Genomic DNA, 144,179 nt, shown 5'->3' on the forward strand with positions numbered 1-144,179 from the left:
ATCTGTTTCACCTGTCTTTGTGCTCGTCTCCATCCCTCTCCAAGTGTCGCCAATCTTCCTAATTATCCCCAGTGTATTTACACCTGTGTTCTCTGTTTGTCTGTTGCCAATTCGTTTTGTTTCATCAAGCCTACCAGCGTTTCCCCGTGTGCCTGTATCTCTCTTGTTCCTGTTTTCTAGCTTTCCCAGTTTTGACCATTCTGCCGGCCCTGACCCTGAGCTTTCATGCCATTCTGTACCTTGTCACACCACCCTGGATTACTGACCTCTGCCTGCCCTGACCCTGAGCCTGCCTGCCGTTCTGTACCTTTTGGACTCTGCTCTGGATTACTGACCTCTGCCTGCTCTCAACCTGTCGTTTACCTGCCCCCCGGTTTTTGTAATAAACTTTTGTTAAATTGACACTTTCTGCATCTGGGTCTTCTCCTGAGCCTTGATAGTGGCAATGACTAGGTCCGGAGACATCTTGGACAAAACCAACTGAGTCGATGATGGCCCCGAAAGCTTTTTGGAATGGGTCTATGGACTTTTCAATGTGAATATTAAAGTCACCAAAAATGTGAAAATTATCTACCATGAATACAAGGTCTGATTACGAATTCAGGGATCTCGGTGAGGAACACTGTGGATATGGCCCAGGAGGCCAGTAAACAGTAGCAATAAAACCTGATTGAATAGGCTGCATAGATTTCATGACTAAAACATAATTGCGGAGGTGTGTAGAATGATTGAACTGTGGGTAGACTAGATTCTCTAGCCGTTTGTTTGTGTGCGGCATTGCTTTCACTTCCCTATGAGTGCGATGGCATTAGCCTAGTTACCATGGTGTTCGTCACTGTCGTATTCAGGTTTTTTTAAAACACTGTTCCATTAGCAGCACATCCGACACTCGGGCAATAATGGGGCAAAGCAGACTGCAAACTATATTTGTTCTCCAATGTTTATTGAAAACAAATACATTTGCACAATGAGCACTTGTTACAGTTGTTGGTTAGCTAGCTAGCAATTGTTTTGCCATCTTAGCATTGTCATGAAATCAGTCAAAACACCTCAAAACAAGATGAAACTACCTGAAATTAATCACTTACGATTCCCCACATGGCCGTTTCTTGTCATTTTTGGTAGTTATTTGGCCATCCAGAATCACAACAACTCACTGACTTCTGCCCCATTGAAGCATGCACATCGTTTTCGTCACATTGTCAGCTAACCCATCTGTGGAACCATGACAGATCTAGGCTACAAAGGGTCCGTCTGTTTGTTAGTCAATAAAGGCGATAGAAGTTACAATCAAATCCCTTGACTAATGAAAGCGTTGCTGTCTTCAGGTTGGGGTTGCCTTTGGAGTTGATTTTAAACATGCTCTTGTAGGAGTTGCTATACTGCATACTAAGACACAAAAAATGTCAGGCATAGGCCAAAAATATTTCTCTCTCTCTGTGATGTTATCTGATGTCACCTCTCTGTCTTGCCCATCTGTCTGGTTGAGATCAAGCCGACCCTCATCTGGTGCTGAAAGCTTCTCCTCCGCAGCAGCGCTCTCTCCAATCCTTCGCCCAAGCGGCCTGGGACGGTGGGGGGAAGCTACAAAGACCACAACATGTACAGGTAACAACTCTCTCACGTAGGCCTACCCCCTCTCATCCAGGCTGTTATCTGTCATCCCCATAACCTCACATCCCTGCCATCCCCCCTCATCCTAGTTGTGTTTTAAAGATGCTACCCATATTCTTGAACCTTTATTTTTAACAGAATATTTTTTTTTTGTAATCAATCCAACCCTCCTATCACTTCATCCATTCCTTCCAGTGCAAAGGAGTCGAGGAAGCGGCCGGACATTGGCTGGGACTCTCTGGATGAAACGATCAGCTCAGTAGAGAAGAAGAAACATGGCTTGAAGGACCTCATTAAGTTAATACTTTGTAGCGCCACCTTTTGCTGCTGTAATCGCAGCAAAAGGTGGCGCTACAAAGTATTAACTTAAGGGGGCTGAATAATTTTGCACGCCCAATTTTTCAGTTTTTGATTTGTTAAAAAAGTTTGAAATATCCAATAAATGTTGTTCCACTTCATGATTGTGTCCCACTTGTTGTTGATTCTTCACAAAAAATACAGTTTTATATCTTTATGTTTGAAGCCTGAAATGTGGCAAAAGGTCGCAAAATTCAAGGGGGCCGAATACTTTCGCAAGGCACTGTATATGGTAATGGCTATAATGTAAAACACAGAATCCCACAATACTATGGTGCTGAAGAAGAAGGCTGACGTTTTACGCGTTCCTAACCAATGGTATTGTTTTTTTTGCGTTGTTTGTAACTTCTTTTAAAACTTTTTTTGTACGTAATGTTGCTGCTACCGTCTCTTACGACCGAAAATAACTTCTGGACATCAAAACAGCGATTACTCACCACGAACTGGCAGAATCCTTTTTTCCTTTAACAAGTCCGACGAGCCCGACGTGAATGACATACTGCTTTCCCAGGAACAGGCCTGGTAGCAAGCGTGCAATCTTTGGAAAATAAAATTGATGACCTACTCGGAAGATTAAACTACCAATGGGACATTAAAAACGATATTACATTATGCTTCACGGAGTCGTGGCTGAACAACGACATTATCAACATACAGCTGGCTGGTTATACGCTGTTTTGGCAGGATAGAACAGCGGCGTCTGGTAAGACAAGGGGTGGCAGACTATGCATTTTTGTAAATAACAGCTGGTGCACGATATATAAATATTAATTATTTAAAGGGGGAAAAATGACTTGCATTCCCAACACTTAAAAGACACACCCTTTCCCCTCAGCCCTCAAATTAAGTGGACAATTCTGATGACGCATCATTACATCTAACGAGTTTACACTTGCAGGGCAAGGGGCGCGGGAGTTTTAAGGAAGTTTCCTTTAAAATTATTCATAAATATGATCCTGCCAACCGCTATATTAAGAAGTTTAAGGAAAACATCAACTCAAATTGTACCTTTTTGTAATGACCACCCAGAAACGGTGTTGCATCTTTTTGGCATTGTATTCATGTAAGAAAACTCTCAAGACATCAGTAGATTTATAATTGAAAACATTTCTGAAGAGTTTACACTATGTTTACACTATTGTGGAGAGATGTACCTACAATAGAAATAAGCTGAAATAATTTTATGTAATTAATTTCATTATTCTTTTGGCCAAATTTCATATTCACAAATGTACATTTACAAACAAACAATACACCACATTTTCTTACCTTACAAAAATAAATTGAACTGGATTTTAAGACAATGAAATACTCTACTAACAAAAAAGCTGTTTGAATAATACATTTATGTATGTCCCTTAATTAAGGTCCTTGTGTAATGTGATATTGTACCCCCTAGCCCAATTGTCCTTTGTATATTATTTATATATACTTGTGTTCCACATGTACTTCCTATATTGATTTGTTGTTATAAAAATACATTTATTAAAAAATATATTATTTAAAAAAGGGGCGCGGGAGGAAGGAATGATATTTAAATAGACCGCCCTTGCCCAGAAATACGTCACTCTTTCACAGTGTTGCCAACTTAGCGACCTCGTCGCTATATTTAGCGAGTATTCAGACCCCTCTAGCAACACATTTTCAAAAAAGCGACGAACGACAAATATAGCGACTTTTCTGGTGTTATTGGAGACTTTTGGAGACTCTGACGTGAAAGCACGTATCATTCTTACTCTTCTCAAAGAGCAGTGGGTGCTGCCGTGGGCCCCACCCCCTCACAGGTGACCCAGTCCTCGCAGTCGTCCCTCCCAGCTGCAGTCAGAGCAGATGTTCACCCCTCCGCGTCTCAACTGAAAATGAATCGCGCATGCGGGAAGCCGCCGCTGGCTGATCCCGCCCTGGCTTGCATTTTTTTACCTGAATTAGGGCCAGAGGAGTTGCCATAATTTTCTCCCATTGCCATTGACAGTTTTTTCTGTTGTCTCTTTTTGGTCCATTTAGATTGTTAATGTAATGTAGATTGTATACTAAAATATGTTATGGTTAAAAATGTTAATGTTTTACTGTGACCTTTTTGTGCGGTCTATTTAAATATCATTCCTTCCTCCTGCGCCCCTTTTTTTAATAATAATTACTTTTGACTTTTGATTCTGACTCCCCCCCCCTTTGTTCAGTGACACATTATTCCATTTCTGTTAGTCACATGTCTGTGGAACTTGTTCAGTTTATGTCTCAGTTGTTGAATCTTGTTATGTTCACAAATATTTACACGTTAAGTTTGCTCCTAAGTGGACCATAAGGTTAAAAACCAAACCAAATTAAGAAGTAAAAAAAAGTTCATCCGCAGTGTCTCTTTTGGGTCACTTTTGCCGGTCCCAAGCCCGGATAAAGCAGGAGGGTTGAAATTGTGACATAAAAAAAAAACAAGAATCGACAGAGAGTTCATTTGTAGTTCTAAACATATTTAGGGTGTTTTTTTACTCACTTTTTGTCTCTCCCACGACGTTATTCCTCTCTCCTACAGCGTCCATCACAATTACATGCATATGGCCAAATATGCAAATTAGGTAATGACGTCATTTAGCAACTTCTAGCAACTTTTAGGACAGCCAATAGCTACTGAGGAGTTGGCAACACTGCTCTTTCATCCAGCAATGATTGTGTTTTCAGCCACCGGTAGCTTGTGGGTCCTTTATATGTGCTACAGTCAATTATGATTACATGTCTAATCATATTAACTATATAATTATCACTACAGTAGTATGATAGCTAGCAAATTAATTAGCTAACTAACGTTAGCTTGCCTAGATAAAACTTCTGAAGAAAAATGTTTTGTTTCTACAATTTCCAAAAGCTAACCAAACAAAAACATTACTTTTACGAGACGTGTTTGTGCAGTCGTGTGCATTAGTAGCACAATTTCTACCCTTTTTACATTAATTTTTACATACACTTGTATGTTGAGTTTCAGGCCCCGGAGTGAACATAGTTGTTCACTCGCAAACTTGACTGAAAGAGGGCTGACGAGCTTACGCTGCAAACTTCCCTTGCTTGGCTAATCATTTGGACTGCCCGCCAAGATGATGACGGGAATTCCCCAAAGGCAAAAGGCAAGGGTAGGTGGACGAGGGTGTCTTTTATGAGTTTGAACAGATGAAAATGAACTTCATGTCAAAATGAATGTCTATTAGTCCCACGTGGACTTATCGTTATATTTTTTCAACTAAAATGAAAAGCAATTGGTAATAGTTATAGTTTTTTCAGGGTGTCTCGTTATCGTAATTTTGTTTTTGTCAGGAACAATAGGTTGTTGATGACTATTTTTCGTCATAGTTATTGTTGACAAAATTAACACTGCAACACACCTGATTCAAAGTTGAATGATTAGTTGATTATTTCAAACAGGAGTGTTGGAACAAAAGCTGGAATTAAAGCCTGCAACATCCAGAGGCCCATTTTATACACTCGTACTATTCACTCCTCCTATCCCTCTCTGTAGCACACCCTTCTGAGTTCTATGAGGAGGTGGCTGAGACTCTGGACAGGATTGCTCAGTGGTCCCACAGTATGAAGAGACCCCAAAGGTCCAGCCAAGACCCCTGCTCACACCCCGGTCAATCCTCCCCCTGGTGAGTGGAAACACACACATGCTATGCTGCTGTATGGCTATCCATCTATCCATCTCTCCTGTCCTCAGAAAGAAGAAATGGTGCTCCAGCTCGTCCAGGTACTGTCTATGGAATGGGAAGCCATCCACTACAAGGTAAGGCTTCTGGTGTTGAACTAGATCTAGTTCACCTTACACTGCATTTACTAACTAACTACCTACACCGTTACGAACTACCTACACTGTTACGAACTACCTACACTGTTACGAACTACATACCCTCGTATGGTGTGCTCCCCCCGGTCTATCATACCTGTCCCTAAATATGTGAAGAATATATGCATGTATTTTATAAGAGTAACTTGTTTGGTTGTATAGACTGGTTGGTTGTTTAGCAACAAAACCAATACCTGCGCAACTATGGGGCAAATCAGACGGGATTCACTTAGATTGTTGTAAACTATATTTCGTCTCCAATGTTTATTGAAAACATAAATACATTTGCACAATGAACACTTTTTGTGGTGTTGGTTAGCTAGCTAGGGAATTCTGACCATGTTAGCATAGAAGTGACATAAGTCAAAATACATCAAAACAAGTCATGGTATCAAAAACAAGTTAAAACTAGCTGAAACGAGCCACCTACGATTCCCCACATGGCATCTTGTCATTGTTGTTAGCCTTCTAGCCATCCAGAATCGCAACAACACACGGATTTCTGCCCCATTGAAACATGCACATCATTTTTGTGACATTGTAAGATAACCCCTCTTTTAAAAAATGTAAATGTGGACATTGGCGCTCCCTATCTGTTTAAAGGTTGTTTTCAAACACAACCACCAGGAGGCAGAAGTCACTGACCACAACAAGCATCTGGTGCTGATTTTCCCTCAAAATCTAATCCCACGTCTCCCATTTTCCATCTGCAGGAAAATATCGTCCAGTTTGCTAGAGATTTTAAAGTATGACTGACAACCCTACACCGTCAAGGCAGCTCGGACAGCCTTACTACACAGGAATACTGTATGAACTGTAATCTATGACAAAGGCCTGGAGTTGTTTCCGGTTGTTTCCGGTCAGGTCAGGTAGAACTCAGGGCCCTTCCTATGACCTCAGTCTCTCCTGTGGTGAGAGACGGAGAAGGCATTAGCTTTTTATAACACTACGACAAGTGAATTGTCACAATTGTATTTATGCCTGAGAATCATGTGTACTTGTACAATTCTTTTCTTATCAATGTTTTTCTATAGACATGTTTTACAAAACACTGTACAGTGTAGTCATTGGTTTGGTTTGGGTTTCACTACTTGGTGTTATGACCGCAGATCATAATTAAATAGTCCATTTATATATGTGATATATATTTCAGTAGAATGACGAACCCTGTTGCAAGTCAATTACCTCTTCAGTTTCTATTGGACTGAATAAGTATATGAAAGCATAGGCTCGTCTCAACTATAAGAGAAGTGTATTCATACCGACAACACCTCATACGCACAATATGGAAAACAAGTTATTTGAACTATTACCGCATTCACAATCAGTCATACATTTGTGTATTTTGCAAAACGCTGAAGTTCACAAAACAACTACCACTTCACATGCATACAAATTACAATGTATTTACATTTTATTTGCTTTGGTAAGGCTCACTTTAAAACATATAGTTTAGACTTTTGTTTAAAATATGCTGCAGTTGAACAGAATAGTGTAAGTGTTTCTTTGGGGCAAGTCTCACTGCTTGTCTATGGACATCAGGGCAAGCACTTTATATTTTCACTACTAAACAATATTATTAGTATCGCCTAATAGGGATAGTGACAAGTAGCACGTAGTCCCCAATAGTTACAAATAATGTCCTTCTTTATACATGATAAGTAAAGGGCTGTATTCCAGATGATCAGATCTCTCAAAGCCAATTGAATTACACTTCACCAGGCGTTGTGAGATCTGAGCAACATGACCTCTATGAAGACGACCTGGAATGTGCCCCATGGTTTTTAGTGCAGTGTTCTAAGAACCATCAATCCAGATAAAATAACCCTTCAAATGGGTGATGTGTTCTCATTCAAATATATTTTATTAAACTTAACAGAATTGAACACACAAAAAGGATAACTTTGATCTGGATTTAATGTTCTGAAAAACCATCCCCAGCAGTTGGTATAAAACACACCAGCTATCACTTTTCTTTTAGTTCCCACATCGGCGTGGAGAAGTTATTTTTCAAATAACCGAAGGAAAACCTTAAAGAAACGTTAGATGAACTCTGTGCCAGCTAGGGAGTCTCTCATTCAGCTTCTCCTGTCTGTGAAGGACCAGTCCCAGATCAGTCCAGGTACTTCTCAGCACGGAGGATCTGGCAGTACATCAGCAGGGAGAAAATCAGAGCCAGGATCTGAAACGACAAGAGAATGTTTGAGTTATAAAAATGGTGACCTATATTTCACAAAACCGGATAAGTTAATTGTTTGCCAGATAACTTTCCTAAATGTTTAGATTTTTTTTAACTCAATGTTTGAAGCTCATATTTCTTAGTTCATCAAGTTTAGATATGTTACAACAGACTAAATATTCTCAATAACCCAGATTCAAGCTTTCTTCATAAACATGCAAGTTAAGTTATATCTGGGTGTTAAGCACATTTAGTTGACGAACAATGATCCTGCTTGGTGGAAATTGATTGATCAATTAATATGTGGTAGTTACCTGGACAATGCCAATGCAGACTCCAAACACCAGGACAGAGAGGATGTTGTCCAAGAGCCACTGTCTGGCCTTCTGATAACACGGCTGAGAGAGGGAAGAGGAAGAGGAAACCGTGAGAAGAGAGAAGGACAAAGGGGATGGAGGAGAGTGAGGGATGGGAGGAGGAGAGGGAGGGAAATGTGAGAGGAAAAGGGGAAGAGAAAAGGGCAAAGGCAAAGGAGCAGTAGATGAGGGGGAGGGTGGGGGCCAGAGAGAGAGAGAGAGATGGGGGTGGGGTAGAGGAGAGAAGAGTGGAGGACAGATGTGAGTGAGAAGGAGAGCAATATGTTGATGAGAATTAAGTGTTGAAAGAACACAGTCGAGAAAATAAATTGTATTATCACAGTCAGGGTCATTCTTTACAAGTGTGAGCGCACATGCACATCACACAGCAAGACATGTAGACAGCTGGGAAATGTCTTGTGAGCAGGCTGTTGAACCTTGACTCTCCCTCCTCCCCGTCCCCCTACATTTGAGAAGTAGTCTGACCTCGATCCATCCTTCAACACATTGGTCCATCCCCCCGGAGCAGCAGGAAAAGGGGAGCGTTCCGTTGACCACGAGGTACCAATCTGTTTTGTTGGTCACGCCGCAGCACTTGAACTAAGAAACAAATATTGCATTTGTTATCTGTTGGTCTCTGACTCTTTCAGATTGTTAGTTTGTTTGTTTGAAAATGTGCCCCTAAAAAATGTGTCCCTGAATCAGCAACTGCACAGCCCCTCAGACTCACTGATACTATACCGTATGTACATGGATGTAACTTTCTAGCCAATTTGGGACATTTAAAGGGATAGTGCCAGATGTTGGCCCCTTTTCTACTTACGCAGAGTCTGACGAACTCATGGATTCTATTTTTATGTCTCTGTGTCCAGTATGAAGGAAGTTAGAGGTATTTTCGCGAGCCAATGCTAACTAGTGTTCGCATAATAAGTCTACTGTAACAGCTACAGTAGCTTGCTGACTGGTTAAGTCAGGTCCCTGAAAAGGGACAATCTGCAATAGCTACATCCATATTTGGACATATAACTTAATGATATGTAGCCATTGATTGTTGAAGAATATAACTTATAAATGTCTCATAAGCTTAGTTCAACTGTCGTACCCCACCAGAGCACCCCAAAATATAAGCTTGTTTTACTCCAATGTTTGTAAACAAAGTAAAACAATGTATGGTCAGTTCTGAGGGGTATCCTACGAAGCAGGTTTGAGGAGTTAGGAGGTAACTTAGGTCAACTCTGAGTTCAACTAGGTATAACTGGTCATACGAATGTGGCTCACCTTTTGCCAGGTACATTTCTATGGCAACGAATCAGTCAGAACTCACGGCTAACTCCATTTACCCTGCATGAACTGACTGAGCTGCGAGTTGAGGGCAAGATCCCTCCCTCTTGCAAAGATTGCATCATCATCCCCTTCATTTGAGGAAGTTGACGGATTTTAAATATTTTATTAACCACTTTTTTTTGTGTGTAACATTTTTTTGGTTAAAATGTAAAATTCCACATTTAGTAATGACAGAATGCAATGTAATGACAGAATGCAACTTCACGCAATGTAACATTTTTGCATGACTTAATAAATATTGATAGGAGTGGGGGAAAAAAGGAGTTTGTGCATTGATAAGCATATTAATGATAATTAATAAAATAACGGCACTTCTAAAAGCCTATTTCACGCTGCTGAATTTGCAAGATAATTTTTCTTTCATTTTGATTTCGGCGCAATTGAAAATATGGCACGGACTCGCCCACGAATTGATGTTTCAGCATTGTCTCAATGAAAAGTTGGGTGTTCGACTAGCCATATGCGACATGCACGTGCAGTTAGCTAGAGTTGCTAGAGTTAGCGGCAGGTGAACGAGCAATATCCACCATTGTAGTATGGATGAAGCCTTAGCTGGAATGTAAAGCTAATTGAAGCGGGTTAGCTTTAGATTACTCTGAGTGGATATAGCGTGCTTCGTAGGATACCCCTCTAGCATCCATAGCTCTGTCTTTAAATTTGAGAGTGGTTATGTTTCTCCAGCCCATCCTTCAGCTTTTTCCTGTTATGGGAGAGGGTACAGGGCCGGATTACCGAAACGGGCATGCAGGGCACGTGCCCCGGGCCCCTGACCTCCAGGGGGCCCCCAAACCCCCCAAAAACGTGACATTTTTAATTTGGGGGTTTTTGGGGCCCACATCAGGAGGTGAGACAGCAAAATGTGTAGAATTACAGGAAATTAGCTGTTATATTGCACAATTCTCTCTCAGCCTCATGGTAAAATGTGAACAAAAGCATGGGATGGCCCACTGGGCACGCACTGGTTGAATCAACCTTGCTTCCACGTCATTTCAATGAAATTACGTTGAACCAACATGGAATAGTGCCCAGCGGAGAGCTATAAAACAGCAAAATGTAAAATTTGCAGTTGCTTTAAAACTGCATAATTTTCACTCACTATAAAACTGCAAATGTTTCTCTCTGCACCATGCAGTGTTGAAATACAGGAAGTTAGCTGATTTCCAAGGCCGGGATGGCCTACACCCACATAGCTGGGCTGCGTGCAGTACATAAAACTTAATAGAACGTTAAATTGAACGTAAACTGCTATACTGAATGACCTGTTAAAAAACAGGGAGGGGTTGGATTCTGATTTTAAAATGCACCTCTGCCTTTTAAATATGTTTGTCATTGCTTCAAGGCCACACTACGGCACACCCACCAAACAGAGCAAACGTACCTCAAAGTCTGTTCAAGAACGTTTTGGGGAAACATGTCATTCAGTACAAGCTGTTCCACAACGTAGCAAGCATTCAAGTGAACTGAATGCACCCCTGGTGTTTTTGTGATGTCGGATGTGTAACTGCATTAGAGCTGTCAAATCGGTGAGTGTCTGCTCGTGTAGTTGTCATGAAGCTAACCCATCCTACTCACATTAGAAGTTCAAAACGAGAAAGTGTTGGCTGTATAACCTGTCGAAATAATGACACAAATTTTAAATAATGTAACCAACAGCGTCAGTTCGTCGGGGCATGGACTCTACAAGGTGTTGAAAGTGTTTCACAGCGATGGTGGCCCATACGGATTCCAAAACTTCCCACAGTTGTGGTAAGTTGGCTGTTTAACCATTCTTGATACACATGGGAAACTATTGATTGTGAAAACCCAGCAGAATTGCACCGGTGCACCTGGCAACTACTACCATACCCCATTAAAAGGCACGTAAATATTTTTTCTTTCCTCATTCACCCTCTGAATGGCACATATACACAATGCGTCTCAATTGTCTCAAGGCTTAAAAATCTTCCTTTAACCTGTTTCCTACCCTTCATCTACACTGTTTGAAGTAGATTTAATAAGTGACATCAATAAGGGATTATAGCAATTCCCCTGGTCAGTCTATGTCACGGAACGAGCAGGTGTTCTTCATGTTTTCTATACTCAGTGTAAGTCCTTACTATCATCGTCAGTCAGATTAAGTGATTTATCACGAAATACACAAAATATACACAGAACAGACACAAGCACCATATAAGGTGACAAACTAGAGATTGGTGGGTTTCCCCTAACCCTAATTCCGCCGCCGACAGAGATGGCCGCCTCACTTCGCGTTCCTAGGAAACTATGCAGTTTTTTGTTTTTTTACGTGTTATTTTTTACATTGGTACCCCAGGTAATCTTAGGTTTCATGACATACAGTCGGGAAGAACTACTGAATATAAGAGCAACGTCAACTCACCATCAGTACGACCAGGAATATGATTTCCCGAAGCGGATCCTGTGTTCTGCCTTTCACCCAGGACAACGGAATGGATCCCAGCCTGCGACCCAAAACAAAGACGTCGAAAAAGAGGGAAACGAAGCGGTCTTCTGGACAGGCTCCGGAGACGGGTACATCGCGCACCACTCCCTAGCATACTTCTCGCCAATGTCCAGTCTCTTGACAACAAGGTTGATGAAATCCGAGCAAGGGTAGCATTCCAGAGGGACATCAGAGACTGTAACGTTCTTTGCTTCACGGAAACATGGCTCACTCGAGAGACCCTAACGGAATCGGTGCAGCCAGCTGGTTTCTTCACGCATCGCGCCGACAGAAACAAACATCTTTCTGGTAAGAAGAGGGGCGGGGGTGTATGCCTTATGGTTAACGAGATGTGGTGTGGTCACAACAACATACAGGAACTCAAGTCCTTCTGTTCACCTGATTTAGAATTCCTCACAATCAAATGTTGGCGGCATTATCTACCAAGGGAATTCTCTTTGATTATAATCACAGCCGTATATATTCCCCCCCCAAGCAGACACATCAATGGCCCTGAACGAACTTTATTTGACTCTATGCAAACTGGAAACCACATATCCTGAGGCTGCATTCATTGTAACTCGGGATTTTAACAAGGCTAATCTGAAAACAAGACTCCCTAAATGGTATCAGCATATCTATTGCGCAACCAGGGCTGGTAAAACCTTGGATCATTGCTATTCTAACTTCCGCGACGCATATAAGGCCCTCCCCTGCCCTGACCACGACTCCTTTTTGTTGCTCCCTGCCTACAGACAGAAGCTAAACCAAGAAGCTCCCGTGCTCAGGTCTGTTCAACACTGGTCCGACCAATCTGATTCCACACCAAGACTGCTTCCATCACGTGGACTGGGATATGTTCCGCACTGCGTCCAACAACAACATTGACGAATACGCTGATTCGGTGAGCGAGTTCATTAGAAAGTGCATTGAAGATGTCGTTCCCATAGCAACGATTAAAACATTCCCAAACCAGAAACCGTGGATTGATGGCAGCATTCGAGTGAAACTGAAAGCGCGAACCACTGCTTTTAACGAGGGCAAGGTGACCAGAAACATGACCGAATACAAAAAGTGTAGCTATTCCCTCCGCAAGGCAATCAAACAAGCTAAGCGACAGTATAGAGACCGAGTAGAGTCTAAATTCAATGGCTCAGACACAAGAGGTATGTGGCAGGGTCTACAGTCAATCACGGATTACAAAAAGAAAACCAGCCCCGTCACGGACCAGGATGTCTTGCTCCCAGGCAGACTAAATCACTTTTTTACCCGCTTTGAGGACAATACAGTGCCACTGACACGGCCCGCAACCAAAACATGCCGACTCTCCTTCACTGCAGCCGACGTGAGTAAAACATTTAAGTGTTAACCGTCGCAAGGCTGCAGGCCCAGACGGCATCCCCAGCCGCACCCTCAGAGCATGCGCAGACCAGCTGGCTGGTGTGTTTACGGACATATTCAATCAATCCTTATCCCAGTCTACTGTTCCCACATGCTTCAAGAGGGCCACCATTGTTCCTGTTCCCAAGAAAGCTAAGGTAACTGAGCTAAACAACTACCGCCCCGTAGCACTCACTTCCGTCATCATGAAGTGCTTTGAGAGACTAGTCAAGGACCATATCACCTCCACCCTACCTGACACCCTAGACCCACTCCAATTTGCTTACCGCCCAAATAGGTCCACAGACGACGCAATCACAACCACACTGCACACTGCCCTAACCCATCTGGACAAGAGGAATACCTATGTGAGAATGCTGTTCATCGACTACAGCTCAGCATTTAACACCATAGTACCCTCCAAACTCGTCATCAAGCTCGAGACCCTGGGTCTCGACCCCGCCCTGTGCAACTGGGTACTGGACTTCCTGACGGGCCTCCCCCCAGGTGGTGAGGGTAGGTAACAACATCTCCACACTGCTGATCCTCAACACTGGGGCCCCACAAGGGTGCGTTCTGAGCCCTCTCCTGTACTCCCTGTTCACCCACGACTGCGTGGCCATGCACGCCTCCAAATCAATCATCAAGTTTGCGGACGACACAACAGTGGTAGGCTTGATTACCAACAACGACGAGACGGCCTCCAGGGAGGAGGTGAGGGCCCTCGGAGTGTGGTGTCAGGAAAATAACCTCACACTCAACGTCAACAAAACTAAGGAGATGATTGTGGACTTCAGGAAATAGCAGAGGGAGCACCCCCCTATCCACATCGATGGGACAGTAGTGGAGAGGGTAGTAAGTTTTAAGTTCATCGGCGCACACATCACAGACAAACTGAATTGGTCCACCCACACAGACAGCATCGTGAAGAAGGCGCAGTAGCGCCTCTTCAACCTCAGGAGGCTGAAGAAATTCGGCTTGTCACCAAAAGCACTCAGATGCACAATCGAGAGCATCCTGTCGGGCTGTATCACCACCTGGTACAGCAACTGCTCCGCCCACAACCGTAAGGTTCTCCAGAGGGTAGTGAGGTCTGCACAACACATCACCGGGGGCAAACTACCTGCCCTCCAGGACACCTACACCACCTGATATCACAGGAAGGCCATAAAGATCATCAAGGACAACAACCACCCGAACCACTACCTGTTGTTCACCCTGCTATCATCCAGAAGGCGAGGTCAGTACAGGTGCATCAAAGATGGGACCGAGAGACTGAAAAACAGCTTCTATCTCAAGGCCATCAGACTGTTAAACAGCCACCACTAACATTGAGTGGCTGCTGCCAACACACTAACTCAACTCCAGCCACTTTAATAATGGGAATTGATGGAAATTGATGTAAAATATATCACTAGCCACTTTAAACAATTCTACTTAATATAATGTTTACATACCCTACATTACTCATCTCATATGTATATGTATATACTGTACTCTATATCATCTACTGCATCTTTATGTAATACATGTATCACTAGCCACTTTAAACTATGCCTCTTTGTTTAATACCCTACATTACTCATCTCATATGTATATACTGTACTCTATACCATCTACTGCATCTTGCCTATGCTGTTCTGTACCATCACTCATTCATATATCTTTATGTACATATTCTTTAACCCTTTACACTTGTAGGTAGTAGTTAAGGTAAGGTAGTAGTTTTGTAATTGTTAGATTACTCGTTGGTTATTACTGCATTGTCGGAACTAGAAGCACAAGCATTTTGCTACACTCTTATTAACATCTGCTAACCATGTGTATGTGACAAATACATTTGATTTGATTTGATCCCCCTCTACCATTTTCTGCACATTGTCCCATGACTTCTTCAGTCCTTCGTCTGTCAAGTAATTCTTCATACCCTCCTTTAACTCATCCTGAGCTTTCGTGTCCAGCTGAAAGAAGGGATGGAAAGGGAGAAAGAAAGAAAGAAAGAAAGACAGAAAGAAAGAAAGAAAGAAAGAGAAGGATGAAGTGGGGGCCTTCATATTCTTGCAGCATATGAGACAGATATAGGGGATAATGCAGATGTACAGAAGGCTTCTAGAATGTAGATGACTGTATCACCTCTTTGTCTTCTGCCTCAATCTCTGTATCAGTATATCGTTTTTTTAACACTGGTTGTTAATTTAGTGGTAATATAGTGGTAAAACTTTACTAACGACCCCCATTTGGGGTTGTAAAACATTAGTAGGTGAAACTGGATCTTTATGAGTGGCCAGGAGGGTTGTAGATGGATGGTAGACTGGACTCACCTCGTTGTGAAAGATATGGAGAACCAGGGTTAAAGTCACCTCTGTCAACACCAGAAGCAAAAGGATTACAAAGAACTGTGGAGAGGGAGGGAGAGAGAGATGGGGGAGAGAGAGATGGGTTAGGGGATGTGAATAGATATTTTAAATTATTTGGACCTGTGCGTGTGTATGTGGTTTTGTGTGTTGTGGTAAGTTTACTTGTAAAGGTATTTAACATGATTGAGGTTGACCCATGTATTGTGATGTCATGGGGACTCACCGTCATCAGCAGGCAGCGCTGCTCCTTCAGGGCGCCAAGGCAACCCAGGAAGCCTGTCACCATGGTGACGCCCCCAGCGACCAGAAGTAGGTTTGCTGCAGAGAGTGAGGGAAAAGACAGCGGGAGGGAGGAGAACTCGGACTGGGTGAATGATAGCCACACTCCCACTCCAAACAGGCCACACCCTCCCAGCTACAGAGAGAGGAGACATAAAAGGTGACTTAGGGTGAATCCCAATACATAGTGGTAGTTCTTTCCAAAATCAAAGTTTGACCCATGTTTTCAGTACTCAAAAGTAACCCATTTGTCAGATAAACTCAGATTTTCGAGTCAGAAGTAGTCGCCTCCATAGATAGAAGATAGGACATAGGAAAGGAAGTTTTTGCATTGGGACTCACCCTGCCTGTTGTGACTGGTCCCAGATCTGTATGTGTTTACATGTATAAAAGCACTTGCATATGGGATCATGCTACCCTGTGTTATAAGTTGTGCATTTTAAAAGCTAAAACAGAATGAGATCATCCATGTCCATCATCCAGGACAGCGGAGTCAATCACCACCTTCCGGAGACACCTGAAACCCCACCTCTTCAAGGAATACCTAGGATAGGATAAGTAATCCTTCTCACCACCCCCCCTTAATGATTTAGATGCACTATTGTAAAGTGGCTGTTCCACTGGATGTCAGAAGGTGAATTCACCAATTTGTAAGTCGCTCTGGATAAGAGCGTCTGCTAAATGACTTAAATGTAAATGTAAATGTAATGTTGCCTGCTTGAACTACATACGTAGAGATTTGGCAGGAGTCACCCGTTGATTGTGTTTCCATATGTTCCTAGCAACTAACATACGGTACCAGTCAAACGTTTGGACACACCTACTCATTCAATGGTTTTTATTTATTTTTTACTATTTTCTACATTGTAGAATAATAGTGAAGATAACAAAACTATGAAATTACACATATGAAATAATGTAGTAACCAAAAAAGTGTTAAACAAATCAAAATATATTTTATATTTGAGATTCTTCAATGTAGCCACCCTTTGCCTTGATGACAGCTTTGCACACTCTTGGCAGTCTCTCAACCAGCTTCACTTGGAATGCTTTTCCAACAGTCTTAAAGGAGTTCCCACATATGCTGAGCACTTGTTGGCTGCTTTTCCTTCACTCTGTGGTCCTCATCCCAAGCCTTCACAATTGGATTGAGGTTGGGTGATTGTGGAAGCCAGGTCATCTGATGCAGCATTCCATCACTCTCCTTCTTGGTCAAATAGCCCTTACACAGCCTGGAGGTGTGTTGGGTCATTGTCCTTTTGAAAAACAAACGAGAGTCCCACTAAGCACAAACCAGATGGGATGGCGTATCGCTGCAGAATGCTGTGGTAGCCATGCTGGTTAAGTGTGCCATGAATTCTAAATAAATCACTGACAGTGTCACCAGCAAAGCACCCCCCACACCATCAGACCTCCTCTTCTATGCTTCACGGTGGGAACCACACATGCGGAGATTCTGTTCACCTATTCTGCGTCTCACAAAGAAACGATGGTTGGAACCAAAAATCTCACATTTTACTCATCAGACCAAAGGACAGATTTCCACCGGTCTAATGTCTATTGCTTGTGTTTCTTGGCCCTTAGTAGTGGTTTCTTTGCAGCAATTCGACCATGATAAAATGGCGCCAACAGATAGGGCAGTTGTGCTTTTAGTTCCCAGGGCAATGAATTTTGCAGTAATTTTTTTATATGTTATTTCTTCGATTATTAGCCCTGATTTTTTTGGGTTATTACATACAACCAGAAATAACTTTCGGCGGTAACTCACCAGTATTTCGAGCAGGAATACGACTTTCCCGAATTTGATCCTTTGTTCGTATCCTCCAGGGCAATTGAACTGAATCCAGAGGCTGATCCAAAACACAGCCGGCGGAGAAGAGATATTCGGAGTGGACTCCTAGTCGCGCACACCACCCAACGCTTCGGGGTATATTACTCGCTAATGTTCAGCCTCTGGATAATAAAGTTGACAAGCTCAGGGCTGGGATCTCCTTCTAGAGAGACATCAGTAATTGAAACATACTCTGTTTCATGGAAACATGGCTCTCTCTGGATATACTGTCTGAGTCCGTACAGCCAGTTGGGTCCTCAGTTCATCGCACGGGCAGGAATATAGATCTCTCCGGAAAGAAGATTAACTACTCATGGTGTGATTGTGATAACATACAGAAACCCAAGTCCTATTGTTCACCCAACCCAAGAATACCTAACAATCAAATGCTGTCCATATTACACCCCAAGACAAGTCTCTTCGGTTATAACCACAGCCATGTACAGTGGGGCAAAAAAGTATTTAGTCAGCCACCAAATGTGCAAGTTCTCCCACTTAAAAAGATGAGCGAGGCCTGTCATTTTCATCGTTAGGTACACTTCAACTATGACAGACAAAATGAAAAAAAAAAAATCCAGAAAATCACATTGTATTTTTTATTAATTTATTTGCAAATTATGGTGGAAAATAAGTATTTGGTCAATAACAAAAGTTTATCTCAATACTTTGTTATATACCCTTTGTTGGCAATGACAGAGGTCAAATGTTTTCTGTAAGTCTTCACAAGGTTTTCACACACTGTTGCTGGTATTTTGGGCCGTTCCTCCATGCAGATCTCCTCTAGAGCAGTGATGTTTTGGGGCTGTTGCTGGGCAACACGGACTTTCAACTCCCTCCAAAGACTTTCTATGGGGTTGAGATCTGGAGACTGGCTAGGCCACTCCAGGACCTTGAAATGCTTCTTACGAAGCCACTCTTTCGTTGCCCGGGCGGTGTGTTTGGGATCATTGTCATGCTGAAAGACCCAGCCACGTTTCATCTTCAATGCCCTTGCTGATGGTAGGCTTTGTTACTTTGGTCCCAGCTCTCTGCAGGTCATTCACTAGGTCCCCCCGTGTGATTTTTTTCTCACCGTTCTTGTGATCATTTTGACCCCACGGGGTGAGATCTTGTGTGGAGCCCCAGATGGAGGGAGATTATCAGTGTTCTTGTATGTCTTCCATTTCCTAATAATTGCTCCCACAGTTGATTTCTTCAAACCAAGCTGCTTACCTATTGCAGATTCAGTCTTCCCAGCTTGGTGCAGGTCTACAACTTTGTTTCTGGTGTCCTTTGACAGCTCTTTGGTCTTGGCCATAGTGGAGTTTGGAGTGTGACTGTTTGAGGTTGTGGACAGGTGTCTTTTATACTGATAAGTTCAAACAGGTGCCATTAATACAGGTAACTGAGTGGAGGACAGAGGAGCCTCTTAAAGAAGAAGTTACAGGTCTGTGAGAGCCAGAAATCTTGCTTGTTTGTAGGTGACCAAATACTTATTTTCCACCATCATTTGCAAATAAATTCATTAAAAATCCTACAAGGGAACAGCAGAGGGAGCACCCACCTATGCACATTGATGGGACCGCAGTGGAGAAGGTGGAAAGCTTCAAGTTCCTAGGGGTACACATCACTTACAAACTGAAATGGTCCACCCACATAGACAGTGTGGTGAAGAAGAACCAACAGCGCCTCTTCAACCTCAGGAGGCTGAAGAAATTTGTCTTGGCACTTAAAACCCTCACAAAATTTTACAGATGCACAGTTGAGAGCATCTTGTCGGGCAACTGCACCACCCGCAACTGCAGGGCTCTCCAGGGTGGTACGGTCTGCCCAACGCATCACTGCGGGCAAACTACCTGCCCTCCAGGACACCAACAGCACCCGATGCCACAGGAAGGCTTAAAAGATCATCAAGGACACCAACCACCCGAGCCACTGCCTTTTCACCCTGCTACCATCCAGAAGGCGAGGTCAGTACAGATGCATCAAAGCTGGGACTGAGAGACTGAAAAACAGCTTCTATCTCAAGTCCATCAGATTGTTAATTGTACATAGACTTTGAAGTCACTGGCCACTTTAATAATGGAACACTCGTCACTTTAATCATGTTTACATATTTTTGCATTACCCATCTCATATGTACACTACCGGTCAAACGTTTGCTGCACACATACTCATTGAATGGTTTTTCTTTATTTTTACTATTTTCTACATGGTAGAATAATAGTGAATATGTCAAAACTATGAAATAACACATATGGAATCATGTTTTCTTTTTTATTATTATTATTTTAGATTTTAGATTCTTCAAAGTAGCCACCGTTTGCCTTGATGACAGCTTTGCAACCAGCTTCATGAGCTAGTCACCTGCAATTCATTTCAATTAACAGGTGTGCGTGCCTTCTTAAAAGTCAATTTGTGGAATTTATTTTCTTCTTAATGGATTTAAGCCAATCAGTTGTGTTGTGACAAGGTAGGGGGGTATACAGAAGATTTGGTAAAAGACCAAGTCCATATTATGGTAAGAACAGCTCAAATAAGCAAAGAGAATCGACAGCCAATCATTACTTTAAGACATGAAGGTCAGTCAATACGGAAAATAAGAATTTTGAAAGTTTCTTCAAGTGCAGTCGCAAAAACCATCAAACGCTATAATGAACCTGGCACTCATGAGGACCGGCACAGGAATGGAAGACCCAGAGTTACCTCTGCTGCAGGGGATATGTTCATTAGAGCTACCATCCTCAGAAATTGCAGCCCAAATAAATGCTTGACAGAGTTCAAGTAACAGACACATTAGTGGAGATTTGTCCTTTGGTCTGGAGTCCAAATTGGCGATTTTTGGATCCAACCGCTGTGTCTTTGTGAGACGCGTTGTGAGTGAACGGATGATCTCTGCATGTGTATTTCCACCGTAAAGCATGGAGGAGGAGGTGTTATGGTGTGGGGGTGCTTTTCTGGTGATACTGTCTATGATTTATTTAGAATTCAAGGCACACTTAACCAGCATGGCTACCACAGCCTTCTGCAGCGATACGCCATCCCATCTGGTTTGGGCTTCGTGGGACTGTCATTTGTTTTTCAACATGACAATGACCAACACACCGTCAGGCTGTGTAAGGGCTATTTTACCCTTACCAGAGTGCTGCATCAGATGACCTGCATCAGATTATTTGTTTATTTATTATAATTATTTGTAAACACTTTTTGTTTACTTCATTATTCCATTTGTATTGTTTCATAGTTTTGATGTCTTCACTACAATGTAGAAAATAGTAAAAAATCTAATTTAAAAACCTTGAATGAGTAGGTGTTATAACATTTTTGACCGGTAGTGTATATGCTGTACTCTATTCTATTGTATTTTAGTCTATGCCACTCCGACATTGCTCATCCAAATATTTATATATTCTTAATTCCATTCCTTAAGATTTGTATGTTTTGTGTGTATTGTTGTGAAATTGTTAGATATTACTTGTTAGATAATACTGCACTGTTGGAGCTAGAAACACAAGCATTTCACTTCACCCGCAATAACATCTGCTAAACATGTATGTGACCAATAAAATTTGATTTGATTTGTTGAAGGCCTGATTCACGCAGTTTCCTCTGAACAGTTGATGTTGAGATTTGTCTATTACTTGAACTGTTAACTTTTAACAAGGCACACCTGTTAATTGAAATGTATTCCAGGTGACTACTTCATGAAGCTGGTTGAGAGAATGCCAAGAGTGTGCAAAGCTGTCAACAAGGCAAAGGGTGGCTATTTTGAAGAATCTCTAATATAAAATATATTTGTTAACACTTTTTTGGTTACTACATGATTCCATATGTATTTTTTCATAGTTTTGATGTCTTTACAATTGTTCTACAATGTAGAAACTAAAACCCTATAATGAGTAAAATGTGTCCAAACTTTTGACTAGTACTGTATGTCCAGAGTTATTGGAGTGTAGTTTTATGACCTGGGTGCACCAACCAGAGGCTTTATCATGTGTTTTCCCACTTTGTGACCCTTTTTTTAACGTTTTACTCCATGGCCCTTTATGACTTTGCACTTTATTATATCTAATTCAGATTTTGTATTCACATCCTTGTGTTAGCCAATAGTGTACATTATGTGTGGTGCATGGTGAACTTGTTCCCCATCCTAAGGTCATATTCACATTTATCTGGGATCGGATCACAAATGTATTCATTAGGGAGACAAATAAATAGACCAAACTTGAACATAATAAGAACAGGATCACAACAAAACTAGTACAAAACTAGAACAAAGCCAGAGTAGAACAGACCAGAACTGAGCCAGAACAGGACAAGAAGAGAGCAAGAGGAACACCATAATACAACCACACAAACAGGACTAGACAAAGACCAGAAACAGATCAGAACTGGAATTGGAGCTGAAAAGCCCAATCTGTGATTTCAACAGCCTGTCCCTCCCACTTTGTTTGGTAAGTTATATTCTTCAAGTTTCAAACAATTGGTATACTGTACTGTAAGTTATTCATTTAAAATCATACAGATTGTGCCTTTAAAAAGCTGAGGCATGCCAAAGAACAGAGATGCAAAGGTACTGACCCAGAAGATGAGGTTGAAGACGAACATTAGGTATTTCACGCAGCACAGGCACCTCCGAGAGGCTGACATCCTGTCAGATAGAGAACAAATTATTTTATATACTAATATCAAGTTCAAGCTAATTAGTTCATAACAAGTTCAAGACTTGAGAAGTTTAATCAACTTAACTCTACTCAAGTATACCTTGGACATGCAGCACATTTGAGGCGTGGTTGTGGTGGCAGATGGTTTTGTGTATTGTGGTTAGCTTACTTGTAAAGGTATTTATATGGTGTGGCTGCGGTTAGTTGTGTGAGGGGGGGGGGGGGGTCTATGCCTGTGTTGTAGTGTTCTTAGCCAGCCAGTACAGTGTGTATGGTGGACTTGTTCCCTAGGCTCTGTTCCTGAGTGGGTCTGATAAGTCACACAGTCACTGTGGTGGAATCTAGTTACTTGTTCCACACACAGGATGTCAGCTTGTTGGAGCGGACAGGAAGGAACCTCCCTTCTCCTGCTGGACTGCTAATTGTGTGTGTGTGCATGTGTGCGTGCTAATTTAACTCATGTGGGGCGGTCGTGGAAGGTTACCATGACCAGCCAGAGACATGATAAACATGACTCATAGCACGACTGGAAGTAGAGTTCATTCTAAAGGCATGCTAATGCCAGAGGGCAGAAGAGTGTGGTAGAATAGACTTGAAAATACTTAGAACAGAATGAGACAGAGGAGTACGTCTTTTATTAATAGTTGTAAAGTAAGAGTCAGCCAGTCTTTGAAAATGGGGAACAATTCTTGATCAAGCAAAAAGACATTCATGTTAATAGTGTGAGTGTTTTTATTTGTTCAACGCTTAGAATGGACATAACTGGAGGCAGACCTACAGAAGAAGAAAAAAACGACTTTGGCTTAAGTTCTGATGTAAATTATATTACATAGAAATTAGTCTCAGTCTTACACAACCAATTTATCATAAAGCAATGATATGCCATTACTAGGATTCATGCATACACAGACAAGGCATACCTGCAATGGCCGAGACCTTTAACGTGTGTGTGTATCCCCACAAGAATTGTAAACAAACAAACATTTGACCAACTGGGGACATTTTGTTATAGTCCCCATGAGGTCAAATGCTATTTCTAGGGAGTTTAGGGTTAAGGTTAGAATTCGTGTTAGGGCTAGATTAACGTTAAGGGTTAGGGTTAAGGTTAGCTTTTTGGGTTAGTGTAAGGGTAAGAAGGGTAAGGGTAAGAATATGAGTTAAGGTTAGGGGTTTAGGCAAAATAGGATTTTGAATGGGACTGAATTGTGTGTCCCCACAAGGTTAGCTTTACAAGACTGTGTGTGTGTGTGTTTTAATTAAGTCTACTGTACCTGTCTGACGATTGACTCCACAGGCTTGACAGGAAGACAAATGCGTAGAAGAATTCCAGACTAGGGGACCCCTCTTTTGTTCTCTGGACACTTCTCCTTTGTTGAGTTGATTTAATTTCTCTCTGTCCACTGTAGAATTCTTGTCAACTTTTAGATAAACTCTCCTCCCGTAAATCTTTAACTCAGTTGATACATTTAACAAGTCTATCTATCTCTACATCTAGACTTTGTTTATCCTTTCTCCCTCTTTTCAATTCACAATACAGTTCTCTCTCTTTCTCTCTCCCTCACTCTCTCTACTTCTCAATCATTTCCAGATGTGACTGTGTTGTTGCCGCTCTCTTTTCTCTCTTGCTCCCCCTCCTCTCCTCAGTATTTTTGCCGTCCCTCCTCCAGCACCCCTTCTTCCTCCTCACCTCCGCCCCCTTACTCAACACATCTCTCTCCCTCCCTCCCTCTCACACTCTCTACCTCTCTCCTTCTCTCTCTCTAAACAAACATCATTCTCTGTCAGATTATCCTATTCAGCAGAGCAGAGCAGAGAGACATTAAGGCATTTATTTGACAGAGTTGCATATTTGTTTCTCTTCTATTTCCTCTGATAGTGTTGTACTCCCCTCCCCCAACCCCCACACACACACTTACTCCCTTTCCTGAAAAAATAGTTGAAGAAGGTTGAGGGGTGTAGTGGCCAGGATAAAATGTTATATTTACCAAGGATCAATCGTACTAAGAGCGGTTGTTGTGTCTTTAAGTTTAATTTGTGATCACATCAGAGGGGATCTATGACTGAGTTGTTTGCCTGAACAACTGTTTTTGATCTCTGCTGTTTTCTCTGCTAGATGTTTGCAACAGATGCAACTTCAGCAAAAACAGACCAGTAAAACGGAAGACCTGTGTGTCATCACAACACCCGCCCTTACTGCAGGTCACATAATTGAACTGTGCTCTGATCATAAAGATAGGCAAAGGGCACAACCTAGTGGCCATAATCGGCAACACATATTTTATTTTATTTAACCTGGCAAGTCAGTTAAGAACAAATTCTTATTTACAATGACAGCCTACACCAGCCAAACTCGGACGATGCTGGGCCAATTGTGCACCACCCTATGGGACTCCCAATCACAGCCGGTTGTGATACAGCCTGGATTCAAATCAGTGTGTCTGTAGTGACGCCTCAAGCACTGAGATGCAGTGCCTTAGACCGCTGCGCCACTCGGGAGCTCCATATCAAGTAAACAAAGGCAATGGGACAAATGGGACAAATCCTAACTTCCACTGAAGTTGAATACTCACTTAGTCATGCATTGATGTCAATGGGAGACTAAGTGAAAATTTGTCTCAGTGGAAGTTCAGATTTGCACCTATGAATTGAGTGCTATTGATTTAAGCAGTTCCAAAAATAAAGTGCATTTGAAGACCGCAAATTGTTAAGCAAAGAGTATTAATATTCTGTCACGTTCAACACCTTCATTCTAGAACATGCACATCTAAAACTTTATTAAACCAAAAAAATGTAAGACAAAACAGCATACAAAATACCAGGGGTAAAACTTATGACCATACACACAACCACTTCTATCTTCCCTGAGTTATGTTGACAGAGCACACAATCACAGATACATACAATGTCAAAGGCCTTTTCAGTAGTACAAACATATTTGTAACTTTTACATTATCACCTAGAAAAACTTTTTAATGGAAAACTCTTCTATTTTTAAACTGCAGTGGTTAGACAGAATGCCGCTCCTCCATTCTTCTTACCTCTTTCACTCTAATTTTATTTATTTCCATTCCCTTCTCCCCTCTCCATTTCTTTTTCATTTTCCCCCTCTCCTCTTTCCCCTCCTGTCTTTTCTGGGTTCGATTTTGAAAGTGAAGGAGGATGCATCCTCTCTTGTCCCTCCTCCACTCCCTCATCAATGTACAGCAGAGGCTCCTTCTCCTCCCATTTCTCTGCCTCCTTGCTCCCAGCCACTCCTACTCCCCCATCAGGCCCACCCCTCTCTCCCTCAGTCTCGTTGGCTATGAATGTGCTCAGCACCACATCCGTTCCAGCCCCCTCTCTCTTGTTGTCCTCTGGGCTCCTTCCCTCCTCCCCACCCTCATCCTCCTCCCCGTCCCCACCCCCTAGCTTCACTGGCCCTGCCCAGGCGTCTTCCTCCGCCCCTTTCTTCCGCTTGGAACTCTTCCCGTTCCGGAAGCTGGACACAAAGTGCTCGGTGCGGCTCTGCCTCTTTCGTCTGATGACCAGACATACACAGTAGACCACGCCCGCGAATATAACCCCGATCAGGAGAGCGACGATGATGACCCATAACAAGCTGGGCTGACCTGTCTCCACTCTGACCCCAGCCACCGTAGAGTCTGGATCTGTGGAGGTGTGGGTGGTAGTGGGGGTCGTGGCATGGCCGGGGGCGGCATTGACCAATGGGGAGGTGGGTGCAGTGGTAAGTCCCTCTGTGTGGCAGACAGTAATCTCTGAGGCAGGTGTAGGTTCAGGTGTGTAAGTGGAGTCCTCCGTCAGACGAGGGGTGGTGTGGAGGGGCCAGACTGGGATAACAGAAGTCAAGTGGTCCTGGGAAGTGGTTGGGAGATAAGAGGCGGTTGTAAGGATGTCTTGGGAGAGGGTGGGTTTAGGGCCAGGTGGAGTGGTCGTATCTATAGGCCCTTCAGTGGTCACAGAGGAAGGTGTCATCGTCTCAGTCTCTGAAGTAGTCGCTGGTGCATCAGATGTGGACTCCTGAACGCTGGTGATCTCAGGGTTTGTTATTACCATAGTGATGGCATCGGTGGTAGGTCCTGAAACAGAAGTTACTTTCGGAATAGCAGTTACCGGGGTGATAATTTCAGGGGCAGGCTGTGCCCTAGTGATGACCACAGGAACAGACGTTGTCTCTATGGTGGCCTCCGTTGTAGAAGCTGCCATCGTGACTTCCTCATTAATAGGTGCTGCCATGGTGACATTCTCAGGTACAGTGACAGTGGCATTATCTTGAGCAGGGAGACTGGGCAGAGAGAGGGAGAGGAGCAGAGCCCCAAGCATCAGCCGTATCCGCTCCATACTGGGCAAGAAGTGAGAGGGGTCACAGAGGTCAACCGTCCCTAAAGGGTTTTAAGGATCTCTCAGATTACGTTTGTCTTCCTCTTTCTGAGGTGCATCAGCGACAGTGTTGTGGCTTGAAAGATATTGGAGGTTTGTTTTACAAGTCTAGAGCAGAAAAATGTACACTCTAGAAAAGAAAAGCGGTATCCGTCATCAGGTACCGGGGTTCTTGGTCTGACTACGATTGTGTGTCAGGCTTTGATCTTCACTGCTCTCGGAATTTCCCTTTCTTTCAGGCCTTGCCTTAGATTATTAACAAAGGTTTGACTGAGTGTTAGGCATATGAAGTGCTTTTACATAGTCAAACTGTTGTTCTCTTGCTGTCTCTCCTGGTTGCTGGGCTTGTTGTTCACGAGGGTGTCCTTGGGTGCAAATAGACCGGAAAGACACAACCCTTCTCTTCCTCTCTCGCACTTCAGCTTTCCTCCTCTCCTGCACTTCACTCTACTTTTCTGTATATCAGCTGTCTATTTCAAGTGTAGCGTGAGAGATGGCAGTGACGGTGAACTAAAAAAAGCATGAGACCTATAGAGAAAAGGACAGATTGAAGGGTAAAGGAAGATATGGAAGAAGGAATGTAGAGGTTATTTTATGCGTACATTGCCACATGTACTGTATAATATGTTTACCTACTCACAGTATCCACTGTCTGAACCACTGTAGATGTAAAATGCTTGCTTAGTACACACCTAAAAAATTAAGGAAGTTACCAACACTACTTTTTGTTGTTTATTCTTGTCCACGATGTCACCATCCATTTGACTGTTACTTATAATAGAAATGGGGGGGGGGGGGGGGGATCTAAATGAGTGTCTAAAAGCAAGTTGGCCTGTCTTAAAAAGACAGTGATAAAAGATGAAGACTTCAGGACCAATTGATAAAAAAAACGTATTTAAAGAAAATGGCCCCTAAAAATGTATTTAAAAATAATTATGAAGAGATACATTAGGAGGACCATCTTACTACAAGAGCGTGTCAGTAAATTTAACAAAAGCCTAAGAAAGTTCACCTGATTGTATTTTTGAAACATCTCTCTCCCTCCTTTTTCTTGCCTCTTCACACAGTTAATCGGATCAGGGTCTGTTTAGATCAGACATATATCAATGTGTGCCATTTGATAAAAAAAATTCAAATTGTACTTACCCATATGTTGCATGGAGAAAACGATTGGATTGAAATTGTGAATCCACCTTAAAGGCACATGCTTTAACTCCTGTACTGTGTGAATGACATCTCGTGCACTATAGTACATGTCCAAAACACCTTTCTCTCGCTTGCTCCCTCCCTCCTGTTCACTCCCTTCTTTCTATCCCCCTCCCTTTCTCTTCCCCTCAGAGTATCAAATTCTTCGTAAAACAGTTTTGTTAACTGAAAAAGAGGTGGGGTTGGAGAGATGCCAAATTACTTAAGAGTAGCTTAATTTTGTTTATTGCGTCATGTGCTTATTTTCTCGAGGAAAAATGAGAAGTTGGTCCTACAAAGAGAAGGTGTGTGTGTTGAAATGTTTGAGCCACAGAGTGTGTTTGCACGCCTACACAAAGACCTACTTGGATGTGTGTTTGTTTGACGGTGTGTGTGTGCGTGTGTGTGGGGAGCAGGCAGTCAAAGGGCGTAGGTTGTCAAAACATGAGAATTCAAAGTAGAGAGAGTATGATGATAAATTCCATTTGATTATGTAATTAAAAAATAAATCTCATGTCTTGGGACGTTATATGTCAAACTTCAGCTGGTTAGGTGTTAAATTCTACAAGGGTGTATTTTCTACTGTATTAAACATTACAGTTATACATTATTGATCAAATGGCCGGATCCACTATCAATTGTGAGTTAGACCTATAGTCGATTCCTGATAAGTTACCATGTTCACAGGCACACCAATATTCCATCACTATTTGGGATATTCTAGTATTCCGTTTTTTAGTTGACGCGTATTAGCATCATATCCCGTTTACAATAACCCGAATAAGCTTGTGTCCCGGTTATGAGAAACCCAGTTAAAATGCCTGGGATATGCTGAACGTAGATGGCATACTGTGTTTTATTGTTTATTGTTAACTCCATGTGTAACTCTGTGTTGTTGTCTGTTCACACTGCTATGCTTTATCTTGGCCAGGTCGCAATTGTAAATGAGAACTTGTTCTCAACTAGCCTACCTGGTTAAATAAAGGTAAAATAAAAAATAAATACAAATTATTTGACTAGCTCCTAATAACAGTGCATGTACAATATTAGGAGTCAACCGTATTTGTGTCCGTGTGTTTGTAGAAATGGCACCTATATCCTCGTTGCTGTCTGACACACGATGATGATGTGTCTCTCACAGGGTCTGAATTGTCTTGAAATGGAAACTCTCTTATCAAGTGTTATTTCCAGTTAGACATGTTGTTCTAAACTCTCTCTCTATTCCTCTCTCTCCTTCTCTCTCTCTCTCTGTCCTCTTCTTTCTCTCTGATCAGACCCAGGCTTAATCTATCTTTCAGTAGACTTATGTAGATTATATACTTATACTTTTGTTACAGCCAATAAACATACAGATGACCAATTCATTTTGGAAATGTTTAAACTCGGTCAGGATTACAGTGTTCAAATCTGCAGTGGAATTGGTAAAATAATGATGAACATTTCTCTCCAAAGTAATTCCAGGGAAATTGTAGGACTGTAGTACAAAAAAACAGAATCATACGCAGGTCTCCAACAACGTTTGGTCTGTAGTTTCTTCTGGTATCGCTCTTCCATTTGCATACCAGAAATCAGTGATGTCCTCCAGTGTCACTTTGGGTTGAGTCCACAGGTTGTCACACTCTACCCCTTTCTGCCTCCCCTGCTCCCTCCTCCCCATCTCCTTCACCCTCTCTCTCCCTCTCTCCCTCTGTTTATGGTCGGGTCCCATGGTGGAGCCGTTGGTGTACCAGAATTCAACCCTTTCCTCCACCGATGACATCGGGTCAACCCACAGGTTCTCCAGATCCACCTCTGACACCTTCTCTCCTCCTCTCCTCACTCTCTTTTCCCTCTCTCTCTGGACTGACAAACGCACCCACAGGAAGACAGTGAGACCAAGGAAGACAGAAGCAGTCAATCCCAGAGCACACAGAACAATGAAACAGACCAGTCTAGTAGAGCCAGGAAGCAACGATAGGTACCTTTCATCTGCCTCTCCGCACTCAGGACGATCATGCACAGTGTTTTCAGTTGTGTTGTTCAGCCTGTTGTCATAACCTGAGATTGTGTGGTTGTGTCTGAATGAATGAGTTTTCTTCTTCAAAAGTATTGTTGTATTACCATTATTAGAGGTTGTGGTATTACTGTATGAAAGTGTGTTTGTGTAGTTGTCTGTGTCATTATCTGTAAACGTGTTTGCATTGATATATGGAGTTGTCCTATTGTCAGCATGGGGGATTGAAACTGTGGCTGTGTTGTGGTCCTGGTTGTCCATAGACTGGCTTGTGTCGTCAGGTTGTGTTTTGTAGCCGGTAGCCCTGTAAGTCACAGTCATGTGCTCATACAAACCAGGATGTGTGACTGTGTACGTAGGTGAAAACGTTGTTGTTGTTGTGAAGCTGTCGGCCTTACTTTGTTTACCCCTGTTCAAACCTGTCACTCTACTAGTTGGGGTGTTTGTGAAGAAGTCTCTCTGTGTTGTGTAGTAATCTCCTGATGCAATCTCTAGTCCTTGTGTAGCAGTGTGCTGGTCTGCTGCTTGTGACCTGTCTAAGTGTGGCTTTGCTAGCCTGGAGTCATTAATGGCGTCAGCAGCCCATGTCTCTATGGAATTTGGTGTGCTCCATTCTCTGGCTGTTTCAGTGGTGCTGCTGTCATGATACTCAGTCCCTTCCTCCCCGGGGAGAGAGGTGGTGCTGGGGTGGTCAGTTGTGGGTGAGACTTTGTGTCTGCTGACGGGAAGAGTCTCATGGTGATTGTGGCTCTCTGTTTCCCTCCTCAAGTCTCCTGCAGTTATGTGCCTGTTGTTCTTCTGTACGGCTGTGGTGGCGTAAGTGGCAGTTCCTGTTCTGAGAATGCCTCTTCCTTGAGTCGTTCTGCCTGATTTGTTGACAGCTGCTAAGCTAGCGCTTTTCTTCACTTGTGTGTTGAACATGCCACTAGTCCTACCAGGGTGGTTTTCAGTTGTGGAGAGTGGAAGTATCAGGGGGTCTGATGTAGTGCTGATACTAAGGTCTAGAGCTGTTGTTGTTGTTTCTGTGGCGCTTGGTGAAGCCGCAGTGGTAGAATGGAAGACAAGAGTGGCGAGGAGGTGAGGAAGGCACATGGTGAGGGAAATCAGAGTCAATCTCATCATGTCTGTGTGCGAGAAAGAGAGGGGCAGAGAAAGATAGGAATAGTGGGATGGAGAGAAGAGGAATAGAGAGAGGAAGAGAATGAGAAATAAAGAGCGAGAGAAAACGAGAGAGACAGAGGCATCCAGTTAATCAGATGACTTTGTTTTGCTTGTGGCACACTTTTGAACACTGCCATTGCTTCCCATTGTCACTCAGTCTCATACTCAGTAAGTTGTCAGTTCTCAATGAAAAAGTTGTACATCTAGTGGGTTTCACGCAATTGGAGACCAACTCTGCTCAACATGGATAATATAATATATATGCAAATAAACAGAAAAGTACACATACCTAATTGTCCAGCTTTCTCATCTCACTGCCTCTTCCCCTTTTCTCTTGATTTCCTCTTCTGCAGCAACACTCGTCATAGCACCCTGCCCTATGGCCCCATGGGATACCTCGAACCAGAAGCCACCCATTCGAAGTTGACATGAGGAAACGGTCCGTTTGATTACCATGCCAACAGAGCCATAAGGTGCAAGTTGGAGGGTGAGGCAGGATGTGGTATGATGATGTGGTATGACATGGCCCTGCCTCCATCCTCCATTGCTCAGTCCCCTCAGACGGCAGTTTGGAATAAAAACATGATCTACACCCCGCTTCCTGTTGACTCAATTCATTTCACACGGACGTTTGGTGAGAAAAATGACAGACAACATTCAAGTCTGTAATGATTGTTTTTGCCATTGAGGTCAACAGGGATGTCAAACATTTCACTCATAATGTAATTATTCATAATGCCTGCTTGACTAAAAAATTATCTGGTGCAGATTAGGGGAATTTTGTTAAATTCTGTAAAATAATTTTCCATAGATGATGAATTTATGAACATACGTGTACAGGATGTGTAAATTACATTGTTTGAACAAACAGTAAAAAAAAATAAAAAAAAGGTTCCCTCTAAAGCTCGATCGCGTCCTTTTACTTTTTCTCTACTCCCTTTCATATCTTTCTTCTTTTCTATCATTTCAACTCTCCTACTCTCCCTCTATTTTTTTGTATATCCTGTATCTGTTGTGTCCGTATTTAATTTGGGGATTAGCTGAGATTACCAACTTGAGATTGACCTAATCTGTATGAGTCACTGACACTGAGGGTGTGCGAGGTAAAGATTATCACACAAATGCACTGGCTCTGTGCACCGGGTGAAGAAAGGACAACCGTAATAACCCATCAAGTCACACAGACAGTGAAGAAAGGACAACCGTAATAACCCATCAAGTCACACAGACAGTGAAGAAAGGACAACCGTAATAACCCATCAAGTCACACAGACAGTGAAGAAAGGACAACCGTAATAACCCATCAAGTCACACAGACAGTGAAGAAAGGACAACAGTGATAATCCATCAAGTCACACAGACAGTGAAGAAAGGACAACCGTGATAACCCATCAAGTCACACAGACAGTGAAGAAAGGACAACCGTGATAACCCATCAAGTCACACAGACAGTGAAGAAAGGACAACCGTAATAACCCATCAAGTCACACAGACTGTGAAGAAAGAGAGCCATACAGACCAGTGTAATCTGGAATAAAGAGGGATTGACAAAGAGTTGTCAGTGAGAGCACGCCAAATCAATCAAATGTATTCATAAAACCTTTCTTACATCACCTGATGTCACAAACTGCTGTACAGAAACCCAGCCTAAAACCCCCAAACAGCAAGCACTGCAGGTGTAGAAGCATGTGGAGCAAATGGAGAACGAGGGAGAAGAAACCACTGCCAGAGAGTAGAGAAGAAGAAGAGGAGGATGAAACATTAGCTGAGAGACAAGTGGAGAAAGACATGAAGTGGAGGACAGAACAATGGGGCATGAAGGAGTTCATCTCGGGTGGAGAGAAGGCGGTAGAGCATGAGGAGGTGGTTGAATTTAGGCTTGGGGACATTTGACCCCTCAGAATGTCCTGAGACTGTCCAGATAAACCCAGGGTGAGTCTCTCTGGGTGTCAGCTGCCCTTAGGCACAGAACTAATATCAGTCTACGTTCCCCAACTCCTAATATTAACCAGAGAAAAGTGGAAGACTGACTTTAGATCATGGTTACCTTAGTCTCGAAGCGACTTAATCCTATCCCTGTTTGTGGTTTGTGTGTGTGTTTGGGTGAAACTTACTACAGGCCCCGCAATGAAATAGTCACTTATGTTAACGCTCTTACAGAAAAAAAAACATGAATTTCAGGTGATCCCGAGTTACACATGTTTAACATGATCTTATGGGAAGTTAATGTGATAACGTGACAATATGTAAAAGAAACGTGATAACATGAAACTACACGTGAAAACAACATGATCTCGTGAAATAAATGTGACAACATGGGGATACAACATTTCAAGATGTGATACCATGAAACTGCGAGTGACATTTGAAGGTTTTTCACGTGAAAATACAATTCCAAATGTAAGAGTTCGATTTTCAGTTGGTCAATCGGCATAACATCCTATGGGGAGTCAACGACCAATCCTATTCACCTGAAGCAAACTGAAATCACGCCCAACAGGCCAATGGATGCCGAGCCCGACCTCTGAAGCCCCGACTTCCTGACTATAATACCGGGGCTTGCATCCATTTCTTTAATTCCTTACGCTTCAGCTCATCTGAAGGAAAAATGTGTCACACAATTTATAAAAATTTCAAGCACACGATAGCTATGCGATTCAGCTCCAATTTCGGTGTCTGTTAGTGGGGAGAGAGTACTTTTCCCCCTAGAGACCTCACACTCAACCCTGGACCTCGAAGCCAGTTCCACTGCATTTTTCATTGTTCCCCTCTAGTCAGGGATTGATTTAGACCTGAGACACCAGGTGGGTGCAATTAATTATCAAGCAGAACAGAAAAACCAGCAGGCTCCGGACCTCATAGGGTAAAAGTTAAATACCCCTGCCCTAGATGTTGTGAGTTTTGGCTCTTGGTATCGGTTTTTGTGTTTGCTAAAAGCAAACTACGTTCCACTCTGCTTGTATAGCTAATGCTTCCTTGATTGGGTAGGATTTGTGTTTGCTATAAACCCACTACTTTCTGGTCTGCTTGTGTAGCCAGTGCTTCCTTGCTTGAGTAAATGGTAAGAGTACGTTTGAACCGCCGACCGTGCCCTAGGGCATGTGTTTTCACAATGAAAATTAAAGATTAGCTCTTGAGGGTTTTCAGAGTGTAAATCGGATGACATCCGCCCAGGGCAACCTGAAGCCCCAGCTTTGGATTCGGTGGAGCAGAGTGAACCATTGGTGGTGAATGTGTCTCTGATGGCGTTCTCTCCCCCGCAGCAGAGTTCCTCCAGGTTTGGGAAAGGTATTTACCTTCTGTCCCTGAAGTGGCGAAGTGTTGCTTACCGCTGTTTAAAGATTTTTCCGATGAGTGCTAACAAAGGGGCTAATCCTAGCAGGGTGCTTCCGAATAAACAGGGCCGGCTCTCAGGATTCGTTAGAGGGACAGGCGGATGTAATTGGCTGTAATTGTTTGGCTCGGGGACCTCCTCCCCAAGCATTTACTGTGCCAACAATGCTCCCATGTAGGTCGGTTGCTGGTTGCTGAGGTACCCAAACCTGGTGTAGGCCGGGTATCAGAATGCACAATTCCTTCGCCACATTCAGACACACGGTTGTCAAGAGTGATAGATATGAAAATGAGCATAACAAATAAAATATATTCCAATCCTCAGACTGGTGCTCTTTCCGTTCAAGAGATAATGTATGGGAGACTGGCAGCATGCTCCATACAGTGGGGGGGCATGCGCAGTTTCACCATCAGTGATGAGGGGGTATGGTCTGCACCCTCCTCCTTTTCGTGGCGTAATGACGAGGAGAGGAGATTTCTTCTCTCCTTCAAAAGCAGGCTGTTCAGGTAGTCCCTATGTCAGAAGTACGGAGTGGTTGGTACTGCTCTTAGTTCCCTAGAGCAATGGAACGTTGCATTCCATCCTGGACTTTTTAAACAAGCACCTCAAGGCTCACAGTTCGCTGACTATTGCAGTAGATGCATCCCAGTGATTGGTTCACGTCCATTGATCTGAAGGATGTATATATTTTCATGTGCTATGCATCCTCCCCATCTCCCTATTGCCCTGCACCTTTGTTATGGTGGTGGTGTTGGCTTTAACCCCGGTGTGGTGCTAAGGGATCAGAGTATTGGCCTATCTGGACAATTGGCTGGCCGTTGTGGAGGCGAGGGAACAGGTGGAGCGCCACACTGGTTTCCTGTATTCAGTCTCTGGGGTTCATAGTAAATCACAAGAAAAGGTTGACTCTGGCTCAGCGCATTCAGTTTCTGGGTCTCTAGGAATGGATGCTTTGGTGTATCAGTGGTCTTGTACCCTGCCCTGTCTCGTACCCTGCTCTGTGCGTTCCTCTGGTGGATCTGATTCAGGCCACAGTGGAGAGGGTCCGTCAGGAGGGTCTGTTGTTGATTTGGGTGACTCCCAGCTGGCCCAGACAACCCTGGTTCCCGGGTTACCACAGTTTCCCTGTAGGTTTGAGCCTCGTGCTGCCGTGGTTGATTGACTCTGGTCGGTGCTATGCAGTGTGCGTGTGTGTTTTACCAAGTTATGACAGGTGTTCTGTTGTCTTGGATTTGGGGTTCCTTGTATGAGTTCTGACATTTAAGGCTCTAAAAGTAAGTATGGTTCATGGAACCACATAGCCAAGTTGCAGCCGGTTTTAGTTCCCTAAATGTCTTCTGAAACCCCTTTTTGGAGCAAGTGGAACCTGTGTGTGCTTGGGCTGCCATGGGCCTCCTAGATTGGTGCCCCCTGAGCTGGCTTGGGGCGTGACTGTTTGTCCCCATAGTGTGTTATACCAAGTGACCGACTGAAAGGGAACATACAGTTATGAATATAAATACTGTTCAATGATGGCCCTGCGTCGTCAGGGGGTTTGTGCACACTGAAGAGTGGTACTGAATTGAGGAAATGGATGCGAGCCCCGGTATTATAGCCAGGAAAGAGGGGCTTCTGTAGGGCGGGCTCGGCATCCATACAGTCCCTTCGGAAAGTATTCCCACCTAGGGCTCAGTGGAGGATCCTCAGAGAAGGAAGGGGATGAACATCCTCTTCAGGGAATTTCATAAAAATAAAAATACTGAAACGTTTAAGAAGTTATCCTTTTGAGATTAAACTATACAAAATATATTCACGTCACCAAATAATTGATTAAAACACAATGTATTGCAATGAAGGTCTACAGTAGCCTCGGCAGCACTCTGTAGGGTGGCACCATGGTGTAGCCGGAGGACGGCTAGCTTCCTCATGGTGGAATATTACCAGTTGGGTGGCGAGAGACTGCTCCTCAAACAATGGTTGATGCGTGGAGTAAAATACTGTAAGTAAGCACATGCTCCTCTATCAAACTGAAGTATCCTACAAAAGGGACCGGCGGGAATGTACGCAGCCTTTGTATCATTCAAAACTAAAGTTGCAGAATAACTCTAAATCTAGTATATAGGACCTGTTTCATATCACTGTTACGCTAAACATAGCCACTTCATATGCGCACTCGCTCTGTAATGGGAAAAATATCCTTTCTATTTTATTCAGTTAAGTTCAATTATATTCTTCGTACAATAAAATCATATAATATTTGTTTTAAATGGCACAGCTAAATTAACAAGCCTACTGCCTATGGCATGGAGCATAGCTAGATAACTAACAAACAGTACAAACTCACATTCTGTTCTTCTGAATTCCTTTTTTTTCACATCATAATGGTTCTTTAGACCTGACAAAAATAAATAATAGATTTATTGTGATGGTGTATATTAAATTAATTCATTAGACTTTTTAAAATGTAGATGTTCTAAAGGTGCGCATCAGTGGCTTGTATGGGTGGAGGCATGGAGATGATAAACGTGTTTGCTCATCTGAGGGATGCTATGTTAGCTAGCTGGCTATGACTATCCAACACTGGAACTCTTCCAAGTCATGGTAAGCTTTTGGTTGTACTAATTTATTGCCACGGGCCTGCTATACTGCTTACAACACTGTATTGCATAATTGTAGCGGGTTAGTGCTATTAGCTATGTTGACTATGATATTACTTTAACTAATATGGTGACAACAATGTAGGTTGTGTGTAGCGGGTGTGATATGAAGGTTTGGCTTGGAAAGGATTGTTTCACCTGGTTATGTAACCGATGTGAAATGGCTAGCTAGTTAGCGGTCGTGCGCGCTAATAGCGTATCAATCGATAATGTCACCTCACTCAGAGACCTTGAAGTAGTTGTTCCCCTTGCTCTGCAAGGGCAGTGGCTTTTGTGGCACGATGGGTAACGATGCTTCGAGGGTGGCTGTTGTTGATGTGTGCCTGGTTCGAGCCCAGGGAGGGGCAAGAAGAGGGACGGAAGCTATACAGTTACAGACAGCTGATATGTTGTGCCTTTGAAGTCCACCGGAAAATGAGAGGAGGAGAGCATGTAGATGCAAGAAGGAATACAACGAGCTGTTTGTATGTGGCTATGAAAGTGAACTGTTTGCGTGTGTTCAGGGGTGTATTCATTGTGCCGATTCTATTGAAAAACGTTTCTTAAATGGAAGGAAACTAAATAAAATTAGGATAAACATATCTGAATGTGTCCAATAGAAACTATTGTTTGCAACTGTTGGACTAATGATTACACCATAGATCAGCTAGATGCAGGCAATAGTGTGCAAGGCGGTGTTGAATGTGTCACTGTCAGTGACCTCAAATCTTTCTCTTGACCTGTGTGCACCTACGTTGTAAACTTTAATTTATAGGCAATGTAACCTCATGGAATAGGGAAAATTCTAGTATCATGTAGTAGACTAAACCAATCAATGTTACATTGAACTAGGTGAATGGAATATGAATGACAGTAATAAATAAGGCATATATATAAGGCCATGCTCATGAAAAAAACATTTGTCCTCCCTCATCTTAAAAGGCCAACACTGCTAGGGCTGTGGTGGTCATAAAATTTTGTCAGCAGGTGATTAGCCTTTTCTATACTACAGGCTAAATCATACAAGGATGGCAGCCGTGAGGCTTGCCATGGTACACACTCTGATTCTATGTCTCTCACTTTTGTCTGTGTTATTCGTATGGAGGTCTACATGTTTACATACATACTTCTAAATATCAGGGAGAAATCATATGGAGTTTTCGATCCACAACATCTTTCTTTACCTGTGGAATTACTGATTGTAATGGATTTCCTCCTGTTCGGAGTAAGAATCGGACCAAAGTGCAGCGTGGTAAGTGTTCATGATGATGTTTAATTAAAACTCAGAACACTAAACAATAAATTACAATGTGAATTTACAAAACCGAAACAGTACCGTGTGGCCCAAACACTCACACGGAAACAAACACCCACAAACCAAAAGTGAAACCCAGGCTACCTAAGTATGATTCAGGGACAACAATTGACAACTGCCTCTGATTGAGAACCATACTAGGCTGAACTCAAAAACCAACATAGAAAAACAAACATAGACTGCCCACCCCAACTCACGCCCTGACCATACTAAAACAAAGACAAAAACAAAGGAACTAAGGTCAGAATGTGACAGTACCCCCCTCCCCAAAGGTGCGGACTCTGGCCGCAAAACCTGAACCTATAGGGGAGGGTCTGGGTGGGCGTCTGTCCGTGGTGGCGGCTCTGGCGCGGGACGTGGACCCCACTTCACCATAGTTTTTTTGCGCATCTTAGCCCGCCTTCGTGGCCTCTTTAGAGCGATGACCCTCGCCGCTGACCTTGGACTGGGGACCCACGCCACGGGTCCCGAATGGATGGGAGATTCCGGCAGCGCCGGACACGCGGGAGACTCCGGCAGCTCCAGAGTGAAGGGCGATTCTGGCATCGCCTGGCTGACTGACGGCTCTGGCGGCTCCTGACTGACTGGTGGCTCTGGCGGCTCCTGGCTGACTGACGGCTCTTGCGGCTCCTGGCAGACTGACGGCTCTGGCGGCTCAGGACAGACTGGAGGCTCTGGCGGCCCAGGACAGACGGGAGACTCTGGCGGCTCAGGACAGACGGGAGACTCTGGCGGCTCAGGACAGACGGGAGACTCTGGCGGCTCAGGACAGACGGGAGACTCTGGCGGCTCAGGACAGACGGGAGACTCTGGCGGCTCAGGACAGACGGGAGACTCTGGCGGCTCAGGACAGACGGGAGACTCTGGCGGCTCAGGACAGACGGGAGACTCTGGCAGCGCTGGAGAGGAGGAAGGCTCTGACAGCACTGGACAGGCGGGAGCACCTGTAGGGAGAAGACAGAGAGACAGCCTGGTGCGGGGGGCTGCCACCGGAGGGCTGGTGCGAGGAGGTGGCACCGGATCGACCGGACCGTGCAGGCGCACTGGAGCTCTTGAGCACCGAGCCTGCCCAACCTTACCTGGTTGAATGCTCCCCGTAGCCAGGCCAGTGCGGCGAGGTGGAATAGCCCGCACTGGGCTGTGCTGGCGAACCGGGGACACCATGCGTAAGGCTGGTGCCATGTACACCGGCCCGAGGAGACGCACTGGAGACCAGATGCGTAGAGCCGGCTTCATGGCACCTGGCTCGATGCCCACTCTAGCCCGGCCGATACGAGGAGCTGGTGAGGAGAGCTGGAATGTACCTCACCAGGCTATGCACACACACCGGGACACCGTGCGCTCCACCGCATAACACGGTGCCTGCCCGGTCCCTCTTGCTCTCCGGTAAGCATGGGGAGTTGGCTCAGGTCTCCTACCTGACTTAGCCACACTCTCCGTGTGCCCCCCCCAAATTTTTGGGGCATCAATCAAGAGGTGATGGTATCTGCTTCATGATTAACCAGCGCTGGTATACCACCTCCACAGTACTGCATCAAACATCCTCCCCCGACCTTGAATTCCTAACTATAATTTGTAGGCTATTCTATCTCCCAAGGGAATTTGCTTCAATTGTGCTAACCGTTGTTTACATCCCACCACAATCTAACACCAGCAATGCCATCAGCAGACTAGCACATTACATTTCCACAGTGGAAAGATCTCATCCCAATTACTGGATCACATAGTTCAATCTCATCTGCTTACCGTGCATTCCCTAGAGCTCTGCTGGGAAAATCTGACCACACGATGCTGCTCCTCATTCCAACGTATAAACAAAAACTCCAAAACTATTAAACCAAAGTCCAAAACAGTTCAAATATGGTCCACAGATGCCATCGAAACTCTGAAAGGCTGTTTTGAATGTACCATTTGGGATACTCGATGAGTACACAGATACTGTGAAGTCATGCATCCAGTTCTGTGTAGAGACGTGTATCCCCACAACAAAATGAAATGTCATATGTCAGCAGTATATCCTGGTTTTCAAAGAACTAACTTTACTATGTAGGGAAAAATAACTCAACCTACATCAGCGGAGATAAAGAAAAATACAAATCAGCCAAATATGAAATACGCTCTGCAATAAGGAAGGCCAAAACAAATCACACAAAGAAATGTGAAGCACAATTCACAACCAAAGACTCCAGATTAGTCTGGAAAAGCTTACAGAAGATGACAAACTACAAAAAATATCCCCCCCCTTCAAATGATGACCCTGACCTCCCAGACAAGTTCAATTATTTTTATTAAAGGTTTGAGGAAACGAAACCACAGACACTCAACCCCCCACTTCAGAAGGACAGAAGGACAATAGTGCACTGAGTACGGGCCATTAGCTACTGGCCATGAGCAAGTTTGGTAGGCTACTAATGACCATCAGAGCACAGTTTTGGAGAAGCCGAGTTACCTGTGATACAAAGGTCACATGGAATATGGTCACCATTACCAGCCCTATTCACAGCCCTTGACTTTTCAAAATGTTATTGTGTTACAGTTTGAATTTAAAAGGGATTCATTTAAGAGGTTTTGTCACTGGCCTACACCCAATAGACCATAATGTCAAAGTGAAGTTATGTTTTAACAAGCAGAAATACCTTGAGTATTCAAGCCCTTTGTTATGGCAAGCCTAAATATGTTCAGGAGAAAAAATGTGCTTAGCAAGTCACATAATAAGTTGCATGGACTCTGTGTGCAATAATATTGTTAACATGATTTTTGAATGTTTACCTCATTTCTGTACCCCCACATACAATTATCTGTAAGGTCCCTCAGTGAATTTCAAACAGATTCAACCACAAAGACCCGGGAGTTTTTTTACAGGCGTCGTTCCTAACTCAATTGTCGGAGAGGAAGGAAACCACTCAGGGATTTCATCATTGGGCCAATGGTGACTTTAAAATAGTTAAAAAGTTTAATGGCTGTGATAGGAGAAAACTGAGGATGGAACAACAACATTGTAATTACTCCACAATACTATCCTAATTGACAGAGTGAAAAGAAGGAAGCCTGTACAGAAGAAAAATATTCCAGAACATGCATCCTGTTTGCAATAAGCACTAAATACTGAAAAAAAATTGGCAATGCAATTAACTATTTGTCCTGAATATAAAGTGTTATGTTTGTGGCCAATTCAATACAACACATTACTGAGTGCCACTCTCCATATTTTCATGCATAGTGGTGACTGCATTATGTTATGGGTATGCTTGTAATCGTTAACATTTGGGAGTTTTTCCGGATGAAAAAGAACTGGAATGCAGCTACGGGATGGTTCGAATGGGAACCTGGAGGAAAATTGTTCAATTTCAGTTAGTGGCAGTGTTGAGGATTTTTTTTACACGTAGTCCAGGGGAGGGTCATGTCATTTGTAATTGATTAAATTCCAATATTTCTCAGTGTTTTACAATTATTATTAGACTTATTAGGCTATATATCGATGTGTGCATGATGCTGCCCCTCATCTCTGATTCCCAGCTGAATCTGCAACATCAAGTGCGCCTATAGGCTGTTTAGAGTGGTCTCAACCAAATTATCCATAGCCTATAGTCTTTTGCACTACTGGGATTGTGTAAATAAAACTATGCTGCATTACACTCCTCTCATGCTGATCAAATACTTTTTTTTGTGTGCTGCCTAACCTGTGTAGGCCCACGGGGGCAATTCAGGAGGAAAGTTAAAGGCTTCTTCCGAAAATACTTTTTTATTAGTCCAAAATTCAATATTGTGAATGCGGACGAGCCTATGTTCTATTCAATTTGAGAGGGAGAGTGCGAATATGAGAAGGAGAACCGGAGATCAACTTTGATACTGTAGCTCGCTACTACTATAATTGATTTGAATTAAAAAACAATATGTTTCTTGCCCATGATGAAGCTACTTATCAGAGTTATTGACCTCTCAATAAACCAGATTAGAGTCCTTTACATTGTGGTGCTGAAACTTGAAGCGGCAGCCACGGCTCAATAAATCGGAAATGGACAGCTCATGTTGCTGAAAGAACACAATTTGAGTAAGCAGAATTCATTTAAACCGTCTTCATTTGAATTTTACGTTACTAAAAACAAGAGGACTTTGCGCTGGAGCCTATTTCTTCCTATTTAAGAAATAAGAGGTAAGTTTACCTGTTTGATGGACGAAATTAGGCTCGACTGCTATCTGAAGATTTGTCAGACAATTCCTCCACCCACCATGCACCCTTTAAATAGCCTACCTCAATGTCAGTGAAGTTAAAAACCAGGACTCGAATTGAGGGGGTATGAGAGGATATGCATATGCTACTGGCCTACCTTTTGTTAAAGAAAATGGCAGAAATCATAGAACTCCCCCTTGTTAGCTTAAGATTTTGAAGAAATTCAAATGGGTCCATTTATATAAAGTGATCTGTAACAGCGCTTTTGTCCAAAATGGTTTATGCTAGAAACAAGCTGTAAAATATTCGGGAAAGACTTGACTCCGAATGTATATGGGGATATCTTTGTTTAATTTCTATGATATTCATTGGCTGAGCTACAATCTTGACTGTGCTTGGAAAGTAATCTAATTCTGTCACTGTCAATTGATTGAGCTATTCACTTTCTGTACAATAGAAGATGTTCAGACCCAGACAGCTTTTAGGGAAAACTTGTGATCTTTTGTCATTGGGTTAAGCCACAGAACAAAAGTAGCCAGCAGTTAAAGCTGATATTTTTCTGCATTGGTAGACCTACTCTGTCTAGGGTGGAAAGGTACTTTTGAAAGTACCATCCTTAGATGAATAATGATATCTCAGGTTCAATTATTTGCAAACAGGGACAGTTTCGTTGCAAACAAGACATACTGATTTGATATTGGAGATATATGATCACATTTATGCATAGGCCTATCTCTCTGTTCATTCTTAGCCTGTAATTTCTGCTAAGGTCTCCAGTCACGTACAATTATGTATAATTGCATGAAATGTTTATAAAAGGCAACTTTTCCTCAGACCCACTAATGCAATGATAGATTTGTGCAAGGATTTTATTATAAAGAACATCTTTCCACCTCTATGCTGGTCTGCTAACCCACAAACTTCTGGCAGCCCTGTGCACTATCCAAATTCCTGCATTGCAATGTAATGCTTACAGGATGAAGAACAGTTTCTAAAACTACATACTGTATGTATATGTAACGGATGTGAAACGGCTAGCATAGTTAGCGGTGCGCGCTAAATAGCCTTTCAATCGGTGACGTCACCTGCTCTGAGACCTTGAAGTAGTAGTTCCCCTTACTCTGCAAGGGCTGTGGCTTTTGTGGAGCGATGGGTAACGATGCTTCGTGGGTGACTGTTGTTGATGTGCGCAGAGGGTCCCTGGTTCGTGCCCGGGTATGGGCGAGGGGACGGTCTGAAGTTATACTGTTACACATATATGCTGTATTTTATACTATCTATTGCACCTTGCCTATGCCGCTCGGCCATCATTCATCATACATATTCTCATTCACCCCTTTAGATGTGTTTATTAGGTTGTTGGGAAATTGTTAGATTACTTGTTAGATATTACTGCAGTGTCAGAACTAGAAACACAAGCATTTCGCTACACTCGCATTAACTTCTGCTAACCATGTGTATTATGTGACCAATAAAATGTGATTTTGGTGGTATCCAACAGCTTGTGCCTACCAACTGACGGGTTTTCATAGTGCGGCTTTAGGTGAGTCTCACAGTAAGAGGCCAGACACACCAGGCAGGATGACAGCTTTGTTCTCTCCTCTAAAGGAGAAGTCACATGCAACCATATCTTCCATAAGAGGAGCAGCTTAGAATTCTGTCTTATTCAGTTTGGCCACCATTTCCGCCACAAGAGTATTTTGGTTCAGAATGGGCCAAGGTTTTGTAACGCTTTCTTTGCAATGGGGGCAGATCTGACCTCCCCTAAGGTCCTCCTGTCACGTTCTTTCAAAATCGAACCCAGAAGCAGACCAGAACAAGGAGAGTAGGAAGAAGGTGAGTAATTATTTACAAGTGAATGTGAATGGGTAGATATATCCAGGTGGCGTAGCGGGCAGCGGTGGTGAGTTGATGGGAGTAAATAGGTGGATCCAATGGGGTAGCGGAATTCTCCGACGACCAGGCGGGAATGGGGTAAATGATCCGGGTGAGTAACTGAAGACAGAACAAACGGAGGTAGGTTTAAGGCAAGCAATACGTAAAAAACAACAAAACAAATTCTATCCAACTTGAGGCTGATACTATGGCACGACATACTGTTCATGGCTAACGATCCGGCAGGGAATGGATGTCAGGATCCTGGCTTATGAAGAGGAGAGATGATGATCAGGACCAGGTGTGCAGATAGCTGATGGGATACAGGTGCGGGTAATCAGAACTCCCAACTGGCTACATTGCCCGGCAACCAGACAGGGTGCGTTCCAGGATGCCGGAAAAAACACTCCAGAACAGAACACAGGCAAAAAACAGACTCAGGAAACGGGATCCGTGACAGTACCCCCCCCTCCGACGAACGCCACCGGGCGGACTACCCGGAGCGCCAGGGTGGAGGCGGTAAAAGTCACGAAGCAGGTCATCGTCAAGGATCTGACGCAGAGGAATCCAACTCCTCTCCTCAGGACCATATCCTTCCCAATCCACTAAATACTGGAACCCTCGACCCCGCCGTCTGGAGTCCATGATGCGGCGCACCATGTAGACAGGACCACCTCCGATCATCCGAGGAGGAGGAGGACGAGGAGGAGGGGGCAACAGAGGACTGAGGAGAACCGGCTTGAGGCAGGAGACATGAAAGGTGGGATGTACTCTTAGTGTAGCAGGCAACTTGAGTCGAACCACAACAGGATTAATGATCTTCTCCACTACAAACGGACCAATGAACTTCGGTGACAGTTTCCTCGACTCAGTCCGTAGAGGAAGATCCCGTGTAGCCAACCAAACCCTATCTCCGACGGTATAAGCGGGGGCAGGAATATGGCGACGATTCACCTGGATCTGATACCGGTCAGAAACCTTAAGAAGGGCCTTCCTGGCCCGATGCCAGGTGCGGTGGCAACGACGAATGTGGGTCTGGACAGAAGGAACCGAGAGATCCCGCTCCTGAGAAGGAAACAAGGGAGGTTGGTAACCGTACAGGCACTGGAAGGGAGACATCCCAGTGGCAGATGAAGGGAGAGTATTATGAGCATACTCGACCCAGGGTAATTGAGAGGACCAAGAGGTGGGATCAGAGGAAACAAGACAGCGCAGCGTGGACTCCATCTTCTGGTTGGCTCTCTCCGCCTGACCATTAGATTGGGGGTGAAATCCAGATGTGAGACTGACTGTAGCTCCAATGGCCAAACAGAAGGATTTCCAGACAACAGAGGTAAACTGAGGACCACGGTCAGAAACAATGTCACAGGGCAACCCGTGGACCCTGAACACCTCTTGAACCAGGATCTCGGACGTCTCAGTGGCAGAAGGCAGCTTGGAGAGGGGAACAAAGTGGGCAAACTTGCTGAATCTATCCACAATGGTCAGAATAACCGTGTTACCAACAGAAGAGGGCAACCCCGTGACAAAATCCAGGGCCAGATGCGACCAAGGTCGCCGGGGAATAGGTCGGGGGTGAAGAAGCCCAGAGCTGGCCCGATTGGTACTCTTATTCTGTGCACAAACAGGACAAGCGGCAACAAACCTCCGGGTATCTTCTCCCATGGCAGGCCACCAAAATCGTCTGCGCAGTAGCGCCATAGTCCGAGCAACACCAGGGTGACAAGCTATCTTGCTGGCGTGGGACCACTGAAGGACAGCAGAACGAACCGACTCAGGCACGAACAACCGACCGGGTGGCCTGTTACCGGGCCCGGGCTGTGTCCGAAGAGCCGCCATCACCTCCTCCTCAATCCTCCATGTAACGGCTCCCACGACAACGTTCTGGGGAAGAATCGTCTCAGTCTTGGCCCCACTCTCCTCCGTCTTGGAGAACATCCGGGACAGGGCGTCCGCCTTCCCGTTCTTCGACCCAGGTCGGAACGTCAGGGAAAATTTGAAGCGTCCAAAAAACAAAGCCCACCGGGCCTGACGGGAGTTGAGACGTTTAGCCGATTGCACGTAAGCCAGATTCTTGTGGTCAGTCCAGACCACAAACGGTTGCTCCGCTCCCTCCAACCAGTGACGCCACTCCTCCAAGGCAAGCTTCACAGCGAGAAGCTCCCGGTTACCCACATCGTAGTTTCTTTCAGCTGGAGAAAGACAACAAGAGTAGAAGGCGCAGGGATGGAGTTTACCGTCAGTGGAGCTACGCTGGGACAGGATGGCGCCCACCCCCACATCAGACACATCCACCTCCACAACGAACTGACGGGAAGTGTCAGGTTGAGAGAGAATCGGGGCGTTGGTGAATCGGTTCTTCAAATCTAGAAATGCTCGGTCTGCCTCAGGAGACCAACAGAACTTTCTGGTGCAAGACGTCAGTACAGTTAAAGGGGCGGCCACCCGGCTGTAATCACGGATAAACCTCCGATAAAAATTTGCAAACCCCAGGAATCTCTGGAGCTGCAATCTCGTACCGGGCTGGACCCAATCCCGAACCGCCCGAACCTTCTCTTGGTCCATCTTGATCTCTTCCCTGGAGATGATGTACCCGATGAAGGACGTCGTGTGGGCGTGAAAATCACACTTCTCAGCCTTCACGAACAGACGGTTCTCCAATAACCGCTGCAGGACCTGCTTGACATGCTGAACGTGGCTAGAAAGCTCCTTCGAGAAGATGAGGATATCATCCAGGTAAACAAACACAAAAATACCAATCATATCTCTCAGAACGTCATTCACCATACTTTGGAACACAGCAGGAGCGTTGGTCCATCCAAACGGCATCACCTGGTACTCGAAATGTCCCATCGGAGTATTGAACCCAGTCAACCACTCGTCCCCCTCTTTGATCCGAACCAAATGCATTACGTAAATCAAGCTTCGTAAAAACCGTAGCACCCTGTAAAGAATCGAAAGCCGAGCTCATCAAGGGCAGGGGATACTTGTTCTTGACCGTAATATCATTCAAACCCCGATAATCAATACACGGTTGAAGAGAGCCATCCTTCTTGCTCACAAAAAAAATCCTGCTCCCAGAGGGGATGACGAGGGCCGAATGAGACCTGCAGCTAGAGACTCCTTGATGTAGGTCTCCAAGGCCTCACGTTCAGGTCGAGAGATACTGTATAACCGTCCCTTGGGAAAGGCAGCTCCAGGAAACAGATTAATCGCACAGTCATAAGGTCGGTGGGGAGGAAGGGATAGAGCCTTCTGTTTACTGAATACTTCACCCAACTCGTGATATGTTTCTGGAACCAGGGACAAATCAGGAGGAGCAGAGTCACTGACCTGACTGGAAACGGCAGGAGAACAGGCAGTCCTAAGGCAGTTAGCATGACAATCAATGCTCCAACTAGTTACCTTACCCGTCACCCAATCAAACGAGGGATTGTGTTCCTTCAGCCAGGGGTAACCAAGAACCAGAGGAACATGGGGCGAGGACAGAATGAAGATGGAGATCAACTCTGAATGATTCCCCGACAACAACATCTTAACCGGTTCAGTCCTCAAAGTGATCCGTGCCAGACTACTGCCGTTCAGAGTGGTTGCTTCAATGGCTTCCGGCAATTGCTCCTTGGAAAGACCCAGCTGTTCCACCAAGTCGGCATCAATAAAGCTGCCATCGGCACCTGAATCGATAAAAGCGTTCATCTCTAAGCTCTGATCCTTATTCATAAGGGTCGCAGGAAAACGGGGTCTGACAGGATCTTTGAGAGGTTGAAACTGGCTCGCTAAAATTCCTCCCAAAACTAGCGAGCCGGGCAGTTTAACGGGCGCTGTGGACAAGCGGAGATATAATGTCCCGAGCTACCACAGTAGAGACAGCTGTTGGTCTCACGTCTACGTTGACGCTCCTGCTTAGTTAGCCCGTGTCGCCCCACTTGCATTCGTTCAGGATCTGGTGGCAAGACCCCTCCACTAATCCTGTGTGGGGAATAACGATCAATACGTTCTGGTTCACTTCCTGAACCGAATGGTAACCGAGTTGCTGATTGATTGGATGGGCCCCACTGCTTCTCCCTCCTTCCCTCTCGGACTCTATTATCTACCCGAATAGATAAAGTGACCAAGCTGTCTAGGTCACTAGGCTCTGGATAGGATATCAGCTCGTCCTTGAGTTGCTCCGACAACCCCTGGTAAAAAGCCGCTTGTAGTGACTCCTCATTCCAACCACTCCCCACAGACAATGTCCTGAACTCGATCATAAAGTCTGCCACACTGCGAGCTCCTTGGCGAAGAGTGAACAAACGTTTAGCTGCGTCCTTACCTCGGACTGGATGGTCAAAAAGCTTTCTCATCTCTCCCGTGAACTCCTGGTATGAAGCCATGCAGATCTCCTGTCGTTCCCAAACGGCTGAAGCCCATTCCAGAGCTCTTCCATGCAGCAGTTCAATAACAAAGGCTATCCTAGCCTTGTCAGTGGCGTAAGAATGGGGCTGCAGATCAAACACTAACCCACACTGCATAAGAAACGAACGGCATCTTCCCAAATCCCCTTCATATTTATCAGGCGTCGGTACCTTGGGTTCACGGAAGGAAACCGCACCAGACACGGCAGGTGAGATGGGTGAAACAGGTGGTGAATGAATCGCCAGCAAACTGAGCTGATCCTGGATTTGTGTCAAGCTAGCAGATAAGTTCTGGATTGAACCCGCTATCTCCTGTAGCGCCGTCTTGTGTTGTCCCAATATCTTCCCCTGCTGGGTAATGGCATGGCAAACGGAGTCCAGGTCCGCTGGGTTCATCCTTGGCCGAATCGTTCTGTCACGTTCTTTCAAAATCGAACCCAGAAGCAGACCAGAACAAGGAGAGTAGGAAGAAGGTGAGTATTTATTTACAAGTGAATGTGAATGGGTAGATATATCCAGGTGGCGTAGCGGGCAGCGGTGGTGAGTTGATGGGAGTAAATAGGTGGATCCAATGGGGTAGCGGAATTCTCCGACGACCAGGCGGGAATGGGGTAAATGATCCGGGTGAGTAACTGAAGACAGAACAAACGGAGGTAAGTTTAAGGCAAGCAATACGTAAAAAACAACAAAACAAATTCTATCCAACTTGAGGCTGATACTATGGCACGACATACTGTTCATGGCTAACGATCCGGCAGGGAATGGATGTCAGGTCCGGGCTTATGAAGAGGAGAGATGATAATCAGGACCAGGTGTGCAGATAGCTGATGGGATACAGGTGTGGGTAATCAGAACTCCCAACTGGCTACATTGCCCGGCAACCAGACAGGGTGCATTCCAGGACGCCGGAAAAAACACTCCAGAACAGAACACAGGCAAAAAACAGACTCAGGAAACGGGATTCGTGACACCTCCTTCTCCCATAATCCCTGGATACGGCCCATACAGTGTCTTTGTCCATAGGGCATAGTCACCGGATCCTTCATGTCTAGACAGATGGGACAGTTGAAGAAGTCCTGTTCCACTAAGATTGCGGTTGCCATTTTACTTGACATTGTGTCTGATTTACAGCTACTGTAAGTTGTGTGAGGTAACTAGCCTAGAGAGTAAGAGAAAGAACTGATGTTGGTGCACCACTTCACTGAGAAAGCAAAGAAAAGGCAAACATAGTGTATGTTCCGGTTCCGGGTTGGGGTTGGAGCGAGCGGTCGCATCTACACTTCGGTCCGCAGGTAGTATAACTTTTCATTACATTTCCATTACATTTCATTATAGTACAACGGTTTGATTTGTCTAATCTTAGCAATTTCTTCTTAGCTAGCTACATAGCCGTCTTTGTATCAAAGATAATTGCGTAATTATCGTATTTCGTCGTCCTAACGTAGTCTTCACTGCTATCTGCCCAGCAGCTAGCTACGTCTACCGTCTACTAGCACTGTAGAAACTATTACACTCAACTGAACGACTCGATTAGTGTAGTGTTAGCTAGCTACATAGTTGTCTTTGCTGTCTTCGTATCCAAGATAATTGTGTAGTTTAGAGTGTGTAGACTTAGAGTGATTATCTTAATTTACCGAGGTTAGCTAGCCAGCTATTTGTCGTCCTTAACGTAAGAGATACTGCTAGCTAGCTAGCCAACAGCTAGCCAACGTCTACCGAATTAACTTCAACAATCCGGTCAACATTCCGCTTCGCTCCACAGGTAGTATCACATTTTCATTTCACTTCATTACAGTACAACGGTTTGATTTGCTTGATCGTAGCTAGCTAGCTACATAGCCGTCTTTGTATCTAAGACAATTGTGTAGTCTAGAGCGATTTTCTAGGTTAGCTAGCCAGCTATTGTCGTTCTTTTAACGTAACGTAACGTAATCAACACTGCTAGCTAGCCGGCTAGCCCCCGAATAGCAGCACTGTAGAAACTATTACACTCGACGGAACGACTTGATTAGTGTAGTGTCAACAACGCAGCCACTGCCAGCTAGCCTACTCCAGCAGTACTGTATCATTTCAATCATTTTAGTCAATAAGATTCTTGCTACGTAAGCTTAACTTTCTGAACATTCGAGACGTGTAGTCCACTTGTCATTCCAATCTCCTTTGCATTAGCGTAGCCTCTTCTGTAGCCTGTCAACTATGTGTCTATCTATCCCTGTTCTCTCCTCTCTGCACAGACCATACAAACGCTCCACACCGCGTGGCCGCGGCCACCCTAATCTGGTGGTCCCAGCGCGCACGACCCACGTGGAGTTCCAGGTCTCCGGTAGCCTCTGGAACTGCCGATCTGCGGCCAACAAGGCAGAGTTCATCTCAGCCTATGCCTCCCTCCAGTCCCTCGACTTCTTGGCACTGACGGAAACATGGATCACCACAGATAACACTGCTACTCCCACTGCTCTCTCTTCGTCCGCCCACGTGTTCTCGCACACCCCGAGAGCTTCTGGTCAGCGGGGTGGTGGCACCGGGATCCTCAGCTCTCCCAAGTGGTCATTCTCTCTTTCTCCCCTTACCCATCTGTCTATCGCCTCCTTTGAATTCCATGCTGTCACAGTTACCAGCCCTTTCAAGCTTAACATCCTTATCATTTATCGCCCTCCAGGTTCCCTCGGAGAGTTCATCAATGAGCTTGATGCCTTGATAAGCTCCTTTCCTGAGGACGGCTCACCTCTCACAGTCCTGGGCGACTTTAACCTCCCCACGTCTACCTTTGACTCATTCCTCTCTGCCTCCTTCTTTCCACTCCTCTCCTCTTTTGACCTCACCCTCTCACCTTCCCCCCTACTCACAAGGCAGGCAATACGCTCGACCTCATCTTTACTAGATGCTGTTCTTCCACTAACCTCATTGCAACTCCCCTCCAAGTCTCCGACCACTACCTTGTATCCTTTTCCCTCTCGCTCTCATCCAACACTTCCCACACTGCCCCTACTCGGATGGTATCGCGCCGTCCCAACCTTCGCTCTCTCTCCCCCGCTACTCTCTCCTCTTCCATCCTATCATCTCTTCCCTCTGCTCAAACCTTCTCCAACCTATCTCCTGATTCTGCCTCCTCAACCCTCCTCTCTTCCCTTTCTGCATCCTTTGACTCTCTATGTCCCCTATCCTCCAGGCCTGGCTCGGTCCTCCCCTCCCGCTCCGTGGCTCGACGACTCATTGCGAGCTCACAGAACAGTGCTCCGGGCAGCCGAGCGGAAATGGAGGAAAACTCGCCTCCCTGCGGACCTGGCATCCTTTCACTCCCTCCTCCCTAAATTTTCCTCCTCTGTCTCTGCTGCTAAAGCCACTTTCTACCACTCTAAATTCCAAGCATCTGCCTCTAACCCTAGGAAGCTCTTTGCCACCTTCTCCTCCCTCCTGAATCCTCCTCCTCCCCCCCCCCCTCCTCCCTCTCTGCAGATGACTTCGTCAACCATTTTGAAAAGAAGGTCGACGACATCCGATCCTCGTTTGCTAAGTCAATCGACACCGCTGGTTCTGCTCACACTGCCCTACCCTGTGCTCTGACCTCTTTCTCCCCTCTCTCTCCAGATGAAATCTCGCTTCTTGTGACGGCCGGCCGCCCAACAACCTGCCCGCTTGACCCTATCCCGTCCTCTCTTCTCCAGACCATTTCCGGAGACCTTCTCCCTTACCTCACCTCGCTCATCAACTCATCCCTGACCGCTGGCTACGTCCCTTCCGTCTTCAAGAGAGCGAGAGTTGCACCCCTTCTGAAAAAACCTACACTCGACCCCTCCGATGTCAACAACTACAGACCAGTATCCCTTCTTTCTTTTCTCTCCAAAACTCTTGAACGTGCCGTCCTTGGCCAGCTCTCCCGCTATCTCTCTCAGAATGACCTTCTTGATCCAAATCAGTCAGGTTTCAAGACTAGTCATTCAACTGAGACTGCTCTTCTCTGTATCACGGAGGCGCTCCGCACTGCTAAAGCTAACTCTCTCTCCTCTGCTCTCATCCTTCTAGACCTATCGGCTGCCTTCGATACTGTGAACCATCAGATCCTCCTCTCCACCCTCTCCGAGTTGGGCATCTCCGGCGCGGCCCACGCTTGGATTGCGTCCTACCTGACAGGTCGCTCCTACCAGGTGGCGTGGCGAGAATCTGTCTCCTCGCCACGCGCACTCACCACTGGTGTCCCCCAGGGCTCTGTTCTAGGCCCTCTCCTATTCTCGCTATACACCAAGTCACTTGGCTCTGTCATAACCTCACATGGTCTCTCCTATCATTGCTATGCAGACGACACACAATTAATCTTCTCCTTTCCCCCTTCTGATGACCAGGTGGCGAATCGCATCTCTGCATGTCTGGCAGACATATCAGTGTGGATGACGGATCACCACCTCAAGCTGAACCTCGGCAAGACAGAGGTGCTCTTCCTCCCGGGGAAGGACTGCCCGTTCCATGATCTCGCCATCACGGTTGACAACTCCATTGTGTCCTCCTCCCAGAGCGCTAAGAACCTTGGCGTGATCCTGGACAACACCCTGTCGTTCTCAACTAACATCATGGCGGTGGCCTGTTCCTGTAGGTTCATGCTCTACAACATCCGCAGAGTACGACCCTGCCTCACACAGGAAGCGGCGCAGGTCCTAATCCAGGCACTTGTCATCTCCCGTCTGGATTACTGCAACTCGCTGTTGGCTGGGCTCCCTGCCTGTGCCATTAAACCCCTACAACTCATCCAGAACGCCGCAGCCCGTCTGGTGTTCAACCTTCCCACGTTCTCTCACGTCACCCCGCTCCTCCGCTCTCTCCACTGGCTTCCAGTTGAAGCTCGCATCCGCTACAAGACCATGGTGCTTGCCTACGGAGCTGTGAGGGGAACGGCACCGCAGTACCTCCAGGCTCTGATCAGGCCCTACACCCAAACAAGGGCACTGCGTTCATCCACCTCTGGCCTGCTCGCCTCCCTACCACTGAGGAAGTACAGTTCCCGCTCAGCCCAGTCAAAACTGTTCGCTGCTCTGGCCCCCCAATGGTGGAACAAACTCCCTCACGACGCCAGGACAGCGGAGTCAATCACCACCTTCCGGAGACACCTGAAACCCCACCTCTTCAAGGAATACCTAGGATAGGATAAAGTAATCCTTCTCCCACCCCTTAAATGATTTAGATGCACTATTGTAAAGTGGCTGTTCCACTGGATGTCAGAAGGTGAATTCACCAATTTGTAAGTCGCTCTGGATAAGAGCGTCTGCTAAATGACTTAAATGTAAATGTAAATAGTGTAAATAAGAGTTTAATGTCTCCTGAAATCCTGACTCGCTGTGGTCACATTTTTCATTAGTTTACGGTAAATCATCTACCTTCTGAAGGGTTATCAAGTTATATATATACACACACATGTATGTATAGATACATACACACATATATACATATACACACTGATATGTAGCTATTATTCTTTCTATCGTATATTGTTACTCAACATACAAAATATGGTAATGTTCATTTTCTTTATATAGTTTGAGGCCTTTTTAATGATCATATGTAGCTTCTCACTGTCACAAATTTTTTCAGGTATGTGTACGCAGTTAAATGATTAACTCTGAGACTATTTTAAAGATACAAAGTTAAGTTTCTATTTACTCTGAAAACTCATTACAAAACATTAGGAACATCTTCCTAATATTGAGTTGCACCCCCTTAAACAGCCTTCATTCATTGGGGCATGGACTCTCCACGGTGTCGAAAGCGTTCTTTATACACACAGGAAACTGTTGACTGTGAAAAACCCAGCAGGGTTGCAGTTCTTGACACACTCAAACCGATGTGCCTGGCACCTACTACCATACCCCGTTCAAAGGCACTTAAATTCTACTCAAATGAACATTTCTTTTAAAAACGGGTAAAAAAATATTTTTATGAATGCTGTAATTACAGAAATGGTTTTCTCAGTGGGAAATGAATATCCAACTAGTCAGTGACAACTGTGGTTTGGAGATTGTGATAGCAATTATGTGAGCTTATTACAATATTATAGATGTCCTGGGATTTCCTATGATCTTCTAACGACTCTTGAGTAGCTTTTGAGCGTCAGAGCAAAACATATTACATGTTTATGGGAGCTCAGCTTTTCATAGATTAGTTTGTAACTCAAACCATAAGCATTCATATCAACTTTTGTTTTGAAAGTGGAATTTCAACCACAGGATTATGTCATGGCAACCACATGTTTACATAGACAAACCTTTATACAAAACGTATAAAATATGTTGAATTTGTACCTTTAAAACAACTTCAGATCTTCAGGAAAACAAAACAATAGGCAGCACCGTGGACTATCTAAAGCTACACTTTGGTCTCCCGTCCATGGTTTTAACCAAGCCCAGCCTTGCTTAGTTATGATATTTGTCAGTGCCTATTGCCAATGTGCTATCATGAGAATGATTGTTGAGAGATCTCCACTTAACTAAATAGATTCACTGCTTCTATCTATCGAAGCAATTCAAAAGGGCAGGTTTTACAAAGAAAATTAAAATGTGCCCATACTTTACTAAATAAATGATTATATATAGGCCTACAGTATACAGCATTTGCAAAGTCATCAACAGCTATTGTTTCAATTCAACAAAAAATAGACAAGGTGTAATAATTAGTCATAATTAGGGATGCACGATATATAGCTAGTTATATAGCTAAAAATGCCAACATTGGTATCAACCCGATGTCTAGTTTAACGGTGATGTGCAAAACTAACGGTGATGTCAAAGCTAACGTCCATACAACTTAATGACGGCACGTAAAATTTTGCGCTACACGAGCAAGACAGCATCCCTAATCCACAATGTCTGCTGTGTGGGCAGTCAACAAGTCGAGCAGTCATTTGAAAGAGTAAGAACATTTCAGCGAGAGAACTCAAAGGTGAAAACCATTAACACCAAGATAATGGAATTCATTGTTGACAATCAACTGTTCTCTGTCGTAGGTGATGTTGGCTTTCGCCGACTGGTTGAGCACCAGTACCCACTAATGTTACCAAGTGCGCTATTTTTCAGATGTTGCCCAACCGGAGTAACACAGTAATAGCGTCACTGCTAATAGCTTCACAACATACCACGGAACGCCGTTTGGGTCTTTGCGTGTCAAAAAAAGATACAAGTTAAATAACACTATTTCACGTGTGAAATAACAGTTCTATTATAGAATGTTGTGTGCTCTGAATTTGCACATGCAAGCCAAGCACCACCATTACTAGCACTGTCAAAGCTGTACAAAACTCTGCAAACAAGCAAACACTGGCCACGAACGATGTGTTTACAATACTGCGTTGGTAATAAAGCAGTATTTTTTCAACCCCAACTTCTGGGGTAGCTAGCCTGCTTTAGCTTGGTACCAAGCTAGCATCAATTCAACCAGCCTGAAAACAATGACCAGTAGAAACTGCAGTCATTTTCATTACTCTTAGCAATGATTCAGGAATTCTTGTAAGTATTAGCTAGATAGCCACTTGTTGTTCACCTATTGAAATTGAACTTCAGTTCATGAAAGCCAGCTACTTAACCCTGTTGCCCAAAGCTAACGTAATAAGCAGCCATATGGCTTCATCTGGCAAGTGTGGCTGAACCGGACCTGGTTATGTGTTGTGAAGCGAGCCACAATAAGGATTAGGCACAATAGTGGAATTTGCGGTATGCTTTCAAAATAAAAGTACCTCTTTGAACGTGATGCAGAAGGTTACAATTGGTGGAATCATGCCATATTTAAACTAGATAACGTTAAACAAGGTTGGAATGTGAAGCAATGAAATGGGTTACCAGTCTACTCGGTGACACCAACAGAACACAACTGAAGAGTTTACACATATATTAACATTGTAGCTCTCATCACAGGACTGTGAGAAATTACCTCCCCAGTCAGCCTATTGTGTGTATTGACATTCATATTGCACTGTACAGCTTTACCTTAGGATTGGGGATAAATGAAATGGGGTATCAGTCTACTCAATACCAAAAATATATTTTCCCAATGTCCTCCTCGGAGTTATCAGACTCAAACATCCATGCAGTATTGTTTTTCCTCGGAATAGTGTTCAGTACACATAGGTTGACAATAAATGTGGCTAATTCACTGTTGTTTCAGAGTCCTGCAATAAGAGCTACGATGCTAATGTTCTCTGGGTGTCACTGAGTAAACTGATATCCCATGTCATTGATCCACAATCAATAGGTGAGGCTGTACAGTGAAATAGGTATGCCCCAATGTAATTCTAAAGTATAATACATCCAGTGTGATTAACAGATTTGTCAAACAAATTGTCTTTTGTTGATTTTATATAATATTCCAACCTCGTTTAACATGGTCTATTCAATTATGGCATAATTCTACTATTTGTATGTGTTCGCATCACAGTCAATTACATACTTTTATTTTGAAGGCTAACCGCAAAGTCCACTATTGTAGCTAATCCTTATTGTGGCTAGCTTCACATATTGGCCTGACAACCATTAATCAAATCAGGACTGTTTTATAAATTAGGCTTATTTTAGATGACACCTAGCTATATTGTTAGCCAGCTAAATATAGCTACTGAAACAGATTGTTGTGAAGAGGGCACGACAAAGCCTATTCCCCCTCAGGAGACTGAAAATATTTGTCATGGGTCCTCAGATCCTCAAATAGTTCTACAACTGCACCATCGAGAGCATCCTGACTGGTTGCATCCCTGCCTGGTATAGCAACTGCTCGGCCTCCAACCAAAAGGCACTACAGAGGATAGAGCGTACGTCCCAGTACATCACTGGGGCCAAGCTTCCTGCCATCCAGGAACTCTATACCAGGCGGTGTCAAAAATTGTCGCCGAAGTCAAGGATCGGTAGGATAGTCAGTTTTACGAGGGTATGTTTGGAAGCATGGATGCTTTGTTGCAAAATAGGAAGCCGATTCTAGATTTAATTTAGCATTGGAGATGCTTAATATGAGTCTGGAAGGAGAGTCTACAATATAACCAGACACCTAGGTATTTGTAGTTGTCCACATATTCTAAGTCAGAACCGTCCAGAATAGTGATGCTGGACGGGCGGGCAGGTGCGGGCAGCGATTGGTTGAAGAGCATGCATTTAGTTTCACTTACATTTAAGAGCAGTTGGAGGCCGCGGAAGGAGAGTATGGCATAGGCATTGAAGCTCTACTGGGGGTTAGTTAACACAGTGTCCAAAGAAGGGCCAGAAGTATACAGAATGGTGTGGTCTACATAGAGGTGGATCAGAGAATCACCAGCAGCAAGAGCGACATCATTGATGTATACAGAGAAAAGAGTCAGCCCGAGAATTGAACCCTGTGGCACCCCCATAGAGACGATCAGAGGTCCGGACAGCAGGCCCTCTCATTTGACACACTGAACTCTGTCTGAGAAGTTGATGAACCAGGCGAGGCAGTCATTAGAGAAACCAAGGCTGTTGAGGCTGCCGAAAAGAATGTGGTGATTGACAGAGTCGAAAGCCTTGGCCAGGTTGATAAATACAGCTGCACAGTATTGTCTCTTATCGATGATATCGATATCCTAAAGGACCTTGAGCGTGGCTGAGGTGCACCCATGACCAGCTTGGTAACCAGATTGCATAGCGGAGAAGGTACGGTGGGATTCGAAATGGTCGGCGATCTGTTTGTTAACTTGGCTTACGAAGACCTTAGAAAGGCAGAGTAGGATAGATATAGGTCTGTAACAGTTTGGGTCGAGTGTCTCCCCCTTTGAAGAGGGGGATGACCGTGGCAGCTTTCCAATCTTTGGGGATCTCAGACGATACGAAGAGAGGTTGAACAGGCTAGTAATAGGGGTTGCAACAATTGCAGCAGATCATTTTAGAAAGAGAGGGTCCAGATTGTCTATCCCAGCTGATTTGTAGGGGTCCAGATTTTGCAGCTCTTTCAGAACATCGCCTATCTGGATTTGGGTGAAGGAGAAATGGGGGGATGCAGGGCTGTTGCCCGGGGTAGGGGTAGCCAGGTGGAAAGCATGGCCAGCCGTAGAAAAATACTTATTGAAATTCTTAATTATCATGGATATATCGGTGGTGACAGTGTTTCCTAGCCTCAGTGCAGTGGGCAGCTGGGAGGAGGTGCTCTTATTCTCCATGGACTTTACAGTGCCCCAGAACTTTTGGGAGTTTGTGCTACAGGATGCAAATTTCAACTGCCTGTACAACTGCCTGTGTATATTGGTTCCTAACTTCCCTGAAAAGTTGCATAATGCAGGGGCTATTCGATGCTAATGCAGTACGCCACAGGATATTGAAACAACATCTCAAGACATCAGTCAGGAAGTTGAAGCTTAGTCACAAATGGGTCTTCCAAATGGATAATGACCCCAAGAATACTTCCAAAGTTGTGGCAAAATGGCTTAAGATCAACAAAGTCAAGGTCTTGGAGTGGCCATCACAAAGCCCTGACCTCAATCCTATAGAACATTTGTGGGCAGAGCTGAAAAAGCATGTGCGAGCAAGGAGGACTACAAACCTGACTCAGTTACACCAGCTCTGTCAGGAGGAATGGGCCAAAATTCACCCAACTTATTGTGGGAAGCTTGTGGAAGGTTACCCGTAACATTTGACCCAAGTTAAACAATATAAAGGCAATGCTACCAAATACTAATTGAGTGTATGTAAACTTCTGAACCACTGGGAATGTGATGAAAGAAATAAAAGCTGAAATAAATAATTCTCTATACTATTATTCTGACATTTCACATTATTAAAATAAAGTGGTGAGCCTAACTGACCTAAGGCAGGGAATTTTTACGAGGATTAAATGTCAGAAATGGGGAAAAACTGAGTTTAAATGTATTTGGCTAAGGTGTATAGAAACTTCTGACTTCAACTGTATATACAGGGGGTACCGGTACAGAGTCAACATACAGGGCACAGGTTAGTCGACGTAATATGTACCATGTAGGTAGAGGTAAAGTGACTATGCATGGATAATAAACCAAGAGTAGCAGCAGCGTCAAAGGGGGGGGCAATGCAAAAAGTCCGGGTAGCCATTTGATTAGCTGTTCAGATTGTTATGGCTTGCGGGTAGAAACTGTTAAGAAGCCTTTTGGACCTAGACTTGGCACTCCGGTACCAGAGAGTACAATCTATGGAGTCCTTGGCAATTTTTAGGGCTTTCTTCTGACACCGCCTTGTATAGAAGTATTGGATGGCAGGAAGATTGGCCCCAGTGATGTACTGGGTCATACGCACTACCCTCTGTAGTGCCTTGCGGTCGGAGGCTGTGCAGTTTCCATACCAGGCAGTGATGCAACCAATGCTCTCGATGTTGCAGCTGTAGAACTTTCTGGTTAACAATACCACTGAAAATATCAAAAAAGAAGGTCCAGAGGTCTTAGACTGAGGGGATCAAGCTGATTCCAATTTACAAATCAGGACAGGTCGTTTCACTGAGCAGCCATTACGAACACAGGCTGTAAAACAGTGATTACTAACGTCATTACAGAAAACACCAGACTTATACCTATCAGGATTATTTGTGAGGATAACATCAACGAGAGTAGCCTTTCTTGGGTGTTTGGAGTCATATCTTGTGAGATTGGTAATAATCGGAGAAGGATTTAGGGAGTCCCATTGCTTTAGGACTTGGTCAGGTGGTTTAAGCATATCCCAGTTTAGGTCACGTAGCAGGACAAATTCAAAATTAGTGTAAGGGGCCAGGAGAGAGTTTAGGGAATGTAGGGTACAGGCCGGTGCTGATGGTGGACGATAACACCCAGCAACAGTCAACAAACAGCTATTTGAAAGTTTAATGCTTAAAACCAGGAAATCAAATTGTTTGGGGACAGACTTGGTGAAGACAACCGAGCACTGAAGTTGTTCCTTGGTAAAGATTGCCACTCCACCACCTTTGGAGATCTGTTTTGCCGAGAAAAAAAACGTTAGAACCAGGAAGGTTAACATCAGTGTTCAAAACACTTTCTTAACCACATCTCAGTAACACATCTGGATTGGGGCTGTGAACCCCAATTTTAAGCTTGTAGTGTTAACGAGCAGAAAACCCAGGCTTTTACGAGAGCAGAAATCAGTGAAGCAGATAGAGCACAAGTCAGAATTGGGGCTAACAACGGTAGATGGGCCAGTGTGTACATGCACATTTCCAGATATCATCAGCAGTAATACAATCAGGCAAGGCAGAGGACAGGGAGAGCTCTGCAGTGTTGATTTATGACATTTGAATGTGCATTAGATGGCAATAAGATTCTATTGTACAGCAATTCCATCAGGTAACATGAATACAAAGAAAGGTGTGAGGTGGTTAGAATAGGATGGGAGGCCAAGAGTCTGTAACCAATAGAGAGTCAGAGTCCCGAGTGTGGGAACAAACATTGTCTGTCCCATGGTTGGGTAATCAAGCAAATCCATAGTCAACAAAGCACGCAGGAGTCATGAGGCAAATAGTATAAAGCACAAGAAAAAATAGCCAATAATCACTCGCCGCAACAGTGCTTGTACTGGAGGCGAGCGGAAGCTCGGGAGAGAGGGGGGAGTATGGCAGGGGTACCTGTACCAGACAGGGGGAGACAGGCCAGGGCACTGTGAACAAATCGTCAGGTGGAATCCGAGCAGCAGTGCAGCATGCAACGGGAGTAGATGTCACACCCACTTGGGAGAAGCTTTTTTCAGGAGGCAGATTCCATGTAGAAAATCCCAAGTCTCTCTCCACCATTTTTGTCTACGTGGAGAAGGTCGATAACTAACTATAACTTTATAGTTTCGGCGAAGGGTTCTTTACGATGTCCAAACAAAGTTGTCCTGCGGCTGTTGTATTTTGGATTTCAGGGAGGATATTTTCTGATGTGAAAAATCAACAATATTGTTTCTTACTGAGGTAATTGACAATCGAAGTGTCCTGGCATCAGTTCAAAATAGATGAAACAAGGGGGTACTGTATAGTAATGACCTCTGCACAGATGGAGAGGGCTTCAAAGGCCTCAGCATTTGAGTGGGGGAGGCTGTGAAACTCTCCTGCCAATGTTGGGCTCAAGGGCTTTGAAACCTCACACTTCCCATCTGTGCTAATTGATCTGATCTGTCCTAGCAAGCTTGGTAACCTTAACTTAGCATTCAGTCCTTATGAAGTGAAATATATAATTGTAATTATTTTTTATTCTTGGCTTTAAAAGTAACTTCAGTCTAAACATTACTCACTCAGTTCCAGGTTGGATGGCGTTTTCATGTTTCTTGTGCTTCATTTGCTGGTCGTTGTTTTGCTAGAGTATTTGCTGTATATACCTTGGAAATAAGAATATTTGGTAATAGGAATCCTTCCAGGTAATTTTGTCCAAAATTAGGTTGTAGGTTTGGATTTTTAATTTGGATTGAAGGTTATGTTGGGGCAGCAGGGTAGCCTAGTGGTTAGGAGTGTTGGACTAATAACCGAAAGGTTGCAAGTTCAAATCCCCGAGCTGACAAGGTACAAATCTGTTGTTCCGCCCCTGAACAGGCAGTTAAACCCACTGTTCATAGGCTGTCATTGAAAATAAGAATTTGTTCTTAACTGACTTGCCTAGTAAATTTAAATGTTGTGGAGGGTAGAATCCTGTATATGTCCTTGCAGAAAAATCTACATTTATCCAACTCTAAATCTTTTTTTTGTAAAAACATGCTGAAAATGCAGGAGCCCATCTGCTCATGATCTCACTCTCTCCAAAAGTATTGCTCTGTGAATGTCCACCTTATATATATAAACATGTAGAAATATATAAAACAGTCACACTGGACAAGTGTGCCTGCTAAATTACTAAGATGTTATCTAAAATCACCACACATACACATTTCATGCCTCTTGTAATATTGCAATTAGGACTTTAGTTGGGAACAACACTCAACAGTATATCATGTCTGGATATATAATTGAAGGTTAGGTCAAAAACATTGTAATTTTCCACTCCATGCATCAACTGGCTAAATAAACAGAACTTGAAACATCCAAACTATAGCCACTCCAGCAGATAAAGGAGATTGATACAAAAAGATTTTATTTTCACAATATCAAAAGTCAACAGTGAACCCTACAGAGATTTGTGGATCAATAGGTATCAACAAGGTACAGAAAGAAAAAAAATGTGTGTAGTGATCCCATTTAACCAGTTACTTTATTTTTGTTTGAGTGTAGGTGTATTTTTGTTTGAGTGTTAGGCTGCGTAGCATCAAGAACAATGTTTTTGAAAACTGAGTTAGAGAAAACAAGCAAACAGGACACTGAAATAGCAAACTGAAGAAAAATAATTTTGCAGTTCATCCTTTACACAACAGTTATACAAAAATCAAAGAAAAGAAAAATGTGTAAGAAATTATGCATACGGAAAATTCAACCCAGAAATGGGTTAATTTCCTTTATCTGCAGATTAAAATATTCTTTCATCTCCTTTCAAGTATCCCTCCATCTGTAGGACAATGTTCACATTTTCAAATGTAAAAATACTACAAGATTAGGGGGAAGGGCAAATACCAAACAACTCAATGGCGGCGAGAGGGGATAAGAGAAGTTTATAGGAGGGGAGAAAGAAAAATAACTATGGCCATTGTAAAGAGCTGAAATGGGCACAGATTCATTCAGACCCAAAGCAGTCACAACTAGATACTTCATGATCTTCCAACCAAGGCCTGGACAGTATCAGCAGTATGGTAATAGCGCCACCTCATCCTCTAATAGGGTAGGTGGAGTTTCTGCCATATTGCTCACACTGACACAGCTCTTTCATCTCTACAGTGGGGAATCAAGAAGTGTCTAGGGCAGGGGTAGGCAACCCTGGTCCTGGTGTGCGGAAGGCACTTCCTGTTTTTGATTAAACCGACCTGGAAGAAAAAATTTGTTGAATTTAGGCAATCACTGAACTGATAAATAAGCTTAGTAGCTCAATGTGGTGCCTTGAGACAATTGTACAGTACCTGCAGCACTCCAGGAACAGGGTTGTATTACCCCTGGTCTAGGGGTCAGTTTGAAACAGAACCAAAGAGGTTCAAGACACAAGAAACCATCCTAACATAAAGGGCGCGTTCCTCTGCCCAGGCATTGATAACGCATGCCAGATCTTACAACCCCTGGATAGACATTTTAAGTATCAGCTAACCACATCAAGTTATAGCAATATAGCAGTCGACGACAGTCAATGATGTGGCACGCAACCATTGGTTGATGCATGAAACGTCTGAGCAGGGGAACACAGCCAAAGGCTCCGTATTCCCTCCAGGGTGAGAGGTCACAGGAAGTAGTCTGCCACTGGCTTTTTGGAGGGAATGCCCCTGGTTTCCTGCGGGGCGGCTTCAAATATGATGAACTCCCTCTGCAGGTGCTCATCCAGCTCCAAGATGGCTGCCACATTACCACATCTGTGTTACAGGGGAGGGAGAGAGGGATCAGAAGAGTTAGATGGTTGCTATGGCAAACTAAACATTGCTATAAACTAACAACATGCATACACAGCAGAGTTTGGCCTCAGCAGTCCAAATGCAGAATATATAGAAAAAAACAAAACGACAAGCAAGCAAGAAAAAGATGGAGACAGGACACAGACCTGTAGCAGTAGTTGGGTGCGGACCACACAGTTAGCACTGTCTCATTGAAGTGCCACTTGTAGCCCTCCATGACCAGCTGGTGGGCCCTGCAGATCATGTGGATGTCATTGGCCGCGTTGAACTGGGCCACCACGTCACTGCCAAACAGGTAGCCCGCCCCCCTCGGGCTCACCCCCCACCCTGTGGTGTCTGGGAGAGAGAAACTGGAGTTGTCTCATTCCTTTTAGTTGGGGCATAAATGCTAAAATGTGTGAGACAGACTTGGTGGAATCTTCACCATCCTGCTTATAGCTACACGTTTTTGGGGTGGAAGGGTTATTTACCAGTATCTTACCTTCTGGGTCAGACCACAGCAGGTCACACATGGGGCCATCGTGAGGCACTTCCTGCTTCCTGTCGATAGTTCTGATCTGGTCCAGAGTTTGAATAGAGGGAGAAAGGCCACCGTGCACACAGAATATCTACACAATGAGAGTTCGAGGGAGAGAAAAAAATCTACATTGGACAAAAATATTAACACATGTTTCATGAGCTGAAGTATAAGATTCCTGACATTTTCCATATGCACAAAAAGCTTATTTCTCTCAAATGTAGTACACACATTGTTTACATCCCTTTTAGTGAGTATTTCTCCTTCGCCAAGATAATCCATCCACCTAACAGGTGTGGCATATCAAGAAGTTGATTAAACATCATGACCATTACACAGATGCACCTTGTGCTGGGGACAATAAAATGCCACTAAAATCTGCAGTTTTGTTACACACCACAATCCCACAGAAGTCTCAAGTTAAGGGAGCGTGCAATTGGCATGCTGACTGCAGGAACATCCACCATAGCTGTTGCCAGAGAAATTAACCTCCAACAACTAGAGAATTTGTCAGTAGGTCCAACCGGCCTTACAACCGCAGACCACGTGTAAGGCGTTGTGTGGTGCATAGTTTGCTGATGTCAACGTTTTGAGTGCCCCATGGTGGCGGTAAGGTTATGGTATGGGCAGGCATTAGCTATGGATAACAAACACAATAGCATTTTGTATCAATGGCAATTTGAACGCACAGATATGCCGTGATGAGATCCTGAGGCCCATTGTCGTGCCATTAATCCGCAGCCATCACCTCATGTTTCAGCATGATAATGCACAGCTCCATGTTGCAAGGATCTGTACACAATTCCTGGAAGCTGAAAATATCCTAGTTCTTCCATGACCTGCATACACAGACATGTCACCCATTAAGCATGTTTGGGATGCTCTGGATTGACGTGTACAACAGCATGTTCTAGTTCCTTCCAATATCCAGCAACTCTGCATAGCCATTGAAGAGTGGGACAACATTTCACAGGCCACAATCAACAGCCTGATCAACTCTATGCGAAGGAGATGTTTCTCGCTGAATGAGGCAAATGGAGGTTACAGCAGACACTGACTGGTTCTGATCCACAGTCCCAACTTATTTTTTTAAAGGTATCAGTGACCAACAGATGCATATCTGTATTCCCAGTCATGTGAAATCCACAGATTAAGGCCTAATGAATTTATTTCAATTGACTGATTTTCTTATATGAACTGGAACTCAGTAAAACCTTTCAAATCGTTGCATGTTGTGTTCATATTTTTGTTCAGTATAGTTAAGGCCTTACACAATCCAACTCAAGAAACAGGTTTGTTTAAAAACATTCTTCTCAATAAAGCAACAAAACATGTTTGAACCGATGGGTGCGATTGCGATCCAGAGTTACTTGCATTAAATACCAGAGGAAAACCTGAGCTAGCTGGAAAGATATAAAGAGGGGAGATTGTCACGAGTCATGCTGTTTCAGTGAGAACTAGCTATTTAGCGAGACTAGCCATCTAACCATAACAATCTAGCCTGGTCCCAGATCTATTTGTGCTGTATTATCAACTCATATGTTCATTGTCACGTCCCTCCTTGGTATGACCATAGGAGTTGGTAAGACGGCACAAATAACAATCAGTGAGAAGCAGAGAAATGTGACTGAAGGGGCCGGGGAGCGCACCTTGCCGTCGATGATGGCAGAGAGGGACAGGTAATCAAAGATCTCGGTGCAATATCTCCACACGGTGACCGAGCCGTACTTGCGGAGGCACTCGTCATAGAAGCCGTAGACCTGTGTGATCTGCCGTGACTCGTGGTTCCCTCGGATCAGAGTGATCCTGTCTGGATACCGCACCTGTGGGGGGAGGAAGGGGTAAGTTACTTGTTAGAATGGGTCCTTCAATGGGACCCTACTGGCCAAAAAGCAAATGAGAGGGGTAGTAGGTCCAACTTTATCGCATAGAGAGGTTAGTAGTGGGGCTAGACACAAAGCGCACACTTCGCACAGTACAATAAGTATAAAAAATGTCCAATCATTGCATTTCCTGAATTTACATAAGTTTAAATTGAACTAACTCCAACCCTGCATAGTATTAGAAACACTACAACAGAGGGAGTGAAAGAGGGTCTGAAGAATGAAAACATCTAGCCTCAGAATAATTGAATAGCTCCGATTTGGCTTCTCTCGAGTACCTTGAGTGCTAGAAGCAGCAGGAACGTCTCCACGCTGTAGAAGCCTCGGTCCACAAAGTCACCCATGAAGAGATAGTTTGTCTCCGGAACATCGCCCCCTACCTTGCACACACGCAATTGAAGTGTTAAATAATGACACGTCAAAAATGGCACAGCAGAATATAATATGCATGTAAATGACATGGAGTTTATGGCATAATGAAGCAAAATTGTGCATATGTTGAGTTTGGAACTGTACAGAGACCGCACAAAGAGGCACTGAGAAATCATACAGATGAAATGCAGGAAATACAGACAGGAGACTGAACTTACTCTAAACAACTCCTTTAGGTCATAAAACTGTCCATGAATATCCCCACACACCTGTGATAGAAAATAAGAATTGTAGGGAATTAAAGGGCGACAATTCAGGAAGTAAGCTGAGCAAATGTATTCAACCCACTAATACTAAACATGTGCTTCTAAAATAGAAAAATCTATATTTTTTTGTATTTTGAAATTGAACAACGTTTATTAGGAGGTATGGATAGCGGCATCTTGAATTGCCATTGTAACAATTGACGCCAATGTGTCTTTGGTAGGAGTGAGCAAATTGTGAGTTTTGGCATTGAAACAAAGTGAATGCGGCCACTGGGAGGTGCCGTGCCTCTACTGGACCTAAAAGGTTTCTCAACTTTGACAGCTCTGTCATTGAGATCAGGACAAAAATATTAAGATACGAAACTGTATACAATTCGCTTTAATGTTGGTAATTATATGTACATTTTAGAGTATTTTTTCCAATTGATGAGTCAGTGAAATGAAATGTTGACAAGCCGAGTAGACAATCAGCCAAAATGAGGCAAAGTATCTAACTAGCCAGCCTACTTGATTTAGCTCGTCTTGTCTTTTTTATGGAAATGGTTTCATTGATAACTACAAGCTAAAATACTCCTATCGACAATTTGAAGAGCATGTCATTAGGTATGAGCGAGACCTAGCTAACACAAACTGGAAAATTATTAAGTTAGATATGAAGAAGTGTTGCATGGTATACCAGTACCACAGTAATGTCATGCTACCAAAACGGCATGATACTTATGATACCAACATTTTAGAATACCATAGTACCGTTTCATATGATACTATGACATTTTTCAGCCCTACTGATCTGAAGTACCCGCTGGCACCTGTTATAATTGTAAAAATAAATTCTGTAAAAAAAGAAATGTAAGCAACAGCAACTAGTCTCTTGTTAGCACCGGTCCAATCATGTCCCTTCACTTTCATTCGCATTTCACATTTCCGCCAGCCGCATCCCATTCCAGCTATCAATCACCAGCTTCTCTCCATCCGCTCATCTATTCCTCAGTTTTTAAAATATCATTTAGCCGTGATGGCGAGGGGGGATGCAGACACTGATCAGTCTTCTGTTACATTTGTACATTGGAGCAGCGTGCAGAACGAGCAAAATTGATAGGTCTACATTCTATATAATTTCATCCCTGGTATATCCAAGAGCACAGGCCAGTCTGATGGCTTTGCAAGTTCGCTGTCACACAGCAGTGCCAGTAGAAAAACAGCTCTGCGACAGTCATGCTTGCAGCTTTACAGCAAAGAAAATGACTTGCCGCCAGCTCAAAGGGTTAAAAAAAATATGACTCACATTACTGGAGCAACCTTTTATTTTTCCTGCACAATTTCGCACGCATTTGATATAATTTCACAAAACATGTCGCTGGCTGGGCTGTTTTAAACTAATCACGGGCCATTGTTCAGTCAAGTTACCTAGGTAGCTAACAACCTGATAACTTGACAGGTCTAGGCATATTTGATTGGCATAGGAAGAAAGGAAAAGGGTCTACTACTCATGAGATGTGCTTCAAAAAGGTAGGATTCATATAGGCTTAATGTAAGACTAAACTAACAAAAATCTCTCTGTATGGTGCTCCTTACATTCTGTTTGGTGCCTAACGTTTTTAAAGTTGGGAGCAGTGAGTGTGTGAGGGAGGGAAAGTATGTGTGAGTCTTAACTCAAGAGTAAACATTTAATTAAGTGTTTTCCCCTTTCTGCCACAATGACATGCAGACCATTATGCATGTATATTCCATCATCCCATTCCTCCAGCCAAATCACAGGCAGGCCTTTGCAAATATGAGCAAATTAGTCATTCTATGCAGTATTCTATTATATTATTATTATATTAAATATGTTGTATTGCGTAGAAGTGTGAATATCAGTGACAGATTTTTTTGTATAACGGGAAAAGTGTGGGGAATGGGGTGAACAGAATGCTAAGCCACTGACTAGCCTGTCAATCTACTATCCCCCATAGTACAAAAGTCAACCTATTCTATTCTGTGCGAGAAATAAATATTCCACACAGTCTGGGACAGTTGTGGGATGGAATAGATCCCAAATTAATACAACCAACTAGCATAAAAAAACGTATGTAATGTGACGCAACAGATCATAACGTTTAGCTTACACTATTTCTTCACATTATAAGCTCAGAAATGAGCACATAAGCGCAATTGTTCCATTAGCGGAAAACACCATTATGAAAAGTGACCGCAAATGCAATTATGCATGTAATGGTGAAAATGATTTCACCCAAACTTGAAACTCTCTCGCAGCTTATATATGCCAGTTAGGCTCTACACCCCTTGTAAAGCAGTTGCAAAAAAAAGTCATTGTTTCTTATGCTGGGCTTCATTCACAAGTGATGGGCTAATATTGTCACCCATCAAACTATTCTTGATTTAATAATGTCTTTATATATACACTAAATAATATATGTGTGACAATTTCTTTGATTTAAAATGGACCATTATCATGCACCTGTATCGAAACAGGGGCACTGGGAAAAAATACATGTCATCTATGCACTTAAATGGAGGATGTTTTTCCCTGTGGTTTATTTCATGCCAGGTGGGCTGTACTCCAGTTGTAAATATAAGCAATGTGCTTAACCCTCCTGTTATGTTGCAGGTCAATTTGACCCATTTCCACCTTTGAGTTGTCTAAAATACTAGTTAACCTCCCTTTTTCTCCATGGAATTAAAGGATTTTTCCTCATTTAGGGTCATGAACCTAACTTCAAAATTTGGAAATTTGTGGAATGTCTGTGTAGATTTTGTATACAAACATGATGTTGTGGGTCCTTTTGACCCAGAGGCTTTCATGTGTATAGATATTGGCACAGGTCCAAAATAAACAAGTGTCTTTGTATTTTGTTTTGACTGGTTCTGGTTGCACTTTTATAACTATGTTTGGGTGAAAAGGAGTTTCCCAATGGTATCCTTCTCAGTGTGAGAGCAGCAGATCTCTGACACAGACACTCCAAAAACAATTCAGTCAATGAAGCCTTATCACAAATTCTGGACTGTGACAGTGAAATACAATAAGAGGTCTCAGAGACAGAGGACATTTCAGAGATAGAGGACAATGCTGTTGATGATCCAGATTGTGAATTTTTCTTTGGTGAAGAGGAGGAGTCTGCTATACCATCCCCTCCATCAGATGAGAGAGAGAGCACGCAACAACCATCATCCAGAGAAGAGATTACATGGAGGTCTAAAAGAATGGTAATATAGAATGGTCACTGTCCACACAACAAAGGTAGGACTGTCAGCTTCCAATGTAATCAAAATTGTTCCAGGGCCCCCCTCACAAAGACAGTAAAACCAGCAGCGTAGAATGCAATAAATACATCTGGGCTGTTTTGACTTGATTCTTTGACTGTCTTGAGCGTGTTTAAACTGTCCAGGTCAAGCTGACCCAAACCACAATGAACGCTATTTATTTTCAGCAAAGCACAAGGGTTATTATTAGGAAAGTTGAATAATAAATATAGTTGGCCTAGCCTATAGAAAGCTGATGGATCCTCTTTTTATTAGTGGTCATCAACATGATTACTCCTGCAATTGCATAGCCTATATAAATGTTGCGCAACATGAGCTCATTGGCTCTCATTAAGTGTTAGATTAGATTCTCAAATACATTTGCATTGTCAGAGCGATTAGAGGGACAAGAGTACTGAGTACCAGGCGGTTAGCAAGTTTAGTGGGCTACTAAATGACCCGCAGCATCAGAGCTTGGAGAAGCCTAATTACCATGACTAAGCAGTCATGTGGAATTTGACTGCCGGTGTGCCGATAATGCGTTCCCCGCAAAGCCCTTAGCCATGATCTCAGTAAATTCTGGAGTTTCAAAAGTCTCCTACTGATGATGCAACAATGCCAATATGGCGATTTACAATTAAGGCTGGTTTACAGTCGGTCTATCTACATATCTGTAGACAATTGTCTTAGGGACATCATGAACATTCTATTGTCATCCGACATCAAACTTTGTACTTATGAAAAAGTATTAACACAAAACAGCCTCTGCATGACAACAGCAGGCCGGTGCTCCAAATAGCATATTTTAATCTATTTTAACACCAATATATCCATCTGTTTAAAAATGAATTCAGTAAATGTCAATCTAGCAAGCCAGGCAACAAAAAGCATTTTTTGTAAACAACATTTTGGTTTGTTGTCTAGCCAGTTCAAATATAGCTGACAACGTCTAAACTTGAGTTACGTCTTATTCATTATTACAGAAAAGTAAACCCACAACAATTATTTACAAAGTAATGGCAAGCTTACAGGAAATAGCTTACTGCCACTGTGTGACAAAATAAAAGTAGGTGATTCTATCTGAGAATTTTAGAACTGCATCATCTTGTCACAGGAGGATTTGGTCTGGTTGCTGTGACAGTACAGTAACCACGACAACGAACGTTGTGACAGTCACAGAGACGTAAACTTTTTAATGTCTGCACGACAAGGAAACTGACAGTCGCAGTGACGGACTAACAGACATTCCACCGAATTATAAATTAAATGTTTTGACCAGCGACACTTGTCGCATAATTGCCTACAAACATGTTGTTAGACCAAGTATAAACTGGCCTTTACAATTAGCTGGTGTTCTAAAGCCTAGCATTTCCATTCCCCAAATGTATTCAATCATCCAACATTACACATGTAACAAGAGGGATCAGGTTGTGAAATGCAAATAATGGCAGTCTTGGCAGATCTACGAAGTAATCAAGATGTCTTCTATTCTGAAAATACTCACTGTAACTGGAGAGTCCACCCTCTGTACGTTACTCTCCTCTACCAGAATCTCCCTGTAACACACACACAAGCAGAGGACAAGCTTAGTGATGAAGATTTAGATTTTATCAGAAATGTTAAAGTAATATGGCCTGTGTGTGTGTTTAATTACCTGGCCTTGGCACACAGTGCTTTGACTTCATTTTCCTTGATGAGTTCACAGCGCCTAAGTTGTTCGATCTGTCTGTCCAGATCACTGATGTCCCCCATTGTCACACACATATGGAGCGAGAGGCTCACACGCAATCCTCACTCTGGGGTCTGGAGTTGTCTCCTACAGAGCCTCGCAAACACAGGGTTTGTATACTTCACACAGTCACCCTGGTCCGGGAACACACAAACACACTCTTTAGCTGTTCAGGCAGTTCTAGTCACAAAGAGAGAGCGGCAGATTGGTGCAATAGAGAGGGATCTATGAAATATTAATATATGACATGTTTTAGAGCATGGCTACATTAACACATTGTTATATGTCCGTTCTGTTCCGTCTGAGGGCTTCAAATAGTGGAAAGCCCAATAAACTAACTAGCTTATAGCTAGCTAACGTTACGAGCGAAGTTAGCGAGTTAGTTAGCATGAAGTGAGTTCAACACTAACATAACGTTAGTTAATTGGTAACGTTAGCTCAGTCGGTTAGTTGGCTGGTCTTTTCATGAAGGTTGGTATTATGGGTATATTTGCGTTAATATTTATACCCAGATAGCTTATGCTAACTAGAAAATAACTAACTAGTTAGCTAACAATCTCGGCCCGTTCATCAAGTAGTACGAAATGCTAACGTTGCTTGGCTAGCTAATTTAGCACGCTAGCTATCTGTTACCTATGTTTTTTACGCGAAAATGGCGTAATCCAAGCTAACACAAATACCTTTGAATATTAGAGAAGAAGAACTCGAAATACAGACATACAGCTGTTTTATTCCACGGTTATTTTCTTTTTTCACCGGTTCACATAACCACCGCCGGAAGAGCTCCGTCTGCAACTTCCGCTGTCGGGGACGCGCATTTTGTAGTCATGAATCGGGAGGGGAATTTTCAGTTTTTAAGCAAATATCGTAGTTTGACATGGCTAATGCTGTCTTCTTATGCTCAAACATTATAACAAAATCAATGGGGGCCTGACTGTCTACATATCTTTTCTACAACAGCACTATTGCGCAAAATAATATGCAGCATCATCTGGATATGTATGTAACAAAAGGTCAACATTCAACTTCTGCTTTAATTTCTATCAAGCCGTCTACGCATACCATTTCTGTCAAGCCGTCTACGCATACCATTTCTGTCAAGCCGTCTACGCATACCATTTCTGTCAAGCCATCTACGCATACTATTTCTGTCAAGCCGTCTATGCATACCATTTCTGTCAAGCCGTCTTACACATACCATTTCTGTCAAGCCGTCTACGCATACCATTTCTGTCAAGCCATCTACGCATACCATTTCTGTCAAGCCGTCTACGCATACCATTTCTGTCAAGCCGTCTACGCATACCATTTCTGTCAAGCCGTCTACGCATACCATTTCTGTCAAGCCATCTACGCATACCATTTCTGTCAAGCCGTCTACGCATACCATTTCTGTCAAGCCGTCTATGCATACCATTTCTGTCAAGCCGTCTTACACATACCATTTCTGTCAAGCCGTCTACGCATACCATTTCTGTCAAGCCGTCTACGCATACCATTTCTGTCAAGCCGTCTTACACATACCATTTCTGTCAAGCCGTCTATGCATACAATTTGACGCATAAGTTCAATGAATTCAAGGTATGCACCACACCAAATGCACTGCAACTGCCTCTGCAACACAATGCTGAAAGGCAAACGCAGCGTTTCGTTAGAAACGTATGTAATTGTGTACCAAAATGCAATGATGCTGTCGAAGCGTTTACATTGAAAGCGTTTTTCCCACCTTGAAAATGTCAAATAATAACAAATTTTAATTTACTATGCACAAAAATGTTATCCCCATTGATGTACACAAACCCCCCAAAAAATTTAAAGTATTTTTGTTGTTGTAGTGGGGACACTAAAATTAGTACTTTAAAATAATATATACTTAAAAAAAATATATATATATTTTTTCTCCCCAATTTCATAGTATCCAATTGTTAGTAGTTACTGTCTTGTCTCATCACTACAACTTCCGTACGGGCTCGGGAGAGACGAAGGTCGAGAGTCATGTGTCCTCCGAAACACAACCCAACCAAGCCGCACTGCTTCTTAACACAGTGCGCATCCAACCCGGAAACCAGCCGCACCAATGTGTCGAGGGAACACTGTGCACCTAGCAACCTGGTCAGCGTGCACTGCGCCCGGCCCGCCACAGGAGTCGCTAGTGCGCGATGAGACAAGGATATCCCTACCGGCCAAACCCTTCCTAACCCGGACGACGCTAGGCCAATTGTGCTTCACCCCATGGACATCCTGGTTGCGGCCGGCTGCGACAGAGCCTGGGCTTGAACCCAGAGTCTCTGGTGGCATAGCTAGCACTGCGATGCTTTAGACCACTGCGCCACCCGGGAGGCAAAAAAAAAAATTAAAAAAATAATAAGAAAATATATATATATATATATATACTTTAAGGAAAATGTTTTCAATTACTTTTTTCATTTTTATGTTTAGCTCACATAATATACTGAATAAAAATATAAACGCAACATGCAACAATTTAATTGAATTGTTGCATGTTGGTTTAAGGAAATCAGTCAATAAATAAATTAGGCCCTAATCTATGGACTTCACGACTGAGAATAGATCTGTTGGTCACAGATACAGTTGAAGTCGGAAGTTTACATACACTTAGTTTGGAGTCATTAAAACTTGTTTTTCAACCACTCCACAAATTTCTTGTTAACAAACTATAGTTTTGGAAAATCGGTTAGGACATCTACTTTGTGGATGACACAAGTCATTTTTCCAACAATTGTTTATAATTCACTGCATCACAATTCCAGTGGGTCAGAAGTTTACATACACAAAGTTGACTGTGCCTTTAAACATCTTGGAATATTCCAGAAAATTATGTCATGGCTTTAGAAGCTTCTGATAGGATAATTGACATAATTTGAGTCAATTGGATGTATTTCAAGGCCAACCTTCAAAGTCAGTGCCTCTTTGCTTGACATCATGGGAAAATCAAAAGAAATCAGCCAAGACCTCAGAAAAAAAGATGTTAGACCTCCACAAGTCTGGTTTATCCTTAGGAGCAATTTCCAAATGCCTGAAGGTACCACGTTCATCTGTACAAACAATAGTACTGTCACGTTCTGACCATAGTTCTTTTGTGTTTTCTTTGTTTTAGTGTTCGTCAGAACGTGAGCAGAGTAGGCATTCTATGTTGTGTGTCTAGTTTTCCCGTTTCTATGTTTGGCCTGATATGGTTCTCAATCAGAGGCAGGTGTTAGTCACAGTCTCTGATTGGGAACCATATTTAGGTACAGTGCCTTGCGAAAGTATTCGGCCCCCTTGAACTTTGCGACCTTTTGCCACATTTCAGGCTTCAAACATAAAGATATAAAACTGTATTTTTTGTGAAGAATCAACAACAAGTGGGACACAATCATGAAGTGGAACGACATTTATTGGATATTTCAAACTTTTTTAACAAATCAAAAACTGAAAAATTGGGCGTGCAAAATTATTCAGCCCCTTTACTTTCAGTGCAGCAAACTCTCTCCAGAAGTTCAGTGAGGATCTCTGAATGATCCAATGTTGACCTAAATGACTAATGATGATAAATACAATCCACCTGTGTGTAATCAAGTCTCCGTATAAATGCACCTGTACTGTGATAGTCTCAGAGGTCCGTTAAAAGCGCAGAGAGCATCATGAAGAACTAGGAACACACCAGGCAGGTCCGAGATACTGTTGTGAAGAAGTTTAAAGCCGGATTTGGATACAAAAAGATTTCCCAAGCTTTAAACATCCCAAGGAGCACTGTGCAAGCAATAATATTGAAATGGAAGGAGTATCAGACCACTGCAAATCTACCAAGACCTGGCCGTCCCTCTAAACTTTAAGCTCATACAAGGAGAAGACTGATCAGAGATGCAGCCAAGAGGCCCATGATCACTCTGGATGAACTGCAGAGATCTACAGCTGAGGTGGGAGACTCTGTCCATAGGACAACAATCAGTCGTATAGTGCACAAATCTGGCCTTTATGGAAGAGTGGCAAGAAGAAAGCCATTTCTTAAAGATGTCCATAAAAGTGTTGTTTAAAGTTTGCCACACGCCACCTGGGAGACACACCAAACATGTGGAAGAAGGTGCTCTGGTCAGATGAAACCAAAATTGAACTTTTTGGCAACAATGCAAAACATTATGTTTGGCGTAAAAGCAACACAGCTCATCACCCTGAACACACCATACCCACTGTCAAACATGGTGGTGGCAGCATCATGGTTTGGGCCTGCTTTTCTTCAGCAGGGACAGGGAAGATGGTTAAAATTGATGGGAAGATGGATGGAGCCAAATACAGGACCACTCTGGAAGAAAACCTGATGGAGTCTGCAAAAGACCTGAGACTGGGACGGAGATTTGTCTTCCAACAAGACAATGATCCAAAACATAAAGCAAAATCTACAATGGAATGGTTCAAAAATAAACATGTCCAGGTGTTAGAATGGCCAAGTCAAAGTCCAGACCTGAATCCAATCGAGAATCTGTGGAAAGAACTGAAAACTGCTGTTCACAAATGCTCTCCATCCAACCTCACTGAGCTCGAGCTCTTTTGCAAGGAGGAATGGGAAAAAATGTCAGTCTCTCGATGTGCAAAACTGATAGAGACATACCCCAAGCGACTTACAGCTGTAATCACAGCAAAAGGTGGCACTACAAAGTATTAACTTAAGGGGGCTGAATAATTTTGCACGCCCAATTTTTCAGTTTTTGATTTGTTAAAAAAGTTTGAAATATCCAATAAATGTCGTTCCACTTCATGATTGTGTCCCACTTGTTGTTGATTCTTCACAAAAAAATACAATTTTATATCTTTATGTTTGAAGCCTGAAATGTGGCAAAAGGTCGCAAAGTTCAAGGGGGCCGAATACTTTCGCAAGGCACTGTAGCCTGTTTTGTGTTGGGTTTTGTGGGTGGTTGTCTTCTGTCTTCGTGTGTCTGCACCAGAAAGAACTGTTTCGTTTTTTTTCTCAGATTTGTTGTTTTGTATTTTGTAGTGTTCATGTTTATCGTCTTTACATGATGAACACTAACCACGCTGCGCTTTGGTCCTCTCCTTCGTCCACAGAAGAAAGCCATTACAAGTACGCGTGTATAAACACCATGGGACCACGCAGCCGTCATACCGCTCAGGAAGGAGATGCGTTCTGTCTCCTAGAGATGATTGGACTTTGGTGCGAAAAGTGCAAATCAATCCCAGAACAACAGCAAAAGACCTTGTGAAGATGCTGGAGGAAACAGGTACAAAAGTATCTATATCCACAGTAAAACGAGTCCTATATTGACACAACCTGAAAGGCCGCTCGGCAAGGAAGAAGCCACTGCTCCAAAACCACCATCAAAAAGCCAGACTACAGTTTGCAACTGCACATGGGGACACAGATTGTACTTTTTGAAGAAATGTCCCCTGGTCTGATGAAACAAAAATAGAACTGCTTGTCCATAATGACCATTGTTCTGTTTGGAGGGAAAAGGGGGAGGCTTGCAAGCCAAAGAACACCATCCCAACCGTGAAGAATGGGGGTGGCAGCATCATGTTGTGGGGGTGCTTTGCTGCAGGAGGGATTGGTGCACTTCACAAAATAGATGGCTTCATGAGGGAGGACAATTATGTGGATATATTGAAGCAACATCTAAAGACATCAGTCGGGATGTTAAAGCTTGGTCGCAAATGGGTCTTCCAAATAGACAATGACCCCAAGCATACTTCCAAAGAGGTGGAAAAATGACTTAAGGACAACAAAGTCAAGGTATTGGAGTGGCCATCACAAAGCCCTGACCTCAATCCTATAGAACATTTGTGGGCAGAACTGAAAAAGCATGTGCGAGCAAGGAGGCCTACAAACCTGACTCACTTACACCAGCTGTGTCAGGAGGAATGGGCCAAAATTCACCCAACTTATTGTGGGAAGCTTCTGGAAGGCTACCTGACATTTTTGACCCAAGTTAAAACATTTAAATGCAATGCTACGAAATACTAATTGAGAATGGCATGCTGTCCGGTCCTCTGGCAGTCTCTATGGGGGTGCCACAGGGTTCAATTCTCGGGCCGACTCTTTTTCTCTGTATATATCAATGATGTTGCTCTTGCTGCAGGCGATTCCCTGATCCACCTCTATGCAGACGACACCATTCTATATACTTCCGGCCCGTCCTTGGACACTGTGCTATCTAACCTCCAAACAAGCTTCAATGCCATACAACACTCCTCCGTGGCCTCCAACTGCTCTTAAACGCTAGTAAAACCAAATGCATGCTTTTCAACCGTTCGCTGCCTGCACCCGCACGCCTGACTAGTATCACCACCCTGGATGGTTCCGACCTTGAATATGTGGACATCTATAAGTACCTAGGTGTCTGGCTAGACTGTAAACTCTCCTTCCAGACTCATATCAAACATTTCCAATCGAAAATCAAATCTAGAGTCGGCTTTCTATTCCGCGACAAAGCCTCCTTTCACTCACGCCGCCAAACTTACCCTAGTAAAACTGACTATCCTACCGATCCTCGACTTCGGCGACGTCATCTACAAAATAGCTTCCAACACACTACTCAGCAAACTGGATGCAGTTTATCACAGTGCCATCCATTTTGTCACTAAAGCACCTTATACCACCCACCACTGCGACTTGTATGCTCTCGTCGGCTGGCCCTCGCTACATATTCGTCGCCAGACCCACTGGTTCCAGGTCATCTACAAGTCCATGCTAGGTAAAGCTCCGCCTTATCTCAGTTCACTGGTCACGATGGCAACACCCACCAGTAGCACGCGCTCCAGCAGGTGTATCTCACTGATCATCCCTAAAACCAACACCTCATTTGGCCGCCTTTCGTTCCAGTTCTCTGCTGCCTGTGACTGGAACGAACTGCAAAAATCGCTGAAGTTGGAGACTTTTATCTCCCTCACCAACTTCAAACATCTGCTATCTGAGCAGCTAACCGATCGCTGCAGCTGTACATAGTCTTATCGGTAAATAGCCCACCTAATTTTACCTACCTCATCCCCATACTGTTTTTGTTTATTTACTTTTCTGCTCTTTTGCACACCAATATCTCTACCTGTACATGACCATCTGATCAGTTATCACTCCAGTGTTAATCTGCAAAATTGTAATTATTTGCCTACCTCCTCATGCCTCTTGCACACAATGTATATAGACTATTTTTTTTCTACTGTGTTATTGACTTGTTTATTGTTTACTCCATGTGTAACTCTGTGTTGTCTGTTCACACTGTTATGCTTTATCTTGGCCAGGTCGCAGTTGCAAATGTGAACTTGTTCTCAACTAGCCTACCTGGTTAAATAAAGGTGAAATATTTTTTTTTTTAAAGAATGTAAACTTCTGACCCACTGGGAAAGTGATGAAAGAAATAAGCACTGAAATAAATCATTCTCTCTACTATTATTCTGACATTTCACATTCTTAAAATAAAGTGGCGATCCTAACTGACCTAAGACAGGGAATTTTTCCTTGGATTAAATGTCAGGAATTGTGAAAAAAATGAGTTGAAATGTATTTGGCTACGCTGTATGTAAGCTTCTGACTTCAACTGTACCTTAAAGTTGCCCTCCAGTGGCCACCACCACTCCTCAAGCCACATCTGGAACACCAAGACAGACAGACAGGCTGGCAGACACACACAAACACACACACACAGTCAGAGCATAGCAAAATAGACAAATGTAAAACAAATGTTGTCATTCATAGGTTGCACCTCTGTCACTGTGTCACGTCATGCCATTGTTTTCAACATTCTCAGTGTCTAGTAAAGTTTGTCAAAAATAGCGAGCTAGCAATGCTAAAATCCAGTGGTTTCCACTTTATCTCAAGTCAATCTGGTGATAACATAATTATGACAAAAGTCTTTCTACTAATTCTTTGCCTCCTTTTGCATTCTATTTCCAAGCCACTGTAATGCACTTTTAATGAAATCAGTGCTCATTGACATTGCATTGTGTCACGCCTGCTCCCGCTCCTCCTCTCTGGCGTTCGAGGGCACCTGGCTGCCCATCATTACAGCTCATCAGGCTCACTTCCCACGTCATGCCTCAGCCGTTTCATCAGGCTCCCACGCCTCAGCGGGATCGTCAGGCTTCTACGCCTCAGCCGGCATGTCCAGCACCCATGCCCCGGCTGGCCCACCAGGCTCGCCCAGGTGGGAGTGGGGGGTACTGTCACTCCTGTTCCCGCTCCTTCTCTCTGGTACAGGAGGGCACCAGGCTGCACAACATTACGCATACCTGTCACCATCATTACACGCATCGGTGCTCGCTGGACTCCATTACCTTGTTGATTGCCCCTCCTATATCCGTCTGTTCCTCTTAGATCCCTGTGTCAGCATTATTGTTGTTTTGTTTTCCCCTGTCCAGACACGGTCTGTATTCTGTTCCTGTCCGTGTTTCATTAAATGTTCTCTCCCTGTACTTGCTTCCCGTCTCCAGCGTCTATCCTCACACATTGAGTAAAATTCTAGATCAATCTGACATGCTTATCAGATAGGGGCTTGCTTACTACCTTAGTGATCCCCTCGAGAGTAGCTCATTTCAGTGCATCATTCATATAGTTTACTAGTGTTATATAAATATTCATACACATGGCTCATATATTATACAGCACTAAGCTAATCTGCCTGACTCAAGTCATTTCTTGTACCCCTGCTAAAACTGTCCCCCAGGACACATACCCAGCAATAAACTGCCCTCTCAGCTCTGTTATCTTAGCTCTCTGTGTTTCAAGACCCCTCTGATCTCCGGTCTCACTGTCCCCTGACACACACATACCCAGCAATAAACTACCCCCCTCAGCTATGTTATTTCACGACCCCATTTGCTCCCTTATCTCACGACTCCGGGACACACACGGACATTCCATCACACGAACACACACACCTGGCCATAATGGGACACACAAACATCTTACATTTACATTTAAGTCATTTAGCAGACGCTCTTATCCAGAGCGACTTACAAATTGGTGAATTCACCTTCTGACATCCATCTTCTTGCATAAACACACACACACACACTCCACTCCCCTTTCTACTGGGCAGGAGCCAGGATGGGACGACTTCACGGGGCACCAATAAGGCTCCTGCACAGGCTCGGTCAGGACCCGCCTCCAACCTTCACCAACCAGTCAGAAGACAGAACTACAAGAATCAATCTACGTCATTCTATGTACAAAATCTGTTGCACACTCTGTTTAGGGATCCTTGTCAGCTGCCTCCTTCTGAGCCATATGACTAGGTCCGTGCACGCTTAATTAGAGGACAAGATATATTTTACATAATAAACTGCCTTTTTGCTATACTTGATTCCACTCTGTCCAGCGTCTTGATTTGGTCTCTCTCTCCGGTAGCTAATCATCAACACTAGCTAGCTAGTTGGCTGTGCTAAAAAGTATATAATCATAATCATGTTTGCTAATTGTTTCTATGCACATTCCAAATGTGAAATTACAAGACAAAAAGGACACTTACCTAATCTTGTTTCCATAGACTTTTGCACAAATGCGCACTCCATGGGGCTCTAAAATATTAAGTAAACATCTGACTGTTTTGGGTCACCGAATATCCCACTTGGATGCATTTAAGATGCATTAGTTTATATAAAGCTGCTATGTCAAGGAGGTCCAATTTTTCCCCGTCTGTAAGGCCTTAGAGAACTCATAATTCTCTGCAATGTACGTAAACTAATGACAACACCATCTATTTTGCTCAAGGACACAAACCGAGGAGAAAAGAAAAGTTGATCAACTCAAGCAAACTGGCCATAATGTCAACCTGTGAATTAGAGGAAGCCAAGCTTGCCAAGTAGCCCATGCTAATGTTTTGGCATAATAAAGGCTATTTCTCATAACATGCAACCGGATTATTTTGTAAAAATAACGTCTTTCTCTTTATAACGTCATCTTTCTCATAATAACTAGATATTTCTTGTTATAGCGTTATCTTTCTCGTAATAACGAGATCATGGATTATTTCTTTATAATGAGTTATTTAATTATTTCGTAATAACGTGACCTTATCTCATAATAATTAAATAAAAATATATTTATCTGAGTGGCAGCAATACTTCACCTTAGTACTGAGTGTAGCCTACAGGTGATCAAATAAACCCTTTAATTGTCTGCACATGTTTGTGAATTGTTGCATTATTTAATAGTGTTATATGTTTTAGAATAAAAGTTTGTGCTTACTAGTTAGTGGCTACTGTGATATTTATGGTCAATTTGAGCTGCGGACCAATAATGTTGAGTTGCCAGCCAAAAGGAAAGGTAAGGTAAGGATGTAATGTGAATTGAAAAGTATACATTTATTTCGTCACTCACACTCTACTTCATATCTTGTAGTGGGAATAAGGCTAATGACAGAGGTTCGGTTAAATTGCAGGCGCAGATGCCCCGATTTCAAAACGATTAGGTGGCACAGTTGAAAAGTTCACGCACTGACTATACAATGGACTAACATATTTTTTTGCTTTGAGATATGAGGTTTTTCATTTGACTATTTTAATCACAATTAACGTTTTCTCAATGCAATGATTAAACTAGCTCCACCTAAAAAAAACACTATGCAGCGTGACATGGGGAGGGTGGGCAGTCTCTGCCTAACTTTAAGTTGTACTTTTATGCTTTTGTGCTACACCCCCTCTCAACATGGTTTGATCCAAATGCTCTATATAGAAGACCTATAGAAGATAATTTGGCATTACCACAAAGACTTCAGAATCTAGTCTATTCAGCATTATCATTAAAACGTGATAAAATAAGTTGGACCACTAATTACATACTCACACCATGGCGCTTAGTAGAAAAGGAATCGATCACAATACAGAAGTGGCATGCTCAGTCACCAATTTTCCACAATCATTCCGTTCTTTCTGGATGTATCCCCTTTTCATTCACTCAATGGGAGGATAAGGGGGATCATATTTTGGACGATTTTTGGGGAGATTAAGTTTTGCAAGCTTTTAATGATTTTAGGGATACATTTCAATGACCTGATAAGTCTTTTTTCTTTTATCTACATTGAAGATCAGCATGCAGGCATATGGTGTCCCTTAGGGCTCATCCATCCCACAATATAAATGACAGAATATTAGATAGACAAGGTAACTCAAAGGGTTTGGTTACTAATTCGGGGAAGAATATTCATCTTAATGATGAACTGTAGCTTGGTGAGATTTTGAAGCTGTGACCATTTTGAGAGGTCTGCTACTATTCATATATTTCTTGTAAATTATTTGGTCCAAAACTTAATGACATTATAGCAGATTTTGTCCAGTTAATGTTGTATCAAGTTGGGCGCTAAAATTATCAAATGTAGAGAGTATATTTGGTCTCTGTAACACTCTGGGCGTAGTGGGTGCGAAGTCAGGCGCAGGAAGCAGAGAGTACAGGGTAGTGCTTTTAATTGCACACACAGCGAACATAAGCCACCCCACGAAACACAGGGCGCACACAAAACAAATTCCCCAAACACGGGGACTCAAACAGTCCGGAGAAAAGCCCACGAACGAAAACACGTCAACCTCAAACGTGCACAGTAGCAACACAAAACAATCCCGCACAAAGAGCAGGCGGGCCTACTGGCTGACATAGCCCGACTGCCTACACACAAAACAGGTGAAACCAATAAACAGAAAGGGGAAAAGGGATCAAGTGGCAGCTCGTAGGCCGGTGACCACGACCGCCGAGCGCCACCCGAACAGTAAGGGAAGCCACCTTCGGTAGGAGTCGTGACAGTCATGAAGAAACAGAATTATCAGTGTACAAAAATATGTAATCTGCATAAGGATATGTGATGGGATGTATTATTAAAACTTCAAGGATAAATATTAGGGTGCTTTCTGATTTTCGGTGTTAGCGGTTCGATCGAAAGAACGAAGAGCAAAGGCGAGATGGGGCATCGTTGGCTACAAGCCTCTGGATACGGGGAATTGCGTAGAGCAATTACCTCACTTGTGGTCACCATGGCAGAAGGATTTGGATATAAAACTTTAATCATGCCGGTAAACTCCTCTCCTAAATTAAGGTGCTCTAATACTGAACATAGAAAATCCCACTCTAACCTATCAAATGCCTACTCCATGGAGTTGTAATGCCATTAGTAGCATGATCAACATGTAATAAATGACAAACATTATCTGAGACTAGTCGAATTTTAACCCTTGTGTGGTGTTCGGGTCTGTGGGACCCATTTTCAATGTTTACTGAAATACAAATATTTTTTTCAACCTGAGACTCATTGGCCTTGGCTCATTTTCTGTGAAGGAAGACATTTTCATTGACTGCACACTGTGCACCCCCTGGAACGTTGTGCGCTGAGAGTCGGGAAGCAAGTTCAGGGAGTGAGTGTCTTAATTAATAAATAAATAAACAAACGTAACACAATACAATACAATACATACAGGGAGTGACATACATAGGGCAAGTAATCAAGGAGGTGATGGAGTCCAGGTGAGTGTCATAATGCGCTGATGCGCGTAACGATGGTGACAGGTGTACGCCATAATGAGCAGCCTGGTGACCTAGAGGCCGGAGAGGGAGCACACGTGACACCCCCCTACACATTTACATTGGAGCAAAAAGATATTTAGTCAGCCACCAATTGTGCATGTTCTCCCACTTAAAAAGATGAAAGAGGCCTGTCATTTTCATCATAGGTACACTTCAACTATGACAGACAAAATGAGAAAACAAATCAGGAAAATCACATTGTAGGATTTTTAATTTATTTATTTGCAAATTATGGTGGAAAATAAGTATTTGGTCAAAAACAAAAGTTTATCTTAATACTTTGTTATATACCCTTTGTTGGCAATGGCAGAGGTCAAACGTTTTCTATAAGTCTTCACAAGGTTTTTACACACTGTTGCTGGTATTTTGGCCCATTCCTCCATGCAGATCTCCTCTAGAGCAGTGATGTTTTGGGGCTGTTGCTGGGCAACACAGACTTTCAACTCCCTCCAAAGGTTTTCTATGGGGTTGAGATCTGGAGACTGGCTAGGCCACTCCAGGACCTTGAAATGCTTCTTACGAAGTCACTCCTTCGTTGCCCGGGCGGTGTGTTTGGGATCATTGTCATGCTGAAAGACCCAGCCACGTTTCATCTTCAATGCCCTTGCTGATGGAAAGAGGTTTTCACTCAAAATCTCATGATACATGGTCCCATTCATTCTTTCCTTTACACGGATCAGTCGTCCTGGTCCATTTGCAGAAAAACAGCCCCAAAGCATGATGTTTCCACCCCCATGCTTCACAGTAGGTATGGTGTTCTTTGGATGCAATTCAGCATTCTTTGTCCTCCAAACACGACGAGTTGAGGTTTTACCAAAAAGTTATATTTTGGTTTCATCTGACCATATGACATTCTCCCAATTTTCTTCTGGATCATCCAAATGCTCTCTAGCAAACTTCAGACGGGCCTGGACATGTACTGGCTTAAGCAGGGGGACACGTCTGGCACTGCAGGATTTGAGTCCCTGGCGGCGTAGTGTGTTACTGATGGTAGGCTTTGTTACTTTGGTCCCAGCTCTCTGCAGGTCATTCACTAGGTCCCCCCGTGTGGTTCTGGGATTTTTGCTCGCCATTCTTGTGATCATTTTGACCCCACGGGGTGAGATCTTACGTGGAGCCCCAGATCGAGGGAGATTATCAGTGGTCTTGTATGTCTTCCATTTCCTAATAATTGCTCCCACAGTTGATTTCTTCAAACCAAGCTGGTTACCTATTGCAGATTCAGTCTTCCCAGCCTGGTGCAGGTCTACAATTGTGTTTCTGGTGTCCTTTGACAGCTCTTTGGTCTTGGCCATAGTGGAGTTTGGAGTGTGACTGTTTGAGGTTGTGGACAGGTGTCTTTTATACTGATAACAAGTTCAAACAGGTGCCATTAATACAGGTAACGAGTGTAGAACAGAGGAGCCTCTTAAAGAAGAAGTTACAGGTCTGTGAGAGCCAGAAATCTTGCTTGTTTGTAGGTGACCAAATACTTATTTTCCACCATAATTTGCAAATAAATTCATAAAAAATCCTACAATGTGATTTTCTGGATTTTTTTCCTAATTTTGTCTGTCATAGTTGAAGTGTACCTATGATGAAAATGACAGGCCTCTTTCATCTTTTTAAGTGGGAGAACTTGCACAATTGGTGGCTGACTAAATACTTTTTTGCCCCACTGTATATTACATATGTGGCCCATCAGCAGCCAGCCCCAGGATCAGCTCATCAGCAGTCAGCCCCAGGACCAGCTCATCAGCTGCCAGCCCCAGGATCAGCTCATCAGCAGCCAGCTCCAGGACCAGCTCATCAGCAGCCAGCCCCAGGACCAGCTCATCAGCAGCCAGGACCAGCCCATCAGCAGCCAGCCCCAGGACCAGCTCATCAGCTGCCAGCCCCAGGACCAGCTCATCAGCTGCCAGCCCCAGGACCAGCTCATCAGCAGCCTGTTGGAGGAGAAATATCGATGTACATTTTTTTATTTTATTGAATGGTCTTCTTGCCAAAGTAATGAGCCACCACGCATGGCTGACAATGTGATAAGGATGCAACCAGGGCCAACGTGGATGGCGGTTACTCATGTGCAGGACATAAAGTCTTCTTTTGAACTGTTCATCCCAGACACCATCAAGAAAATCATTATGGACTGCACTCATTTGGAGGGAAGGCGTGTTTTTGGAAGGAGATGAACCAAACCCATTTACATGCATACTTTGGGGTTCTTATCCTTGCTGGTGTTTTCAGATCCAATGGGGAATCCCTGTGTGATGCAGAAACGGGCAGAGAACTTTTCCGTGCAACGTCTCTGGAAAACTTCCACATTATTTCCAGGATTATCCGTTTTGATAACCAAGACACCGGACCAGCTCTGTGGCAGACAGACAAGCCAGCTGTAATCAGGTCAATGTGGGACAAGTGGGTTGACCGCCTTCCCTTGTTTTACAACCTTGGGCCCAACGTTACTGTTGATGAGCAGCTTATGCCATATAGGGACCGCTGCCCTTTCAGGCAGTACATATAGTCTAAACCCGCAAAATATGGAATCAAGATCTTGGCTGCCTGTGATGCTACTTCAACATACGCGTGGAACTTGCAAGTGTATATGGGGATGCCAGATGGAGGCACCCCTGAAAAGAACCAAGGGATCCAGGATGTCCTGGATGTGGCCACAACATCACATACTATAACTTTTTTACTTTGCACAAGCTGGGACAGGAGCTCCTCAAGAGGAAGCTGATGATGGCAGGAACAGTACAAAAAAACAAGCCAGAGTTTTGTTAAGGGATTTTTATCAATAATGACTAAATTATGTATACATTTCAATCAGAACTATGACTAAACAGAATACTATTATGTTACGGTATGGGTGTATGAATCTTATTATAATCCTAGTACTGAATATAATGTGTGTAATTATAATCAAGAATTTGAACAAAGACTGTCTGTTCCTTGGTAGAAACGAATGAACTTATCGTCAGACTGGCTAGAATGCTTATCTACACAGGGAGAAGAAAGACCTTGGGCTGGTAGTAAATGATCTAAACCGGTGGTGGACGATGTGGGAAGGCTTGTGAACTGTACTGCCATTGTATCGGAGTGGAGGAGGGACAGTTTAAAACCTATGACGTCATTTTAGTACTCTCGAGAAGAAACGCTATTGATTGATTTTGAGACTGGTCTCTGTCCATTTTATGCAACTAAGTATCTTACAAATTCTTAGGAATGGGCAGAGTGATTACTTGAATTGGTTAATAAACATATAGGAATTAAATTCCACTAATCCTACCTCAGCTGTTGAATACACGGAACAAGCCTATCAATTCCTCTAAGTTTGTGTTCACGGCCGACATGTCCCTAGTATCCTATGTGCCAAAGAAAGGCAAAAAGGTGGAATATGGATGGGAGAATATGTGGCCAGGAACAGCAGGCATTGGTAAGACTTCAAATCCAGAGGAGGAAACATATCCCAAGGACCCCAGCTTCTGCAATCATTGTGAGGAGGATTTAGGAGGAGGATGCTGGTGCCCCATCCGCCCGACCCACAGAACCAACAACTCTAATAGTGGAAGTAAGTGTGAGTGATGTTGTTGCATGTGTGTGTGTCTGACTCTCCTACCTTGGCCTGCTGTAACTATCTATGTGAGTGAGTGAGTGAGTGAGTGAGTGAGTGAGTGAGTGAGTGAGTGAGTGAGTGAGTGAGTGAGATGTTAGTAAAATTCCTAGATTGCAGCCGGTAGCAACAGGAGGAAGCACTGCAATGTTTGTCCACCCATGTCTTTATTATAAGTGAGTTTTGTTTACAATTACAAGCAATGTGATCAAGCAGAGGTAAATGGCAAATATTAACCATGTATGCTGTCTATATTGCTTGTAATTGATATAAGTCAAGATCTAAGTATTATGTATTTTCACGTAAATTGTTATGGCTGTATTGTTTTAAAAACCCAATAATGTTGTGGGTCCATCTGACCCACAAACATTTGGTGAATAACAAAACCATGAACACCACATAAGGGTTAATAAACACTGTCTGGTCGTGATGCACTAGTGTAGTCATATAAGATTCTAAACGGGCTGAGAGAACTTTAGCATACAATTTAACCTCAGAGCACAACAACGACAAAGGTCTACAGTTACCAGTTAGAGTGTGATCTTTATTGGGCTTCGGACGTACCTCAATCATTGCAGAGTTTACATTATTATGAAACAATTCCTTTTCAGCAAATTGGCCTAATTTATCCCAAAAGGGAAGGTAGAAATCTGGGGGAATCCCATCCAAACCAGAGGATATACCTTTTTTTCATCTTTGTTAGTGCCTTTTTAAGTTTGTCCATTGAAATGGGTTTCCCAAGGGATTGTGAATCTTCATTGGAAAGGTAAGGACAAATTCAGCTGAGGCATATTTATCCAAAGTAATATCAGATTTACATAGAGTAGAGTAAAAAAGAACCAACCCGCAATGATTAGCAAAGGATTAGTTAACAATCATTTATGTGCTTTAATAGCTGTAATATTGGAGCATGTCTCCCTGTTTCTGGGTCTCATTGCGAAAATATAACTATGTTTAGCCCCATTAAAATAATAGTTCTGTCTGGTTCGATGAATTAAGAATGCTGCCCTATGTCTGAACAAAGAATGAAGTTCTAACTTGACTACATCTATCCTTTTCTTTTTGTCATCAGAGTAAGAGTTGTGTTGTTCTCGTTCCTGATTATCCAAATATGTTTCTAGTTTGTTAATTGTTCTCATTCTGGCTTTATTAAGGTGAGATGTAAATGACACTGAGAAGTTCCTAATAAATTCCGTTATAGAGTTCCATTGTCAGGTATGCGTAAATGGCTGTAAGAGAGTCAGGTGCAGGAGAGCAGATATAATTGTAGCCAACGGAGCCTTTTAATGAGGCGAACCAAAAGCACACGGCAAAGTGAACACGAAATAACAATACGGGTTAACATAACCCAGCGCAACAAACTACCGTGCACATAACATGAAAAAGAATAAACAATATCACACAAAGACATGGGGGAAACAGAGGGTTAAATACACAACACATGTTGAGGGAAATGAGAACCAGGTGTGTGGAAAAACAAGACAAGACAAATTAAAAATGGATCGACGATGGCTCGAAGACCGGCGACGTCGACCGCCGAGCACCGCCCGAACAAGGAGAGGTATCGACTTCGGCAGAAGTCGTGACATCCATAGGATATTTTCAACAGACCAAACATTCTGTGTTAGATAAACATCGAGTTGTTTTTCAAATAAAGTACAAAATTGATTGTTCTTTAATAATATTATATTGAAACTATGATCAGAAATGGACGTGGGCATATTGTTGCATTATGAATATCTGCATATGCAGTGCCGGAAAAAGGAATATAATTTATTCTGGAGTAGAATTGATGTCTAGCAGAGTAAAAACTAAATTGCCTAGATGTAGGATTGACAAATCGGAAGATATCAGTGAGATTAAAATCCTTGACCAGGTTGTTAAATACCACTGACACAGGTGTGGGAGCTGTTTGAGATTGGTAGCCAGAGGGGTCCAAATACGATAAAACGGCAATCATTTGATCGGAGAAAAATCTGTAATATTTGCCAGCAAGTCCATTAGATTCTAATAAAATGTAGGATCATACTATGTTGGCGCATATACTGATATGAAAGCAATTTTCTTACCTGAGATTACAGTTTTGATATATGACATCCTATCATCATCACTGCCATATCCGTGTTAAACTATGTCTTCTGACGAGGGAGACGCGAGTTTTGGAATCAACAGAGGATGACGCTGCAACATAATTTTTTAATTTTTACCTTTATTTTACTAGGTAAGTCAGTTAAGAACAAATTCTTATTTTCAATGACGGCCTAGGAACAGTGGGTTAACTGCCTGTTCAGGGGCAGAACGACAGATCTGTACCTTTCGGTTACTAGTCCAACGCTCTAACCACTAGGCTACCCTGCCGCCCCATAATAATGTCTGTTTTCAAATCTTTGGGCATGAGATTCTTTTAGGTGGGACGCTTGAATAAATATAACATCAATGTTATGTCTACAAAAGTCATCTAAGCAAACCACTCGTTTATTTTGGCCATTTATCCCATTAACATTCCAACTTGTTAGCTGTAGTGTTATCATGTGATACATAAAAAAATTATCTTGTGCATGAAATCGGAGATCAAATCCATCCCCTACTCTGGTCTCTAGACCCCCATCCCTGAAGCCCGCTCTCATTAGAACCTGAGAGTAGTTAAACGATACACCTAAACAAACATACAAACAAAACACAATGAAATACCTTATTTACATAAATATTCAGACCCTTTGTTTTGAGACTCAAAATTGATCTCAGGTTCGTCCTGTTTTCATTGATCATCCTCGAGATGTTTCTACAACTTGATTGGAGCCCACCTGTGGTAAATTCATTTGATTGGACATGATTTGGAAGGTCCCACAGTTGACAGTGCTTGTCAGAGCAAGAACCAAGCCATGAGGTCGAAGGAATTATCCGTAGAGCTAAGGGACAGGATTGTGTCGAGGCACAGATCTGGGGAAGGGTACCAAAAAATGTCTGCAGCATTGGAGGTCCCCAAGAACACAGTGACCTCCATCATTCTTAAATGGAAGAAGTTTGGAACCACCAAGACTCTTCCTAGAGCTGGCTGCCCGGCCAAACTGAGCAGTCGAGGGACAAGGGCCTGGGTCAGGGAAGTGACCAAGAACCCGATGGTGACGCTGACAGAGCTCAGAGTTCCTCTGTGGAGATGGGATAAACTTCCAGAAAGACAACCATCTCTGCAGCACTCCACCAATCAGGCCTTTATGGTAGAGTGGCCAGACGGAAGCCACCCCTCAGTAAAAGGCACATAACAGCCCACTTGGTAATTGCCAAAAGGCACCTAAGGACTCTCAGACCATGAGAAACAAGATTCTCTGGCCTGATGAATCCAAAATTGAACTCTTTGGTCTGAATACCAAGCGTCACGTCTGGAGGAAACCAGGCACCATCCCTACGGTGAAGCATTGTGGTGGCAGCATCATGCTATGGGGATGTTTTTCAGCTGCATGGACTGGGAGACTAGTCAGGACAGAGGGAAAGTACAGAGAGCTCCTTGATGAAAACCTGCTCCAGAGTGCTCATAACCTCAAACGGGGGTGAAGGTTCATCTTCCAACAGACCCTGAGCAAAGAGCTAAAACAATGCAAGAGTGGCTTCGGGACAAGTCTCTGAATGTCCTTGAGTAGTCCAGCCAGAGTCCGGACTTGAACCCAATCTAATATCTCTGGAGAGACCTGGAAATAGCTGTAGAGTGACGCTTAAAATCCAACCTGACAGACCTAGAGAAGATCTGCAGAGAAGTATGGGAGAAATCTACAAATACAGGCATCCCAAGCATGTAGCGTCATACCGAAGAATACTCTAGGTTATAATCGCTGTCAAACGTGTTTCAACAAAGTATTGAGTAAAGGGTCTAAATACTTATGTAAATGTGAAATTTCAGTCATTTTGTTTTTTACTAAAATTTCTTAAAACCTGTTTTTGCTTTGTCATTATGGGGTATTGTGTATTGATTGATGAGAAGAAGAAAAAACTATTTAATCTGTTCTAGAATAAGGCTGTAATGTAACAAAATGTGGAGAAAGTCAAGGGGTCTGAATACTTTCCGTATGCACTGTAAGGGAACAATGAAAGCTCTAACAACATTCGATGATGACATTTCTTTAAAGTATAGGCTACATGTTCACCACCAAGTCAGAACAGTAGGCTGGAGCCATGACTGCATGGCTCCAACTCAATCATCAAGTATGCAGGTGACGCAACAGTGAAACAGGCTATATCACCAACAATGATGAGACAGCCTACAGGGAGGAGGTGAGGGCCCTGGTGGAGTGGTGCCAGGAAAATAACCTGTCCTTCAACGTCAACAAAACAAAGGAGCTGATCGTGGACTTCAGGAAACAGCAGACCCCTACCCACATCGATGGGACCGCAGTGGAGAGTTCCACGGCGTACACATTTTTTTAACCTTTATTTAACTAGGCAAGTCAGTTAAGAACAAATTCTTATTTTCAATGACGGCCTAGGAACTGCCTGTTCAGGGGCAGAACGACAGATTTGTACCTTGTCAGCTCAGGGGTTTGAACTTGCAAGATTTTGAAAGTATGATGTTCACATGATCAGTCCAATCAAAGCTACGGTAGATAATGTGATTTGACGTAATTTTTTCTGTGGCCAATGACCTTGAGCCTTCTTGGACGGGCACTTTTAATGTGCATCTATGTCGGCACCCAGGGGGCTTGAATTTTAGATCTCTACCTGTAGATTTTGCAGTGATGTAGCGTCCCCATAAGTGACAGAACACTGAGCCAATCACAACGCAACTAGAGAACATTACCAACCCTTAAGCTCTGTATTTTCCACTGGCTACCTCACCACAACAAAAAACACTAAGCTAGGCTGAAACACCTGCATTTTGGAGCTATGCTGCTTTACATTTTACATTACATTTAAGTCATTTAGCAGACGCTCTTATCCAGAGCGGGGCTTTATTAACTCAATGTTGTTGTTTTTTTACATAGTTTGCAAACTGTTACAGTGGGGCAAAAAAGTATTTAGTCAGCCACCAATTGTGCAAGTTCTCCTACTTAAAAAGATGAGAGAGGCCTGTAATTTTCATCATAGGTACACTTCAACTATGACAGACAAAATGAGAAAAAAAATCCAGAAAATCACATTGTAGGATTTTTTATGAATTTATTTGCAAATTATGTTGGAAAATAAGTATTTGGTCACCTACAAACAAGCAAGATTTCTGGCTCTCACAGACCTGTAACTTCTTCTTTAAGAGGCTCCTCTATCCTCCACTCGTTACCTGTATTAATGGCACCTGTTTGAACTTGTTATCAGTATAAAAGACACCTGTCCACAACCTCAAACAGTCACACTCCAAACTCCACTATGGCCAAGACCAAAGAGCGGTCAAAGGACACCAGAAACAAAATTGTAGACCTGCACCAGGCTGGGAAGACTGAATTTGCAATAGGTAAGCAGCTTAGTTTGAAGAAATCAACTGTGGGAGCAATTATTAGGAAATGGAAGACACACAAGACCACTGATAATCTCCCTCGATCTGGGGCTCCACGCAAGATCTCACCCCGTGGGGTCAAAATGATCACAAGAATGGTGAGCAAAAATCCCTGAACCACACGGGGGGACCTAGTGAATAACCTGCAGAGAGCTGGGACCAAAGTAACAAAGCCTACCATCAGTAACACACTACGCCGCCAGGGACTCAAATCCTGCAGTGCCAGACGTGTCCCCCTGCTTAAGCCAGTACATGTCCAGGCCCGTCCGAAGTTTGCTAGAGAGCATTTGGATGATCCAGAAGAAGATTGGGAGAATGTCATATGGTCAGATGAAACCAAAATATAACTTTTTGGTAAAAACTCAACTCGTCGTGTTTGGAGGACAAAGAATGCTGAGTTGCATCCAAAGAACACCATACCTACTGTGAAGCATGGGGGTGGAAACATCATGCTTTGGGGCTGTTTTTTTGCAAAGGGACCAGGACGACTGATCAGTGTAAAGCAAAGAATGAATGGGGCCATGTATCGTGAGATTTTGAGTCAAAACCTCCTTCCATCAGCAAGGGCATTGAAGATGAAACGTGGCTGGGTCTTACAACATGAAAATAATCCCAAACACACCGCCCGGGCAACGAAGGAGTGGCTTCGTAAGAAGCATTTCAAGGTCCTGGAGTGGCCTAGCCAGTCTCCAGATCTCAACCCCATAGAAAATCTTTGGAGGGAGTTGAAAGTCCGTGTTGCCCAGCAACAGCCCCAAAACATCACTGCTCTAGAGGAGATCTGCATGGAGGAATGGGCCAAAATACCAGTGAGTGAAAACCTTGTGAAGACTTACAGAAAACGTTTGACCTCGGTCATTGCCAACAAAGGGTATATAACAAAGTATTGAGATAAACTTTTGTTATTGACCAAATACTTATTTTCCACCATAATTTGCAAATAAATTCATAAAAAATCCTACAATGTGATTTTCTGGATTTGTTTTCTCATTTTGTCTGTCATAGTTGAAGTGTACCTATGATGAAAACTACAGGCCTCTCTCATATTTTTAAGTGGGAGAACTTGCACAATTGGTGGCTGACTAAATACTTTTTTGCCCCGCTGTATGTGACATGTATTAATGTCAAAATAACATGCGAAACAGGCAACAACAACAGCTAAATACAGTTGAAGTCAGAAGTTTACATACATCTTACATCTTAGCCAATTACATTTAAACTCAGTTTTTCATAATTTCTGACATTTAATCATCGTAAAAATTCCCTGTCTTAGGTCAGTTAGGATCGCCACTTTATTTTAAGACTGGGAAATGTCAGAATAATAGTAGAGGTAATTATTTATTTCAGCTTTTATTTCTTTCATCGCATTCCCAGTGAGTCAGACGTTTACATGTATTCAATTAGTATTTGGTAGCATTGCCTTTAAATTGTTTAACTTGGGTCAAATATTTCGGGTAGCCATCCACAATAAGTTGGGTGAATTTTGGCCCATTCCTCCTGACAGAGCTGGTGTAACTGAGTCAGGTTTGTAGGCCTCCTTGCTCGCACATGCTTTTTCAGTTCTGCCCACAAATGTTCTATAGGATTGAGGTCGGGGCTTTGTGATGGCCACTCCAATACCTTGACTTTGTTATCCTTAAGCCATTTTTCCACCTCTTTGGAAGTATGCTTGGGGTCATTGTCCATTTGGAAGACCCATTTGTGACCAAGCTTTAAATTCCTGACTGATGTCTTGAGATGTTGCTTCAATATATCCACATAATTTCCCTTCCTCATGATGCCCACAACATGATGCTGCCATCACTGTGCTTCACAGTTGGGACAGTGTTCTTTGGCTTGCAAGCGTCCCGCTTTTTCCTCCAAACATAACAATGGTCATTATTTTTTAAATTTTATTTTACCTTTATTTAATTAGGCAAGTCAGTTAAGAACAAATTCTTATTTTTAATGACAGCCTAGGAACAGTGGGTTAACTGCCTGTTGAGGGGCAGAACGACAGATTTGTACCTTGTCAGTTCAGGGGTTTGAACTTGCAACCTTCCGGTTACTAGTCCAAAGCTCTAAACAATAACCACTAGGCTACCCTGCCGCCGGTTCAATTTTTGTTTCATCAGACCAGAGGACATTTCTCCAAAAAGTACGATCTTTGTCCCCATGTGCACTTAAACGTTGAACGTTCTAAGAACGTTTGAACATCTTGGCCATGTACTGTTATAATCTCCACCCAGCACAGCCAGAAGAGGCCACCCCTCAGAGCCTGGTTCCTCTCTAGATTTCTTTCTAGGTTCCTGCCGTTCTACAGAGTTTTTCCGAGCCACCTTGCTTATAATTTGGGGTTTTAGGCTGAGTTTCTGTATAGCACTTAGTGACATTGGCTGATGTAAAAAGGGCTTTATAAATACATTTGATTGATGTTCTATTAACATTATATTTCCATGGAAATACATGGGTAGCCATGAGAAAGACCCCCCCAATAGTGATCAAAGATCGCTATAGGGCGCAATTGGGCGTTGTAGGCTTGTACCCAATCTCCCAACCTTAACACACACACACACACTCTCTCTCTGTGTTGTTACAGTAGGCTAATGTATGTCAATGGTTTTAGGAACAGCAGTAACATCCAGCAGGATTTAGGCTACCAACTGCCTAGCCAGTTGTAGCTCAATCTTGGGTGCAATGATCACGTTCCCGCACTGACCGACTATGTGGAGGCTCATTGATTTAACGTTACGTTAGCCTACACGATACACCAGTAAAGTAATAAAATATGTAGCTGTCTGCTATATTAGCCACGACTTACCGTTCTTCGTGCAGCTTCAAATGTAGAACAAAGTTGAAAATTGTTACGCCTCCGTCTGTAATTTTCTTCCCGCATGTTTTGCAAGTTGGAATCAGTTTTTTCTTGATACAGCGTCGTCTTTATATCCAAAAATAATAATTTGGGGTATCATCTTTCCAAGTGCTCCATCTGAATTCACCCATCGATGTTCCTCTGCACTGCCACGCACAACTTTTTCTCAGCTGGTACAATTTGATTGGCTGCTGTACAGTTCAAAATATAATCCATTAAATGAAGAGTTGATGCGCTGCACACTTTTTTAATAGCATAATTTTTTATATTTGGGCTTGGGGAGGGTATCAAGTCAGGCCGAGTCATAAGGCTCAAGTCCAAGTCAAGTCACGAGTCATTGGTGTTAAAGTCAAAGTCGAGTCATATTTGTGACTCGAGTCTGACTCGAGTCCAAGTCATGTGACTAGAGTCCACACCTCTGGTTTTTGGGCATCACAGGAGGTTGCTGATGGGAGGACGGCTCATAATAATGGCTGGAACAGAGTAAATGGAATGGAATCAAACAAATGTAAACCATGTGTTCAATGTATTTGATACCATTCCCCTTATTCCGCTCCAGCCATTACCACAAGCTTGTCCTCCCCAATTAAGGTGCCACCAACCGCCTGTGTTAGGCATTGTCTTGGGCCATTTGCTATGCAGCCAGACGTGACATACACTCGCAGTTTATGCGTTTGCTACCCAATTGCTTTGTTTTTGGACCTTAAAAAACAAATAGCTGTTAGAGAACAAAGAGGCTTGTGCTATGTAAATCTCAGTTTCGTTATAATTTTTGCACAATGCTGAACCGAGAGGGTGTGTTACGGCTCTTATACCATGGGCTGGAGGGCAATTTCAAACTTAGTTTACTGGAGCCCTTACACTCAGTCTCATTCTGTTTATGCACTTGACGAGTGATTAATTTCCTGGCATGTTGTTTATGGCGGCAGCTGTCATGTGACCAGATCTGCTAATCATCTTCATGCTGCATTTTACTGGTCAACCCAAGGACAATTCTCACTAATACACGACGACCACTGTTTTGAAATAACCAACCTGGACATCTGACGAATCACATGTCCATTAACAGTTTAAAAAACACAACTATTAAAACAGTACCTTTTGGCCCAAGCCCAGTCCTCACAACTACCTTTCACAGCAGTACCATCCCTATTTGTATCATTTTACTCTTCACTCTCTCTTCATGTCTTACCTTTCTGTTTGTTTTTCATGTAATATCTTGTTAATCGATTTTCTATATTCATTATTTAGTTTGATCTTGAGTTTATAATGTAACGTTTGATCTTTTTTATGTATGATGTTTTCTTTTTTATGTGCTAAATAAATAAACTAACTAAACTAAACTTTGTGAGTTTTAAGGCATTGCAATGTTTGTGCTTAGGAAGGCTTCCCTGGAGTCTACACTTGCATGGCACACTTCATGGACTTCATCCAGCAGACAATTCACTCCAACACCCAGGCTCCTGCTGATCTCTCGGTCGCCCTGAAACTCTGTCTGTTTATCACAGCCTTCAAATAGGTTTCTGGATTTTCAACCGTCAATAATATATCATAAGGATAGAAGGTTAACATACTCATACAATTCTTCAATAGAATTCCAGGTTAATGGTTTTCATGAGAAATAAAACAAGAGGAGACAATGTACAGCCTTGCCTGGTTTGTCTGTATAGTGGATAAATACATTAACTATGGTTGTAAACTACCCTTAAGGAATAACCACATGGTTTTGTTGTGTGAAAAATCACGATTTCACATGTGAACTCGTAAAAAAATGGTCATTATGCTACACACACACACACACAGTGCTTTTAACATAGTGTTTCCAAATTACATAGCTGACACATATACATGACTACATTTTGTATGTTTATTGATACAGTAATTATTATTCAACTTGTCCTTATCAGGGATTTGAACTCAGAACTTCATAGTTCATGGCATTCTGATATTTTTGCTACTCCATTATGTCTATGTCAATAACTGATTTCCATTGTTTTCCAACACTTTGGACTTCAAAGGTGAATCTCAGCATTGTTATAAATACAACAAAAAAGGGATTATATTTATCCTAGTTATTCAGGAGTAACATTGAAACAGAATAATATGCCCCCACCAACATTAGACAACTATACAGAAAACCCTCAAATTACTGAAATAAGTAAATGGAATCAATGGTGAGAGAAGATTAACTGATGAGTAAAATAGCAGTGTAGATGGCACTCTTTTGCTAAGTGCAGAGATGTATTACAGGTAATGAATGTGCAATGGAATGCTATAGACTTTGTAGCACAGCAGAAAGCTCAGTGCACCTCAAATCCAGAGGTTGTGAGTTCTAATCCCAGGTTGGGTCATGTCAGCCTACCACTTACCTTAAAACCACCATACCATTTAATTACTTTACTTATAATGGATTGCAACAATTTGGGACCGTCACGTGACGTCCTGACGACTGGTAAAACAAATGTCTTCTAACATGGTCCTCACCGTTACGGAAAAAAACACATAGATTTTACTTGATCATGTGTTTCACGTGATCTTATGTTGAAGTTAATGTGATAAACTGTAATAACATGAAACTACACATGATCAAATGTAAGCGCATGTGAAAACATGATCTCATGTGAAGTGTTCCAAAAACATGTTTTCACGTGTAAAATGTCATGTGATTTGTTCCAAAAACACATTGTCACATGTCAAATGTGAAGTTTCCCAAAAACACGTTTTCACAAGATTTCACATGTAAAATGTCATATGTGATGTGTTCCAAAAACATTTACTTTTAGGTCAATGTGATTTTTCAGCCATTCCTGAACAGAAACTAAATGCATAGGGGCAATACAAGAATAAGTGATCTAATGAATCTGTCTCATCGCAGCAAAATCTGCAGAGCAGAGGGGGTTGGTTGTATGCCTCATATACATAACATTCTGTTGGGTGCAATAATTTTGTATAATAATTTAAATTGAAAACACAAGTTTTGAATTAAGCATTGTTTTGTGTATCAGTTCATAAACCATGTTTTTTTTGCAACCTGTATGGCACCGCTGTCAACATTTATATTATATTTGTCGATTTATGACAAAAATATTTTTTGTAGATGTTGGGCAGACAAATAAGTTCCCTATCTTCTTCCACTTGCCTCCTTCCATTTTCACAGTAATGCTGCAAAAAGTTGGTTGTAATTATTGATAGCACAAACATTTCCCATATATTTTTGTTAACTGCACGTGTGACACAACTCCACCATTCCTAATATCATTAACAAAGATAATTGCCTAAAATTAAAATAAATCCATAAATCATGTTTGTTTTTTAAATCAATTAGTATATTTGACTTTAATAATAATATTTGTGGTAGTATTTGTTCTGTCTTTTCTGGGGGATGAAACTGGAATTGCAACCTTTATGTTTTATAAAGGGCGATATTTTGAAAATGGTTCCATTTTCAATTAACCAAAAGTGAGAGGTTGTAATCTGGATAAAGGGAAAAAGGCAAGGGGTGAGCCATTCTTACTAATCTACTGGATAACCAGTTGATGTTATGCCCAGGTGCTGCTAGCTTTTCTTCATCCCCCTATTCTTGTTCTCCTCCCACTCTCTCTCCTTCTTAATTTTTTGTACTCTAGATCCCTTACTTTATCTTTTAACCCAATGTTTACCCCCTCTCTCGCTCTCTCGGTCACTCTCTCATGTTCTCCAGGACTGTTGCTTGCCGATAAGATCCTGCAGCAGCTGAGAGTGCCCCTCATTAAGTAGTGTGCTTGCCTGGAAGCGTATCCTGTTCTCACCTCCAACATGTATGCTGGGTTCTGGGAGGGTGGAAAGGACACCTGTCAGGTGCTGCATCACTTTAAGGAAAACACAGTCTTACTTGTGGTTTATCTTGTCCACTTTACAGGGGGACTCTGGTGGGCCTTTTGTATGTCTCTCTGCTGGTCAGTTTGTCTAGATGGGAATCACGAGTTTCAGGAAAAGCTGAGGTAGAGAAGTCTTCCCTGCAGTCTACACCCAGGTGGCCCACTACATGGTTTTCATCCAGGAGATTGTTAACTCCGACACCAGGCTTCTGCTGAGGCCTAGGTCAACCTGAATGTTTATAATAGGACAGTAGTCCATTCCTCTTTTATATTCTTCTTTATCTCAGCTGAACCAAAATCTGACTTTTGTTTAAAGGAATAGTTCACCCAAATTCACAAATACAAATTGACAATGGTTTCCTTACCCTGTACGCAGTATATGGACAAGGTATGGCAGCAAGCCATGCTTTGTTTTTGTTTACCTTGTGTGGCTCAAAGAAGTTACTGAGTCATGATATCGGGACTATTGACTTGGATTTACAGTGCCAGGTTAACAAAACCAACACATGATCGCTGTCATACCATGTTCATAGACTGATTTACACGGTAAGGAAACCAATATGTAATTTTGGAATTTAGGTGAACTATCCCTTTAAATCATGCATCAATGTCATTTTAAAGGCAGCATATTGGTACTGATTGTGAGTGTGACTTCTTGACTGTGACTATTCATACTGCAATAATTAGAGTCAACTCTGAAAGAATCAACCTGTGTGTGAGTCTGTTGTTTTAACTGCTGTCAGTGTGAGGCTGATATTTTGTGACTGTTCAAATGTGGCATTCATTGCCAGTCAGTTGGCATCTACAATATTACTATATTCCTTAGACGAATGTGCATCGTTCTTTTTCATGTTTTTATGGCTTCAGCATGTCATGCTGTGAATACACAAGCATTTTCTGACCCTGCTGTCACATATAATAGTAGTTACACCCCCACCTAGCAGTCTTTTTTAGAGCAGGCAGTCTGCCCGAACCCAAAACAGGATATCACAAAAGTGCATTTAGTGAATATGATTCTTTATTTCTATTTCCAGTGTATAGAATATCAAACATTAATAATATACTCTAAAAGGTCTTCCTTTTGTGTTTTTTTCAGTCGAGAGAAGAAGGCACATGTACTTAGGAATCATCAAGATGACAACACTGAATCAGGAGGGGCAGTCTGGGGAGAAGGACCATGTAAGCAGTGGGGGGGTGGGGACAAAGAGCTGGAACTCTCAAGCTCAGCAGTGAATGGGGAATGACTATGGGCAGAGGATCACAGATTCTTCTCTCGGGGAGATGTTTGAGTGCTAAAATAAAAAAAAGTGACAAAATACACAACTTTCCTGAACTACACAATGACATAACAGTGACATCACAATCCCAAAGCAACAAAAAAAAAAGTGGAAGATGGGAAGAGTTTTGGGAAGAAAAGAGTAACAGGAATAGGCCCACGAAGAGGGCGGGGTCGAGACAGAACTGTATCAGCTGAGTGGATAGTGTGGGTCTGGTTTGATATTGAAAGGGGTGGGTCCATACTTAATAGGCGTGGTTGGCCACATAGAGGGATTCTCCGCCGGCGGCGCCCTTGTCTCCGGAGGAAACATACTTGCCCTGACAGGCCTTGCTGTTGTTCTGTAGAGAGAGAGAAGAAAGTAAGATGGAGAAAAAGATGGTGTGAGAGAGAAAGCAGAAGGGATAAAAGGCAACGATTAGTACAGATCCTCTGTCTCCCCACACATGGAGCTTTAGCTCCACTTGCTCTTGCTATCTCATTGTTATAGGAACATTCGGGACACACCACATGGCATTACTTTAATAGGATTATATGGTGTATGTAGTACTGTCTAGGACCTTTCACCTTATCCTAAAGACTGTAGTCCAGGGCTGTCCAGACTGTAGTCCAGAGTTTTCAAAAACAAATGACCACCAGATTTATAGGCGACAAACCATCATGATATCATTCTGTCAGGTAGGCCTACTTTGGAGTCAACATTTAATTGGGAAGGTTTTTGGGAAAAGCCTTAAAAAAACTATTTTGGCATTCTAATTGGCTACACAACACACTGGCGCACACAAGCAGGCGTTACAAAAAAGTGGTTACTTCTTCAGAAAGTCACAGAAAATATGAATCAGTGATGCATTCTTTTTATGAATGATGAAAAACAAGTTTAAATTTAATTACTCTACCGCTGTTGTTCTCCTGTAAGCTGCTTCATGGGACAACCAGTTGTTTGAGCTGCATGCTCTTGCTACCCGACAGATGACAATTCTGCTCAATTTGAACACTGAGTGTAGGGAAATGGAGCATTTAGTTTGGGCTCAAATCAGAGGAGAAAAGAACAATTTATTTTGAAAAGCAGTAATTTTTTCAATCATGTCATTAACTGTTTTATCCCTCCCTTGTAGTACAAAATTAAGTCCGTTCAAGTGATTGCTACGAACCGCCTATCAAGAATTTTTGCTAGATTTGTGTTGGCTTTCTTGTGGCGGCAATCGCGGAAAAAATACCTAAGCTCACATACTCTCTTGAGACATTACCCTTGCTTAGCCACCTAACATCATTATGTAAAAGTAGATCATGATGACTACGAAACAAGCGATGTTCGTGCGGTGGCACTGCCAGCTCTGATTGGCTATATGTTGGGGGAAAGTAATTGACAGCACTTACTGGGTGGGACTACAGGAAAACAGATTCTCTTACTGGAGAATATCGACAGAGGGCTCATTTTGGCACTAAACGTCATATATTCTTTTGGATGTTTTAAATTAATGTTCAGAATTTTTCAAAGGGGTGGCCTGGGGTGGTCTAGCGGTTAGGGCCACATATTTACTGTGCTGGCCCATGCCTTTGTGGCACAAACCTCTTTACAATCTTTCCTGTCTTTCTCTCACTGTCTCTAACCCCAATAAAGAAAAATACCCAAGGATTGGGAATGCCCCACTCCTTAAAAAAACATTAAAATAATTGATCAAAGGCTCATTATAAAAGTATAAACAGGCTGCTAGTTGAATAGCCCTGCTGTAGTTTGTTATCACATAGGGTCGCAATAATTATAAGAAGCTTGTGACGTAATGCCCATGTATTTCAGTTTGTATTCACTGCTACTGTTGAACTGTTGAACTATGCACAAGGTATCATCAGGCTTACTATATAAATGCCTTCACCTGACTCTGAGAATGTTGACAGCTGTGCTGCATTAGGGTCACTTGATAGATTGGGAGTTATCATGGTTAAAAGTGAATCTAGGAACACTTTTGATAGCTTGGTGCAATGGAACAAATGTAATAATTCCGAAACCCCGGTCACTCACGGCAGGCAACCTCAATGAAACGCTCAATCAAAGTATTTGAAAGAAAACAAATACTACTATTTGAACCCAGGTCTCAATGCCACCCATCGTATCTCCTTCCATCCCTCATGTTCTTCTCTCTGTGTGGGTCATACCAGGGCTCTCTTGATGAACTCCTCCTGGCAGGCCTTGCCGTTCTCTGGCTTGCCTCCCCAGGCCTTGAGGGCGGAGGCCTGCAGGGCGCGGCCGTAGGAGAAGGTGATGGCCCAGGGCCGGTGAAGGGGACACTGGTTCATGGCATTCAGGTTGATGGAGGCCTCCTCCTCAGACTGGCCGCCAGACAGGAAGGTGATGCCTGGGGAAGGACGGAGGCAGGGAGACAGGGAGAGGAAGGGTAAGATAAGAGAGGGGGAGTGGATTGTGTGGGGGAGGAGGGTTGTGTGTGTGTGTGCATGTGTGTGGAAAGTGGATTGAGTGAGGTTGTGTGTGCGTGTGTGTGTAAAGGACGTCATGCTGCTTGCTTAGTGAGTACCACTTCCTCCCGATTCGGCACATACCTGGCTCGAAACCAGGACCTCTGCTACACAAACACACGTGAGCATCCTCCCTCAAGCATCTCTACGGGTTGCACCCCTCAAAAGCTAGCTGAGGAGTAAGTTTAACACATCTCCATGGGCTACACGTGCGTGCATGCATGTGTGTGTCCATATTTCTATACATTTCTCCTTCTCACCAGGCACAGCCGGGGGCACGGTGCGGCGCAGGGCGGTGACAGTTGCCATGGCTATCTCCTGGTTGCTGTACTTTTGGGAACAGGAGTGTCCTGGGGTGACCATGTTGGGCTTCAGCAGGGTGCCCTCCAGGTATACATGGTGGTCAGACAAAGCCTTATACACCGCAGCCAGAACCTGGGGAGGGGGGGAGAGAGAAAGAGAAAGTGAAAGAGGGAAAGACAGGGGACAGAGAGCGAGAGAGAGAGAGAGAGAGAGAGAGAGAGAGAGACAAAGAAAGGAAATAGAAGAAACAGGGATGAGACAGACAGAAATAGTTAGAGTTGTTGAAATTGATTGAATGACTGATTGATCTAATGAGTGTTCCTATCCTACCTAAACTAAGTACGCTCTATTCCAACACCCACACTAGCACACTAAAGTTGCATTTACACAGACAGCCCAATTCTGACCTTTTTTTCACTAATTGGTCTTTTGAACAAGATCTAATGTGAAAAGATCTGATGTGATTGGTCAAAATTTGTGGGATAAATTTGTGGGATAAAGATCCGAATTGGGCTGCCTTTCTAAACACAGCCTACTTAGAAGGAAGCAGACATGCATTTTAAGTGGCATGCTAGAATAGCCATTGGAAGGTAGCCATTGTTTTTCTGTTAGTCGGTGCGATCCCTCACCTTCTCAGTAACATACTGGCAGCGCTTCAGGTCATGGTCTCCGTCTGGCAGGATCTCGGGCTCCACGATGGGCACAATGCCATGCTAGGGAAGGGCACAGAAGCATGGCAACCAGCGTCATGACTACAGAACAGACAATAAAACTTTATTGGTCGGGGTGTCTGTGCCCGGCATATCAATGGCACCGGATTTGGCTACTTGGCACTCGAGCAAATATGGCTAAAATAACTCCTTGATAAGTCATTATAGTGGTGATATTGTTTTTTGAAGCAGAGATGTGAAACATTTATAATGAAAATAATACAATTGTGGAGATTGAGTGGGGAATGGCCAAGTGTGTGCCAACTAATTTTATGTGTGCTAATATGTTCCCACATGTTCGATGCATGTTTCTTGCTCTTTATGTGTGTGTGTGTCTCACCATCTGGCAGATACTGGCGTAGCGGGCCAGCACATTGGCATTCTCCTTGATGGCTAGCTCTGAGGGGGTGGTGTCAGTGATCTTCAGCACACAACGCCACTTAGCAAAGTCAGCTCCGTCCTTTTTGTACTGGGCACACCGCTCGTACAGCCCATCCAGACCTGAGGGAGAGAGACAGAGAGACATACAGAGAGAGTGAGAGACAGACAGGCAGAGAGAGAGAGTAGGGAAAGAGAGGGGATGGATATGTGTAACATTATGAAATAAACATGACTCGACACTTTTTTCCAATTTCCCTCTTCAAACCATCCCCTGAATAAAATCTGCATACGTAGCAAAGTTGAACTCAATACTAGAGGTCAAAGGTTACTTAGCCCCGGCCCACTGTTGTCTCTCACCCTGAGTGGTGGTCTCTCCGTTGGTCCCGGCCAGGGGGACGACACCTTTGTCCACCTTGATGCCCACCACCATGTCTCTCTCCTTGATGAGCTGAGGGAACAGCTTGCCGTCGTCTGTCTTCTGGTACAGGGTCTCATGGAAGAAGATGACTCCGCCGATGCATGGCTCTACGCGGTCGGCCGTGAAGAGGAGCTGGCGGTAAAGACGGCGGTTCTCCTCAGTGTTCTCAGCGTTGATGCTTTGGAAGCGCTTGGCCACGCTGCCTACAGGTGGGTTGGAATGGGGTTAAATATTAATATATAGAAATGTAAAATATTTATATATTCAGACCCCTTCCCTTTTTCCACATTTTGTTACGTTACAGCCTTCTTCTAAAATATAATTTTTTAAAATCATCATCAAACTACACACAATACTCCACAATGACAAAGCAAATCAGGTTTTTAGAAGTACCTTATTTACATAAATAGACCCTTTGCTATGAGACTCGAAATTGAGCTCAGATGCATCCAGTTTTCATTGCTCATCCTTGAGATGTTTCTACAACTTGATTGGAGTCCACCGGTGGTAAATTCAATTGATTGGACATTATTTGGAAAGGCACGCAATCTTGGTTTCATTAGACCAGAGAATCTTGTATCTCATAGTTTGAGAATCCTTTAGGTGCATTTTGGCAAAATCTAAGCGGGCTGTTATGTGCCTTATATTGAGGAGTGGCTTCCGTCTGGCCACTCTATCATAATGGCCTGATTGGTGGAGTGCTGCAGAGATGGTTGTCCTTCTGGAAGGTTCTCCCATCTCCACCCTTCCCCAGATCTGTGCCGCGACACAGTCCTGTTTCGGAGCTCTACGGGCAATTCCTGTTCGGCCCACCTTTTCCTGTTGTCCACGATCAGCTCTTTTGTCTTCCTCACATTGAGGGAGAGGTTGTTGTCCTGGCACCACACTGCCAGGTCTCTGACCTCCTCCCTATAGGCTGTCTCATCATTGTTGGTGACCTGTTGTGTCGTCAGCAAACTTAATGATGGTGTTGGAGTCGTGTTCTGCCACGCAGTCGTGGGTGAACAGGGAATACTGGAGGGGACTAAGCACACACCCCTGAGGGCCCCCAGCGTTGAGGATCAGCGTAGCAGACGTGTTGTTGCCTACCCTTACCACCTGTGGGCGGCCCGTCAGGAAGTCCAGGATCCAGTTGCAGAGGGAGGTGTTTAGTCCCAGGGTGCTGAGATTATGTAATCTGTGGATCTGTTGGTATGCAATTGGAGTGGGTCTAAGGTATCCGGGAGGATGCTGTTGATTTACGCCATGACCAGACTTTCAAAACACTTCATGGCTACTGATGTGTGTTCTACGGGGCGGTAATCATTTAGGCAGGTTACCTTCGCTTCCTTGGGCACAGGGACTATGATGGTCTGCTTGAAACATGTAGGTATTACAGATTTGGTCAGGGAGAGGTTGAAAATGTCAGTCAAGACACTTGCCAGTTGGTTTGTGCATTCTTTGAGTCCACGTCCTGGTAATCCGCCTGGCCCCGGGGCTTTATGAATGTTGACCTGTTTAAAGGTCTTGCTCACATCAGCTACCGAGAGCGGTATCACACAGTCGTCCATAACAGCTGATGCTCTCATGCATGTGTCAGTGTTGCTTGCCTCTTAGCGAGCATAAAACAACATTTAGCTCATCTGGTAGGCTCGCGTCAATGGACAGCTTGCGACTGGGTTTCTCTTTGTAGTCCATAATAGTTTTCAAGCCCTTCCACATCCGACGAGCGTCAGAGCCGGTGTAGTAGGATTCAATCTTAATCCTGTAGATGCTTTGCTTGTTTGATGGTTCGTCTGAGGGCATAGCGGATTTCTTATAAGCATCCGGATTAGTGTCCCGCTCCTTGAAAGCGGCAGCACTTATTGATGAAGCCGATGACCGAGGTGGTATACTCCTCAATACCATTTGATGAATCCCGGAACATATTCCAGTCTGTGCTAGCAAAACAGTCATGTAGCGTAGCATCCGCGTCATCTGACCACTTCCATATTGAGCTGGTACACTGGTACTTCCTGCTTTAGTTTTTGATTATAAGCAGGAACCAGCTGTTATTGACAAATAGACACACACCCCGCCCCTCGTCTTACCAGACGTAGCTTCTCTGACCTGCCGGTGCATGGAAAATCTGGCCAGCTCTATCTTATCCGTGTCGTCGCCACGACTCGGTGAAACATAAGATATTACAGTTTTAATGTGTCGTTGGTAGTATAATCCTGATCGTAGGTCATCCATTTTATTTTCCAATGATTGCACGTTGGCCAATAGAACAGATGGCAGTGTGAGTTTACTCACTCGCCTACAAATTCTCAGATGGCAGCCCAACCTGCACTCCCTTTTCGTCCATCTTTTCTTTACGCAAATTTTGGCCCATTCCCGAGACAGCAGTATATCCTTCGCGTTGGGCTCTTCCAGTTTGAGTTGAGTAATCGCTGTTCTGATGTCCAGAAGTTATTTTCGGTCCTAAGAGACGGTAGCAGCAACATTATGTACAAAATAAGTTACAAACAACAGGGAAAAACTAACAAAATAGCACAGTTGGTTAGGAGCATGTAAAACGTCAGTCATCCCCTCCGGCGCCATTCTACACGCCATATCTTTGATATGCCATGTATGAGTGTGTTTAGAGGGTGATCTGATCCGTGTGTGTGAACTCATCGGCAGTCCTCTACCTGTGGACTCATCGGCAGCAAGGATTCCTTTGCCGGGAGCGACGATCTTCTGAGCAATATCACTGAGCTCCTTCTTCTGCTCCGTAGAGAGGAATGGGAATGAGTGAGGCATTGTGTTACTGAGAGAGAGAGAGAGAGAGAGAGAGAGAGAGAAGAGAGAGAGAGAGAGTGTGAAAGCGAGAGGGGAGTTGGGATTGAGGGGGAAGTGAAGGAGAGAGGGGGATGAATGAGGGAGACATGGAGGGAGAGAAATCATTGTTATAAATCATTCTGTTGAAAGGATTATAGATGCAGTGTTTGTAGCATGGACGGTTTATTGCCACTGACTCAATCAACTGTCATAGCAGCATCATAAGGTATAGGCCTGGGCCTATGCTACTAAATTACATATGTGTGTTATGTTAAATAAATAGATTAACATTGGTAATCATAACCTTACTGATATTCTTGACAGCCCTCGCTAGCTTAGTGTCTATTCCAAGCGGTTATCATGTAGCATGGCAGCCACTAGTGCGCTTTATAGACCTCCACTATCTTCTGAGCTTGACGTGCATAGCCGGTAATCACATGCGGAGCCAGAGGGGTGTCCGGGGTGGCACTGGACACCCCTGACATCTAATTGGCCACCCCGGGTGCCACCCGAACATTTTATTTGCTACTGGCAGTTTGATGCTGATTAACATCTCATTTCACCTCTTGTTGAAAGAAGCATTTATTTGGACTTTTTCAAATCGAGGAAGAGTGAATATTAATGTTGGTTGCGAGGTACAGAAGAATAAGAATAAGAAGAACATACAGAAGAAGAGAGAATATATCCACAGCTCCACAAGCTTTTTTCACGATTGGCGAAAGCATCATATTTGAAGTAAGTTTTAAGGTTTAGCATCAGGTTTAGGTTTCCTGAACAACCTTTACGAACGTTGAGTCACTGTGTAAGTTAATGTTAGACCTTTGGCTCCATTAACAGACAGTTAATCAGATAAGAGAGATCGGTTCCCAATTTAGCCAAACATTATGTTTACATCTGTGCTAGTAATACACGCATTGTCACGCCCTGGTCATAGTATATTGTGTTTGTCTTTATTTATTTGGTCAGGCCGGGGTGTGACATGGGTTTATTGTGGTGTGTTTTGTCTTGGGGTGTTGTTCGGGGTTGGGTGGATGGCTTAGTGGGGGTATCTAGCATAGTCTATGGCTGTCTGGAGTGGTTCTCAATCAGAGGCAGGTGTTTATCGTTGTCTCTGATTGGGAACCATATTTAGGCTGCCATATTCTTTGAGTATTTCGTGGGTGATTGTTCCTGTCTCTGTGTTTGTGTTCACCAGATAGGCTGTATAGGTTTTCACGTTCGTTCTTTGTTTTGTTCGTTATTTCATGTCTAGTTCATTTCATTAAATAACATGAATAACCACCACGCTGCATTTTGGTCCGCTTCTCCTTTGACAGACGAGAACCGTTACACGCATATACAGTGCAGTGTCGTAAGTTACAGTATATGAATGTTTAGCTCATGTGGGATAACTAGTAGGCTACATCTGTCAGTGTTCAGCAAGTTAAAATTCAGCAATTTGAAATCCATTAACTCAGATTTTCGTACTTGAACTCAAAATGAACAATTGTTATTATAAATCTGTTAACGTTACTTAAAAGATCACCACCATTTGCAGATAGCCTGTTTGCTATCGTAAAGGTGTACGAAATGATAGCTAGCTAAGTTACTTACTGCAGAGTAGGGCTAGCCATGATCTGACTGGTAACTTAGGCTGGTAGTTGATTTGTAAGGTACAGTTATGATAATGGGGATTTGTAATAAAGATTGAGATTGGACTAAAATGTGGGTAATTGGATGCTTAGATGTAGACTGTCCTATTTTTGCATAGGGTCAATTAAACTTGAAAAGAAAGGAAGATATATCAGACTTATTTTCAAAGAAGCACAAACAGGCAGATCAGGTGCAAACAGACCCCAGCCCTTGCATCACCACTTGAAATAGATGATTTTGTCAGATTAAGCCTCACTTTAAAATGTTGGTTGTTGATTGATATGTGTTCTTATTTTGATGGCTGTGGCATTTTTATTTTGATTATACACTAATGGTTCTTGTGTTATTTTAATGTATTAGATGTATCAAGTAGAGGTCGACCGATTAAAGTTTTCATAACAATCGGTATTCGGCATTTTTGGACGCCGATTATGTCCAATTACATTGCATTCCACGAGGAAACTGCGTGGCAAGCTGACCACCTGTTACGCGACTGCAGCAAGGAGCCAAGGTATGTTGCTAGCTAGCATTACATTTATCTAGAAAAAACAATCAATCTTCACATATTCACTAGTTAACTACACATGGTTGATGATATTACTAGGTTAACTAGTTAACCAATGCGGTGCCTGTTAATTTATTATCGAATCACAGCCTACTTCGCCAAACGTGATGATTTAACAAAAGCACACTCGTTGCACGAATGTACCTAACCATAAACATCAATGCCTTTCTTAAATTCAATACACAGAAGTATATATATATTTTTTAAACTTGCATATTTAGTTAAAATAAATTAATGTTAGCAGGCAATGTTAACTAGGGAAATTGTGTCACATCTCTTGCGTTCATTGCACGCAGAGTCAGGGTATAATGCGACAGTTTGGGCCGCCTGGCTCGTTGCGAACTAATTTGCCAGAATTTTACATAATTATGACATAACATTGAAGGTTGTGCAATGCAACAGCAATATTTAGATAAAATAAGTAACGGTTCCGTATTTCACTGAAAGAATAAACGGCCTAAGGCTCGTAATTTCTGTGTGTTTATTATATTATAATTAAGTCTATGATTTGATATTTGATAGAGCAGTCTGACTGAGCGGTGGTAGGCAGCAGCAGGCTCGTAAGCATTCATTCAAACAGCACTTTCCTGCATTTGCCAGCTGCTCTTCGCAATGTTTGAAGCACAGCGCTGTTTATGACTTCAAGCCTATCAACTCTCAAGATTAGGCTGGCAATACTATAACGCCTATAAGAACATCCAATTGTCAAAGGTATGTGAAATACAAATGGTATAGAGAGAAATAGTTGACGCGTCATAATTCCTATAATAACTTGCGGCTGAACTTGAAAGGGGTTCCTTCATTATTTTACCGTTCATGTCTTCCATAGAGAATGTCTTGATCTAATTCAAATAAGGTCTGTGTTTCGTGCAGGCTTAAACCACCTCAGAGTTTTGATAGTCGTGTAAATTTTAGGATAAGGTAAGCATAAAATGGCAGGACAAAGACCCAAGGGCCAAGAAGATGGATGAAACAATTATTGAGATGATTGCCATTGACAACCAGCCATTCACAGTGGTGTCTGACGGTGGATTTCAGCGGCTGATTATTCTTGCTGAACCCCGGTACAGGATCAAAGATGAAAAACTATTTTGCACAGAAATGATAGATAAAACACATGAAAGAGTTGTGATGAAAGTGAAGAATCTGGTGGCACCAATGAACGCGCCACACATGGCATTCACAACTGACTGCTGGTCAGACACTACAGAGTCCCTGATTAGCCTTACTGGACATTTCATTGACAACGTCTGGACAAGAAAGCAGGTTGTGCTGAATGTTAACTGCATCAAGCACCAGATATGCTGTTCCAAAAGGACCCAATGGTATGCCAGGCCTATACCTATACTACACATTTTAGTTAGCAGCTGTTAGTATCTAATCTTGTGGATCCCTTAATTATACATATCCATATGACACATTATTTAACACGTATATCAGAAATTTCAAGATCCAGAGAAGAGGGTTCTGTACAGCCGTGTTTGAAAACATTTCCCAGAACTCAGCATGGTACTAAGGAAAAGGGATTTCAACAGCTCCTGGTATAAGGACAAATCATGGCTTGAATATTCTGTAAGTCCAGATTCGACTTATTGTTTCACCTGTAGGCATTTTTCTCTGACCAATACACCTGAATCTGCCTTCACATCACAGTCAGGTTTTTGTAACTGGAAAAAAATGCGCTGTTTAAAGATCCTGGGTTTAAGCTCCATTCAAAGGCAGAGCATCATATCAAAGCAATGTACGCTTGGAATCAGCATAAAAGGGCTATTGACAGCAAGTCATCAATGTAAGATGTCATAAATAATGACTGGAAAAAAAAAGTGGAGGAACACGGTACTTACATTAAAACAACTGCAGATGTGCTCCTATTAACTGCCACTCAAAATATAGCGCAGAGAGGTCACTGAGAGTCTGATGACTCACAACGGTACGTTTTTGACAATCTTAGAAGAAATAGCAAAGCATGACCCTCTCATAGAGAAAAGGACAAATGCATGTGGCAATGCACACAAGTAGACAAGCCACCAAATCCAGAAGGAAGTTCTTGAAAGCTGAGCTGAGGTGGTACAAAGTGAAATAATAAGAGAAGTAAAAGAAAGTGAAGTTTTTAGTGTAATTGCAGATGAAACCAAAGATTTAAAGAAAAAAGAACAAATGTCTTTAGTTGTGAGGTACTGTTACAACGGGGCCATCCACGAAAGCTTTTTACACTTTCAGTCAGCTGAAAGCTTAGATGCAGCAGGTTTCACAAAAACGATAATTGATTGCCTTGAAAAACATGGTCTGGACTACAGAAATAATCTTGTGGGGCAAGGCTATGACCGTGCATCCGTCATGAGCGGTACGCATTCTGGTGTGTCTGCACGGATTAAAAACAGTGCAATATTTGCATTTTATGTGCACTGCAATGCACATTGTTTTAATTTGGTTCTTGTCGATGCTGTAAAATCAGAGCCTGAGGTAGTACGTTTTTTTGCACTCCTGCAGAAGCATTATAACTTTGTATCTGGCTCATACGTTCATCTCAAGTGGCTTGCAGTTCAGAAAGAGCTGTATTCACAGCAGCAGTCCAGGGAGCTACAGAGACTTACGGATGTAAAGGTGGGCATGCCATAATCTGAGGGACAGGCTTATGGCGAGGTTGAAGAGATTGCAGACCACTGCAAAATAAGTGTATAAACAGTGTGTAAAAGACAGCCTAAAATAAGCTTAGGATTTCACAACTCATTGATGATGAGTACTGTAGGACAGAAAAATAGTGACCAAAGTGATGGTGAGAGCTTCCAAAGAGCTATCTTTTATCAGGTGCTTGACAGTCTCACAGCTGAGCTGCAGAGGCATTTTTCAAAGAAGAATTGCGAGATAATGCAAGTGGTCCAGTCTCTCAATTAAAAGAGTACAACATTCTTGAATGAGGAGCCTCTGTTTGCCTTTGCTCAGACCTTTGAGTCAGATTTAAAGGACCTCAAACCAAGCGGTGTCTTGATAGGAGAGAGAAATGTGGAAAGGACAGACCGTCTCCTCTCCTTGACTTTGTTATGTTTCTAGAACCTTAAGAGGTCTTCCATGAGCTATTTAGACTTTGTAAGATGTCTGTTGTTACACCAGTCAGTAGTGCTTCTTGCGAGAGAAGCTTCTCAGCTTTAAAACGGATTAAAACCCACCTTAGGACAATGATGGTTGATGACAGGTTAAGTCACCAGGGAATTCTCAGTGTTGAGTCAAGGTTGGCACGCTCCCTCAAAATGGAGGAGTTTGTGAAACATTTTGCCAGTTCTCACCAGAACTGCAGAATTATGCTGTTTTAAATCTACCTAGGATAATTTGGTACTTAGGCGGTCTCTCTGGTCATGATTAAAACCTGCACCCAAATTATTTTTATTTTTCAAGTCCATTTCCGCTTGATACCTGGTACGTCAAATTGCAGTGTTTTTTTGTCAATTAAATGTTTTGTAAAACTGCAATTTATGTCACACACAAATGCTATCTTATCTCTTTGGTGCTTGAGCTTTATTTTCTGAAAATATTTTGGATGTTCAGACCCAGATTGTATATTCACGAAAACAGAGTGACCCAAGTCTCTCCAGTATGTGAGTATAGTGTGTGTGCGTGAGAGAGAGAAATAAATTGAGCTGTCGAGGTAGAGACACCGACTATTCATAGTAAGTTAAAGAATTCTAGTGAAGTAACCCTTTTGGACCACACTATCTGCCACATTGAAGAACTCCGGGGTAAGTGAATTATCACTTCTACCTCTAATCAGCAATCATAGGATTCATTCATGCTCCTTAGATGCCAGGTTAGGGTTACACACACATTTTCTGTCATGGTCTATGGACCCACTGAAGTAGCCTTGGCCACCACCTGTATAAAGCCACTTCCGGTGATACACACCCCTGCGACCGGTTCGTACATGGCTGAAAAGGCTTCAATTTCGTTCTTAACTAAATGTATTCGCGAGAAGGCGAAAAAAAAGGTGAAATAGGCCTACTTCGAACTTCGCCGAGGGACACGAGGGTATTACCTACCCCAGACGATAGAGTAGATATAACCCACTGGCAGCTGCCCAGGCTAGTTATCACGATGAGACTCCAATATAACCTTGGTCTGCCTATGTGCGCCATCGGAGGAGACCGTATGATTTCTCAAACAAAAGATTCTCAAATATGCTGGTGAGCATTTCAACCGTGAAAACCGGCATGACACTCGTTTGAAATATCATTATACATCCAAATCGTCCTTTATAGCCAGTGCGTTGCGCTCTATAGATTTTTCACATGCCGTACGTACGTGAGGGATTCGCTTTTGGCATCCGTTGATGTAGGCGTGTACACGATATTCTGATCGTCTTTTGGGGAGCGCTTGTGTGATATTTCTGGATTTATTTGCGCGCTATGAACAGTTTACATAATATGCGCGTTATTACATCCCCTGTGAATAAGTAGCAAGCGTTACTTCCGCGTCTGTCCTTGCCATTGCATCCGTATGACCTTGTAATACATTGGGAGTTGCCGATAGGAAGTCACACGTTATTGCAATACTTAAACAACTACAGACATAAAATACGACATCATTCATACATCATATTTATACATACATACATACATACATACGTAAGTACGTATGTATTACATATTCAGCTTGAGGCTTATAAATACAATAATACAGTAATGTCTGCATAAAATGACATCATCTATCATAACTAAGGATTAGTTTATGGAAAAAAACTTACCAGTTTATCTGCGCGATAGAAAATAGAGCAAAAGCTGTACGGGTCTGAGGAGGAAGCGATGCGTTCTGTTGCAATATCAGGCAATGAAGGAGGATGTCTAGTATTGTTATTCGTCAAGTGACAGGGGAAGGCCAGTGACGAAAAAGAGAGCCTTGCCTCAGACCACGTACAGAGACTGTCCAATCAAAATGCACTATGAAAGATTGACATATCATTCTATCCATAGTCCGGAGAAAACGCTTTTTTTCTGGGACAGTGGTTGGCTCACATCATTTTGAGTACCGGAAAAGAAAGAAGACGTGTTTTGGGAATAACGGGGTGGAAGGGTTTGTGATAATGTACGTGACGGATCTCACGTGCATAATGCATGCTCTATACGTGCCCCTAATATACAGCAGAAAGGCATTGCAGTGGTGCCGCAGTGAGTCACGACTGCACCATAGATGGGGAATTATCCTCAATCGAGACCTGCTATGAATGAATAAACCTATTCAGTTGAAACCTCAGAGACTTTATCAACATCAACTGTTGCTGCAGATTTGGCGTGAGACTGTTCATGACGATGTTAGTTTACATGGCATAAGAATAAACCTTGGTCATAATAATCAATTAAATTGAATTAATAGAACCACTATATACAATAAATACAATATGATGATGACAAGATGTACAGAAGAATACTGGCAGCAAAGCTATTCAAAATACGTCCTATTATAGATTTACTGTAGCCTGTTCTAAACTCTGAATGCTCAAAGTTGCATCATCATCGTCACCATTCATTACTCCATTGTCTCCCTCTTTCAAATTTAGTTTCTAACTCTGCTCTCCTTCGCTCCCTTCACCCATGTCACCCATCCCTCCCTCCATGTTACTGGTGTGGAATATGATGTGCTGGTTTGGTTTGGCCATGTTGATGTCAGCCTAACATGCTGACCAGACCAGACGTGCGCGAGCGTCACAAAATAAATGTAGAAATCCATGTTATTCAATTATTTCACCCACACTGCTCGCGCCCACCAACTAGCGTCTTCGTTGCCAAGGGCTAAAATAGAAGTCATTCCTATTTCTGACACAGATCACTCTGCAAGTCCTGCCTCTCCCATCTCCTCATTGGTTTATAGAAGCAGGTACCCACGTGCATCTCCTCATTGGTTATACCCACGTGGGTGATTAAAAGATGAATTGTTTTGCCGGTTGTCGTGGTAATACTATAAAAGTGTAGATGCCAATCACCATATAAGTTCAAAGATGAAAAGGCCTGGACGGAGGAAAGATGACTAGAAACGATTCAGTTGGCCGTTTTATGTGTGGATTAATTGTCGGAGTTGAGGACCTTATTTCTGCATTTCAGGTAAATTAACAACTCAATGTTTATATCCCAGGACAAATTAGCTAGCAACAGCAAGCTAGCTAAATAGCACAAATTAGCTAGCAAGTGCAAGCTAACTATCTAATTTGCCATACATGTTTAATGCTTTTTGACCTGTCCCCAAATTAACGTCATTGGTTCAGAGTTTGTTTTGATATTTTAACCTGTGTGTCGTGATCGCTTTTGGTGTAGGGGGACAAAATAAATGTATGCACGTGTAACCGATGTGAAATGGCTCGCTAGCTAACGGTGGTGTGAGCTAATAGCGTTTCAATCGATGACATCACTCGCTCTGAAGCCTTCCGTGGCTTTGTGGCGCGATGGGTAACGATGTTTCGTGGGTGTCAGTTGTTGATGTGTGCAGAGGGTCCCTGATTCAAGCCCAGGTAGGGGTGAGGAGAGGGATGGAAGTTAAACTGTTACGCACGATGGCGCACGCACGCAGCCAGTTTGGGTTCCGTATTAGCCTCCATTGGTGCAACGACTTGGAACACAGCGAAGGGTTCACATTCAGCACCATCATTACACATTGGAACAATGTTTCCTTAAATGTTCAGAAACTGCATTGGTACTATTGAAATCAGTCTGTGTGTGATGTGACCTTTGGCACAGTCACCATGTTACATAATACACCCTGGCTCTCTGTGCAACCCAGGGGACCACAGATGGACTGATTCTGGTTCCACAAGGGGACACATTCTTTTCAAGGCATTTCGATTAAGTTATTTTTGTAGCAGGTTAGGAGAGCATTTCCGCTAACCCTAACTCTTTACCGTACCTTATCCTCAGTCTCCTAATCTTCTACGTTATTTCTTATAACCCTGTTGTGTAAATTCTCCTAACCTGATACTAAAAAGTCACTTCGGAATCGAAGTGCTATGAAAAGAGTATTTCCTGTTTCCACAGAGGACAAAAGGTGGAGTGTGTCAAACACCAGAGGCTAGAATATAGCAGACTTACTGGGAGCATGAGAATCCTTGAAGTATCGCTGTTCCTCATAGTGTACATTCTGTGTTCTACTAGTATATTCTACTGTTCCAATGGAAGGTCATGTGGTTTGTCAAATATCTGCTAGGTCTATAGGATAACACCATAAGCCTGATTAAACAACAGTACATTTAATTCCAAGTGGAAGTACATTTAATTCCATATGAAAGTTTTCCTGTCCCACATCAGGATGACTTTGTAACAACAGGAACATAATCTCATATCTATTAAATGGAGTTGCCTCATATTACTTGAAGTTGACCTAAATGCTGCATAGTAACAAGGGATTTTAACCCGTTTGGGAGAAATATCTTAATTACATGTAACAGCTAAAAGTTCATTAATGCTACCAAAGTACTTATAACATATTTAGTTAATAGTAACTACCGGTACATGTTTTTTTGCACAATTAAATGCAAAGAGTTGCTAAATATTGGAAAACAACATCCGGATAAGCAACATGGCCAATCAAATCAAATTGTATTAGTCAGATGCGCCGAACCTTACAGTGCAATGCTTACTTACAAGCACCTAACCAACAATGCAGTTTAAAAAATATGAATAAGAATAAGAAATAAAAGTAACAAGTAGTTAAAGAGCAGCAGTAAAACAAATGACGAGACTATATACAGGGGGTACCGGATACAGAGTCAATATGCGGGGCACCAGTTAGTCGAGGTAATATGTACATGTATGTGGAGTTATTAAAGTGACTCTGCATAGATAACAGAGAGTAGCAGCGGCGTAAAAGAGGGGTGGGGGCAATGCAAATAGTCTGGGTAGCCATTTGATTAGATGGCTTGGGGGTAGAAGCTGTTAAGAAGCCTCTTGCACCTAGACTTGGCGCTCCGGTACCACTTACTGTGTGGTAGCAGAGACAACAGTCTATGACAAGGGTGGCTGGAATCTTTGACAAATTTTAGGGCCTTCCTCTGACAACGCCTGTTATAAAGATCCTGGATTGCAGGAAGCTTGGCCCCGGTGATGTACTGGGCCGTACGCACTACCCTCTGTAGTGCCTTGCGGTCAGAGGTCGAGCAGTTGCCATACCAGGCAGTGATGCAACCAGTCAGGATGCTCTCGAGGGTGCAGCTGTAGAACCTTTCGAGAATCTGAGGATCCATGCCAAATCTTTTCAGTCTCCTGAGGGGGAATAGGTTTTGTCATGCCCTCTTCACAACTGTCTTGGTGTGCTTGGACCATGTTAGTTTGTCAGTGACGTGGACACCAAGGAACTTGAAGCTCTCAACGCGCTCCACTACAGCCCCATCGATGAGAATGGGAGCGTACTCTGTCCTCCTTTTCCTGTAGTTCACAATCATCTCATTTGTCTTGATCACGTGGAGGGAGAGGTTGTTGTCCTGGCACCACACGGCTCGGTCTCGGAACTCCTCCTTATAGGCTGTCTCGTCGTTGTCGGTGATCAGGCCTATGACTGTTATGTCATAGGCAAACTTAATGATGGTGTTGGAGTCATGCCTGGCCATACAGTCATGAGTGAACAGGGAGTACAGGAGGTGACTAAGCACGCACCACTGAGGGACCCTCATGTTGAGGATCAGTGTGGAGGATGTGTTGTTACCTACCCTTACCACCTGGGGGCGGCCTGTCAGGAAGTCCAGGATCCAGTTGCAGAGGGAGGTGTTTAGTCCCAGGGTCCTTAGCTTATTGATGAGCTTTGAGAGCAATATGGTGTTGAACGCTAAGCTGTAGCCAATGAATAGCATTCTCACATAGCTGTTCCTTTTGTCCAGGTGGGAAAGGGCAGTGTGGAGTGCAACAGAGATGGGTCTAGGGTTTCTGGTATAATGGTGTTGATGTGAGCCATGACCAGCCTTTCAAAGCACTTTATGGCTACAGACGTGAGTGCTACGGGTCGGTAGTTGTTTAGGCAGGTTACCTTACTGTTCTTGGGCACAGGCACTATGGTGGTCTGCTAAAACATGTTTGTATTACAGACTCGGACAGGGAGAGGTTGAAAATGTCAGTGAAGACACTTGACAGTTGGTCAGCCCATGCTTGCAGTACACGTTCTGGTAATACGTCTGTTGACCTGTTTAAAGGTCTTACTCAAATTGGCTGCGGAGAGCGTGATCACACGTCTGGAACAGCTGGTGCTCTCATGCATGTTTCAGTATTTTTTGCCTCGAAGCAAGCATTGAAGTTTAGCTCATCTGGTAGGCTCGTGTCACTGGGCCGCTCTCGGTTGTGCTTCCCATTGTAGTCTGTAATAGTTTGCAAGCCCTGCCACATCCAACAAGCATCAGAGACAGTGTAGTATGATTAGATCTTAGTCCTGTACTGACGCTTTGCCTGTTTGATGGTTTGTCAGAGGGCATAGCAGGATTTCTTATAAGCTTCTGGGTTAGAGTCCCGCTCCTTGAAAGCGGCAGCTCTTGCCTTTAGCTCAGTGAGGATATTGCCTGTAATCCATGGCTTCTGGTTGGGGTATGTACAGTGCCTTGCAAAAGTATTCGGCCCCCTTGAACTTTGCGACCTTTTGCCACATTTCAGGCTTCAAACATAAAGATATAAAACTGTATTTTTTGTGAAGAATCAACAACAAGTGGGACACAATCATGAAGTGGAACGACATTTATTGGATATTTCAAACTTTTTTAACAAATCAAAAACTGAAAAATTGGGCGTGCAAAATTATTCAGCCCCTTTACTTTCAGTGCAGCAAACTCTCTCCAGAAGTTCAGTGAGGATCTCTGAATGATCCAATGTTGACCTAAATGACTAATGATGATAAATACAATCCACCTGTGTGTAATGTAGTCTCCGTATACGTGCACCTGCGCTGTGATAGTCTCAGAGGTCCGTTAAAAGCGCAGAGAGCATCATGAAGAACAAGGAACACACCAGGCAGGTCCGAGATACTGTTGTGAAGAAGTTTAAAGCCGGATTTGGATACAAAAAGATTTCCCAAGCTTTAAACATCCCAAGGAGCACTGTGCAAGCGATAATATTGAAATGGAAGGAGTATCAGACCACTGCAAATCTACCAAGACCTGGCCGTCATTCTAAACTTTCAGCTCATACAAGGAGAAGACTGATCAGAGATGCAGCCAAGAGGCCCATGATCACTCTGGATGAACTGCCGAGATCTACAGCTGAGGTGGGAGACTCTGTCCATAGGACAACAATCAGTCGTATATTGCACAAATCTGGCCTTTATGGAAGAGTGGCAAGAAGAAAGCCATTTCTTAAAGATATCCATAAAAAGTGTTGTTTAAAGTTTGGCACAAGCCACCTGGGAGACACACCAAACATGTGGAAGAAGGTGCTCTGGTCAGATGAAACCAAAATTGAACTTTTTGGCAACAATGCAAAATGTTATGTTTGGCGTAAAAGCAACACAGCTCATCACCCTGACCACACCATACCCACTGTCAAACATGGTGGTGGCAGCATCAGGGTTTGGGCCTGCTTTTCTTCAGCAGGGACAGGGAATATGGTTAAAATTGATGGGGAGATGGATGGAGCCAAATACAGGACCATTCTGGAAGAAAACCTGATGGAGTCTGCAAAAGACCTGAGACTGGGATGGAGATTTGTCTTCCAACAAGACAAGGATCCAAAACATAAAGCAAAATCTACAATGGAATGGTTCAAAAATAAACATATCCAGGTGTTAGAATGGCCAAGTCAAAGTCCAGACCTGAATCCAATTGTGAATCTGTGGAAAGAACTGAAAACTGCTGTTCACAAATGCTCTCCATCCAACCTCACTGAGCTCAAGCTGTTTTGCAAGGAGGAATGGGAAAAAATTTCAGTCTCTCAATGTGCAAAACTGATAGACATACCCCAAGCGACTTACAGCTGTAATCGCAGCAAAAGGTGGCGCTACAAAGTATTAACTTAAGGGGGCTGAATAATTTTGCACGCCCAATTTTTCAGTTTTTGATTTGTTAAAAAAGTTTGAAATATCCAATAAATGTCGTTCCACTTCATGATTGTGTCCCACTTGTTGTTGATTCTTCACAAAAAATACAGTTTTATATCTTTATGTTTGAAGCCTGAAATGTGGCAAAAGGTCGCAAAGTTCAAGGGGGCCGAATACTTTCGCAAGGCACTGTACATACGTACGGTCACTGTGGGGACGACGTCATTGATGCACTTATTGATGAAGCCAATGGCTGATGTGGTGTACTCCTCAATGCCAACGATATTTTGGAGATTATTGCAATAATTTAGTTTAAAAAAAAACGAAAGTAAGTGATTGTAATCTGAATCAAGAACAAATAATATTTGTAAAGGCCAAGACATGTATTTCTGTTTTTAGAGCGAGAGAAACGCTGGGCCAATTGTGTGCCGCCCTATGGGACTCCCAATCACGGTCGGATGTGATACATAACAATAATAATACATTTCCCCCTTCCACATGTTAAAAGTTAGAATTGATAAATGTTTTTTTCAATTAGGATATTTGAGTTTAACCACAATATTTGTTGTATTATTTATTCTGTCTTTTCTGCTGGATTAAACCAAAATTGCTTACAATATACCATAAGTATACAGCAGATCGACGATTGTCCTGACTTTGATTATGCTGTAACAACATACTGTAGCACCATGACCAGGATCGTTATTTATTTAAATGAGCAGATTAAGGGCTTTCAGGAGGAACAGAAAATCTACTGGAGACATTTCAAAAATACTGGTAGACTGGCAGATTTTGGTCATGTACAGTGCTATTCGCAAACACTATCATAGATGCCTGTGCTACGCTGAACGCGAATGCCCAGAAAAATGAAGAGGTACAGTAGGTGAAAATACTGTAAAGTAGGCCTAATAATGCTAAAAATAATGCTTTAAAAAAATCACTGTTGCCTCCTTTTTCAGGTATTATGGCTCGAGATTTCTTTGAGGAAGAAATCATCAAGAGATATGCTGGACCCTATGTCAGAGAGGTGTTTCTGTTTTCTTCTTTTCTTTATTTCTGTTTTTAGAGAGAGAGAAATCAAAAGCCTACCATCACCTCATGGGTCTCTCAGTCAGCACAGGTATTGAACCAGCATCTGTAGCAACACAGTTTGCACTTCGATGCAGTGTCTTAGACCGCTGCGCCACTCAGGCACTGTACAACGTGATTGGAGCAAAATAATCCTAACATTTCCACACCCTAATTGTAGTCTAAGTTTCTCTTAAGATAAAAACCTTAGTGTAACAACAGTTTTAATAAGTAATACTGACAAGTAGTAACAAATAAGTGTTAGAGACAGAGTAGTGCCTTGGGACCCAAAAGCATAACCAGTCCCCCTTGCGCTGGTCTGGAGTAATGAAGTAGTGATGCAGGCCACCGTACTAAACCACAAATTACCTCTAAATCCCGCTGCATAATAGCAAAACTTTTAGTTGAGTAACCACTGTATGTGAAACAATGCTACAACCATTACATTATGAACCACTAACATGTAAGCTGACATTGAATAAAACCAACTAGACTAGAGATAGCCAAGCTAAATTTGGTTAAGTGCTAGTTAACATAAATCTAGCGAACAGTTAAACGCTATTTTCGTAGCAATATTAACACTAACACATTTTATCGTGACATCACAAATGTACATATATTACCTAAGGTAATCTGAGCCTTTGTTCATAGAAAATAAAACAAGTTGGATCTAAAACGTTGTTGAAAAAAAGTACAGAAAGTTTGGAGGCCATCTTAATCCCTTCTCTTACCCCAATGTAAGTAATGGAGTTCGGCTAATGAGAATCCATAATAAATACAAATACAAATCCCTTCTCTTACATGTAAACTATTAGCAACCTAGCCGAACTCCATTACTTACATTGGGGAAAATACCAACCAGTTTTTCACTCAGTTAAAACTCCCTTCAACTGCCTTCAAACGTCACCAAACTCATCGACTATGTAATTAATTATGTTATCTCAATATTTTGAGTCAAATTCCACTTTTGCACATTACATACCTGAATTAATAGGGTAAAATAACGAGACAGAAAAATTTTAGTTTTCAGTGGTAGTCATTATCCCGGATTGAAGAAGAAATCTCCAAGACCTTACGATCTCACTAACGCACTCCATTGATGTCACAGCTTCCCGAGCTGTTATGTCTGCTCCTGCAACATCCTCTACTGCTCATCCGGTGTCTCCTTGCCGCCACTCCCCCAGTGCTCACTCCCTCTCCTTCTCCCTCTCTCTCTGTGATTGTGTGGGTGGAGACAGGTGTGCTGGAGTCAGAGCAGATCCCCACCAGCTGCAACCTGTTCCACAATCAAGACCTCTACAAATGCTCCGTCCTGCCACTTCCACACTGCCAGATTGTAATCTTTGCTCATTCTGCCCGCTCTGACTCTGGTCCCTGTCTCTAGTCCTACGGCTCCTCATCCTACTACTCTGCCCTGGATTCCCCATTTTACTGCTCCCTTGGATTCTCCTCTGGACCAGCTTACCCTTTCCCAACCCCTCTCGCTCCAGCCTCCGCACCTGGTTTCCTGCAACCTGCAATTCCATCTTCCCCCTGTGTTTCAATGAATACCTTGGTTACTTCATCTCAGTCTCTTCGTCTGAGTCTGCTTTTGGGTTTCCCTGTTCCACTTTGTGTAACACTAACGGCAGTAATCATATACATACATTAAATGTAAATACCTGGGAGGCCTAGAAAATGATACAAGGGATGGCTCCATAGAATAACAAACAAAATAAAACATAAAAAATATGACCATACATATGTGTGTGTCACATACAGTAAACATGGCATATGCTTGGGTACCACCTTGACATCTCTGATCTGCTTGCCTCAAATTAATGATAGAACATTGGTAGCCAGGATTAGTTATTTGTATCTAGTCTCTTAATTGCACAACTGTGTAAGTTAGACACATGTTATCTTTTGTTTGCATTTGAGAATGTCTTTTTTTGTCTGTCCTGTCAATATTGAGTGATCACACATGCCTCAGCACACATAGGTTACTTTGTCTGCTTGCAAATGTGTGCTAAAGTGGAGATGTTTTATAGTATTTCTGATTATCTTAACTCCCCACCAACAATTAATTTAAAACACTCAGATAAAAAGGTGCTATCTACAGTCGTGGCCAAAAGTTTTGAGAATGACACAAATATACATTTTCACAAAGTCTGCTGCCACAGTGTCTTTATATATTTTTGTCAGATGTTACTATAGAATACTGAAGTATAATTATAAGCATTTCATAAATGTCAAAGGCTTTTAGTGACAATTACATGAAGTTGATGCAAAGAGTCAATATTTGCAGTGTTGACCCTTTTTCAAGACCTCTGCAATCCGCCCTAGCATGCTGTCAATTAACTTCTGGGCCACATCCTGACTGATGGCACCCCATTCTTGCATAATGAATGCTTGGAGTTTGTCAGAATTTGTGGGTTTTTGTTTGTCCACCCGCATCTTGCGGATTGACAACAAGTTCTCAATGGGATTAAGGTCTGGGGAGTTTCCTGGCCATAGACCCAAAATATCGATGTTTTGTTCCCCGAGCCACTTAGTTATGACTTTTACATTATGGCAAGGTCCTCCATCATGCTGGAAAAGGCATTGTTCATCATCAAACTGTTCCTGGATGGTTGGGAGAATTTGCTCTCGGAGGATGTGTTGGTACCATTCTTTATTCAAGGCTGTGTTCTTAGGCAAAATTGTGAGTGAGCCCACTCCCTTGGCTGAGAAGCAACCTCACACATGAATGGTCTCAGGATGCTTTACTGTTGGCATGACACAGGACTGATGGTAGCGCTCACCTTGTCTTTTCTGGACAAGCTTTTTTCCGGATGCCCCAAACAATTGGAAAGGGGATTCATCAGACAAAATTACTTTACCCCAGTCCTCAGCAGTCCAATCCTTGTACCTTTTGCTGAATATCAGTCTGTCCCTGATGTTTTTCCTGGAGAGAAGTGGCTTCTTTGCTGCCCTTCTTGACACCAGGCCATCCTCCAAAAGTCTTTGCCTCACCGTGCATGCAGATGCACTCACACCTGATCGAAGTTGCATGTTGTACCTCATTTCACTTCTTTAGTGAAAAGTAGTTTTGCGTGCCCCATTCAATTCAGTTCGAGTGTGAATGTGTAGGCCTAGTGACAGTGAAAAAATAAACCGATAGCTCCAACACACAATAATGGCATGTAAGGATAGTGTATTACAATGTAAAATATGTATATATCCTATAGCAGCACGTGTGTATATTTTGCTTTACAATTTAATTCATCCATTATTTAAATAATACTAGCACATCAAGTTACGTTAATGTACACACTAGCTTATTCTGCTATCGACACAGTAAATAACATTGCCTACGTGCTATCGACAATACGTTAACTCGTATTAAAAATAAACCAAATGTGCCTTAACACGGTAGGCCTAAATATTTCCTAACAATATCACAACTTAAATTTAGCCTACTTACTCCTCAATTGTATCAAGGACATCTAGGTAATTATTTTCATTGTCTCTAAGGAAACTATCTGGGGCAGACACGCGAAAATCGCTTCTGGCACTTGTAAAAAATTAAAAAATGAATGTCTGTGTTGCCTCCAAGCTCTCACTGCTATCTGGATTCCTTGGGACACCCTTACCCTGAACCCTAAACTAACAGTAAATTTAATCAATTTACATATATAATTGATAGGGATAGGGACATCCCAAGGATCCCAAATAACACGGACCCTCTCGGTCTATGAACTGCAGATTCAGGAATGTCCACATGTAGGAACACCCCAAATTGCAGGCTGCAGTTGCACACATGGGAAAGCATACCGTTTATTAGGCTTCAGGTTAAATAAAGGATGAACTTCACAGGGTTTAGAATCAGCTTTATCCCCTCTGTCAGATGCTTGGACCATCTTTTTTTATATTTTCAGTGGTATTGTTAACAAACACGCTCCCATAAAGAAAATTAGAATTAAAACAGGTTCAACAGGTCCTCCCACAATGCAATTCCCCAGGGGAGGCTGTCCACATGCTGAAGGGGACAGAACTTTGGTACAAGGGGTAGGTGGGGTAGGTTGGGATTAGGGGTAACATACCTCTCCCCGCTTGCCACCCTTTTGTCACACACAAACACCAATATTCCTTCAACACAGTTTACACAAATGCTAAGAGGAGCATATCATTTACAAACAGATCAGGGCTGGCGGAGGGTGTACTTCACTCCTCACCAGTTGCAGTCATGGCACAGTCTGCATACATTATTCAACAGTAATAACAAAGCAAAGCCCAGACAGCATTAAGCATAGGGTAACTTGTTTCATCTTACGTAGAGCTTTACCTGTCCTCAAACCTGTGGAAGAGAAGTGAAAGAAAGCAAATGTGAATTTCCTGATGATCACCTCTGTAGTAAATGATTTCTTTACCAAGAGACATTGAAAAAGTAGATCCTTCTTTGATCTTTTTTTATGTGGTTTTAGAGTTGAAGGTGAGGGGATATATAGTGGATCAACCTGGCTATTGCACATCAAATCAATGTGTTACAAAAGGTATTAACCTAGCGTTTATCACTTTTTTTATATCAAAATGGGGTCACAGGCAAGAAAAGTTTGGGAACCCCTGTAAAAGCCTACTGTAATCTGCTGAAAAACAACATATTGGGATAACAAAAAATATGTTTTAGCTTCTTATAACTAATGCAATACAGTCATAACCGGCACCAACTGAGAAGAGCTGTTGAAGGAATGCGTTGATACCAACAAACGTGAATTATTTCAGAATAACTGAGCACTATCCGTGCCCGCTGGTTGAGTCCGTTTCAGGGTGAATCTCAGAAGAATGTGGTTGAACCAGTACAGGAGGCAGGAAAGGAAGGGACAAGGGGGAGCATGTGTAATTTCCTGCATATTCTAACTGAGCCGAGTTAGCCAATCAGAACTTGCTGCTCACTCTCCTCTTAGCTAAGAGCAGATGTTATCGATAAAACTTGGCCAAAATACAGGCCTAAGGATAACGAAACGTTATGAAATTTAACTAGTCCCCCCTGTGTCACCTTCACTTTGCTTCTGTGCTAGAGGTTTCTAAATTATGTGCTTTTCCTTTAGGCTGGGAGAGTTGTGTGCAGGCCACACCCGGTTAAAGGGATACTTCGGATAGCGTAATGACTAGTCTATGGGTAATACTGCCTTCAGAAAGTACTCACACCCCTTAACTTTTTTTCCACATTGTTTGTTACAGCCTGAAAAGAAAATTGATTCATTGAGATTGTGTCCATGGCCTACACACAATACTCCATAATGTCAAATTAATTTTAAAAAAATCTAAAAAAGTCTTTAGTCAATATTTCTTCAACCCTGTCTTATGGCAAGCCTAAAGTTAAGGAGTAAACATGGACTCACTCCGTGTGCAATAAAAAGGGTTAACATTATTTTTCAATGACTATATCATCTCTGTACTCCACACAATGGAGATAATTGTAAGGTCCTGCAGTTGAGCAGTGAATTTCAAACACGGATTCAACCACAGATCAGGGAGGTTTGCCAATGCATCGCAAAGAAGAGCACCTATTGGTAGATAGGGAAAAAGCAGACACATCCCTTTGAGCATGGTGAAGTTATTCATTACACTTTATCAATATACACAGTCACTACAAAAGATACAGGGGTCCTTCCTAACTTAAGTTGCCGGAGAGGAAGGAAACCACTCAGAGATTTCACCATGACTTTAAAACAGTTAGAATTTAATGGCTCTGATATGAGAATGTCTCAACATTGTAGTTACTCCACAATACTAACTTTAAATGACTGAGTGAAAATAAGGAAGCCTGTATATAATATAAATAATCCAAAACATGCATCTTGTTTTCAATAAGGCACTAAAGTAAAGCTGCAAAAATATCCAACACAACACCACTTGGTACCACTCTTCATATTTCCAAGGATGGTGGCGGTTGCATCATGTTATGGGTTTGCTTGTCATCAGCAAGGACTACAGAGTTTTTTTGGGGGGAGATAAAAAGAAACGGAAGAGCTAAGCACAGGCAAAATCTTAGAGGAAAACCTAGTGTAGTCTGCTTTCCAATAGACACTGGGAGACAAATTCACCTTTCAGCAAGACAATAACCTAAAACACAAAGCCAAAAATACCCTGGAGATGCTAACCAAGATGACATTGAATGTTTGAGTGGTCTAGTTACAGTTCGACTTAAATCTGTGTGAATATATGTCAAGACTTGAAAATAGCTGTCTAGCAATGATCAACAGCCAACATGACAGAGCTTGAAGAATAAAACATAATAATAAAATGTGCTAATATTGTACGGTCCTGAAACAGTGCAGCTCAGCTGACGAGTAAGTGTTTAACTGACGACTCAAGCGGACTTTAATTCTGATGCTCTATAGATCGCTACATACATTCAGTCAATCTGAAACGGACTTCAAAATGGAGGGGCGGTGTAGAAGATATCCCTCTAGTGGTGTGGGGGCTGTGCTTTGGCAAAGTGGGTGGGGTTATATCCTTCCTGTTTGGCCCTGTCTGGGGGTATCATCGGATGGGGCCACAGTGTCTCCTGACCCCTCCTGTCTCAGCCTCCAGTATTTATGCTGCAGTAGTTTGTGTTGGGGGGGCTAGGGTCAGTTTGTTATATCTGGAGTACTTCTCCTGTGTCGTCTGTGAATTGAATGTCTCTCTCAAGGCTCCTTGCTGTCCCCAGTCCACCTGGCCGTGCTGTTGCTCAAGTTTCAACTGTTCTGCCTGCGGCTATGGAATCCTGACCTGTTCACCGGACGTGCTACCTGCTGTTTTCAATTCTCTAGAGACAGCAGGAGTGGTAGAGATACTCTTAATGATCGGCTATGAAAAGCCAACTGATATTTACTCCTGAGGTGCTGACTTGCTGCACCCTCGACAACTACTGTGATTATTATTATTTGACCATGCTGGTCATTTCTGAACATCTTGGCCATGTTCTGTTATAATCTCCACCCAGCACAGCCAGAAGAGGACTGGCCACCCCTCATAGCCTTGTTCCTCGCTAGGTTTCTTCCTAGGTTTTGGTCTTTCTAGGGGTTTTTCCTAGCCACCGTGCTTCTACACCTGCATTGCTTGCTGTTTGGGGTTTTAGGCTGCGTTTCTGTACAGCACTTTGAGATATCAGCTGATGTACGAAGGGCTATATAAATTAATTAGATTTTAACAAAACAAATTCATCAGCTATTGGATCGTCTAACAAATCTAACCAATAAGAGTATCAAAGTTGAAAACATCACGTAGGCCGGCTTTGGCCAAACCCATCGGTTTCTGGGACAGAATGTGAATCAGAATCAGAATGTGTTCGCATTGTAGAAATCGTCAAGGAGGTAAATCCAGACTCATCATGGAGAAGAAGTGTCAGTTGGCCGGAGCGATGTGGATGAGTAGCCAGACAAAGTAAGTCTACCGGTATTCTGGAAGGTTTGCAGGCTTTTGCTCTAACACAACACTCCAGGAGGAGTACACCCCTGCCTTCCCATTCAATTCCTTTAAAACGTCTTATTATCACCATGACAATATAGACAAAGTCGTCAAGGCAAGAGCCTTATGGAAATTTGTTGAGAAAATACCTAAAGCCGCATGTGAAATCTAATACCAACTGCCTTCTCTCACTTCATGTCATATCGCTTTACACAATTGAGTAACAACTGTGCGCCACATAATACCATTGTCATTTAAAAAATAAATTAATAACAATACTGACTTTTTTTTATTGCATCGCTGATTGTTATTACCAGTATTTTCAAAGCATATTAGAGTAGTATTCACTCAGTCTTCATAGTAGTTGCTTCAGGTGCCTTTGCACCCCACCAAGGGAAAAATATATCTAGGACAAACACTGCTATTGAGTCAAGTAGAAATTATTAGTACAAATCACAAAGTTAAAGGAAATAAAAAAGACCACCCAAGTGAATATCACTATTCTTGTTTATTTAAAAAAACAGAAAAAGACACTAGTAATGTACATATTGGTTCCTCTTCACAACAAATAGTTTAAACTGGGGACAAAGAACAAGTGGAGGGAAGAAGGGAATTGGAGAACAAATACCATGCATGGGTGGGTTTGGTTGGGTGGTCTGGCATGATGTCACGAGCACCTTCCCTCACTTCTTGGAAAACTTGGCTTGCTTATGTTTGGGCGGGGCCCACTTCAGACACACAGTGTCAACTGAGGAGATAGAAACATTCTGGTCAGGGTCTCTCACTCACACACACACAAAAGAAAACATACATGTGACACATGGACGAGCCTCTCATACACACACACACATATTAGTAACACTATTACATCCTCAAGAGACAACTGTATACTAGTGCTGAGCGATTACTGCTTTGAGGTCGGTTTGGTTTCAGTACAACAACAAAAAATACCATTTTTATTTTTTTATTTTTTTTACTTTAAATGCATTATGTGAGTGGACAGAATGCTGTAACAGAATAGAACAATTAATAAAAAGTCCCATGATGGTAGTGACGGCCCATTACTGCTTATCACACACATCATTTATTCATAAAATATTTCAGCTGTGTATATTACATTTGTTTTACGACTTTATCATTTGATTCCAAGTCATCATCTTATATCTAAAGAGCTGCTGCCTATGCGGTCTGACAAAAAAAAAATCCCTATTTTAGCTGTTCTTCAAAGTACAGTGCATTCAGAAAATGTTCAGACCCCTTGACTTTTTCCCCATTTTGTTACATTCTTCTCTGCAGATCCTCTCAAGCTCTGTCAGGTTGGATGGGGAGTGTCGCTGCACAACTATTTTCAGGTTTCTCCAGAGATGTTCGATCGGGTTCAAGTTCAGGCTCTGGCTGGGCCATTCAATATTCAGAGACTTGCCCCAAAGCCAGTCCTGTGTTGCCTTGGCTGTGTGCTTAGTGTTGTTATCCTGTTGGAAGGTGAACTTTCATCCCCAGTCTGAGGTTCTGAGGTCCTGAGCAGGTTTTCATCAAGTATCTGTCTGTACTTTTCTCCGTTCATCTTTACTTCGATCCTACTAGTCTCCCAGTCCCTGCTGCTGAAAATGCTGCCACAACCATGCTTCACCATAGGGATGGTGCCAGGCTCCTCCAGGCGTGACGCTTGGCATTCAGGCCAGAGTTCAATCGTGGTTCCGTCAGACCAGAGAATCTTGTTTCTCATGGTCAGAGTCTTTAGGTGCATTTTAGCAAACCCCAAGCAGGATGTCATGTTCCTTTTACTGAGGAGTGGCTTCAGTCTGGCCACTCTACCATAAAGTTCTGATAGTCAGAGTGCTGCAGAGATAGAACCTTCCAGAAGGACAACCATCTCCATTAAGGAACTTTGGAGCTCTGTCAGAGTGACCATTGGGTTCTTTGTCACCTCCCTGACCAAGGCCCTTCTCCCCTGACTGCTCAGTTTGGCCGGGCAGCCAGCTCTAGGATGAGTCTTGGTGGTTCCAAACTTCTTCCATTTATAGCAAAGGGTCCAAATACTTTTGTAAATAAGGTATCAGTTTTTATTTTGAAAACATTTGCAAACATTTCTTTTCGCTTTATCATTATGGGGTATTGTGTGTAGATTGCTAAGGATTTTTATTTATTTAATTCGCTTTACAACGAGGCTATAACTTAACAGAATGTGGAAAAAGTCAAGGGGTCTGAATACTTTCCGAAGGCATTGTATAACCATAGTCGCATGATTTATGGCCAAGGGATATAGGAGATCAACTTTATTCAGTCAGTTCGACACCCTTTAAAGACTAGTCAACACTTCCTCTTCAATTGTCAATCAATGCAAAGTCAATAACCTACTATGCACCACGATGTTGATTGACTCATCATCATCAAATTCACGAGCATCACGCCTTCTCCCTTCTCTGTGTAAAGAAATTTGACTGCAGTGACGGATCTGTAAATAATGACGAGATGCTCATGTCTCCGCCCTAACAATGGGAGTCATTGTCCCAAAGGCGGGAAGGCATGCGACAAGCTTAGCTCCAAAATAAGCCCATAGAAACGCATTGATCATATTTTGGAGAGTGAACTCTCTCGCTTCCCCTCTTCCGCGTTTCCCTGTCACTGCTCGATTTGTTCCTGGTCAGGCACCTATCCTATCAACAGATCACTAGAATATGCATATTGTTCATTCTAGCGGGAGAAGGCTCGATGGACTAGCGACTTGAAACTAAATGAAAAGTAGTCTAGCTAATATGAAATGGAAAATACAGTCTGTCTCTTCCCTCCCTCTCCGTGTCTGCCCCACATAGACCGGACAAGTAGGCGCGCAATGGATCATGGTCATTGTAATTAATTACCACATTTTCTGAGCTCAACTATGTAGAATATTGGCCTGTTGAAAACTATAACCCCCTACTACATCACACAGTTCAGGTTTGATCTGATATATCTAGACAAACTGCGCATTCAGCACACATACAAAAACCCAACTAAATGGAATTCAAATAATTGAACCGACATCTGTCAATTAGCTCCGCACTACTTCATACACATTAATGCGAACACAGACCCTCCCCCCAGCTGTGCCAAGTCAAAGAGAACAGTGAGAAACAGGAGTGTGTGTGTGACTTGGAGAAAAAAGGAGAGAGATGTGGCTGTGGTGGGACCCACAAGTCTTCAAAATCTGTTTTCCTCCTAGCTTTCACTTATCAAGTCCTTTCAGATAAGTACTCAGTAAGGAGGAGACTAGGGATTTGTCCCAAATGGCACCCTATTCCCTATATAGGGGATGATATTATTATTATTAATAGTGGGTGATTACATTTGTTCTATTTCACACAAGTACTGTGTATTATACCCATGTTAATTGGACATTTGTTCTCTACATAACCCTGAAGCACCCTCATTAAGTGGGGTCAGAGCCAGCCAGTAATGACTGCAACCCTGGAGCAATTAGTGCCTTACTCAAGGGCACAGTGTCAGATTTTTCAAGTAGCCAGCCCAGGGATTCGAAACAGCAACCTTTCAATTACAGCAACCTTTCAATTACTTTTGTAAGAAAAGCAATTTTTGTCCATTAAAATAACATCAAATTGATCAGAAATACAGTGTAGACATTGTTAATGTTGTAAATTACTATTGTAGCTGGATTTTTTTTAATGGAATATCTACATAGGCGTACAGAGGCTCATTATCAGCAACCATCACTCCTGTGTTCCAATGGCACGTTTTTATTTTTTTATTTCACCTTTATTTAACCAGGTAGGCTAGTTGAGAACAAGTTCTCATTTGCAACTGCGACCTGGCCAAGATAAAGCTTAGCAGTGTGAACAGACAACACAGAGTTACACATGGAGTAAACAATTAACAAGTCAATAACACAGCACAAAAAAGGGGGAGTCTATATACATTGTGTGCAAAAGGCATGAGGTAGGCGAATAATTACAATTTTGCAGATTAGCACTGGAGTAATAAATGATCAGATGGTCATGTACAGGTAGAGATATTGGTGTGCAAAAGAGCAGAAAAGTAAATAAATAAAAACAGTATGGGGATGAGGTAGGTGAAAATGGGTGGGCTATTTACCAATAGACTATGTACAGTTGCAGCGATCGGTTAGCTGCTCAGATAGCACATGTTTGAAGTTGGTGAGGGAGATAAGTCTCCAACTTGTGTTAGCTAATCCAAGTTTATCATTTTAAAAGGCTAATTGATCATTAGAAAACCCTTTTGCAATTATGTTAGCACAGCTGAAAACTATTGTGCTGATTAAAGAAGTAATAAAACTGTCCTTCTTTAGACTAGTTGAGTATCTGGAGCATCAGCATTTGTGGGTTCGATTACAGGCTCAAAATGGCCAGAAACAAAGAACTTTCTTCTGAAACTCATCAGTCTCTTCATGTTCTGAGAAATTAAGGCTATTCCATGGGAGAAATTGCCATGAAACTGAAGATCTCATACCATGCTGTGTACTACTCCCTTCACAGAACAGGGCAAACTGGCACTAACTAGAATAGAAAGAGTGGGAGGCCCCGGTGCACAACTGAGCAAGAGGACAAGTACATTAGACTGTCTAGTTTGTGAAACAGATGCCTTCCAAGTCCTCAACTGGAAGCTTCATTAAATAGTACCCACACAACACCAGTCTCAATGTCAACAGTGAAGAGGCGACTCTGGGATTCTGGTCTTCTAGGTAGAGTTGCAAAGAAAAATCCATATCTCATACTGGCCAATAAAAATAAAAAGATTAAGATGGGCAAAAGAACACAGACACTGGACTCTGCCTAGATGGCCAGCATCCCGGAGTCGCCTCTTCATTGTTGACGTTGAGACTGGTGTTTTGTGGGAACTATTTAATGAAGCTGCTGGTTGAGGACTTGTGAGGCGTGTTTCTCAAACTAGACACAAATACTTGTCCTCTTTCTCAGTTGTGCACCCACTCTTTCTATTCTGGTTAGAGCCAGTTTACGCTGTTCTGTGAAGGGAGTAGTGCAGTGTTGACCGAGATATTCAGTTTCTTGGCAATTTCTCGCATGGAATAGCCTTCATTTCTCAGAACAAGAATAGCCTGACGAGTTTCAAAATGTTTGTTTCTAGCCATTTTGAGCCAGTAATTGAACCCACACATGCTGATGTTCCAGATACACAACTAGCCTAAAGAAGCCCAGTTTTATTGCTTCTTTAAATCAGAACAACAGTTTAGTTTTCAGCTGTGCGAACAGAATTGCAAAAGGGTTTTCTAATGATCAATTAGCCTTTTAAAATGATTCACTTGAATTAGCTAACATAACTTGCCATTGGAACACAAGAGTGATGGTTGCTGATAATGGGCATCTTTACGCCTATGTAGATATTCCATTAAAAATCAAGCGTTTCCAGCTACAACAGTCATTTACAACATTAACAATGTCTACACTGTATTTCTGATAAATGTGATGTTATTTTAATGGACACATTTTTTAGCTTTTCTTTCAGAAACAAGGACATTTCTAAGTGACTGCAAACTTTTGAACAGTAGTGTAGGTGTCATTTGGGATGGAGCCTATGAGACGTCAAAAGGAAACATGTCTACCTGTGATTGGCGGCTTCTTGTACTGGGCACTCTTGAGGTGTTCCTCAACCAGTTTGGGCGTGACACAGATGACGTGCTGGCCTTTCCAGTATTTCACCATGTTGAGGGACTGCAGCGTACTGATGATGTCACCCTGGGTAATACTGGTCATCTGACTGTGGAGGGGGGAGAGCAATGAGAATCTGGGGCTGAGTGTGTGTGAGGTCATATGTGTACAGTTATGATGTACGAGTACCTGACATATGTACAAGTGAATGCAGGTGTACCTATGTTGTGGATGTACAAGTAGATGGATTTTCACATACAGTACCAGTCAAAAGTTTGGACACCTACTCATTGAAGTTTAAAAAAAAACATTATTTTTCTACATTGTAGAATAATAGTGAAGACATCAAAACTAATGAAATAACACATGAAATCAGGTAGTAACCAAAAAAAGAGTATTAAAGAAATCGAAATATATTTTATACTTGAGCCACCCTTTTCCTTGACAGCTTTGCACACTGTGGCATTCTCTCAGCCAGCTTCATGAGGTAGTCTCCCGGAATGCTTTTCCAACAGTCTTGAAGGAATTCCCACAGAGTTGTTTGTCCTTTAAAAGTTGCAACGTACTGCAGCACAGCAAGTTATTTAAGTGCCAACCACGGGTACCGTTAATGCTAGCTTGACCACCAGAGGGCATCTTTGACAAGCATTTGATTGCCTTCAGTAGTGGCTGCACTAGAGAATTTCAAACCTTTTTTTATATGAACAAATCATTAGCAGCCTCTAACGTCAAACTAGCATTAATGGTACCAGTGGTTGGCACTTAAATAACGGGACTGATTTTAAGAAATGTTGCTTAATATTATGGTATTTTTATTCCAAGAAAAACCCTCTGGGTTTCCATTTGGATGGAACGGAAAATATGGCGATGTACAACGTGACGGTCGGGAGTAGACTACAGTACTTGGCTATTTGGCTTCCGTGTCATGCAGGCACGCGGAAGACTGGGATTCAATTCCCCGACGGGGAGGAAGGAGTAGGCTGTCCTTGTAAATAATAATTTGTTCATAACTGACTTGCCTAGTTAAATAAAGGTTACACTAAGAGCATAACATTTCTACACCATAATTGTAGTCTAACCAATACCCAAACGGAGATACAGTCAAAATAAAAATCGCATTGATTTATCAAGACCAGTCCCCATGCTTGTCTCAGAGCAGCGTGAAACAAGCTAAAATAGCTGTAGGCTATTGCTTCAAATCCTATTGCTTCTAACTTCAAGATGCTCTTTAAATAAATAAGACCTACACCACTTTTAACAGTACATTACTCAACACTAGTGAGACTCATATCGCCTACGGTAGGCCGACAATATATCGAAAAATATGACCGGACTCTGCCAATAATTACATGTAGAGGATTGGAGGATTCGAAATTAAAACCAAAAGCCGCCTCATGGGTCTACCGGTGGCATGGGTATCTGTAGCAATGCATTTTGCATTGTGATGCGGTGACTTAGCTGCACCACTGGGGAGGCCCCATCCACAAAGTATCAACATACAAGAAGCGTCGGTAAAGGTATATTGTCCTGCTAATAGCCCATAATGGGCTGTTCTAACACTATACATGGTGTCCAGGTCAGGATAACAAAAACATGTTTTTATTAGAAAACTATCAGAAAGAATGTTGGTACTTATTTATTTTGATCCAAAGCCATGAATGAGTGAGTCACTGAGCTTTATGTAGGTGCAGGCTATATGACTGGCATCAACTTGATAATATATAAATGAGATATATATATATATATATATATTTAAATAAAATAAAAATCGCTCTAAATGAAAGAGCAATTGTAATAAAGGCCAAAATAATATTAGTAAAGGCCAAAATATTTATTTCTGTTTTAAGAGGGAGAGAAACACGGAGCCAATTGTGCGCCGCCCTATGGGACTCCCAATCATGGTCGGATGTGATACATAATAATAATATTTTGTTGTATTATTTGTTTGGTCTTCCCTGGTAGATTAAAGTGAAATTGCAACCAATCACAGCAGGTTGTGATACAGCCAACCTAACTAAGAAATACATTTGATGATAGATTTCTCCCCCTACCCACCTTCTAGGCAAGTCTATTGTCCAGCTACCTGCTAATAGCCATAATGGCGCAGTACACCGTAACCGTGTGTGTTTGAAAGAGTATTTTACAGTAAGCAACAATTTGTTTACCTTCATTAGACAACTTTGTTCCAATATTTCAGTAATTCAGTGATATTTATTCCCATAGTAAATCGTTATGGATCCATAACTAAATAAACATTGGCATTTTGAAAGAGTATTTTTATCATTATTTTATTAACGAAAGCATAAAGATGTCATTATTAGTTACATTGTTTTAGTTTGAACGTGCAGACATGGCACTAAGAACAGCGGGAACGTTTCCCATCAACGCCATTATTAGTGCAATGCCCCTTAAAGTGTTCCTCTGTGCTACCCAGTGTGGCGGAGTGGGGGTCCACCCCCCTCTCTCCTCCTCCTTTCCCCATGGGCTAGGTCCGTGTGCGCGGCTCTGCGGCCCATCCCGTGCCCCCTGCCCTCGTGCCTTGAACGCTTTCAGTGGAGAACTGAAATACAGCTGGAGAACTGCAGGGCAATCCCATTGTGCACCACTCAGGAGCCATGACCAATATATATTGTCCTACTAATAACAAGGTAAATAATATATATGTGAGAATATCCAAGGGGCTTTAAAATAATTATAAAATATATATTTTGGAGATGATTTAGTTTTCAAATACTGTAAAATGAGCGAGAAAAAGGCCATTCTTGAACATGGGATGAGACAATGTTACTAATTTGGAAATAAAGCCAGTTTGTTATTTGTAATTATTTATGTTTTTAAAGGGAGAGAAACCAAAAACCTAGAGTCATTTCACGGGTCTCCCAGTCGAGGCCGGCACGGGCATTGAACCAACATCTGTAGCAACACAGCTTGACCTACTATGCAGTGTCTTAGTCCGTTGCGCCACTCAGACGCTGTACAGCGTGACCGGTCAGGAGTGGGCTTCACTACTACAGTAAGAGCAAAATAATCCTAACAAAATAAAAACCTTAGTGTGAAGTCGAGCACAATTAACAGTTTCTATTTAGGTTTATGTCACCCATTCACTGTCAGAGACACAGTGCTCTAACTCCCCCTTGCGCTGGTCTGGAGCAATGAAGTGATGATGTAGGGTACCGTACTAAACCACAAATTACCTCTAAGTACCACAGCATAATCGCAAAACTTTTAGTGGAGCAACCACTGTATGCTGAGCACTTGTTGGCTGCTTTTCCTTCACTATGTGGTCCTACTCATCCCAAACCATCTCAATTGAGTTGAGGTCGAGTGATTGTGGAGGCCAGGTCATCTGATGCAGCACTCCATCCCTCTCCTTCTTGGTCAAATAGCCCTTACCCAGCCTGGAGGTGTGATTTCGGTCATTGTCCTGTTGAAAAACAAATGATAGCGGAACTAAGTGCAAACCAGATGGGATGGCGTATCACCGCAGAATGCTGTTGTAGCCATGCTGGTTCAGTGTGCCTTAAATTCAAAATAGTCACTGACAGTGTCACCAGCAAAGCACCCCCACACATCCTCCAAGCTTCACGGTGGGAACCACATGCTGAGATCATCGGTTCAACTATTCTGCGTCTCACAAAGACACGGTGGTTGGAACCAAAAATCTCAAATTTGGACTCATCAGACCAAAGGATAGATTTCTACCGGTCTAATGTCCATTGCTCGTGTTTATTGGCCCAACCAAGTCTCTTCTTTCTATTGGTCTCCTTTAGTAGTGGTTTCTTTGCAAAAATTCAACCATGAAGGCCTGATTCACACAGTCTCCTTTGAACAGTTGATGTTGAGATGTGTCTGTTACTTGATCTCTGTGAAGCATTTATTTGGGCTGCAATTTATGAGGCTGATAACTCTCATGAACTTATCCTCTGCAGCAGAGGTAACTCTGGATTTTCCTTTCCTGTGGAAGTCCTCGTGAGAGCCAATTTCATCAAAGCGCTTGATGGCTTTTGAGACTGCACTTGAAGAAACTTTCAAAGTTCTTGAAATTTTCCAAATTGACTGACCTTCATGTCTTAAAGTAATGATGGACTGTCATTTATCTTTGCTTATTTTAGTATACCATCTCTACCTTGTCACAACACAAGTGATTGGCTCAAATGCATTAAGAATGAAAAGAATTCCACAAAATAACTTAACAAGGCACATGATTCCATATGTGTTATTTCATAGTTTTGATGTCTTCACTGCTATTCTACAATTTAGAAAGTAGTAAAAACAAAAAACCCTGGAATGAGTAGGTGTGTCCAAACTTTTGACTGGTACTGTACATGAGAATGTATTTATGGTGAGGTGAAAATAGTTGCTTGTTTGTGTGTACCTGAGGTCCTTGATGGAGAGCGTGCCCCTGAAGTCCCTGAGAATCTCCAGCAGCACCCAGGACCAGTAGCTCCTGTAGCTCAGCTTGCCCAGGTCTGACAGGGGCTTCTCTGGAGAACCCACCGTACTCTCCAATTTAGACAGCTCATAGCCTGGGGGGGGGGGAAGAGAGAGCACGTGTGATAGTGTGTGTTAGAGCTGGGACGATAAAGCAAAAATGATCGTCACCAACCAAACCGGCCATTTATAAACAACATTTTACTGATATTGACAATAATGATAAGTAGCCTTTACTAGATAATGTGAAGTTTGAAATGGAATAGGCCTAAGCCGGCTAATATGAGCTATTGCTAACAGGAAAAATGTTAACATTCAAAGTAGTAGTTTAAGGGGTATAATAAAATAAATGGTGCTTAATAATTGTATTAACTTAACGCACAATTTATTGTTAACCTGATAACTGTCAATTTAGCATAATGTTTTGTCCATATTGCCCAGCTCTAGTGTGTGTGTGTGTGTGTGTGCATCCCACTCACTGAAGGCTATGAGGAACTTTCCGTATCCTCTGCGCTGGTAGGGTGGGAGGGTGAGGATACACGCCACGTTATTCCCATCTGGAGACTCTTTCTCCTGTGGAACACACAAGCTCAGCTTTTATAGGCCTACACTATACCAGTTATCCGTTCATATCAAACAATGAACAATTTCCTTCGGATTTGGGACTTTCCTCAAGACATGAGACATCTTTAGGTCCAAAAGGATTCTTAACAGCTTCTGCCCTCAAGCCATAAGACTTCTGAACAGATAACCAAATGCCTACCTGGACTATTTGAATTACATGTACACATTTCCTCAATTACCTCGACTAAACTGTGCCCCAGCACATTGATTCTGTACCGGTACCCCCTGTATATAGTTCCATTACTGTTATTTTATTGTTGCTTTTAAATTGTTATTTTCAAATGTTTTTTTTAATTGTTTACTTCAGTTGATTTAATAAATATTTTCTTTACATGCATTTTTTTTTCTTAAAACTGCATTGATTTAAGGGCTTGTAAGTAAGCATTTCACTGTAAGGTCTACACCAGTTGTATTCGGTGCATGTGACAAATAAATGGTTGTAATTCAAATCAAATGTTATGAAATCTGTTTCTAACCCCCCACCCCCCCCCCCATTTTTTTTTTACAGCAACATTACAGATAAACTCAGCAAAAGAAGAAACATCCTCTCACTGTAAATAAACTGTTAATTTTCAGCAAACTTAACATGTGTAAATATTTGTATGAACATAACAAGATTCAACAACTGAGACATAAACTGAACAAGTTCTATAGACATGTGACTAACAGAAATTGAATAATCTGTCCCTGAACAAAGAGGGGTCAAAATCAAAAGTAACAGTCAGTATCTGGTGTGGCCACCAGCTGCATTAAGTAGTGCAGTGTATCTCCACCTCATGGACTGTACTAGATTTGCCAGTTACCCCACTCTTCCACCAAGGCACCTGCATGTTCCCGGACATTTGTGGGGAATGGCCCTAGCCCTCCGATCCAACAAGTCCCAGACGTGCTCAATGGAATTGAAATCCGGGCTCTTCGCTGGCCATGGCAGATAACTAATATTCCTGTCTTGCACGAAATCACGCACAGTATGACTGGTGGCATTATCATGCTGGAGGGTCATGTCAGGATGAGCCTGCAGGAAGGGTACCACAAGGGAGGGGGATGTCTTCCCTGTAACGCACAGTGTTGAGATGGCCTGCAATGACAACAAGCTCAGTCCGTTGATGCAGTGACACACTGCCCCAGACCATGATGGACCCTCCACCTCGATCCCGCTCCAGAGTACAGGCCCCGGTGTAACACTCATTCCTTCGACGATAAACGCGAATCAGTCCATCACCGCTGGTGAGACAAAACCGCAATTCGTTAGTGAAGAGCACTTTTTGCCAGTCCTGTCTTGTCCAGCGACAGTGGGTTTGTGCCCGTTGTTGCCAGTGATGTCTGGTGAGGACCTGCCTTACAACAGGCCTACAAGCCCTCAGTCCAGCCCCTCTCAGCCTATTGCGGACAGCCTGAGCACTGATGGAGGGATTGTGCGTTCCTGGTGTTGTTGCCATCCTGTACCTGTCTCGCAGGTGTGATGTTCGGATGTACCGATCCTGTGCAGGTGTTTTTACACGTGGTCTGCCACTGCTGTCCGTCCTGTCTCCCTGTAACGTTGTCTTAGGCGTCTCACAGTATGGACATTGCAATGTATTGCCCTGGCCACATCTGCAGTCCTCATGCCTCCTTGCAGCATGCCTAAGGCACGTTCACGCGGATGAACAGGGACCCTGAGCATCTTTCTTTTGGTGTTTTTCAGAGTCAGCAGAAAGGCCTCTTTAGTGTTCTAAGTTTTCATAACTGTGACCTTAATTGTCTAATGTTTGTAAGCTGTTAGTGTCTTAACGACAATTCCACAGGTGCATGTTCATTAATTGTTTATGTTTCATTGAACAAGCATGGTAAACAGTGTTTAAACCCTTTACAATAAAGATCTGTGAAGTTATTTGGATTTTTACAAATTATCTTTGAAAGACAGGGTCCTGAAAAAGGGACGTTTATTTTTTTGCTGAGTTTATACATTTTTACTTTGGACAAGCAGCCACAGATATCCCCATCCCTGTACTGGGACCAGTACTTACTTTGGAGAAGTATCCCACTATGTGTGCTCCCTGCCTGTTGACTTCAGTCAGAATGTAAAAGACAAAAGGCTCCACGTCAAAGTACAGCGTCTTGTGGTCCAGGAAGAGCTTGGCCAGTAGACACAGGTTCTGGCAGTAGATCTACAGAAAGAGACAAGGGTCAGTATTACCGTCAGTGGGTTTGTTCATTTTAATACACCTTGCAGATGCTCAATGAAGAGGAGTCAGTTATGTTAGTGCTGGGCTGGAACAAACATATGCAAATTAGGGGTACCGCCAAGATTTAAGTTGAAAGGTCTAGGTTGTACTTGTTCCCATTTAACTAAGACCTGTTTAAATTGCTTTCAGGGCAGTTTGAGGTAATTCTCTGTGGTTTTGGTCCTGCCTCCTGTGTTCTTACCTTATGGTCGCGTCCGTCCACTTCGTACACAGAGATGTTGCTCCGCCTGTAGATTTCTTTCCCAAGAGGCTGCCTCCACTGACATTGGGACTGGAGGAACAGATAGTGAGGAGGAAAGGAAAGGTAGAGATGAAATAGAGGTGGAGAAGGATGAAACATAAGTATATGGTTCAAAGCTTTTCAACTGTATATTGGTAAAATATAAGTGCTAGTCCCCAATGGTAGATGGTAATGAAAGACAACAGCAATGCTGAAGCGAACAGTGCTTTTAAAATGTTGAAGCTGACAGTCACTGACCAGGTGGTATCTGAAGGTCTTCTCGTACTTCATGTACTTGAGGCAGT

At 42.8% G+C, this 144,179-nt stretch overlaps 5 protein-coding genes across 8 annotated transcripts in view; all 5 read right to left on the minus strand.

The window, feature by feature from the left end:
* Positions 1–6,026: 6,026 nt before the first annotated feature.
* Positions 6,027–24,245, minus strand: LOC135556091 (tetraspanin-4-like). The gene is made up of 8 exons (XM_064989005.1): positions 23,878–24,245; positions 22,524–22,593; positions 16,077–16,268; positions 15,818–15,892; positions 15,362–15,457; positions 8,819–8,932; positions 8,291–8,374; positions 6,027–7,979 (listed from the first exon to the last, which is right to left on the minus strand). The coding sequence occupies exons 2-8, from the start codon at positions 22,590–22,592 to the stop codon at positions 7,911–7,913; spliced, it is 699 nt and encodes a 232-aa protein (XP_064845077.1). The 5' UTR covers position 22,593; positions 23,878–24,245; the 3' UTR covers positions 6,027–7,910.
* Positions 24,246–25,365: 1,120 nt separating this feature from the next.
* On the minus strand, positions 25,366–29,171 carry si:ch73-248e21.7 (mucin-2). 2 transcript variants are annotated; one of them, XM_064989002.1, is made up of 2 exons: positions 28,130–29,171; positions 25,366–27,511 (listed from the first exon to the last, which is right to left on the minus strand). In XM_064989002.1, exon 2 carries the CDS (start codon positions 26,942–26,944, stop codon positions 25,661–25,663), a length of 1,284 nt encoding a protein of 427 aa, XP_064845074.1. In that variant the 5' UTR covers positions 26,945–27,511; positions 28,130–29,171; the 3' UTR covers positions 25,366–25,660. The 2 variants fall into 2 exon arrangements, with proteins under 2 accessions (XP_064845074.1, XP_064845076.1); XM_064989004.1 differs by lacking the exon at positions 28,130–29,171 and adding an exon at positions 27,996–28,101.
* A 33,858-nt stretch (positions 29,172–63,029) lies between these two features.
* Positions 63,030–73,278, minus strand: LOC135556092 (serine/threonine-protein phosphatase 4 catalytic subunit B). 2 transcript variants are annotated; one of them, XM_064989007.1, is made up of 9 exons: positions 73,180–73,278; positions 72,384–72,592; positions 72,234–72,285; positions 67,439–67,489; positions 67,127–67,228; positions 66,615–66,788; positions 64,930–65,056; positions 64,595–64,784; positions 63,030–64,409 (listed from the first exon to the last, which is right to left on the minus strand). In XM_064989007.1, the coding sequence occupies exons 2-9, from the start codon at positions 72,491–72,493 to the stop codon at positions 64,280–64,282; spliced, it is 936 nt and encodes a 311-aa protein (XP_064845079.1). In that variant the 5' UTR covers positions 72,494–72,592; positions 73,180–73,278; the 3' UTR covers positions 63,030–64,279. The 2 variants fall into 2 exon arrangements, with proteins under 2 accessions (XP_064845079.1, XP_064845078.1); XM_064989006.1 differs by having other exon boundaries at positions 73,139–73,274.
* Positions 73,279–101,751: 28,473 nt separating this feature from the next.
* Positions 101,752–116,165, minus strand: LOC135556093 (fructose-bisphosphate aldolase A-like). The gene is made up of 8 exons (XM_064989008.1): positions 116,025–116,165; positions 108,963–109,081; positions 106,251–106,514; positions 105,853–106,013; positions 105,432–105,515; positions 104,760–104,934; positions 104,182–104,381; positions 101,752–102,368 (listed from the first exon to the last, which is right to left on the minus strand). The coding sequence occupies exons 2-8, from the start codon at positions 109,072–109,074 to the stop codon at positions 102,273–102,275; spliced, it is 1,092 nt and encodes a 363-aa protein (XP_064845080.1). The 5' UTR covers positions 109,075–109,081; positions 116,025–116,165; the 3' UTR covers positions 101,752–102,272.
* A 15,081-nt stretch (positions 116,166–131,246) lies between these two features.
* LOC135556094 (histone acetyltransferase KAT8-like) overlaps positions 131,247–144,179 on the minus strand; it is a 15,062-nt gene continuing 2,129 nt past the window's right edge. Inside the window, exons 5-11 of one of the 2 annotated variants that reach the window (XM_064989009.1) lie at positions 144,133–144,179; positions 143,836–143,925; positions 143,436–143,576; positions 141,285–141,378; positions 140,750–140,900; positions 136,329–136,483; positions 131,247–131,501 (exon numbers count right to left, since the gene is read on the minus strand). The exon at positions 144,133–144,179 is cut by the window's right edge and continues 118 nt beyond it. In XM_064989009.1, the coding sequence (XP_064845081.1) occupies positions 131,437–131,501; positions 136,329–136,483; positions 140,750–140,900; positions 141,285–141,378; positions 143,436–143,576; positions 143,836–143,925; positions 144,133–144,179 (743 nt within the window). In that variant the 3' untranslated portion in view covers positions 131,247–131,436. Of the gene's footprint in view, positions 131,502–136,328; positions 136,484–139,568; positions 139,799–140,749; positions 140,901–141,284; positions 141,379–143,435; positions 143,577–143,835; positions 143,926–144,132 lie in introns of those variants that run through there. The other variant, XR_010457946.1, reaches the window with a different exon arrangement.

Source organism: Oncorhynchus masou, chromosome 15 (genome assembly GCF_036934945.1).
Source record: "Oncorhynchus masou masou isolate Uvic2021 chromosome 15, UVic_Omas_1.1, whole genome shotgun sequence".
In the NCBI taxonomy this organism is placed as follows: domain Eukaryota; kingdom Metazoa; phylum Chordata; class Actinopteri; order Salmoniformes; family Salmonidae; genus Oncorhynchus; species Oncorhynchus masou.

What these genes read in the sequence shown, in the direction of transcription:
- LOC135556093 (XM_064989008.1), bottom strand. Translation starts at nt 109,074, where the DNA reads ATGCCTCACTCATTCCCATTCCTCTCTACGGAGCAGAAGAAGGAGCTC. An exon ending in GCCAGTATGTTACTGAGAAG is followed by an intron (nt 104,935 to 105,431) that starts GTGAGGGATCGC and finishes CCCCCTCCCCAG; the next exon opens with GTTCTGGCTGCGGTGTATAA. An exon ending in CGTGCCCCCGGCTGTGCCTG is followed by an intron (nt 104,382 to 104,759) that starts GTGAGAAGGAGA and finishes GTCCTTCCCCAG; the next exon opens with GCATCACCTTCCTGTCTGGC.
- si:ch73-248e21.7 (XM_064989002.1), bottom strand. Translation starts at nt 26,944, where the DNA reads ATGGAGCGGATACGGCTGATGCTTGGGGCTCTGCTCCTCTCCCTCTCT.
- LOC135556092 (XM_064989007.1), bottom strand. Translation starts at nt 72,493, where the DNA reads ATGTGTGTGACAATGGGGGACATCAGTGATCTGGACAGACAGATCGAA. An exon ending in GCACTGTGTGCCAAGGCCAG is followed by an intron (nt 72,286 to 72,383) that starts GTAATTAAACAC and finishes TGTGTGTTACAG; the next exon opens with GGAGATTCTGGTAGAGGAGA. An exon ending in GCACCCAACTACTGCTACAG is followed by an intron (nt 64,410 to 64,594) that starts GTCTGTGTCCTG and finishes CCTGTAACACAG; the next exon opens with ATGTGGTAATGTGGCAGCCA.
- LOC135556091 (XM_064989005.1), bottom strand. Translation starts at nt 22,592, where the DNA reads ATGTCAGCCTCTCGGAGGTGCCTGTGCTGCGTGAAATACCTAATGTTC. An exon ending in TCTTCAACCTCATCTTCTGG is followed by an intron (nt 16,269 to 22,523) that starts GTCAGTACCTTT and finishes CTCTCTCTGTAG; the next exon opens with CTGGGAGGGTGTGGCCTGTT. An exon ending in TCCATATCTTTCACAACGAG is followed by an intron (nt 15,458 to 15,817) that starts GTGAGTCCAGTC and finishes CCCTTCTTTCAG; the next exon opens with CTGGACACGAAAGCTCAGGA.